We start from the raw sequence: 144,179 nt of genomic DNA, 5'->3' as shown, positions 1-144,179 counted from the left end.
CAGCTCATTTTTAGGTTATGAGTTGTTCTGCTTAGAGAATGGCATCCTGTACTGTTCATTGAACCAAGGTTGATCTCTGAGCTTAATTGTAACAGCAAAAGAGCTATATATCAGACCATGTGATAAAGGCAAGACTTCACCTCCGTAAGGACTGAGAATCAATGGTGTGACTAATTCTCTATCCCATCAAGACAGTTGGTAAGCTTATGGCTCCTGAACAATTCCAATTTTATGGCGATGATGTTGTGGTATTGTCACAGGCAAATTATCCAGAGCTTTGGGCCAATGCCCTGGCATTTGTGTTTGAATTCCAGCACAGAGGGTAGTAATATTTGAGTTCAATTAATATGAAAGTTTGGAACTAAAAGATTATCTAATGGTAACCAATGAAAACACAATTGGTTGTTTTCAAAGAAATCGTGCATTTCACTTATGTAATTTAAAGATGGAAATCTAGTTTCTTACCTGGTTTGGTTGACACGTACATACTTTGGTCGACATGCGATGTGTATTATCTCCAAGATGCACTGCAGCTTTTCATAAAAGCTCCTTAGATGCCACCACCTTCCATACCCATGGCCACTATCATCCAGAAGGACAAGGGAATTTCATACATCGGAACAGCACTACCTGCACGTTTCCCACTGCGCCACTCACTATCCAACTTGGAAATAAATTGCTGTTCCTTCACTGTTGTTGGGTCTGATATGATGGGATGTCAGGTGTGTTGGCTTTGTGTATCTTGGAAGGCAGCAGAGGTCCCCTGCATGGTAAGTACGTGGGATGAGAGTGCGTAAGGTACTCTGAAGGACTGGATCAAAAGTCTAGACCAGTCTGTTCAGTTGACTAATCTGAGACATTTGTGTCACATATTAACAGGATGGTTATAGAGATGTTTGGGACACTTGGCTTCCTCGCTCAGTCCTTTGAGTGTAGGAGTTGGGGAGACATGTTGAGGTTATACAGCATATTGGTGAGGCCCCTTCTAGAATACTGTGCACAATTCTGGTCACCCAGTTACCGGAAGGAAATTTTTAAGCTGGAGAGGGTCCCGAAGAAATTTACCAGTATGTTGCTAGGTATGGAAGGCTTGAGTTGCAAAGAAAAGCTGGATAGGCTGGGAATCTTTAGACTGGAGCATGGAAGTTTGAGAGGTGACCAAATAGAATTATAGAAAATAATGAGAGGTATAGAAAGAGTGACTGATAGTCGTCCTTTGCCTAGGATAGGGGATTTCAAAATAAAGGGACATTTTTAAGGTGAGAAGAGAGAAATTTAAAAAAGACGTGCAGGGTAATTCTTTTTACACAGAGGGTGGCTCACGTGTGCAATGAACGTCCCAAGGAAGTGGTGGATGTGGGTACAATTACAACGTTTAAAAGGCATTTGAATAGGTACATGAACAGGAAAGGTTTGGAGGGACATGGGCCAAGAGCAAGCAGGTGGTATTAGATTAGTTTGGGTTTATGTTGAGACTGGTTGGAAGGGCCTGTTTACATGCGGTAAGACTCTATGACGGGATGAGTGGGAGAAGTTATTGTGGGGTGGAACTATATCTCATCAGTGCCAATGTGAAAATTAATGGGTGATGCCGATGAGAGCAGCGTGTAGTTGAATAATGACAGTTGACCAAAGGTTGATCCTAGAGGAACACCAAAGGTAATGGAGTGATGACAAGGAGAGAAACAATTGCAAGTGATTCACTAACTCCGATTAGAAAGCTGAATAGGACCGAGTATGGGCATTTCCATTCAGTTGCATGACTTTGCAGTGGCATTGAATGAGAATAAAGGAGTCAATTATGTCAGAGGCATGCAGAAAGATTAATAATTACGAGATGAAAAGTTACCTTCGTCACAGTTATGTAGGATGCAGGAAAATTAAGTTATGTAGTTTCAGCAAATTCTGCATTAATGGTCTTCATTACATTTTAACTATTTTTATGAAAAATGTTGAGTAATCACGGATATATTATTTATAGCACTTCAGCAGTAAAGCAGGCCAGCACCAGCAGTCAACCAGTAAGAGTAATTATTCAGTAGCCTTTATATTTATTGATAGGCATTACAGCTTGTGAGAACTGCATTCTTTTAATGTAAGATGATGCAATTCTGAGAATGGAAAGTGCCACAGCTCATCAAGTCTATGTTTAATGCTCATGCATCCACTCAGATCATCACAGGTATGAACTTCACATAATTTCATTGCAAGCTTGGAAATTTACACTACGTTCCTTATTGGTCTGCATGGACAACTTTTAGAAACTATGCTATTCTGATTAAAAATACATAGGAAAGCTTGGTTAATTTAGATGACATTGATGATTGATTAGTGTAACCTGTTCTGTACAAACCTATTATCTTTTTCACTGCAGTTATACTTAACTGAAGAAAATCAGAATTAAATGCTCCACTTTCTTTCCTAATCTTACAATCTTTTCACCAGGGAAAACTTATCCATATTAATGTCAAATTGACATATGACAAGGAATTGTCGCACGTACACATCTTATTCTACAAACTGATTTCACTCTTGACACCCTTAAAATGTCTGACAACTGACACCTTCAGATACTGTTTAATATTGTACATCTAAGTTAAACAAAAGACAAGGCACTCTTCATAGCAGGGCTGCAATATTCAGTGACTTCTTTGTCAACAACACAATTATCACAACACAAATCAACTTGAAAAGAAATTGGATTTGAATAATTAGATAAATGCAAACTGTATGTTTGATCATCACAGAGGTGTAATAAGTATTCAAGAAGTTCAATAATGTAATTTTAAATGTAGGTTTCCAGAAATTTCAAATTATAATGAGCTTGCACCAGCTAGCTGCACCAAAATCGATGAGATATTGGTCATTGTGAATCCTGAAGTGTGGCTAAACAAGATAAATGAGTACAGAGTCCAGTTTCTGCTACAGCAAAACAACAAGAGTGTACAAAGCTGACTGCCACATAGCCTACACAGGAGTTTTCTCTAAGGCATTTCCAATGACTAAACCACTTCAGTGATGGAAGTTTTGACTTATAGTGTTAAGCTTTAGAAGAATGCTGTTTCAGATGTTATCCCTTTTATGATGCACAATTATTCTGTGTTTGATTGTGTGAATCTGCTTGGCACTGATGCTCATAGTGTTTGATTGGTTAAATCTGGGTGCAGGCTCAGAAAAATAAACTAGTTGTGTGAAGAGCTGGAAGCAAAAAACGTGCAATGGACAATCTAAGTTCTGTTACACATGTAGAAATTAGTGTTATTTCTGCGTATCTCCCATGTACAACATATATATTCCCCCAACATAGGAAAAACACATCGTCTGGTAGATCAGCTTGCTATCAGCAGCAAGCTGGGTGTCCAGAAATGTGGAGTGTCACGAAATAGGTTAATTTGCCATTATTTCCACTTGACTGATTTAGAATGGAGTGAGTATGTATCTAGAGTATCTGGTTACCTATCAGCAGATTCACCTACATGAGTTGCTTTAGCCATCAAAATGTTGAGGGTTTCCCAGGCTTATTGGAAGTTGCCACGGTAAGCATAGAAACATAGAAAATAGGTGCAGGAATAGGCCATCTGGCCCTTTGAGCCTGCACTGTCATTCAATATGATCATGGCTGATCACGCAATCTCAGTATCCCACTCTCGCTTTCGCTCCATACTCCTTGATCACTTTGCAAGGGCCACATCCATCTCCCTCTTGAATATATCTAACGAATTGAATCCAACAGCTTCCTGTGGCAAAGAATTCCACAGGTTCACAACTTTCTGAATGAAGAAATTTCTCCTCGTCTCAGTCCTGAATGATTTACCCCTTATTCTTAAACTGTGATCCCCAGTTATGGACTTTTCCAACACTGGAAACATGTTTTCCCACATCTAGCGTGTCCAGTCCCATCGGGAATTTCAATGTTTCTATGAGATGCTCCTTCATTGTTCTAAATTCCAGTGAGTACAAGCCCAGTCATTCCAATCTTTCCTCATTTGTCACTCCTACCATCCCAGGAAACAGTCTGGTGGAACTTTGCTGGACTCCCTCAATCACAAGAAGGACATTCCTCAGCCTAGGAGACCAAAACTGCACACAATACACAAAGCGTGTCCTCACCAAGGTCCTGTATAATTGCAGCAAGGTAATCTCTACTCCTACATTAAACAAGGCGATAGAACAGCAGCAGAGATAATGGGAACTGCAGATGCTGGAGAATCCAAGATAATAAAGTGTGAAGCTGGATGAACACAGCAGGCCAAGCAGCATCTCAGTCCTGAGTTGCTGCTTGGCCTGCTGTGTTCATCCAGATAGAACAGCAGCATTTGGTGACATAAAGCAATTGACAGTAAGTTTTCAAACAGTGAGATTTGACAACCAGTTCTTTGCCTTTGTGAAATGTTTTTGACCACAGCACTTCTTCTAAAAAAGACACTTACAAAACTTTGTTGATCATTTCTGCTACCTTGGAGTTTTCTATCTTTGATCTGCAAGTGCCAGATATCAGCCCTTCACTGCAGCATGCCAGCAGCTTTAACAGCTCAGCTGGACCTGGCATAAGGGCAAGGTGTGCATCAGCATGACTCTCACCAGCTGTAGCAACAGTAAGGGCAGTAGCACCAGCAGGAACAGCAGCTCGGGCAGGAATAGCAGCACCAGCAGGGGCACCAGCACCAGCAGGAATAGAGGCACGAGCAAGAACAGCAGCTCCAGCAAGGGCAGTGGCACCAGCAGGAACAGCAGCTCGGGCAGGAGCAGCAGCACCAACAGGAACAGCAGCTCGGGCAGGAACAGCAGCACCAGCAGGGGCACCAGCACCAGCAGGAATAGCGGCACGAGCAAGAACAGCAGCTCCAGCAAGGGCAGTGGCACCAGCAGGAACAGCAGCTCGGGCAGGAACAGCAGCACCAACAGGAACAACCGAACCAGCAGGAACAGCAGCACCAGCAGGAACAGCAGAACCAGCAGGAACAGCAGCACCAGCAGTGGCACCAGCGCCAGCAGGAATAGCGGCACGAGCAAGAACAGCAGCTCCAGCATGGACACCAGTAGTAGCTGGAAAAACAGCACCAGCAGGAACAGCAGCACCAGCAGGGGTATCAGCACCAGCAGAAGCAGTAGCACCAGCAGGGGCAATACTAGCTCCCTCCATGTTTGTTACTCACCATACACATCCTAGGCCTAGTTCAGTTTGGGTTGGTCCCAGTACAGCCAATCCATTTGTAACTATTCACACTTCTCTTTAAGACCTATTCAGCATTTACTACTGTCAGCAATCCCTTTGTGTGTTTCTCTTTTTTTCTCTCTTTCACTCCGGGCACTGTCTCAATCTGTTCATTTCACTACTTCATCAAACCTCCCAAATCCCTCTCCCATCCCACACCACCCCATCATCAGCATAATTGTCACCATTTCCCGGTTGCTTTTGGTTAAGATGAAGGGTAAATAGATTCAAAGCTCTGTTTTTCTCTCTACAAATGTTGCCAGACTTGCTGAGTCTCTCCAGCACTTTCTGTATGTGTTCCTTGGGTATTGGTGCCCTCCACCAAGAGCTGCTCTGCCTGCCAGGGGAGTGGAGACATCACGTTGGGACTCTGACTGGGGAGTGGAAAGGAGTCAGCAGTGGAAGTGCATCCAACAGAACCCCATTTCCTTCCTCCCTTCCTCTATCTACTCTCGTTGCCCAGCCATACTTTTCTGCTGGCCAAGTGCTGTCAAGTATGTTGCTGCTTTTCAGTGCAGTTTTACACAATTAAGGTGAATCGTTACTTCTGACAGGGTGAGAGTGTTCTAAATAGCTGCTCTGCAAAGCTTTGCTGCCGCCATCAGGACAATGTGAGTGAATCCTGTATCCCATCCTCAGTGGGAGGGGGAGCAAGGTGTGTCCTGACCTGGTTAACATTGATGGCACTGGGAATGCGATCCTGAAGCTGTTACACCCATTGGCATCAGTCATTCTGAACACACTCTCACCTCTGCTCCTGACTTTTGAGGGGTGAGGAAGGGCCTGAAGGTTTCAACCTATTGTTGCCTGATCAAATTAATCGAGCCTTTCAGTTAAACCATGTTTGTTTCTCATCTTGCTCTTTGATATTTATCTAGCTTAAACAAAAATGTTTAAAGTAAGTGAAAACATTATCAAATATAGACCATGATACAATCAAATCATACAAAATTTGTTTAGTTTTATTACTGCGTGGTGTAGATTATAAAGATTGACAGTTAGAAATCTGAATAACTGAAACCTTGAATGGCATGAATCGCTTTGGTAGGAGAATGAAAATTGTTGAGCTCCTTGAAAATGACCCCAGAGCAGCGGGCAAACATTTTTCACAATCCGCCCTGTGTATCCTGAGTCTTGTGCAAACTGCCTCTGCATTTCCAGGGAATTGACCCCTGTAGTAAATTTACTGCTTGGGGCAGTAGCTGCTTTTAATTGTTTGACTATTATGTCCTCTGCATGCCCAAGCACAGGGACAGCACAATGGCTCAGTGGTTAGCATTGTAACCTCACAGCACCAGGGGAGTGGGTTTGATCCCAGCCTTGGACGACTGCCTGTGTGAAGTTTGCACATTCTCCCTGTGTTGTATTGGTTGCCTCTGGTTGCTGCGGTTTCCTCCCACAGTCCAAAGATGTGCAGGTTAGGTGCATTGGCCATGGTAAATTGCCCGTAGTGTTCAGGGATGTACAGACTAGGCAACTGAGCCAGGGGAAATGCAGGGCCACAGGGATGACTCTGGGTGGGATGTTCTTCGGAGGGTTGATGTGGACTCAATGGGCCGAATGGACTGCTTCCAAGCTTTAGGGATTTTATGAGTGCCTTTCATTTTGTTTCACTGTGTTTTATCTGACAACAACCAGGGCATTCTTACCTTTGGACAGATTTCTCTGCAGTAATTTGCTTCTTTTGCAGTTCTGAGGATGCCTCACAATTGTCTGTTTGAGTCCAGAATGAATTCAAGTGCTTCTGTTTCAAGTTTTGGAACCGTAGCTGCATAACATACCATTAACGAGATCTTGAGTGAAATTATTATAAAAAACATTTTCTGCTCCTTTCTGGACCTCAAAGTCGCACTCTATGTGGACATATTATCCCTGTTGTTTTCTCCTGAAATTGCATCTCTTATTTTTCATGTCTAATTAAAGATTAAAGCACACAAGAACAAAAGATAAATAGGACGTGCTGGAAATCTGAAAAATATACTGCGCTGAATCTTGCAATTTTTTTGGCTTAATCAATTTTTTGGAGGGTGTTTTTGTAACAAGTTCTGGTGAGATCTCTGGTTATTTTTTACAAACTTCACCTCACTAACCACCTACGCTGCTCTGCAATCCCATAGTGTAGCACTCGCACAATTGTAGCCTCATTTAACCTCATGCCATTCCCAGAACAACTTACCACTTAGTGGATAGTAGGAACTGTCGATGCTGGAATCAGAGATAACACGGTGTGGAGCTAGAGGAACACAGCAAGGCAGACAGCATCAGAGGAGCAGGAAAACTGACGTTTCAGGTCGGGACCCTTCTTCAGAAACTTTTCCTCTGATGCTGCCTGGCCTGCCGTGTATGACCACTTCGTGGATATTTGGCAAAAGGCCAGTTTTCCTGGTATCCCTGCCATCTTTAAAAATCCACTGTATATTCAGACATACATTGGCAATCCAGTGTTGCCCCTTGCTGGTAATATACTAGTACAGTAGCCATGAAGGCACACTGCTCACAGAACATAGCTGGCACATAACTGCCAATCTTTGTACATACTCATTCTTTTTTCGTGGGACGTGGGCATAGCTGGCTGACCAGCATTTCTTGCCCATCCCTGGTTGCCCTTGAGAACTTGGTGGTGAGTTGCCTTCTTGAGCTGCTGCATTCCTCCTGTTGTGGGTTGACCCACAACGCTATTAGGGAGGGAATCCCATTCTCTCCCCCTAATCATTGTTTAACTACTGGGCCACAGTGGACCTGTCTTTATCTGCATCCCATCTAAATCCTTCTCCAAGTCACTGTACTCAGTCCCCAGTGCCACTGTAGACCTATATCTCATCACTGTAAGGTAACATTATATAAAAGCAAGCGTGTGCACAATTTCAAAGATGAGCTTTTAGTTACAGCCAGCAAAAGGAAACATTGACAAAACAAACAGAGACTGCAGTTCACCTCCACAATACAAACAAAATGCTGTCATGATGACCAAGGACTATTTTACAGTCCGTAATAGTCTGCTGCACCCAACATTCGTTGACTGGAACAAGGTAACAACGAAGCCCTAAACCATTACATGCTAGACATCTGAAATAAAAACAGAACAAAAACATATTCTGATAGAGAGTAATCAGACTTGAAATGTTAACTCTGCTACTTCCACACAGATGCTGCCAGACCTGCTGAGTTTCACCAGCTGTTTCAGTTTTTGTATTAATAAGGTCTTGTTTGGTTTGTAACAGCTATTACAGCTGAGCTCTGACATGCACAAGGAGAGCTTTCTCTTCCCCACTCTTCATCCTCAGAAATCTGCTCCTTTTCCATCAGTTCATCAGCATCTGTCACATTTCCTCGTTGTAAGCTCCAATTGTGCAGAGCACAGCACACCAAGGTTTGTACTATAGTGTACCCCCAGACTAGTCTGAACTGTGGACCCACATCAGCAGTAGCCCTATCATCTGTTCCATCATGGCCCTGGTTGTAGTGTCTGCACCAACTCAGTAAACGTGCTTCTTGGCCAGAATGACCATCACATCACATCAAAAAGGGAGGGTCTACTACACTTTGACCCTCTTCCATCCCAGGCACACATTGAACTTTCCCATTTTTCATTGTGTGCAGTAAAGTCAAAACTTACGTGACAAATGATGAATTGATGGTCTCTGCAAATAAACCCCAGTCCCATACTGCACCTAAGTCCCCTCATAGATTGAGATTTCCTCAATGGCTGTCCTTGTCTCCAGTGGAACGCATACTTCTCCTTCTCCTTCACCAGCCTTAATTACCCTGTTCCCTTCTGGCATGAGCCCCTGTGTCCCTACAGCCACAGCCCACTCTTCCCATAGCACCTCCTCAACAATCCAGACATGGATTCCCAGACCTGTACTCAACCCAGACCTCTGTCTCACTTCAACGAACAGCCCCTCGACGTGACTGACCAGAACTTAAAACACTCTGTTTGCAGCTCCTGGCCTGATGGAACATGATTCCCCTCACAGCTTGTGATAGCCCTACAGAAAGGGCCACTACCATCTAACTGGACTATAGTTGAATATATCCCCTGAATGTGACAGGGACAAGCAGGTGACCGACTTTGGCCAAGCTCCTAGGCTGCTTGTGGCTTGAGCCCTGACCAAAAGCAGACCCCACTTGACTAGACTGAGGAATAGCCCAGATGTAATTTCCTTCATGGCCATTTAGTAGAATGAATGTGCAGTGTGTTTGCCATGCAGGCAGCTGGCACTTGCGATAGCTATTAGATTGACACCTCTGTCTGCTGTACAGCAGAAGTCCCTCTCTCCAATCTGGCAGCCCAGATTGAATTGATAAGCATGATAATCAAGCAGTCTGTGGGTCTGCACAAAAGTACATGTTAATTTAGAATCCCTATATTGTGAAAACAGGCCATTTGACCCAACAAGTTCATACGAATTCTCAAAAGAGCATCCCACCCAGAATCAACCCCTACTGTGTCCCCGTAACCCTTTATTTCCCATGGCTAATCCACTTAACCAATGCATGCTGGCACAGTATGGTCAGTGCACCTAACCTGCACAACTTTGGACCATAGGAGGAAAGTAGAGCTCCTGGAGCAAGCCCATGCAGACACAGGGAGAATGTGCAAACTCCACACACAGACAGTGGCCCGAGGCTGGGATTGAACCCCAGTCCCTGGCACTGTAAGGCAGCAGCACTGACCACTGAGTCACCATGCCACCTATTTGCTGGTCTTGATAGCCTTTAGAGCCCAACTAATGAACAAACAGGTATGGCATGGCATGCCAAGGAAAGGCAAGGCATAGATGCTGAAAGCTTTCAGGTGGTCACTAAATGAACAGATACTAAAAGGATTACTGAGGAGCCTGGTTCAATTCACAGCTGGGTGCCTGTCCCTGCGTGTGCTGCTGCAGTCTTTCAATTCTGGTTGCTGGTGCACTGTGCAATGCAAGACTGTGTTCCCCAAATATCCTGAAAGTGGATCAGAAAGGTACTCTGAGAATACTAGGCATTATTTTCATTCATTCATGGATGTAGCCATGGCTGGCTGAGCCAGCATTTCTTGCCCATCCTACTTGCCCTTGAAATGCTGGTAGTGTGCTGCCTTCTTGGACCACTGCAGGCCCCCTGCTGTGTGTTGACTCACAATACCATTGGGGAGGGAATTCTGGGATTTTGCCCCAGTACCAGTGAAGGAGCAGTGATGTAGTTCAAAATTACAACAGTGAGTGGCTTGGAGGGGAACTCGCAAGTGGTGCTGTTCCATGAATTCTATGCTCTTGTCCTAGATGGAAGTCATTGTGGGCTTTGAAGGTGTTGTGTAAGGATCTTTTGTGATTGTTTGCAGTGTATCTTGTAGATAGTACACACTGCTGCTACTGAACGTCAGTGGTGGAGGGAGTGGATGTTTGTAGATGTGATGCAAATGCTGGACTGCTTTGTCTTGGATGGTGTCAAGCTTCTTGCACATTGTGGAGCTGTATTCATCCAGGCAAATGGGGTCTATTTCATCTCACTTTAATTTGTGCCTTGTAGATGATGGGCAGGTTTTGGGGATTCAGGAAGTGAGCTATTCACTGCGGCTTCTGACCTGCTATTGACGTCACTGTTTTTACATGATAAGTTCAGTTGAGTTTTGGTCAATGGTAACCTTCAGGATGTTGCTCGTGAGGAGATTCAACTGTGGTAATGCCTTTGAATGCCAAGTATGGTGATTTGATTGTCTCTTACTGGAGGTGGTCATTGCCTGGCATTTGTGTGGCATAAATGTTACTTGCTACTTGTCATTTCAAGCATGGACATTGGCCAGGTCTTGTTGTACCCGAACATGGACTGATTCTGCTGAACATTGTGCAACGATTACTATCAGCTCTGATAAAGAGTTATCTAGACTCGAAACATTAGCTTTCTCTCTCTCTCTATGGATGCTGCCTGATTCGTTGTGATCTCCAGCATTTTTTGTTTTCTTCAGTCCTATTTCCAGAATATTGTCAGGGCTCATAGCTTTAAAGTGCCCGGTGTCGCGAACTGTTTCTTGCTATCACATGAAATGAATCAAATTGGCTGAAGACTGTGATTTACGAAACCAGGTTGGGAATTATCGGGTACTATTGTCCATGTATAAATGGTTACATATGGCAGATACCTGTGGATCATGTCCTGAGACGCTGGGTAGTCCCGAGTAACATGGAGGATCTTCAGAGCTAGTGGTGAGCTTGCAAAGTGCCACACTGACTTTGATGCCAAGAATTCTTGGCATCTAGTTTTCTCGGTGGGTTTGGTGAAATAGGAAACGTCATGTAAATAAATTGCAATGTGCAGTTAACAAGATTGTTCATAGTTTCCCAGTCAAGAAGGAGGATATAGACCGGACATGTGCACTGGCCCCTTAAAGTATCAGAACATGTGGATAAAATGGTTAAAAAGGCAAATGGGTTATTTGCCTTTATTTATTGTGGCATAGAGTTTAAGAACAGTGAGATTATGCTGGAACTATATAAAACTTTGGTTTGATCACAGCTAGAGCATTGGGCATGGTTCTAGAATCCATATTATGGAAGGAATGTGATAGCACTGAAGAGGGTGCAGATGAGATGTGCCAGACATTGTTTGATTTGGAGAATTTCAGTTATGAAGTGAGATGGGGTAGACTGGGGTTGTTTTCTTTTGAGTGGTGGAATTAGAGAAGGGACATGATTGAGGCATATAATATTATTTGGGATATGAAGAGGGTTTCCCACTTGATAGAGGGAGTAATGACTGGGGGGCAGAGTTTTAAGGTCGGGGGAAAAGGTTTGGAGGAAATGTGAGGGAATCTTTTTCACCCAGAAAGTGCTGGGAATCTGGAACTCACTGATTCTAAGAGTGGTAGAAGCAGAAGCCATCATAACATTTAAAAAGTATTCAGATAGATAATTATGATGCCAAAGCATAAAAGGATATGGGCCAAATACTGGAAAATAGGATTAGAATAGTAGGTGGCTATTTTTGTCATATCCAGATGCTATGGGCTGAAGGTATTCTTTTCAATGCTGCAGATCTCTAGCACTCTAAACTCACCTTGTTGTCTGGCAGTGAGAAGTAGCGCGGCCTTGCCAGATTTCTTGCACAATTCTGTCACAAATATCATCATAGGCAATATCTTTCCTGCTTCTTTCAGATTCTGCCCACTGAAAATATTCCATCTCTATGAAAAGAGAAACAGAGTTAATGGGTGGATTTTAAACTGCTCATCTCTGGTCAAATGACAAGAGCATTCTCAGGCTTGGCTTCTGGGGTCCACAAACAATCAGTGAGGGTGAGTGAGTCAAAGATAAATGTATTTCTAATTACAGCAACCACAGCGTGGGTTACAATGGCTCACTTGCACATGGCAATTGTCGGGGTCACTACAAACATGGAAATTGAAAGGATGCTTGGAAAGACTGCTTACCAGGGCTCTCATTTTTATCTGGACGCCTTGCTGCAGGATTGAAAATCCACAATGGATGGGAGGAGAAGGACAACCACTGCCAAATTTGGCTGAACAGAGGTGGCCAAGGAAGTCAGCAGAACTGAGGCTCCTCCAATTTGGAGACAGTGAACCAGGAGGATTCAGATCCTCAACAATACAGGAAAATGACTGATCTAACACTTTCCGCTACTAAGCTCCACACTTTGATATTCCCAACATTCTCATGCACAGTATTTCTCAGCATGTGTACGTAGCAAGCTCCTGGTCAGGAATGAACCTGTCGGCACAAGCTTACTAACAGCACGGTTTGGCAAATGGCATGTTGCTATTGCTGTTTAATATTGCAGCTGTTTGAGAAATGCATTGAAGTAACATGAATAAAAAGCACAAGTTAAAGTCAGGCAACATGCCTCACAGTTTGATTTGTTCCCCTTTCTCTCTCTATCTCACTTTTCTCCTCTCTCCCCCTCTCTTGGTCTCTTTCTGTCTCAGGATATCTCGCATCCTCATCTCAGCAGTAAAACTCACTCTCCCCCTCATCTTCATACACTCACACCCACGACTTTAAGTCATTCTCCAGAACTAATGGCCTTCCTTGCTCTCCACACAATCCGTTAGAAATGCTCGGATTTCTCCATCCTTTTCGCTTTACAGGGGTAAGAAAGAAACATACAACTTCTGAGAGATGGAAAGACAGGGGATGGTCCTCTGGGGAAAGATCTTCTTCTTCAACTGTTATTGGGATCAACGGCCATTCTCTTCCACTCAGATCGTGTGAGTTCTGAGGTGGCTAGTTTAAACGCAGTCTTGCCAAAATAAATAACATTCCGAAATTATATCATATTAGTGCAGTATATTCAATCATGTTCATTTTAAAGCAGTAGGACTGGGTCCCATGCATTTCATTATCACTTAAGTCACAATAGACTAACTGAACTGAATTTATCGCCATCATCCCCAGTATGTATACATACAAACTCTGGTCAGGAATGAACCTCTCGGCACAAGCTTACTACCAACAAAATTTGGCAAATGGCATGTAGCTACTGCTGTTAAATACTGCAGCTGTTTGAGAAATGCATTGCAGTAACATGAATAAAAAGCACAAGTTAAAGGCTTACTCATGGCTAAATAGCATGAATCATATTTATCCATCCTGCTTCCATGGGCCTTCAATCACTTTTCCTTCATCCATTGATCGAATCTCACCTTGGATGCTGATAGAAGGTAGATATGACCTACCAACATGTTTCAGGCAGGCAATGAGCTGGGGATTTCATTTCTCACTTGCCTAGCATTTTAACAGCTAAGACACATTTAACTCCTACAAACTGCTCTGGTGGGAGATCAGGGAAGTGAGAAAGCTGAATATGGAGATTGCTCACGGAGACAAATTTAGTGGCAAGATTAACTTCTTTTGCACTTGGGATCATCTGATTTACCTTTTGGTTCTGCATTCAGCATCTATCAGTAGCTGTCTTAAGGATGTCAGTAATTAGACTGGGTAACCTTTGTCCCCTTAGAGCTTTTCTTCAATTGCATTTTGTACTTCAAATTATTTAGGAGCAGAGTATCCCTTAAAATAAAATCCTTTATGCTTTGGTGATGTTTTGGTTACTGTTGACCTGGACTTTGATACAGCAGTGTATAGGCGGTTCATGACCAGAATGGCTTTGTGTCCAGAGGTCATTCAACTTAGGGTTCCATCAGTAACCCAATGGACCTCTGAGAATGAAGGCACGCAAAAAGAATTGCAAAGCTTCGAATTGTTCCACTGTTGTCCCAAAACAATTGCTCTCCGTGTGCTAGAGGTGTCAGCACATCAGACAAATGGTAAAATTGCTTTCCCATCTCAAACCTATGAAAGCATTTTTAATAGGAGTTTCTGCATCGGTAAATATGGCTGCATGGATAGCAATTAATACACATCAAATGGTGCTGCTTATTGTACATGAATTCAACAATTCAATTCCATCTGCCTAGAGTAGCCAACAAAAATAACTAATTGTAAAAAAAACTAGCTGGGCCACTAATATAATCAAATGTGAGGCTGGATGAACACAGCAGGCCAAGCAGCATCTCAGGAGCACAAAAGCTGACGTTTCGGGCCTAGACCCTTCATCAGAGAGGGGGATGGGGAGCTGGAGCTGGGAGCTGGGCCACTAATGTGCTTTAGAGAACTCTATTATGTTTTATCAATATCTTATGCTCTGTCAATGCCAAATTAGTATTGTGCTCAATACAAAGTTAGCTTGAATAGTAACTGTAATATATAGAGTAGATAGATCCAATTGTAATCTTCAATTTTTCTCCCTTTCTTCAAAGTATAATGAAGCAGATATTCAGCTAAATAATGAGGATCTAAAACAGGGGCTACAGAACTGATCAACACCAAATAAGGCTAAATCACATGAAGAGACACTCGAATACGAAAAGCTGTTTCTATTCCTTTTGCACTATCAATAATCCTAAAATTTATATCAGGATTTGAAACATTGAGAAATTGTTGACTATTTTAAATTGATCATTTGGTTTCTTGGGCAGTGAAGTGTTCAACCTGCATTAATATCTGCAGAATGAAATAACAAATAGTACACTATCATAAATGTTAGCAGTAAAGTAATTTATTAAAATTAACATAGATGCATTCGATAAGAAGAGGACCATAAAACTTCTTTGGCCTGTAATTACCATTGAATTTGCCATTCTACATGATTGCAGTTGACTGATGGTGCTAAATCCATTTTCCTGCTTCCCCGGACCACTCCAAAAAAGCAACATCCCTTCATCGCTTGAGAGACTAAACATCTGTCTATCTCAACATTAAATAAATTCATTCATGAAACATCACAACCCTCTGAGGCAGAGAATTCCAACAATTGCAATTATTTAAGGGAAGAGATTGAAGAGCATATTATAGATACAGTAGGCCAAATGGCCTCATGCTGTATCATAACAATTCAGTGATTCTGTGAAAATGAACTGTTTAAGCCACTTTTTCAGGGTTAACTCTGGTCTTGCATTGAAATTACAGTGGGATGCTGGGACAATCACTACAGAGATCCAGCTGCTAGGTTTGTCAAAATAATCTGCCTCTGATCTGATGTGCATAACGTGAATGTACAAGAAAAGCTCTGAACTGATCATCAGTAGAGATGTGTCACTGAGAACAGGATTGTTTGTAGTCAAAAGAGGAATGAAAGCTACATCCACAACTAATGCAGATGAATTAAATAAACAAATTAGTGCAATTGTTGGCAATCTGAAGTTAAATGTAAAATGGTGGAAATATTCAGCAGGTCAGGCAGCATCTGTGGAAGGATAAGTTTCATCAGAATTCTCTCTCTTTCTCTTTTAAGATGCTACCTGACCTACTCAATATCTCTATCACCTTTTTTCTTAAAGTAAGTTGCCAAGTGTTGTACATTGGCCAGGAAAGGTGCGAAAAGGTAATGTTAGAATTTCAGAAAAGGAAAGAAAAAGAGCATTTAAGAAGTTGGAACTAGAATTGACGAAAGAGAAAAAGAAGAAATAAAAGAAGAAAGCAAAGAAAAAGGGAATATTGAAAGGTATTCCACTAACAGAGGTTGTAGCTAATAAAGAAGAACAAGTGATCCCAAGGAAAACATTGATGAGGAGAGGCCTAACACTAGGCCAAGACCCATAAGGCCATGAGACATAGGAGCAGAATTATACCATTTGGCCCATTAAGTCTGCTCCACCACTCAAACATGGCTGATATGTCTCTTAACCCCAATCTCTTGCCTTCTCTCTGTAACCCTCGATCCCCTTACACCAATCAAAAGCCTATCTATCTCTGTCTTAAATATAATCAAAGATTTGGCCTCCTCAGCCTCCTGTGGCAATGAGTTCCACAAATTCACCACTCTTTGGCTGAGGAAATTCCTCTTAATCCTAGTTCTAAAGGGTATCCCTTCACCCTGAGGCTGTGTCCTTGGATTCAAGCCTCTCCTACTCGTGGAAACTCTTCTTCATGCCCAGTCCATTCTGGTCTCTCGGTATTCTGTAAGTTTTAATCATATCCCCCTCATCCTTCAAAACTCCATCAAGTATAGACCCAGAGTCATCAACAGCTCCTCATATGACAAGCCCTTCATCCCCAAGATCATTTTTATAAACCTCCATTAGACTCCTTCCAATGTCGACTCATCCTTCCTTAGAAATGGAGCCCATCTGCTCACAATATTCCAAATGCATCTGACCAGAGCAATACATCCCTGCTCTTGTACTTTAACCCTCTTGAAATGAATGCAAACATTGCATTTACCTTCCTAACTGCTAACTGAAACCGCATGTTAACCTTAAGAGAAACCTGAACTAGGGACCCCAGTCCCTTTGTGCTTCATATTTCTGAAGACTTTCCATATTTAGAAAATAATCTATGCCTCTGCACTTCCTACCAAAGTTCATGACCTCACACTTTCCCATATTATATTTCATCTGCCACTCCTTTGCCCACCCTTCTAGCGGTCCAGGTCCTTCTGCAGCCTCCCCACTTCTTCAACATGATCTGTCCCTCCATCTATCTTTGTGTCATTTATAAACTTAGCAAAAATACCATCAGTTCCTTCCTCCAGATTGTTAGCTTTCCAAATGGATACAAGATTAGCTTGATGGTTGGAGACCGAGGGTGGCAGTGGAATGTTAGTTTTTGGACTGGAGACCTGTGACCAGTGGTGTTCCACAGTGATTGGTGCTGGGTCCACTGTTGTTTGTTATTTATGTAAAATGATTTGGATGAGAATTTCGGAAGCACGGTTAGTAAGTTTGTTGATGACATCAAAATTGGTGATATAGTGGGCATGAAGAACGTTATCTAAGATTACAAAGCGATCTTGATCAATTGGGCAAATGGGCTGAGGAGTGGCAAATGGAGTTGAATTTGGATAAATGTGAGATGTTACATTTTGCTAAAACAAGCAAGGGCTGGACTTATACAATTAATGGCTAAGCCCTGAAGAGTGTTGTCAAACAGTGACTTGTGGGTTCAGATAGTTCTTTGAAAGTTGCATCACAGATAGTCAGGAAGGTAAAGAAGGCATTTGGCACATATACCTTCATCTGTCAAATTATTCAGTACAGGAGTTGGGACCTCATGTTGAGGTTGCCCATGATGTTAGTGAGACCACTTTTGGAATATTGCATAGGGTTCTGGTTGCCCTGCTATAGGAAGGGTATTATTAAACTGGAGAAGGTGCAGAAAAGATTTACAAGTTTATTATCAGGACTGGAGGATTTGAATTATAATGAGAGGCTGGATAGGGTGAGACTTCTTTAACTGGTGCATAGGAAGTTAAGAGATGGCCTTACAGAGGTTTATAAAATCAAGAGGGGCATCGATAATACAAATAGCAAGATTCTTTTCCCTTACGTAGGAGAACATCCCCGCGCCAGCATTACTGTCAAGTGAGGGATCAACCTTGGTTTCATGAAGAGTGCAGGAGGATATGACAGGAGCAGGAGCAGGAGCAGTACAAGCTTGAAGATCTCACACATTGGGGCCTGTCATGTTGTATGATCAATAAAACCACATCTATACTTACCATGTTGTATGGGCATGCTCTCTCACAGCACTGTATGGACCACTGTTCATGATGAACGTTGTGCTACCATTTTCTTTCAGAGTTCAAAACTACTGTTTGGTTTGGTATGGTAGTGAAAAGCTATGTCCTGGGCTATCTAGAATAGCCACTCGCAGTTGACAAGATGCAGTTTATTGCATGTCAGCAACTAGTAGCAGGCTATCTCGTTATGATTGATACTGTTATAGAAACTTTAAGGAGGACCACATGTTAGGTATCACTTTGAGATCCTAAGCTGTTCTGTTCACAATTTCGTATTATTATGACTAAAGTTGGAGAGTGTACTGTCACTTTCCAGTACCATGACTCTACTTGTCACAAATGTAAATACTTTATCTAGACATCCACATAGTAAATTATAGATATTTTGAATCAACTTGTTCAGATATGCTTTGATTTACTTCTGGAGTAGGTGGGATCTGAACCTAGACATCCTGGTGGAGAAGTATTTACACTACCTCAGCCCCCTATGGCCAATTATAATCATTAGGTTTAGAATAAAGTAGATGCATTCGCTAGATTTCTTTCATGAGTAACAACATTTCTGAATTGTTGTAAAACAAGAGTTATTCAACAAAGGTGTGAAGCTGACTAACACACAGTTGAAAGGAGAAAGTATAAATATTTGCCCTGCTAAAAGACCCCAGCACACCCACAAGCACCTTCACTCCTGTCACATGTACATGCACACAGCATTAAAAAAAACCCAACACTTCCTATGCAGGATTAATTAAACAAAACACTTTGCCCAAATAAAGGTTAATTCTTGAAGGAAAAGTGATGATACGGAAATTTGCAGACATTTCTAGTCTGATGGCTATACACATGTAGGTGGCTGTCACTAGACATGGGCAGTTGTTACTGGGAGCTTCAAATATAGTTTGTTCCAGAGATGGCAAAAGAAATTTATCTGGAAGTCGTTTCAGAGATAATAGGAGCTGCAGATGCTGGAGAATCTGAGATAACAAGGTGTAGAGCTGGATGAACGCAGCAGGCCAAGCAGCATCAGAGGAGCAGGAAGGCTGATGTTTCGGGCCTAGACCCTTTTTCAGAAAAAAAAAATGGAATCTCACCTGGAAGCCCTTTGGAATGAACAGTTATTTCATGTTTTGAACTCCTAAATGATCCTAAAGAATCCTAAAGAAGCATTTATCAAAAATATGGCAAAATTCTGAGTTACAACATCTATGGCTAAGGTAGTACATCCTGATTTGTTGCACCAGACTCCTTTGAATTCTAAGAGTTTGTTCAATCTCCTCACCTGCTTCTAAATATGAAAGCATGTTGTCTCATTTCCCTGACAGATCAGTGTTTACTGACTTGATAGTCGAAAGTTTAAGTTGAGAATTGTCCAGGCTTCCTTCTGATTTACCCCCATTATTCCTTGTGTCCTCTATTGTTCATCCTACCTGACAGTGTTATATTAGTTCACCATCCATTGGTGGCATTGCTTCAATGTATTGACATGACACAGTCAACTCTTTTCCAGTGATCTGGGGTATCAATCAACTAAATTACTGTCTTAATTCTTTGGACTACCTTATAAGGTAGTCTGAGCCCTGAGAAGACTGTACCATTAACTAATTATCCCCTTGGGAAATATATTTGTGTGTTGGAATATTTGTCAGTCTGTTTCTTCCGAGGTGTTTGTGAAAGTCTAAGGTGTTCATAAGTCATTTTGCATGAAGCATACATACATTAACATGGAAGAGCTGTTCAAAAATGTTGCTTTGATTAGTTTCAGAAGGTCCCTTATCCCATTTCCTCAAATTCTAAAGAACTGAAAAGAATAGATTCATGAGTTGAGTCTTGGGTTGAGAACATAAGAAATTACTGTCCCAATGATAACCGTGTGCTTTGACCATTGTTTTGAAACTTGCATGGTACTTTTCTAAGATAAGGCATAATGGGAACTGCAGATGCTGGAGAATCCAAGATAACAAAGTATGAAGCTGGATGAACACAGCAGGCCAAGCAGTATCTCTTTTCTAAAGCTACTTGTATCTGGGAGTTTGTTTATTTGACTCAATAGATAATCCATAATGCATCATCTTTACTGCTACTTTTGCAGAAATTCCCTTGTAAGGGAATGGCCTTTGGGAATCAAGTAGCCGTATCCATGGCAGTAAGGATATACTGGTATCTCGCACTTGGCAAAAGTCCCACACTATCTATCAACATCGTACAAAATGTTTTCAAACACTAATATGGGAATTGGAAGTGCTGGTTTGATTGCATGCTGTGGTTTTCACATAATCTGATGTATTGTACTGTTTGGCCTTTTCCTTCCATTTTACATTCTGCCCAAGATTCCTTTAAAAGTATGACGTCAACCTTAGAAGTCAGCCAGTCAGCCGTGTTTGCATGAGCGGTATCCAAATTTCTTTTGACCACCTCATCTATTTGATTATCTTTCAAAAGAAATTAAACAAAAAACCGTCTACGTCCCTTCCTTCAAACTCCTGGAAGAAAGACATTACACAAATTGAAGCTATTCCGCACTGGAGGTCATGCTGACAAACTTGTTGGAATTTCTTAATGAGCAAATTAGGCAAAGAAGAGTCAGTGGACATGATCTTTTTTTGGATTTCCAGAAGGCCTCTGACAGGGTACAACTGCAAAATAAAATAACAGCCCACAGTGTTAGGGGCGACATGGACGGAGGGTTGGCTGACCTGCAGAAGGCAGAGAATGGAGATAAACAGGTCTTTTTCAGGACAGCAGCCAGTGAGTATTAGAGTTGCCACTATGCAAGACAGAGGGAAAAACCACAAGAGGAGAGAGAAAAACGTAAGAGGGAGAAAAAGTAAAGGAACTGGTGAGGTGCTCCAATGGAGAGTCGTGCTCTGTATGTCCAGGCAGTTAATTCTCAATGACTGTGAAGCTTCTGAGGACAGCAGGCTTGTGACAAATGAAAAGCTGTTCAATCTAAAACTGGGTAGTAAATTATCAGTTAAAAGTAAAAGCAATCTGTACGTGTTAACAGCTGTGTACTTGCCCAGTATCTTTCATTATAAATGACACTGACAAAACATTTAAGGTAGGGGAGATTTCCAAAGAAATTTACAAGTCTTTCATCAAAAATTCAGTTCAAAATCAATAGAAATCCCATACAAACGTGGCAAATGACTGTATTTTTTACTGATTTTCAAAGACGTCAATAAAACTAAATCTGGATTCCCCCCCAAAAATTGTAGGTACTAATATTGTGAACCAAAGTGAAAACAGTACATAATTTTCAATCAATAAACACAATTTAAATACAAAGCCTCACATTCAGGAATGCATGAGATGAGTTCTGAAATGGAGCACCTAAAAAATTCTCTCCTTTAAACAACTGAAGAAAAAGTCATTGAAGAATTGGTGTCTAAATTCAGGTTTTGTGATCCTTTCAGGTGGGAACTTGTAGTGCGGTGTGATTTTGTAAAATTATCCTTGACATGTACAATTTTTTTTGTCAGTGGAACTTCCGTAATAAATCAAAAAAAACTGCAATATCACTGACTCCTATTGAATTGCTCAATGGATTGACTGAAAAATAATGCTTCTTTGAGTATCAACATTGATAAAAGCTGATGAGCATTGCTTGGAATTTTTTTCATCACTTGAGGAAAACAACAGCGATATAAACTGCTGTTGTATTTATTGCTGATGTTGAATTTGAGCATGTTTCTGAGACAGTCAAGGGATATAAAAAAGATGAGTCTGTTTATAGCCATAGACCAATAGAGGCATAACGTGGAAATCAAATCAGCCTCCACCACTTCCTCTGGCAGCTCATTCCATACATGCATCACCCTCTGCACGAAAAAGTTGTCCATTAGGGCCCTTTTAAATTGTTCCCCCCTCACCTTAAACCTATGCCCTCTAATTTTGGACTCCCCATCTCTGAGAACAGACTTTGTCTATTCACCCTATCCATGCCCCTTATGATTTTATAATCCTCTATAAGATCACCCCTCAGCCTCCAGTGCTCTAGGGAAAATAGCCCCAGCCAAGTCCGCCTCTCCCTATAGCTCAAACACTCCAACCCTGGCAACATCCTTGTAAATCTTTTCTGACCCTTTCAAGTTTCACAATGTTCTTTTTATAGTGGGGAGACCAGAATTGCAAACAGTGCTCCAAAAGTAGACTAACCAATGTCCTACACAGATGCAACATGATCTCCCAACTCCTATATTCAATACATTTACAATAAAGGAAAGCATACTAAATGCTATATTCACTATCCTGTCTACCTGTAATTCCACTTTCAAGGAACTATGAACCTGCACTTCAAGGTCTTTTTGTTCAGGAACATTCCCCAGGACCTTACCATTAAGTGTATAAGTCCTGCCCTAATTTGCCTTCCAAAATGCAGCACCTCACATTTATGTAAATTAATCTCCATCTGCCAGTCCTCGGCACAATGGCCCATCTAATCAAGATCACACTGTACTCTGATGAAGCCTTCTTTGCGGTCCACTATACCTCCAACTTTGGTGTCTTCTGCAAACTTACTAACCATACTTTCTCTGTTCACATCCAATTCACTTACTAAATGATGAAAAACTGTTGTCCCAGCACTAATCCTTGTGGCACACGACTGGTCATAGGCCTCCAGTGTGAAAAGTATCCTCCAACACTATCTTCTGTTTACCTTTAAATGAATTCCCACACCTACATAATCAATCAGCTAACAAATCTGGAACAGCAGCTAATGTTTAGGAATGATTTCATCCAGTATGAATAAATTAACAGAGTATATTAGTAATTCATGTTTTGAACTTCTCATTAAGTCTATGGTAAGGTGTCTAGAAATGTTTAATTAACAGAAAATATGAAATGGAATGATCGATAAATAATTGTCCTCATAAATGCTTGCATCAGACTCAATTAGATTTTCATTTATCACACAATATTGTGAGCATCAACCTGTGATTGAAGTGGATAGATTAAAAATGCTGAAATTAATTATTTGCTGGTGTGGGATTCAATTTAGGATGGATCAAGTAAGCCACATTTGGTTCCGAGTGCATTCTTCAAAAGTATTATAATTTAGAAACAATATTTTTGTGTAGATCATTGCTTTGTCATTTTCAGAAGCCAGGCTCTTGTTGAACCCCAAATCTGTATCAAGGGGCAAGTAAAGCCAGTAACATTGAAAGTTCTTAATTACTATTACATTTTAACATTTGTTCTTTCACATGAAGAAAATGCTAGCTTCCTCCCCACCATAGCGGTAAATTGTAGCTATTGTTTTATTTCTGAAGTAGTTAATTCCACATAAACCTGCAACAGCGATAGCAGTTTTATCAGATTGTGGACAATCTGTACTGTTTTCATGAATTACTAAGGGAAGACATCACTGGCTAGGTCAGAATTTATTGCCCCATCCCTAATTGCCCAAAGGGCTGTTAAAAGTCAACAACATTGCTGTGCATCTGGAGTTACATGTACACTAGACCAGGTAACGTTAGCAGATTTGGGGCATTTGGGAGGAAATGGCCTAATGGTATTATCACTGGACTATTAATCCAGAGACCCAGTAACATTCTGGGGATCTGGGTTCAAATCCTGCCATGGCAGATAGTGTAATTTGAATTCAATAAAATAGCTGGATTTAAGAATCTAATGAAGACCATGAATCCTTTGTTGATTTTCAGGGGAAAACCCCTCTGGTTCACCATTGTGCTTCAGGGAAGGAAGCTGCCGTCCTTACCTGGCCTGGCCTACAGGTAACTCCAGATCCATAGCAATGTAGTTGACTCTAAACTGCCCTCTGGGCAATTAGAGGTGGACAATAAACACTGCCTAGCTAGTGATATCCACATCTTGTTAATGAATAAAGGACAAAAAATGCTTATCTAAAGGGCATTAGTGAACCAAATAGAATTTACAACAAGCAAGAGTGGTTACATGGTCACCATTAGACTAATTTTTAATTTGAGATTTTTAAAATTGAATTCATGTTTCCCCATCTGCAATATTGGTATTTAAGACATTAATCTGGGTATTGAATTACTAGTCAAGTGGCAATATCCGCTACTCCACTGCTTCTCAAAAGGAATGGAACTATATTAAGACATGAGTGAGTCCCAGAGCAATTGGAGGTAATTGCAAAATACGAAAAACAAACAAAATAAAAACACAAGCCCAGAAATATTGTGAGTTTTCAAAAACCTGATAGCAGCAAACCTGAAGCAAACTCATTAACTCTTGTTTAAGTACAACACAGAAGAATGAATATCTATTTAACAATTTTTTTTTCATTTATGGTCAAGCCCAAAATAGGATTAGCAGTCTCAATTTTTCTGTAGGATGGATAATTGGCTGATCAGTTGTTAAGACCGTAAAATCATAAAACCAAGGCCAGGCAACCCATTGAATCTGCTCCACCTTTCAATGTGATCATGGGTGAACTAATAATTCTCAATTCCACTTCCCTAACTTTTCATTACAACCCTTGCCTCCCTTACTGATTAAAATTCTGTTCATTTCAGATAAAGCCATCAATATGAGTAGTTGTAGGCATTTTCTTCTCTTCGAAAAAATATTTTAAAGTTTTCTCAAGAAATTTGGTGAAATGTAATTTCTGCATCATAGTTTTGATGGAAGAAAGTTTTACACACAAAGAGCAGAAAGCAGATGGTTACCATTTTTTTTACAGGCTAGAGAGTTTTCCTTTAGTGCCTAGTGTTAAAGGTGCTGATATGGTCAATTGGTGTTGTATGAAGCAATATTAATCCCTAAACACTGTCGCTGATGATACAAACTAGGTAGGATTGTGAGAGCCGAGGAGGATATAAAGAGGCTTCAAGGAAATTCATGCACATTTTGTGTGGGAATAAATGTGTGTATGGCGAATGCAGTACAATTTAGATAAATATGCATTTGTCCATTTCAGTATGAAATGTGAAATGCCAAGATATTATTTAAATAACAACAGATTGAGAAAGATTGAGGCACAATGGGAACTGAATGTCCTTGTTGTCAAAAGTATGCATGTAGGTATAGCAAGCAGTTAGGAAGGCAAATGGTCTCTATTACAAGATGTTGTAAGTATGGGAGCAAGGTAACCTTCCCGTATCTGTATAGGATCTTGTGGAGTCGTGTGTGCGGTTTCAGTCTCCTTAATTAAGAGAAGGTGAATTTATCAAAGAGGATGGACAGAGAAGGTTCACTGGACTGATTTGTAGGATGACAAGTTTGTTAGGAGAAATGGGACAGCTGACAGAACCAATCATCATTTGAGCACAGAAAAATGAAAGGAGAATTCAGACAGATCTAGAAAACTGGAGCTAATTATATCTGTAGCAATTGATAACACAACATTTAGCATTTGAGAGCCATCAGTATTTGTATTGATTGTCTGGTTCATGTTGACTACTGAGAAGGTTCCAGAAGGTTATTGTTATGTACAATCACATGGTTGTTTCAGACATCTTTGTTGTTCTATTTAAGTGTTTTTAAAACGTTCACCAACTGTATACAGAAGTGAATTAAAAGTGTTTTTTAATTAATTCATAACTCTAACCAAATGGTGAATACATAGAATAACAGAACATAGAACATAGAAAAGTACAGCACAGTACAGGCCCTTCAGCCCACAAAGTTGTGCCAAACTTTTACCTTAAACCTAAGGTCTACCTAACGTCCACTGCCACCTTATACTATCAACCATATGACTATCTAATAGTCGCTTAAATGCCCTTAATGAGGTTGACTCCACTACCCACACTGGCAATGCATTCCACGCCCCAACCACTCTCTGAGTAAAGAATCTACCTCTGATGTCTCTCCGATATCTACCTCCACTCACTTTAAAACTATGTCCCCTCGTAATAGCTACCTCCACCCTAGGAAAAATCTCTGGCTGTCTACTCTATCTATACCTCTGATCATTTTGTACACCTTCAACAGAGCCCTTCAAGTGTTTGATATAATGGAGTGAATGATTCATCTCTTGTTATATTTCTGGATGACACCTATAAAATATGTGTATGCACCATACAGTTTAAAAAATTAAATCAAGCTCGGTGTAAATTACCTTTTGTAGTGACTGAAATTCTTCAATTTGAAATCTACCAGGAAATCAGGATATTAGTGAAGATGTCCATACTATATATCTCTATGAATCTATGACTCTATAAAGAAACTACTTTGCCTTTTTGGGATATTGCCAATCAACTAATCAGGCCAAGCTAAGGAGTGGCAATTCAAATTTGATATTGGTTTTATTTTAAATATTTGTTCTGATATTACAAATCGCAACTCGTACACCTTTCTATTATGTGCATGCTTTCAATGTAAATGCTTCACAGGAACATGACTAAACAATGTGTGACACCAACCCACATTAGGAAATATTAGATCAAATGATTGAAGATTTTGTCAAAGAGGCTGGCCTTTAAAAGTGTCTTAAAGCAGGAAGTAAAGTAGAAAGGCAGAACAGGGTGAGGGAGGAATTAAACAGTTTCAGGCCCAGACAATTGAAGATGTATCCGGTTTAAGTCAGCGAAGCAGAAGAGGCTAGAATTAGAGGAACCATTAAAATGTTTCAAATAACTAGTTGTTCAGTTAGTTGCCCAGGCACAATAAGACTGAACATTATCAGATGGTCCACATTTCCTATGCCCAAGGGCAACACCAGAGGATTTCTGCTTGCAGACTGGTTCAAAACTGCACAAAGCCTTATTCAGCTCACCAACAATACCATCAGATCTCCGACCCAACATTTTATGATTTATATAAAAAGAAAACAACTTTATTTGATCTAAGATGTCGGATACCCTGTTTACTTTGCAGCCACTATTTCACCTTGAAATGGTCTACGTGACCACAAATATTTTGAATAATATATTGTAGATGATAATGGCTGCTGGGAAATTTGTGCTTCTCTTGGGAGGTGGAACTGTGGTAGCATGTGGCTGCCTCTCCTGTGAGACCGCATTGCAAGCAAACTCTGTTTCTGCTGGATCATCAAGTAGTGTTGTCACTGTGGGTATGTGCTACATCTGCAGCTGCATGGGTTCAATGCTCCTTTTCGACAGCGCTAAGGGAGCCATCTCTGAATGTCAAATAGGTCATCACCTTGAGCATCAAATCCTCCTCTAAATGCTTCCTGTCAAACTTCGCCTGTGACTAACCAGTGATCTGTTTATGTACAAGAATAGTCATAGAGTATGAAGTCTGCTGCCAAAACCCTTTTTAAAAAAGTCCCTAAACTTTACTGTCGACTAAGTGAGAATCACATATAAATTGAATCCCTAAATCCCAATTACAACAGATCTAATGCTGGGCAGCATGACTCTAACAGCTCTTTATCTTTTGAAGGTCACATTGGACCCTGAAAATTGTCATTTATTGCATAGTTCTCCTTAGCTTGCTTATCTCCCCTTAAACAATTCCTATCAAAGATTTCATAGTTTATGTCAATTGCAAATAACTTTATTCCATATGAGTTGTGTGATTCACTATTCACTTAGCAGCTGCTATTTCACCCTTACAATGTTGTGTAGTCTGTGTACATCTATGGACTTCTGTTGATTGACTGGCCAACAATCCCAATGAAGTGCAAATTTACAAGTCTTGTGGTATGTTACGGCAACTAGTCAGTCTATAACAATGTATGGTAAAGAGGAAAGCTAGTGGTAGATAAGGTAATGGACAAATGATTGAATTTAAGGATTTGCGTGAAAATATGAACATTGTGGAAATGAATATAATAGTCAAGAATCCCTTTCGCAATGGAGTGTGTGAAAGAAATCATGAGATGAAATGCTTCATGAAATCTCAGTGGACCAACTGAGCCGTAATCTGCTCTGGCGTGCGAATACTCCATACAAAGGACTCACAGCAAGTGGTTGGGGGCTACTCAGTACATATTGATTGGGTTTTGGAAGAAATCCAAAAAAAAATTTGCTTAGTATTGAGAGAGCTTCACCCCTGGCTTGAGAAGGAATGAAAATTTGCCTCACTCTTTCTAAGCTCATGAATGGCCTATGTGCACTGAAAGGAGCATTTATTAAGTTTTGAGGGCCTTATAGTATTGTATCAGGCCATCAGCAACAAATTTTAGTCCATGGTGCATGGCATTTTATGAAAGAGAAGAGCAGAAAGAATAGAAATTTCGTAATAAGTGTATTGGTAGTGATGGAAAAGTTATTTTTATAGCACAGCAATCAAACAATTAGGGTGCAGATCTGCAGGTTAATTGGCAGTAGATGCACAGTTCCAAAATCCAAACAATTTATAGAAAGTGGTAAGACATTTCACATACACACAAGTGGTAAGACACTTCGCGTACACACAAGTGGGACATTTATGAGGACCAGGTTATGTTAGATGAGAAGCTGATTGAGTATGGGTAACTTGATAAATAGCTGAAGGACAATGTTATTAGCCAGCTGGACAACAACCTAATGTTGACGCCAAATAACCTATTTGCCAAAAGAGGTCAGTAAATGGAGAAATGCTCCCATTATAAGCAAAAAATAGAAAGCCTAGCAAATACAAGGGTTGGTTAAATTTACAAGATGGGGGACAGCAGGTAAGACACATGGATTGATAAAATGAGGGAAAGATGTGGAACACCAGAAGATGAAGTATAAGTTCTGAAAGTGAACCTGAAAATTTCTCCTACGGAAAACAAAAGTAAACTTACAAAGGAATTTTGATCATAGGAGCAGGTCTTCTTCTAATGGTCCAGAAAGAAATAAGACAATGGGCCGATGTCTCAGTTTGCCATGGAAAGTAAGATTTTTTTTACAATTGAGAGATTTTAATATCTGCAAACAAGTTAGAAGAGGAGTTGATAAAGAATGCCAAACAAAAGACATTAGAAAGCTAGAAAATACTGAAGTGCTAGGCAGGGAGCAGATAGCCAGATCACATAAATAGACATGCACAGAATGTGTTCGTCAATGGGATATATAAACTAAAGCCATACTAGTACCTCAAAGTTTTAAAGGAAACCTGACAATCAAAATGCTGATGTGAATTCACCATTTTATGAGAAAAATGAATTGAAAGGCCTTCTTAGTTATTTTAGCGAAATGCTTCTGGGAATGTAAATCAACTGAAATGCAGGCAATATTTTTACAGGGAGAAAATTTTAAAGGAAGGTGTTTCTGAACTACCCAAAGAAGTAAATGATATAGTATGGCAAGAGCGCAAGTTGAACAAGGATGTTTACAGGTTACTTGGCTGGACGGTGTGACAGAATGATGCCAATAACGTGGGTTTAATTCCTGTGCCAGCTGACATCACCATGAAAGGACTGCTTTCTCAACCTTGCTCCTCATCTGAGGCACAGTGACCTTCAGGTTCAACTCACCACCAGTCATCAGTTGCTCATGAGAGAGCAGTCTTATGGTCCTCTGGGACTAAATTTATCATACCTAAGGTTATAGGATTTCTTATTTAGGTCTGTCTTGCCAAAAGCAAGAAAGTACATTCATCTTGTCAAAGACCCAGCAATTTTATAAACAATAGGTGCAGGAATAGGCCACTTGGCCCTTCGAGCCAGCTCCACCATTCATTATGATCATGGCTGATCATCCACAATCAGTATCCTGTTCCTGCCTTATCCCCATAACCCTTGATTCCACTATCTTTAAGAGCTCCATCCATCTCTTTCTTGAAAGTATCCAGAGAGTTGGCCTCCACTGCCTTCTGGGGCAGAGCATCCCATATGTCCACCACTCTCTGGGTGAAGAAGTTTTTCCTCAACTCTGTTCTAAATGGCCTATCCCTTATTTTTAAACTGTGCCCTCTGGTTCTGGACTCGCCCATCAGCGAAACATGCTTTCTGCCTCCAGAGTGTCCAATCCCTTAATAATCTTATACGTCTCAATCAGATCCCCTCTCATCCTTCTAAACACAAGTGTATACAAGCCCAGTCGCTCCAATCTTTCAACATAAGGTAGTCCCGTCATTCCGGGAATTGACCTTGTGAACCTACGCTGCACTCCCTCAGTAGCCAGAATGTCCTTCCTCAAATTTGGAGACAAAACTGCACACAATACTCCAGGTGCGGTCTCACCAGGGCCCTGAACAGCTGCAGAAGGACCTCTTTGCTCCTATACTCAATTCCTCTTGTTATGAAGGCTAGCATGCCATTAGCTTTCTTCTACAAGTATCACAAAAATAAGCTGTCAGGCATCTTTAAGATTCACATTAATGATTTTCTCTGGGAAGGTTCTGCATAATTTGATCAATGTATGATAAACAAAATAAGGAGTTTAAGGTAGCTAGTCAAATTTCAAAAACCTCTAAATATATAGGATGAGCTATCAAGCAGAGTAAATTATCTTGGATCAAGATCAATCATCTCCCAATATACAGAGCCTGGTCCTTATAGAAAGGGGATTTTATTTTGTTTGCAGAATCTTGATATCACTAGCTAGGCCAGGATATATTGCCGATCCATACATGCCCTGGAGAAGTTGGCCTTCTTGAACCTCCTTGTCCTTGTAGTGTAAAGGAAACACACAGTGCAGTTAGGGCAGGAGTTCCAGGATTTTGACTAACTGACGGTGAAAGAATGGCAACATAATTCCTAGTTATGATGGTCTACAACATGGAGAGGAATTGCTGGTAGTGGTTTTCCCATCTACCTGCTATGCTTGTTTTTCTAGATTGTACCGGCTGTGAATTTCAAAGGTGCTGTGGAAGGAAATTTGGTGAGTTACTGCAATGCACCTTTGTAGATAGCCCTCCTGGCTGCCACTTTGCATCACTGATGGAGAGACTTCATGTTTAAGGTACAGTAATTGGATGCTTATCAAGTGGGCTGCTTTGTCCTGGATGGTGCAGAGCTTCTTAAGTGTTGCTAGAGATCTACTCAATGAGGCAAGTGGGAATTATTCCATTCTACTTCTGATTTCACCTCGTAGATTTTGGACAGGCTTTGGGGAGATTGGGGGTGAATTATATGTCCACAAAATTTTGAGACTCTGACCTGTTCTTGTAACCACAATATTTATATGATTGGTCCAGTTTAGTTTCTGATCAATCACCCCAGGATCTTGATCATGAGAAATGCTATAATGGTGTTCCATTGAATAATAGAGGGTGATGGCTAGATGCTTTCTTACTGGATATAATTATTGCCACACACTTGTGCAGTACAAATGTTACTTGTCTCCTGTCAGTCCCAGACTGGGTTTTGTCTAGGTTTCACTGTGTATGAACATGGGCTGGCTCAGTAAATGAGAAGTTGCGAATGATACTGAACATTGTGCACAATCATCAATGAACATCCCTCCTCCGTTCTTATGATTCACAGAAGATTATTGATGAAGCAGCTAAGGACAGTAGTCTAATGAATTCCTGTAGAAATGTTATGTCATTGAGCTCCTGATGACCTCCAACAAACCCATTTTTGTCTGCCCAGGTACATCTACAACAAGCAGGCAGATTTCCCCATACACCCATTACCTTCAGTGTTGTTTGGGATCCTTGATAGTACACTTAATCAAATGATACCTTGATGTCAATGGCAGCCATTCTCACTCACCTCTGGATTTCATCTTTTTGATCATGCTTTTGCCAAAGCAGTTATGAAGCCAGGAACTAGGCAGTCCGAACTTAACCCAAGCTTAATGTTAGTGAGCAGAATGTTTCTTTGCAAATGCCAGTTGATCGCTCCTTCGATAATACCTTCCATCACTTTACAGGTAGTTGAGAGTACACTGATGGGGTGGTAATTGGCCAGGTTAGATTTGTCGTGCATTTTTGTGTACAGGGCACATCTGGGCATTTTTCCACATTGCTGGTTAGATGCCAATTTTGTAACTGTACTGGAAGAGCTTGGCTAAGGATGTGACATGATCTGGAGCAAAATTCTTCGGTACTATTGCTGGAATGTTGTCATAGCCTTTGCAGTACGCAATGATATCACCCACTGTATCTTGGCAACAATGGATGTATCAAATTGGCTGAAGACCAGCATCTGAAGAAAAGTGATGGTGAGCTGCCTTTTTGAGCTGCTGCAAATCTTATGGTGTAAAGACATCCACAGTGCTATTAGGAAGGGACTTTCAAAGTTTTCACTCTGACAATGAAGGTATGGCAACATAGATCCAAGTCAGCATGATGTGGGGTTTATAGGTGAATGTGCAGGTGGTAGGGTTCCTATGCAAAGCGGTCTTTGTCCTGCTAGATAATAAATGTTATGTGTTTGGAATGTGATGTCGGTGGAGACTTGATGAATGTTGTGAATAGTGAGTATGGTATGCAAAATTGAAAGAATGAATTTCTCACCGATAAGAGAGATAACAAGGTGTCGAGCTGGATGCACACAGCAGGCCAAGCAGCATCAGAGGAGCAGGAAGGCTGACGTTTTGGTCCTAGACCCTGAAATGTCAGCATTCCTGCTCCTCTGATGCTGCTTGGCCTGCTGTGTTCATCCAGCTCTACACCTTGTTATTTCAGATTCTCCAGCACCTGCAGTTCCTACTATTTCCCTTCTCACATATAAGTTGTGTTTGTGGACTTGAGCAGGAGGAAGGAGGTCGTGAAAGTTTAGGCTCTCCATCATCAGCATTTGGTAACGTTCTTTGGAAGATCAAAACACTGTGAATCCTGGAACTTAGGAGTAGAAACTGTAATCGTGAGTGCAAATTCAACGTGGTGGATATGATATAGTAGCCATTAGAGGAACATGGCTGCAATACAATCAAGACTGGGATCTGAATAAACCAGTTTGCAAGCAATGTTTTCCAGTCTATTTTTAAATACAATGTAATTTTAATACTTGAACCTTATTATGATTCCAGATGGCAACAATACAAAATCACAACAATGTAGCACAGTAATATCCAGTATTTAGATTTTAAGATAAACATATTATAGAAAAAAATCATACAGAAATATGAAAATATAAGTTTTAACGTAATTTTGGAAAAAGTTGTCTCATAAATCTGATTGAAGTTTTGAAGAGTGTAACCAAGAAGAAAGATGAGGGTAAAGCTGGGGGCATTGTCCACATGGAGTTGATCAAAGCCTTCGACGAAGCCCTATATGGTAGATTGGTTTAGATCACGTGAGATCCAGGGAGACCTTGCCAATTTGATACAAAATTGGCTTGACAGTAGATGACAGAGTGTGACGGTAGAGGGTCATTGTTCAGATTGGAGGGCTATCGCCAACCATGTTTTGCAAGGATCGGTGCTGAGTCCACTGTTTTTGTCATTTATGTCAATGAATTGGGTGAGAATATTGGAGGCATGATTAATGCATTTGTGAATGACATCAAAATCGGTGGTATAGTGGACGGTGAAGAGTCTATCCAAGAATACAATGAGACCTTCATCAGCTCGACCCATGGGCTTTGGAATGGCAGATGGAATTTAATTGAGAAAAATGTTAGATGATGCATTTTGATAAAACAAACCAGGGCGAGGCTTATATATTTAGTGGTAGGGCCATGGAGATTGTCATTGAACAGAGTGACCAAGGGCTGTAGGTACAGAATTCCTTGAAAGCAGCGGCACAGGTAGACAGGGTGTTGATGAAGGTGCTCCTCCAGTTGGCAGGGCATTAGGCATAGAAGTTGGGACATCGTGTTGCAGCAGGACAAGACACTAGTGAGGCCACATTTGGAATACTGCATATAATTCTGCCCCCACTGCTATAAGAAGGAAATTATTAAACTGGAGAGAATTCGGAAAAGATTTACCACGAAGTTACCAGGACTGGAGGATTTGAGTGAGAAGGGTGGGCTAGGACCTTTTTCTCTGGAGTGACTAAGGCTGAGGGGTGATCTTAAAGAGGTGTATAAAATAATGAAATGCATTGATAAGGTGAATAGCCAAGGTATTTTTCCAAGCATAGGGGAGTCCAAAACTAGAGAGCATAGGTTTAAGGTGAAAGGGGTAAGGTTTAAAAGGGACCTGAGGGACAACATTTTCACACAGAGGGTAGTGGGTGTATGGAACAACCTGCCAGAGGAAGTGGTAGAGGTGAGTACAATTATAAATCTAAAATACACTTGGACAGGGACATGAGTAGGAAAGGTTTAGAGGGCTATAAGCCAAACGCAGGCATATGGGCCTAGTTTTGTTCAGGAAACATGGTCAGCATGGATGTGTTGGACCGAAGAGTCTGTTCCTATGCTGTACAATTCTATGAATTTTATGTGACCGTGGCTTCATTTGAGCTGCTCCAGCACATGAATCTTTGCCCAGAAGCTGCAAGTCACAGATTGAGGAACTTGAACGAGATCAGGTCATTCCACAAAGACACAGTTTTGCTGAGACAGGCCACAGCTCAGTAGCAGTGGTATCCTCACTGCAGTTATGGTTCAGTCCTTGTTTCAAAATTCAGTGTAGTGGTGGCAAGCATGAATCCATAGCCGACAGTGAGATACTGAGAGATGGATAGGTGAGGGCAAGGCCTGATGCCACCTTGACCTCACTGCCACTGGGAGCGGACAGCGTCAGAGAATGAGGAAAATGCAGCTCCATTCTCTGTATCTGTGACTCCAATTAGGAACAACTGGTCTTCAGGTTGGATAGCAGATCTGGTTGAGAAAGAGGTATTACATTAATGATCATGGATAAAATTGTTTCTCAGATAAAAAGAGAGATAATGACAGCCTTGTGGGTGATAGAGAATTTATGGAGGGAGTTATGAAATGGAAAATAATTTGGATCTATACTGGGAGTTGTGTATAGGTTACTATAATATGGTATATTTCATGGAGAAGATTAAATTGGCGTTTCAAAAAATGGACAAAGATACTTCAACTTTGACTCCCAGGAGCCATGTAGGCGTCTTTGATGATTAGCCAGACAAGCAAACAAGCTATTTGGTTATCATGACTTCAATCACAGAGGAAAATGCTTGAAATTCAATTAATCCTTGGATAACACAGCACGTAGTTGTGAGAATTCAAAACTTCTGAGAAAAGCAGCAGGTTGAATGGACTCCTCCTCCAGCCATTGGGATTTCGACATGATTGATTTTACCTTGTGGAACCCTAATTCATTAAAAGTTAAAAATAGTCACAATCTTAACTCTGTTCATCTTTACAAGTAATAACTTCTATCTGTACCTACTTCTAATTTTTAGGGTGTAATAACTATCTCATTATTTTACTGAACAACGTTCAGCATGATTGTACAATAAAATAACCTTCCATCTTTTTTAATACGAAAGCTTTGCTGATATTTTGCTTCTAAATTGGAGTGTTCAAACACTAAAAAAGGGCTAAATAAGCTATATAAATCCATTGTCCACGAACCATGCTACAACTATGTCTACTAAGTGGCAAAAATACTCATGCAGAGCTTAGAGGAAAGAAAGGCTTTTTACTGGAATATTTTAGCCTTCTTATAGATTGGGATTGAAGTTATGACAAAAATGCGTCAATGTTTTGAGAGTGGCCAGGGAGATTGCTTCAAAAATATGTCCAAGAACAAATAAGGGTAGAGGTCTTAGATTTACGAATGAACTAGCTTTACTTAAGAACCAAATAGAGCATGAGCCATAATATGTTATGTATCTGCAAGGGAGAAAATCAAAATAGTTGCTCTTCTAGAATTAGAAAAGGCTGAGATGAGAATAAATAAAGTGGGCAAACATTTAATGAGTAAAATTACAGCAGATCAGTGGGAGTTGGGGATATTCAGGAAGGAATTTAGTGTGATGCAGAACCAGTATATACCTCTGAGGTATAAATCCCTAAATATAGCCATGAGTGTCTAAAGACGTGAGGAAAAGATAAAATTAAAAGGGAAAGCAGATATCAATGTACAAAGATGACATTGATTTTAGCGAGATATAAAGCATGTCAAAAAGTAACAACAGATCATAAATGTTGCTAAAAAGGGAACATGAAAGTTACTTCGCAAGTAGTATCAAAATCAACATAAAAATGTTTACAGTTTTATAAGTAAAAGAAACATAGAAGCATGGAAAATGGGAGCAGGAGCCAGTTCTTTAATCCTGCTCCACCAATCATGATCGTGGCTGATCACCCAACTCAATCTCTTGTTCCCACTGTTTCCTAGTACCCTTTGTTCCTTTTGGCATGGTTGCTCAGTGATTAGCACTGCTGCTTCACAGCATCAGGGTCCTGGATTTGATTCCACCCTCCAGCAACTCTCTGTGTGAGTTTGTACATTCTCCCTGTGTCTGCATGGGTTTCCTCCCAGTGCTCCAGTTTCCTCCCACTGTCCAAAAATGTGCAGATTAAGTGGACTGGCCATGCTAAATTGGCCATAGTGTTTAGGGATGCGCAGGCTAGATGGATTAGCCATGTGAAATATAGGAATAGGTTAAGGAGGTTGGTCTAGATGGGACGCTATTCATAAGGTTGTTGTGGATCAAATGGGCCAAAAGGCCTGCTTCCACAGTGTCGGGATTGTATGATTTTATATCTGACACCTTCAAACCATTTAGTATTTTGACCTCAACTGCTTTCTGTGGCAGATGATTCCACAGGCTCACCATTCTCTGGGTGAAGGAATTTCTCCTCATTTCAGTCAAAAAAGTAGTTAAGAGAAGAGCAATTCTTTAAAACTAGTAATGGTGACATTATAAATAAGGGTATGGCACTTTAAATAGACAATCCAGTATTTAAAGTAGAGGACAAGGTCCGCGTGTTGGACATTCAAAAGAGAATAATATTAATTCAAGGGACAGTGACTCACCATAATTAAGGTAAGTCAATTTAAGGACCAATGATGGTAGTACTGGGATTGATTAGACAGGAGGCAGAGTTTCAGACAGGAATCCTAATAGGCTGTAGAATATCTGATACTATTGTGCTTGACAGCCATTGTCAGGCCTGTCTAGCAGTGACAGGCTTCTGGATCTCAGGGCTTCTGCAATTCTGGTGTCTTTATTCTTGGCCCTGTGGATCTTTGTATGGAGGATACGAGGGGCTGATTGATAGGGGAAATTTTAAGGCTTTGGAGGGAAACACGTCCGCTCCTTTGGCTCTAAAAGCAGGGAATTGAATACGTTCTTACCATAACTACCCTCGTTTCGTTTGAGCTACTGGGATACTGAGGCCTTAAAAACCTGGCTTAAACATCTAAAGCTCATTAAAGCTGAAACTAGAAATCTTGTTAACAAACTTAAATTATGAACACATCTCCTCCATTTAACATACCTCTAATAAATCCTAAATGCGGTCATTGAAGTGGTGCTTAAATATTTAATATTTCAGCATCCACACAGCTCTAATTAGCCCTTTTCTGTGATTATAATTGACGCATGTTTTAGACTGGGGTCCTTTTGGTCAAAGTATCGCAGTTGAAAACTTGAAATCATCGATAACAGCATTCTGCTGATAAAATGTAATGTCTTTGGTATTTTAACAAACAGAATTTTGACTTTTGTGTAATATCAATTCATTTTCCATCGTTGATTACATGTGGGAAATGCTTATCCTATCAGTTTGTGCGTCACTCTAAGCTTTGGAACTTCATTAGCACAGTAGCACTCAACCACGTGGGACCAAAATGTATTGTAAGAATGAAGTCAACTTACTTCAACAGCACAAAATGTGTTACAACTAATCAAGACGTTATACTCTTCTGATTTGTGGGATATATGGAGGGAAACTATGACAGGAAGTCCAGGATATCAAACGGTAATTTTAAAATTTGAGCTGAACTATGCATAGATAGTCAGAAAGCTCTACATTGCACAAGCCTAATAGAAATCTGGGACGCTGTTTAAATTGCAAACTGAAAAAGATAACTTTAACGCTTAGGTTGTGCAATCAAGTTAGGTGGAAAATACGAGTGTCCAGATCAGCCGATTGAATAATAGCACATACACAAGGCTCTGAATGGTATGCTCCTGACATGATGTTTATTTTTTGCTGGCCTTTATGTCCCTTTTATAGCTTACAAAAATACATGAAATCACAGTAGCTAACTACATCACAACTTCACAACTTTATACACTTAGCAAGTATATAACATACTCTGTATCCATTAAAGTGGACTTCATCTATTTGGCATTCCTACACACAGTCTTGTGCACCAGCAAGTAACTGTGGAACTTCAATATGGAAGCCAGTTGGCTCTGCAGGGGTTCCTGCCCATTTATTTGAATAAATGGAATCTAGGATTTCTGAACCTTACGATTCAAATTCCTGCAGTGTGTGAAGCTTCCTGTTTGCAGTTTAGCTTTGCAAAATCTCGCCTATAATTAGAACACATGTAAGTGGTAGATAAAGGTGAATTTTACAAATTTGTACCTGGGCACAGAGCTTTCTGCATCAGAACACTGAATAAGAAATGTGGAATAGATATCAGCAAACAAAGCAATAACAAATATTTATTGCTGCATTTTTCAGTTATACAGCTGGTGCATTCCAGGGTTATTTTCCCTTTAACACCAGCCCACAAAATCTATAGCTGCAGTTTTTCAGCTTTCTGAGTCAGATTCCAGCCAGTTAGCAAAGCTTTATATTTCAAAGCACAGATGCTTAGGAATTCAAAGGCAGATTGTTATGGCTGACAAAAAGTATTAAAATTTTACAGCAGATGGTGTGTCTGTTATTTTCATACATTTGTATGATGCAATGCGCAGTTATTGTATAAACAGTTAAATTGATCAAAATTCCACTGTTGGATGTAGGATTCATTCAGGATTGTTAGTTTGCTCATCAGTCACCCTATTCTCACTGATTGCTAGGGAATCGATAGTTGGTTTTCTTCCATTAAAGGCAAATCTGGCAATCAGGTTGAATGATAGTTGGACCTAAAAACTTGTGATTCATTTCATGCCACTACTACTGTGCTAAAGTCATCATGGAAACCTTTACAATCACATGATTTTTAACACATGCATGTGCTTGTACAAAGTAGTGCGTCAATTGGTGGCATTCACAGTTCAGAGCCAAAAGGTTCTGAGTTTAAGTCTCACTCCCGGAGTTGCACAAAATTCAATGTTAACATTCAGATGAGCACTGCTGTGATGAAAGTTTGGTCTTTTGATTGGGATGTTAAGCCAAGGCCAATCCAACCAGGCTTATCTCAGGCGGTGCAAGAAATCCCATGGCACTACACTGAAGCAGAATAAAGAAGCTATTGCTGGTGTCCTGGCCAACATCATCCATTACCCATCATCAGATGGTTATTGTCACATTGTTGTTTGTGGCGGTTTGCTGTGTCTAAATTGGCTGCTATATTTCCTAAATTATAAATAAGTCTGCGCTACAATAATGCCTCTTGACTGCAAAGTGGTTTGGGATGTCCTGTGAGCTTAAAATGTCTCATGCAAATGTAAGAGTATTCTCTTTTGTGGAAACATTGGTTTGAAAATGAGTATGTACGTGTTGTACATATTTGTTAGCTGCTGAGTATTTGTGTATGAGATTTTGAATGATTATATCTCTTAGCAGGAATTTCAGAATCATGGAATGGATTATGGTAAAGGAAGAGGCCATTCAGCTTACTGTGCCTGTGCTGCCTTTCCAAACGAGCAACTCACCTAGTACCATTTCTGTGCCTTCTCCACATTACCTTACACACTTTTCCTTTCTAAATTACTGTTTAATTTCCTTTTGAATACTTCAATTGAGCCTGCCTGCGCCATACTCTCAAGCAAAGCATTCTAGCTGGTAGCCAGCCACAGTGGCTCAATGGTTAGCACTGCTGTCTCACAGCATACAGAACTGGGTTTGATTCCTACCTTGAGTTACTGTCTGTGTGGACATTGCACATTCACCCTCTATCTGTGTCAGTTTCCTCCAGGTGCTCCAGTTTCTTCCCACAGCCCAAAGACATGCAGGTTATGTGGATTGGCCGTGTTGAATTGCCTGTAGTGGCCGGTGATATGCAGGGTGGCAGGCTATGGATAAGGGTAGAACTCTCTTCAAGGATTGGTGTGGATTTGAGAGGCCAAATGGCTTGCTTCCACACTGTAGGGATTCTTTGCTTCTACATGAAAAAAGGTTTCCCTCATAAGGGGCACCAGACCTGAGACATTATCAATGATTTTTCTTCATAGATGCTGCCACACCTGCTGAGCTTTTCCAGCAATATCTGTTCTTGTTTCTAATATGAGGGAAGGGGCATTGGACCTGAAACGGTAACTCTGATTTCTTTTCACTGATGCTGCCAGACCTGCTGAGCTTTTCCAGCAATTTCTGTTTTTGTTTCTGATATACAGCATCTGCAATTCTTTCGGTTTCCCCTCATATCACTTTGATTTCTTTTGCAAACTGTTTATATCTGTGCCATTTTACTTCAAGAGGGGGTATTTTCTCTCTCTTTAATTTATGGAGGCCTTTCATGACTGAATACTTCAATGTGATCTCTGCTTAGCCTTCTCTTCACCGAGGAAAACAGTCCCGGCTTTTTGAATTTGTCTTCATAACTGAAATCCGTCGTCTCTAAAACCATTCCTATGAACTTGTTCAGTATTCTCTTGAATGCTTTCATATCCTTCCTGAAGTGTGTTGCCTAGAACTGGACATAATAATCCAGCTGAAGGCAAACATGTATCTTATAAAAATTAATCTCCTTGAACTTGTACTCAATGCCATTATTAATAACACTCAGGATACTTTATGCTTTATTATCTGCTCTCTCAACCTGCCCTGCCACCATTCATGAACTGCGAACATTTATTTCCAGGTCACTCTATTCTTGCACCTTCAATTTAGGAAATAAAGCATTTCCACGTCAGGAACCATTTAAACTTTTGGAATATCACAAATGTCATCTCAGAGACCTTTACAGATACTGTATCTGTTCACAGTTGGGGAGGTCAGCAATACATTTATCACAACCACAAATGAGATAGATAGAGTGTAAATAGGGGGAAGGTTACATTACAGTTTTCAGATTTGTCCCTGAATATTATGCTGTGGACTGTTAGGGCCCACAGAAAGATCCTGCTCCTGGTAGCTTGAAAGTCTGTCTAGAATTTAAATCATTGTGACAAGAGAGGTCAGCGGCAGCCATGGAGACCTTTATTACCGGATACAGTGTCATAAAAAATAAGATTAAGTTTAGGAATATGAATGGACTATTTGGTCTCAATATCCTGTCCACCATCCAGCAGGACCATGACTGATCTGCCCGAGACCACAACTCTTCTTCCAAACTAGCTCAGCATAGACGCCAACTATGTGATACTTCAAAAGTCTATCTACCTTTAGAAATCATTTCAGTGATATAGCCTCAATAACTCTCTGTAGTAGAGAATTTCAGGCATTCATTTGGGAGAATAAATTCCTATACATCTCTTACTCTGCGTAACTATTCCTTATTCTGTAACTACACCCTCTAGTTAAAGCTTCCCCCCCTAGTGGAAACCACTTTTCAGCATCTACCCTGTCAAGCTCACTCAGAATCTGGTATGTTTCAATAAGACCACCTTTCATTCTTCTAAACTCTAAAGAGTAAAGTGCCTAACCTATTTAAGCTGTTCTTAAAAAGTCAACCCTTCATTCCAGGAATTAGGCAAGTGAATATCATTTGAACTCCAATGCCAATATATATTTTTTTTAAATACTGGGATCAAAACAGTACATGATACTCCGGGATAGAGATAGTAGGAACTGCAGATGCTGGAGAGTCTGAGATAAAACAGTGTGAAGCTGGATGAACACGGCAGGCCAGGTAGCATCAGAGGAGCAGGAAAACTGACGTTTTGGGTCGAAACCCTTCTTCAAAAAATCTTCTAAAGAAGGGCCTCAACCCGAAATGTCAGCTTTCCTGCTCCTCTGATGCTGCGTGCCCTGCTGTGTTCATCCAGCTTCACATGATAAGCCGGGCGCAGCTTCAACAAGTCACAGGGGATTCAGAGTGACCTTTGGGTACACAATTGGCTTATCGACAGGAGACAAAGAGTAATGGTGGAGATAACAAGATGTAGAGCTGGATGAACACACTTTGTTATCTCAGATTCTCCAACATTGGCAGTTCCTACTATCTCTGAGTAATGGTGGAGAGTTGCTTTTCGGACTGGAGACCAGTGACCAGCAGTGTTCTGTGTCCCCTTCTCTTTGTCAATGACATAAATGATTTAGATGACCATATAGAAGGCATTGTTAATAATTTTGTGGATGATGCCAACATTGACGGCATTGTAGACAGTGAAGAAGGTTTTCTAAGATTGCAAAGGAATCTTGATCAAATGGGTCAATGGGCTAAAAAATGGCAGATGGAGTTCAATCTGGATAAATGTGAGGTATTGCATTTTGGTGCAACAAAAAAGGGTAAGGTTTATACAATTAAAAGTAGGGCCTTGAGTAGTGTTGTAGAACAGAGCAACCTGGGGGTGCAGGCATATAATTTTTTATGGTTTGCATCACATGGAGACAGGATGGTTAAAAATGCATTTGGCATGCTTATGTTCATTGCTCAGTCCTTTGAATTTAGGAGTGTGGACATTGTATTGATGTTATACAGGACATTGATGAGGTCTTTTCTGGAATGCTGTGTCCAGTTCTGGTCACTCAGTGAGAGGAAGGATATCATCAAGCTGTAGAAGGTACTGAAGAAATTAACCATGATGTTGCCAAGTGTGGGAGGTTTAAGTTGTAAGGAAAGGCTGGAAAGGCTGGGACCTATTTCACTGGACCATAAGAGGTTGAGATGTGACCTGATAGAAGTTTTTAAAATAATGAGAGTTATGAATAGAGTTGATGGCAGGTGCCTTTTCCCTAAGATGGGCAATTTCAAGACTAGGAGATACATTTTTAAGGTGAGCAAGGGAGATATAAAAAAGACATGAGGCAATTTTTTTTTTACACAGAGAGTGGTTGACATGTGGAATGTATTTCCTGATGAAGTGGTGGATGCAGGTACAATTACAACGTTTAAAGGACATTTGGATGGATATATGAACAGGAAAGGTTTGGAGGGATATGGGCCAGGAGCAGGCAGGTAGGGCTAGTTTAGTTTGGGTTTATGTTCGTCCTGGACTTGCTATGCTGCAGGGTCTGTTTCCATGTTGTATGACTCTAAGACTCTCTATCACAGCACCCTGTACAATTACAAGAAGACTCCCCCACTTTCAAACTCCACACCCCCAGCAATCTACACCAATATTCCATTTTACTTGCTGCATCTTCATGCATAAGAATACTCAGATCCCTCTGCTCTATGCCTTTTGGAATCGCTCTCCAATTAAATAATAGTCTGCCTTCGGATTCTACTCAGCAAATTGCAATGTCTCACACTTTTCTACATTAAAGTACATCTGCCAAGACGTTCCCACTCACTCAACCTGTCTATATCCCCTCACAGATCCCATATTTTCTCATCAAAACATGTTTTCCCATCTATTTTATATATCATCATCAAATTTAGATCCATTACACTCTGCCCAACACCCCCCCCCAAAAATCGTTAACAGAGATAGTATATAATTGAGATTCTTGAGCTGACTCTCATGGCTCTCCATTAACTACATTGTTTCAATCTGAAACAGACTCATTAATGCCACCTTTCCATCTTCTGTGTGTTCACCAATCCTCAATCCCTGCTTTAACACCTGGTACTGTGAGTTATTTTATATGTGGCACCTTATCAAATGCCTTCTGGAAATCCAAATACATGACATCTATCAGTGCTCCTTTGTCCACTCTTATTATTATATCCTCAAAGAACTCATATCAAATTTGTCAAACATGATTTCCCTTTCATTAAATTACGTTGACTCTATTTGATAATGTTCAGATTTTCTAATGGTCTGTTGTATCTTTTTTCCTTGGAAATGATGTCTAGTGTTTTTCCAAAGATAAGTTTTAGGGTAATTGACCTGTAACTTCTTGCTTTTTGTCTCCCTCCCTTCTTGAATGGGGTATCAAAGCCGTGGTTTTCTGAAACAAAAACAGAACTTGTTGGAGCAACTCAGCATCTGTGGAGAGCATCTGAAGAAATGTCACTGGACTTGAAATGTTAATTCTGCTTTTTCTCCACAAGTAGTGCCAGATCTGTTGATTTTCTCCAGTAGCTTCTTGTTTTGTTTGAGCCCAATATGACTGTGCTTCAGACCTAGTTCAATTCTGAAAACGAATCATATCGAACTTGAAGTATTTATGTGTTTCTCTTTCCACAGATGTATCAGACCTGTTGTGTTTCTCCGGATTTTTGTGTGAATATTTCACATTCCCTGCAATGACTGTGTTTTGCTTTTATTTGAGCGGTTTTCCAGTATGTTGGAGCATTCCCAGGTCCAGTGAGTTCTGGACTATTTCACCAGGTTCTGGTTACTTGTCTGCCTTCATTCCCTTCAGTTTGTCAAATATTTTGCCTGTCATGAAGGAGACTGTGACAACATCTTTCTTCCGATGAGCTCATTGTTTATGCTTTTTCTTTGGAAGTTTATAGCATTCTCCACTGTGAAGGCTGGTTCAAAATATTTGTTTAAGAGATTTACCAGTTCCCTGTTTCCCATTATTATTTTAGAATATGAATCCCTATAACTGGACTGGAATTTATTAACATTAGCAGCAATAAACCTCCATGAGTATAATTCAGTTCTTGTTGTGACTATCAGAAAAATGTAATCTTAGTAGTTCTTTGTCAGCTCACTGTAAGTAAATGGCCTTTGTCTGTGGTCAATAAGTTGCCAGGACTCACTGTGAGAATACTTGAATAGTCTCTGGTCAGTGAATACATTGATGGTACAATACTACAAGAGGTTCAACAACCTCATCAGGAAAGGAAAGGTGAATTGCACATCACATTCAAGATCAAATGGCCTTACTTTGACTTGCCAATCACTTTATGCATGGCAATCCTCACAACAACACAACTTATTCATAGGTTGCTTCTTTCATGCCTTTCAATTCAATGGTCAAACAGGGAAAACAGAATTTGTAAGATCAATAGGAACATCAATGCACGATTTGGAGGTTTGCAAACTTGTTCAAAATATAGAGATCTAGGTGTACTGGTGCAAAAGTTTCTTGAAAGTGGCATCACTGAGGTAGATGGAGTGGCGAAAAATGTGTTTGGCACATTTGCCTTCATTTGACAGAGTATTGAATGTAGGATGTTATGGCTGGGCACAACATTGGTGAGAGGGCTTTTGGAATACTGCATTCAATTCTGATCTCCCTGCTACAAGATATATATTTTTAAATTTGAGAGGGTGCGGAAAAGATTTACAAAGATGTTGCTGGAACTGGAGGGTTTGAGTTGCAGCGAGAGACTGAACAGGATGGGACTATTTTCCCTGCAGCGTCAGCAGCTGAGTGTTGGGGTGACTTTATAGATGGGAGGCCTGGGCAGGGTGACTAGCCAAGGTCTTTTTCCAAGGAGTTCAAAACTAAAGGGCATAGGTTTAAGGTGAGAGGGGAGAGATGCAAAGGGTCCAGAGTGGAATTTTTTTCACAAGAGGGTGGTGAATGTCTGGAATAGGCTGCCAGAAATAGTGGTGGAAGCGAGCATTATTTTGTCATTTAAGAAACATTTATACAGGTACATGGATGGTATAGGTATGGAGGGATATGGACCAAACACAGGAAAATGGGACTAATTTAATTGCAAAAACTGGGTGGCATGGGCTAGCTGGGCCAAAGAGAATGTTTCCATGCTATAGAAAAAAAACTTGCATTTGGATTTGTATGATTTTTTTGTCTGGTGCACAGTTTTGATAGTTCTCTGCGTACTTATTGACTATGCCTCTTTCACTTTCTTCTGTGTTTGGAGAAGGGATCCCAGTGTCTCAGAATGTTTGGGCGACTGGTTGCAGAGCAAGTTCATTTGTGCTTCCCAGCCAAGTGCACGTTGTTCTGGAGATGATAATTCCTTCTTCATTTATGTTATTTAAAAATGCACTATATACTTCATATTTGTTGATTTTATAGTACATACCTTATATTGTTCTAGATAGTTTGAATGTGTGTTGGGGACATGAGAGATATGGGTCATTCCCCACTTAGCACAAAGCCATTTAATGGTGTGCTAAGTACTGCAGTCTGTTGTCATATCAATAACAATTGTGCTTGTTGTAATGTCAAGTCATGGAACAATGGGAAACTTAGAGAGGTAACCCATCCAAAGGATATTATCTTCCCTGTCTGCAGTGACCAGGTCTGTTGCTACTTTCATCCAAGATTTGGATGGAACATTATTGATACAGAATCGCAAAATTATTCTGACAAAGACGGAGACCATTTGGCCTATTATGACCGCAACAGGATATATGTGGCATGCCTCATGTATATATATGAGCCACGGAGTATCCTGGTTCATCGCTCGTCGGTACATATATCACCGTGTTGGCATCTTGTGGTGCAATATCAATGTGTCCCAGCTGTAACATGGATATGATATTTTGGCAATCTGTATTGCACTAGGACCTGTTTGGCTTTGAAAGTGACTTGTTGTGACATATCAAGCTCGTCTTGAACAATCTTCTCAGGTATTTCTTCGAAACTGTCAAGCCATCCCTGGTTAGTGATCATTTGTAACCTTCACAGATGCTTAGGTTGGCTCTGGTCAAAGCATAAGCGATCAACCTTGAGAACATATCTAACTTCACAGCCTGAAGCTGAATATGTAGATCAACAGGAATATCTTGGTTTTTGTGTGGTTTGGGTAATCTGGTCCACGTGCCAGGCACAATTATTATGGCTTATGTCTCAATTTAAAATCATATCCTTGGAGATTGTTGAATGATTTGACTGCATCACCAATGCTCTGTACCGCCACAGGGGGTATAGTTTGAGCTTCATGAATTGTGACAAAAGATCTGTGCTTGTTAGTAGTCCAGCCACTGCGAGGCCATTGTTACAGCCAATATGAGACTATTTTAGAGAGTACAATCGATCACAAATTCCATACCTTCTTTGAATTACACTGCAGACAGAAAATTTTGGGAAGTCAAAATGAACTTTCATATTGGCACTGAAGCATGATTCTATGAAGGTATGGAATTTGTGATTGATTGTACTCTCTAACATGGTTTCATATTGGCGCTGTAGCGAGATTCTGTGAAGATATGGACTTTGTGGTCGATTGTACTCTCAAAAATGGTTCCGTATTGGCACTGTAGTGAGATTCTCTGAAGATATGGAATTTATGATCGATTATACTCTCAAAAATGGTTTCATTTTGGCACTGTAGCATGATTCTATGAAGGTATGGAATTTGTGATCGATTGTATTCTTTAAAATGGTTCCATATTGGCACTGTAGTGAGATTCTATGAAGACATGGAATTTATGATCAATTATACTCTCAAAAATGGTTTCATATTGACACTGTAGCATGATTCTATGAAGGTATGGAATTTGTGATCGATTGTACTCTCGAACATGGTTTCGTATTGGCTGTAACGTCAAGTACCACTTGCTTAGTTACATGTCCTTCAGGATGTGCAATGGTCACATGTTGCCATTACCTCCTGTGTTGATTGTAGCTTTTATTAATTGCTGTTTTGCTTTTTAAGGACATAGTCATAGTTTCAAAAGCTTCTGATCACCTGATAATGCAACATGGTGTGAGAGGTTACCAAGATGGAACACATGGTCATCCTCTGAAATTTAGCCAACATTTAGTTGACTCTGAACATCATTGGCTAATTGTTGTGTTTATCTTTATGCATCTCCTGAAGATATCCATTGTTATGTGCTGTTATGATTCCAGTTGATGTTACTACAGGTCCAGTCAGTTCCCAAAATGAAATCTAACTTAGTAGGTCATATTTTCTTCTTTTTCTAATTTAAAATACATAATATGAACAGATAGGCTATAGATTTGATTTGAGTAATAAAGCAGACCTTTACTACACAAAAGAAATAAAAATAAATTAAACTAAGCTACTTAAATACAAGAAAGTTTAAAAGATTTCAAACAACTGGTCAAAACAAAATCTACTCCTTAACATCATCACATTAAAGGTCATGTAGTCCAGAAAAAAATTCCTTCCTGATCAAATCTGTAGCTTGAACTAATTACTTCTTTTCAATTCCTGTGAACTGTGAAAAATTTTCCTTGAAATGACACATTAGACTTTCTTGACTCTCAATCGCCAATGAAGATTTCTAACCAAATGTTTCTGGTCTGGAAGTTTGCGCAAACTGAAATCTTTATATTGAAATAACTTACTATTAACTGCTCTGAACAAACATCTTTTTCTAAGGGAACTTATTCTTGCAGACAACTTCAGTCAGGTTTCTCTCAAACTGAAATCAGAAGCTAGTAATCAAACTTTTAAAAGCTTTCTTGTATCTTCTGACAAGCCAAAGGCTTTTTTTGCCTGTCTTGTCCTAAATCCTACAGGTCAAACCAAGTTTCAGCAACACTCCAGAAGGCCTTCACTTATTTGTTCTCTGCACATACTAGTTTAAAATCATATCTCTGTAAAAGACTGACCAGTTAATTATTAACTCCTTTCACACAAATTGATGAAAGCCATATACCACTAGTTTAAAATATAAACACAGAAAAAAATGTCCATAAAATAAAAAAGTATATGTCACACACCATTCACCACACATTTTTGTGATTTTGTACCATCTTGTTACTAATCATGGTTTGTCCTGCAGGCTTGTTTTGTCCTTTGGAACCAGACTGGGCATGCATATGAAGGCAAAGTCCCTTTATGTTGCATGCTTCATCAATAATAAGAAAACCTGTATAGCTTTAGGGCCACTATGGCAAACCATAACTGTTACAAAGTGTATTTGCTTGATATGCTTTGCTGACCATAGCCATTGTGTTGGCTGTACCAAAAACATGTAATTTCTGTTGGCCTGCCACTTTGTTTCATTCCTCTGTCCATCCTTAATCAAATGTGTCACTGATATAGTCCTTTTTTTCTGCCCAAAGATCCTTCCTCAAGGTTTATTTGGTGTGGGTTGTTAGCTAACTCAATGAAGTTATCTGGCTGTGTCTTCAGAAGATGTACACTCATGCCCTTGTTTGTGGCATCTTTCAATAAGCCGGTAAATGGACTCCTCCTCTGTATGACATGGACTGAATCTACTAATCTCAATACTTATCATAAGCTGGTTTTTGAATATTTTCTGATCTTTTTGGAGCTTTTCGATCCCCTATGTAAAGTTTGGATATGTTGATTCTCGAAAGTATTTTCTTCCTAGCACCTGTAGCCTTAATTTTTATCTCTTTTACCATCCATTTAATTCTTTGAAGAGGTGACCAAACACATGAATGAAGGTAAAGCAGTGGATGCGGTACACATGGAATTAGCTAAGGTGTTTGATAATGTTGCCCATGGTAGGCTCATGTAGAAGGTAAAGAGGCATGGAACAGGAGCAATGTGGCGATTGGTTTAAGAATTGGCTGACCCTTAGAAGACAAAGGGTGGTAGTGGGTGGAAAATATTCAACAAGGTGTACCACAAGGATCTGTCCTGGGTCCTCTTCTATTTGTGATTTTTGTAAATGATTTGGATGAAGGAGTGGAAGGGTGGATTAGCAAGTTCACAGATGATACGAAGGTGGATCACTTTGTGGACAGTGCAGAGGGTTCTTCTAGGTTATAAAGGGGCATTGATAGGATGCAGAGCTGGGCTGAGAAGTGGTAGATGGAGTTTAACCCTGAAAAGTATGAGGTGATTCATTTTGGAAGGACAAACTTAAAAGCAGAATACAGCATTAAAGGAAAGATTCTTGGCAATGTGGAGGAGCAGAGGGATCTTGGGGTTCATGTCCACAGTTCCCTGACAGCTGCCACCCAGGTGGATAGAGTTGTTAAGAAGGCGTATGGTGCGTTAGCTTTCATTAACAGAGGGATTGAGTTCAAGAGCCGTGAAGTAATGCTCCAGTTAAGCCTGCTTCAGCCACATCTGGAGTACTGTGCCCAGTTCTGGTTGCCTCATTACAGGAAAGGTGTGTAGGCATTGGAACAGGTGTAGAAGAGATTTACCAGGATGTTGCCTGGAGTGGAGGGAAGATCTTAAGAGGAAAGGTTGAGAGAGCTAGGGCTTTTCTATTTAGAACGATGAAGGATGAGAGGTGACTTAATAGAGGTATACAAAATGATCAGAAGTATAGATAGAGTGGGCAGCCAGAGGCTTTTTCCTAGGTAGCTATAATGAGAGGGCATAGTTTTAAAGTAAGGGGAGGTAGATACAGGGAGGAGATTAGAGGTAGGTTCTTTACTCAGAGAGTGGTCGGGGCGTGGAATGCATGGCCAGAGAGGGTGGTGAAGTCGGCCTCATTAGGGGCATTTAAGCGGCTATTAGATAGGCATATGGATGATAGTATAAGCTAGAGGTGGATGTTAGATAGACTTTAGGATTAGGGTTGAAGTTCGGCACAACATCGTGGGCCAAGGAGCCTGTACTGTGCTGTACCGTTCAATGTTCTATGTTCTACATCCAGGGAGACTCTAGATTTTTATGCTGTACCTTTCCCTTTTGAGTGAACATATCATCATAGTGTTTGGAAGATCTTTTCATTGAAGACAACCCATTGTTCAGCTACTATTTTCCCTTTGATTCCAGTCTATCGGGCCCAGCTGTGCTGTTTCACCATTGAACTCAGCTCACCTCGAATTGATGATCATTTTTATCCACTATCATTTGGGTATAAAACTTTATACCTTCAGGTCATATGCAATGATATAGTGATGACATCATCAGCATGGCTCTTAAAGGTGAGCTGACCTACTGATTGTGAGACATAGCAATGCACACCACACACAATCCTGACTTAAAACTATATCGTAGTTTTTTCACTATTGCTGGTAAAAAATACTGAAACTTCTTTCCTTAAAGCCCTGGGGATGTAGCTACAACACATGGCCTGCAGTGATTTAGGAAGGCAGCTCACCATTGCCTTCTTAGTGGGAACTAGGAATGAGTGATAAATGTTGATCCAGCCAGTGATTTCCACATTCCCAAGAGTAAACTGAAATAAAAATAAAGGTGACACTCAGTCATGCAGACTTAATGCCAGTAGCCACTAAACACTTATGATTTGGGTAACGGTGACATAGAAAGTGCTTTTCTTATAGGTTCTAATTCATATCTTTCATTTTGTGCAAATGACCCACAGGGTTTGTTGCTTGCAGAAATGGGGTTGGCCCTGCAAGGGATTGCTCAGACTGAGGGACCACCACCGCTCAACCTTCACACACTTCCCATTGGTTCAAATCGATGCAGTCAGATTGTTGCATGTTGAAACAGTCATCATCAATGAGCAGACGTCAGAGTCCCAGACAGCAGTGCAGTGCTGACATCTGAGGGGACGTGACCTCCAAAGCTCTGCTCAGCTGTATACTGATCTTGGGCCTGAGGGTTATTTAATGAAGAAGATTATTCTTGTGCAGCGGCAGGAAGGATGAGAGGAAATGTCATCCTATGCAAATGCCTGGCCTGCTAGATTATCAGTCCAGCGACAATACCACCACACCACCACCTCCCACATATCAGTGCTATTCATAAATGCAAAACATATACTGAGGTCCACTGCATGTAAAGTGTTGGCTGAACATAGAAATACTTGACAGTCTGGTCAAGATTCAATGTCAATAATTTGACAGCCAGGCAAACCATTTAACCTTAGATAATAAAATGTGAGGCTGGATGAACACAGCAGGCCCAGCAGCATCTCAGGAACACAAAAGCTGACATTTCAGGCCTGGACCCTTCATCAGAGAGGGGGATGGGGAGAGGGTTCTGGAATAAATAGGGAGAGAAGGGGGAGGCGGACTGAAGATGGAGAGAAAAGAAGATAGGTGGAGAGGAGAGTATAGGTGGGGAGGTAGGGAGGGGATAGGTCAGTCCAGGGAAGATGGACAGGTCAAGGAGGTGGGATGAGGTTAGTAGGTAGTAGATGGAGGTGCAGCTTGGGGTGGGAGGAAGGGATGGGTGAGAGGAAGAACAGGTTAGGGAGGCAGAGACAGGTTGGACTGGTTTTGGGATGCAGTGGGTGGAGGGGAAGAGCTGGGCTGGTTTTGGGATGCGGTGGGGGAAGGGGAGATTTTGAAGCTGGTGAAGTCCACATTGATACCATTGGGCTGCAGGGTTCCCAGGCGGAATATGAGTTGCTGTTCCTGCAACCTTCGGGTGGCATCATTGTGGCACTGCAGGAGGCCCATGATGGACATGTCATCTAAAGAATGGGAGGGGGAGTGGAAATGGTTTGCGACTGGGAGGTGCAATTGTTTATTGCGAACCGAGCGGAGGTGTTCTGCAAAGCGGTCCCCAAACCTCCGCTTGGTTTCCCCAATGTAGAGGAAGCCACACCGGGTACAGTGGATGCAGTATACCACATTGGCAGATATGCAGGTGAACCTTTGCTTAATATGGAAAGTCATCTTGGGGCCTGGGATAGGGGTGAGGGAGGAGGTGTGGGGGCAAGTGTAGCATTTCCTGTGGTTGCAGGAAAAGGTGTCGGCGGTGGTGGGGTTGGAGGGCAGTGTGGAGCGAACAAGGGAGTCATGGAGAGAGTGGTCTCTCCGGAAAGCAGACAAGGGTGGGGATGGAAAAATGTCTTGGGTGGTGGGGTCGGATTGTAGATGGCGGAAGTGTTGGAGGATGATGCGTTGTATCCGAAGGTTGGTGGGGTGTGTGTGAGAACGAGGGGGATCCTCTTTGGGCGGTTGTGGCGGGGGCGGGGTGTGAGGGATGTATTGCGGGAAATGCGGGAGACGCGGTCAAGGGCGTTCTCGACCACTGTGGGGGGAAAGTTGCGGTCTTTGAAGTACTTGGACATCTGGGATGTACGGGAGTGGAATGCCTCATCGTGGGAGCAGATGCGGCGGAGGCGGAGGAATTGGGAATAGGGGATGGAATTTTTGCAGGAGGGTGGGTGGGAGGAGGTGTATTCTAGGTAGCTGTGGGAGTTGGTGGGCTTGAAATGGACATCAGTTACAAGCTGGTTGCCTGAGATGGAAACTGAGAGGTGCAGGAAGGTGAGGGATGTGCTGGAGATGGCCCAGGTGAACTGAAGGCTGGGGTGGAAGGTGTTGGTGAAGTGGATGAACTGTTTGAGCTCCTCTGGAGAGCAAGAGGCGGCGCCGATACAGTCATCAATGTAACGGAGCTAGAGGTGGGGATTGGGGCCTGTGTAGGTGCAGAAGAGGGACTGTTCCACGTAACCTACAAAGAGACAGGCATAGCTGGGGCCTATGCGGGTGCCCATGGCCACCCCCTTTGTCTGTAGGAAGTGGGAGGAATCGAAAGAGAAGTTGTTGAGGGTGAGGACGAGTTCGGCTAGGCGGATGAGGGTGTCGGTGGAGGGGGACTGGTCGGGCCTGTCGGACAAGAAGAAGCGGAGGGCCTTGAGGCCATCTGCATGCAGAATACAGGTGTATAGGGACTGGACGTCCATGGTGAAAATGAGGTGTTGGGGGCCAGGGAATTGGAAGTCCTGGAGGAGGTGGAGGGCGTGGGTGGTGTCACGGACGTAGGTAGGGCTAGGAGACCGCTTTGCAGAACACCTCCGCTCGGTTCGCAATAAACAACTACACCTCCCAGTCGCAAACCATTTCCACTCCCCCTCCCATTCTTTAGATGACATGTCCATCATGGGCCTCCTGCAGTGTCACAATGATGCCACCCAAAGGATGCAGGAGCAGCAACTCATATTCCGCTTGGGAACCCTGCAGCCCAATGGTATCAATGTGGACTTCACAAGCTTCAAAATCTCCCCTCCACCCACTGCATCCCAAAACCAGTCCAACCTGTCTCTGCCTCCCTAACCTGTTCTTCCTCTCACCCATCCCTTCATCCCACCCCAAGCCGCATCTCCATCTCCTACCTACTAACCTCATCCCACCTCCTTGACCTGTCCGTCTTCCCTGGACTGACCTATCCCTTCCCTACCTCCCCACCTTACTCTCCTCTCCACCTATCTTCTTTTCTCTCCATCTTCGGTCCGCCTCCCCCTCTCTCCCTAGTTATTCCAGAATCCTCACCCTATCCCCCTCTCTGATGAAGGGTCTAGGCCCGAAACGTCAGCTTTTGTGCTCCTGAGATGCTGCTTGGCCTGCTGTGTTCATCCAGCCTCACATTTTATTATCTTGGATTCTCCAGCATCTGCAGTTCTGATTATCACTGAAACCATTTAACTTTGTTGAGTTTGCATGTCCTATCCTAATCTGCCTAGCCATGTAATAGGAACAAAATATTTCACAAGGATTATTTTACTTGATAAGGATTGCTGTCATTAACTGCTAGAGGAAGATACATATAGTATAGTCAATAAGTTCTTACAAATGTCTAATTTTGAACCTGTAAAAATATATTGATTTTTAATTTACTTTAAAATATCTAATGTCATAAAGGTTGAAAAGGTTAAAGATGTGTTAAAGTAATGTATTAGTTCAAATGATGATGAAGTAAAGTTCAACACTTAAGCACGTCAAAGCTTTATTAGATAATGTCCTTGAGTATTGAGGGCCATTATATTTGACTGTTGTAAATTAGATACAATTTAGAGATGTTAGCTGTCAGCTTCCAATAACTGTGACACCTCAAACAAATTAGCCTTGTTAGGAAGTAGGCTACAATAAACTAGAAATTAGAAGGAATTTTATTGTCCAGAGTGAGAACCTTAATGCCTATAAATCATTCTATTTTGCTGAAGAAGGTGTATTTGAAAAGACTAGTGCATTCATTTATGAAGACATGATTTGCTAACTTTGGTTATAACTCCTAATTTCCTCAGTATTGAAGTCACTCCAATATTGTCACCTCAATGGGACTGCTATGGAAAGCTCATTCCCACAAAATTATAGGAGTTGGGTGGCAGAAAAATCCAGGAGAGTAGGATTGATTTGGGGAGGGGTGATCAGAAAAGGGAAGCAGAGGTGAACGTGGAGTTAAATATTGGAAGAGGAATGAAAGGGTGGCTTGGACATTACAGGATTCTTTCCTGTCATTGATGGTTTTGTCGGGCATTAAGTAAGAAATAATACTCATACCCTTCTCATCTGGTTTGCACGGTCCCACCATGCTGAAAAGGACACTTGCATGGGACTGGTAATGTCAGGAATGGTCTTTGAAAACAGGACTATTCATGCTCAGTCTATGCATATTCTAATTACATTCAGCTACACATGTGTCCTTGCATTGGTAGCCCTTACTAATACAATTGAAAGGGCATGCAATTTGCAGCAAAGGTTCTTTCAATTACTTCTGCTGTGGTGATATTTATGGTAAGGTTATGGTTTGTTTTCTTCTTCAAAGTCTTTTTATGAGTTAGTGAATCTCCTGACAGAGTGCAAATGATTTGGTCAACTGTTCCCAACAAAAGTCTACAAGAAGACTAAAGGTTTCAGTTTCACTGTTTTAGGGTAAGCAAGCTGAGTGAGAAATGGAGCAGAGGATGCAGAGAGGGGGAGCTCTGAACAGAGGGAGGGAGACTCTCTACTGAAGACCCTGCCCATTACAGGATTTTCAGAGGCGTTCTTATACCTCCAACACCTCCCAGGAACAAATGCCAGAGGTCACTCACATGGTCAAAAAATTGCAACATTTCTTTCAAGAGGTTCTGGAGCCTCACACCAAGGAAAGGAATGGTGTTGCCAATGTTAACAGAGGTTAGAGTCACATAAAGATTTTATAAAAAAAGAATTATGCAAGCTGTGAATGGTCAACTCAATGATATCTAGTGCATGGTCACTGAATATATGTGTGACGTGACAGAGACCTGAAATGTAAGGAGAAGTAATTCATCATGTTTACGTGCACAGAGAAGAAGGACTAACAGACACATGGATTTGTGAACACAGCAGAATTCCCAACATATGAGGGTGAGCAACTATAAACATGTAGTTCTGCAGACACCATGTGTTAATGGGAGTAGTATGTTTACTGTAAGCACTATTACTCCACCAAGTAGGTGTGTGTCTGTAAACAAGCTGTCATAGCAGTGAAATAGGTGTCATTGTGTCGACAGTTACAATGCCTCCAGCCTGAGGCAGTCTGTCACTCTCTCCGTCTTTAGGTCTCCAAGAAGAACGAGATGGCGATTGCTAAAACCCAAATTGACTCTTTTACATTTGGCTGGGAACCCCCTCCAGCATGTGAACAGGGTGACAATAATAGGAATATAATGAGAAACATGCAGCCACCATGGAGTAGACCTTCAAATTCTCAAGCAATAACTCTGTAACTTCAGGGGAGTGTAACACTAAGTTCACAAGTTTGATCTGCTCATTCCTCCACGAACTCTCCATTGCAAAGGTGTAGCCATCAGGCTTGGGAAGAGGAGGAGACGTAGAAGGATAAATGAAGAGGAGGAGAAGGATCAAAAGGCAGGGAGGATAAAGTCAGATTCTCTCCTTTATTCTTTTTCTTCCTCCTGAGGTCACTGTAATACGCCAGGCAGATGTTCTTGGGTACCAAAAAGAAATAAATCAAAACAAGAAGGTTGGAGTGAAGGGTTGGAATGGAAAGCAATATATCTGTACTTGCCCCAGTAGTAATTGTTCATCATTCTGGAGAGCAGAATGAGGCTGTACTAGGTGATGAGGAGTGGCATAAGGCAGTCATTTACCTATAGTGCTGGAGGTAATGAATATTGTTGCAACTGGTGAATGCTGTGTAGCATCTTCTGCTTTTTCCATACTAGGGATGCTGGTATATTCAACCTCCAGTACCTTTCCTCTGTTCCCTATCACTGTGAGCCAACTTGCCTTGCAAAAAAGAAACAATAATTATGTGAGTGTTGTATGATGTTCAGGAAATGTGTCTACCATATCTGAGTGGGCAGTGAAAGATGGGAGTGAGACTGGGATTGTTGAGTAAATATATGAAGATGACATGCAGTTTCTGGATGGTAAAGCTGCACACTGATCACTGTGATATGATAGGTGAGTGTTGGGCATGTGGTGGCTGTGAGATGTCATGTGAAGATCCATTCGCTGACTCTGACAACTAAGGTGATGTAATCGAACACTTACTAGGACAGCTACCAGGTAACTAACATCTGCCACCTTATATTGATTTTCTTCTGAATCCCTTGTGGACTATCTCTCTGTTAATCCTCTCGACTAGTTATGTCACTGTGGAAGCTATGAACAGGGGGATCTCTATAAAAACTGAAAGAACTGTGAATGGTGTAAATCAGGATCAAAAACAGAAGTTGCTAGAACAGCTCAGCAGGTCTGGCAGCATCTGTGAAGAAAAAGTCAGATTTTATGTTTCGGGTCCAGTGATCGCAGAGTCACCGGCCCTGAAATGTTAACTCTGATTTTCCTTCACTGATGCTGCCAGACCTGCTGAGTTTTTCATACAACTTCTGTTTTTATGGGAGCCTCCATGCCTGGGCACTCCATTTGCTTGATTTCCAATGGCCATCAGCTGCAATTTCCTTTCAATCAGGGTATCTCTCCTCGAAAATGGACAGATTGCCTTTAAGAGCTGCTGGCTAACTGAATTATGTGCTATTCTTACATTTTGCTGGTGTGGATTCCCCCCAGCTGAATGTTATAATCAGAGACTAGGACATGGCAGATTATGATATGTGATCTCATATGCCCACCTGCACCATTGCAAAAAAACACAAAATTAATAAGAATGTTTGGAAATGACATTTTGCTGCTTTTATTTTCTATTAAATCTATACACTATTTTAAAATAACAATCATAAGCAAATTATTAATGGATTTCAGAAACAGAAGTATTGACATTTTGATATGATAAACATTGAACCTACAAAGAAAATACTTTATTTAAACATTTGTAATATATGTTATAAAATCATATCACAGCTATCTTTATCTGACAAATAGATAATTATTTTACATTTAACATTAATCAACTGCACTGAGAATGCTAAAGTATTGCAAATTTCGGTAGAGCACTTGTAGATTGAGATGCAATTTGGTATTTGTAAAATGTTACGGCGAAAAACAATATCTGGTTCCTTTTAAAGAAGATGTGCTTTTTTCTATGCTTAGAGATTCAAAAAGGATGCCTGTGAGCAGTAGTTTGTGCGTTTGCATGTGCACAGAGAACAATTTGAGTCAGGCACTCCAAGGCCAAAAGCCAATTGAATTTAAAACTGATTGTCTTGACAACTTAGGGTCAAGCCTAGTGTAAAAAATTGATATGTCATCAAGGGTATAAAGGAAGAAGGCAGTTGCACAAAGACAGGAGATTTAACTGCCGTTAACATCTCTCAGCTTTCAAGAGAAAATTGCTGGCTCTCACAGTTTTGCTTAAGTATTAGGGACAGCACCATACAGATCAAAGGTATTTATAGCACAACTAGTTAATATTCCTGACAGAAGAATTGACAAAAAAGGCATTCCTGACAGAACATTTGATGCAGAAAGCATAAAACATTATGTAAGACATGAGATCTAGGTGTAATTTTGAGAGACTGAATTTTTAAAAATTATTTTATTTTATTTAAGTGGGAATCAAGTGTATTTATTGGAACAGCATATTATTTGAATCTTGTTTTATTCAGGAATAGTTAGTAGCTGGAAGGGGTTTATTCAGTTTCTTAATCGTTCAGTTAATTTGCTCACTGTTAAGAGTTAGAGAAATAACTTGTTACTTGTTGATTATAAGACAAATTAGAGGGTGAGTTGCTCCTCTTTGGGTGTTTCGGTTTTAGTTTCAGATAGAGGTTGACTTTCACTTTAGAACGGATTGGGGGGTCATCCAGGATTATACAGAATTCGATGGATCTGAATGGATTTAGACAGCTTTGAACAGATTTGGGGTGGGAAAGGTCTCAGAGATTTAAACAGAGTTGAGGATTAGTGTCCTAGATCTTCTTTAAAAAAAAGTGAGATGTGGAAAAACTGTATAATTTCTGTTAGTTCTTGTTGGTTAAGTCAAAAGTGGGGAAATGGCTCTTAACATTGCTAAAGAAGTTCTGGGGGTTGAGGGTGCTTACCAAGTTTACCAAGAAATTTTAGAAAGACAGAAAAGGCGACACTTTTAGAACTAGGAGACAGGATAGAATTGGATTATAACAAAGGATAGTATGAAAGCTGAGACTGTAATGATCATGCATTCAGGTGTACCAGGGAAAGCGTCAAGTACAGTGGAGTTAGAAAAAATTAAATTGGAAATGAGGCAACTGGAGTTGGAAGAGGAAGAAAGGGAAAGAAGATTCCTGGCTGAAGAAAAAGGAAAAGGAAATACGAGCCAGGGAAGTAGAAAAAGAAAAGGAGACAGAGTTTGAACCTTACAAGTTGACAATTGGACATGAAAGTTAATTTAAAAGGATGGAGATGACGGTAGAAGGTAGGCTGAGTGCAGAGGAGAGACGATGAGCAAGCCCATCATAGCCAAATGTCTGGCAGAGATTAATATAAATATGTCAATGCATTAATTTCAGTGAAAAAAGATGTAGAAGCCTTTTTCATTTCCTTTGAGAAATTGGCTGAACAGATGAATTGGCCAGAGACAGTGTGGGTAATGTTAATTCAGGCCAAGCTAGTAGGCAGGACTAGTGATAATGGGAACTGCAGATGCTGGAGAATCCAAGATAACAAAGTGTGAAGCTAGATGAACACAGCAGGCCAAGCAGCATCTCAGGAGCACAAAAGCTGACGTTTCGGGCCTAGGCCCTTCATCAGAGAGGGGAATGGGGAGAGGGAACTGGAATAAATAGGGAGAGAGGGGGAGGCAGACCGAAGATAGAGAGAAAAGAAGATAGGTGGAGAGGAGAGTATAGGTGGGGAGGTAGGGAGGGGATAGGTCAGTCCAGGGAGGATGGACAGGTCAAGGAGGTGGGATGAGGTGGTAGGTAGAAAATGGAGGTGCGGCTTGAGGTGGGAGGAAGGGATGGGTGAGAGGAAGAACAGGTTAGGGAAACGGAGACAGGCTGGGCTGGTTTTGGGATGCCGTGGGGGGAGGGGATGAGTTTGAAGCTTGTGAAGTCCACATTGATACCATTGGGCTGCAGGGTTCCCAAGCAGAATATGAGTTGCTGTTCCTGCAACCTTCAGGTGGCATCATTGTGGCACTGTAGGAGGCCCATGATGGACAGGTCATCTGAGGAATGGGAGGGGGAGTTAAAATGGCTAGTGAGGTGTTTGCAGTGCTGTCAGAAGTAGTGTCAGGACAGAATGAAAATGTAAAACAGGATGTTTTGAGTTCCTGCAAATTGGTACCAGAAGCATATAGACAATGGTTCAGAAATGTAAGAAAAATCCAGGTCGCACTTGTACTGAGTTGGAAAGAATTAAACAGAGCAACTTTGATAGATGGCTGAAAGTATTAAAGATGGAAAAGACATATGCGCATCTTAGAGATATTATTATTCTTGTGGAGCTTAAAATTCAATTCCAAAAGTGATAAAAGCTCATCTTGATGAATAGAAAGTTAAATCAGTGAGAAGAGATGAATATGCATTAGTGCATAAATCGAAATTTAGCTACTGACAGCAATTTCATTCCATGATGGGTAGAAATTGGGAAAAAGGGTGATCCTTCGTGAAAAAAAAGCAGATCGCATTGGAACGGTTTACCACTTGTGAAAAAAGAGGCTTCCACACCAAAACAGGCCCCAAACCCCACCTCTTCCTCCGTTACACTGATGACTGTATCGGCGCTGCCTCTTGCTCCCCAGAGGAGCTCGAACAATTCATCCACTTCACCAACACCTTCCACCCCAACCTCAAGTTCACGTGGGCCATCTCCAACACATCTCTCACTTTCTTGGACGTCTCAGTCTCCATCTCAGGTAACCAGCTAGAAACTGATGTGAATTTCAAGCCCACTAATTCCCACAGCTACCTAGAATACACCTCCTCCCACCCACCCTCCTGCAAAAATTCCATCCCCTATTCCCAATTCCTCCGCCTCCGCTGCATCTGTTCCCAGGATGAAGCATTCCACTCCCGCACATCCCAGATGTCCACGTTCTTCAAGGACCGCAACTTTCCCCCCGCAGTGGTCGAGAACGTCCTTGACCACGTCTCCCGCATTTCCCGCAACACATCCCTCACACCCCGCCCCCGCCACAACCGCCCCCAGAATATCCCCCTTGTTCTCACATACCACCCCACTAACCTCTGGATACAACGTATCATCCTCCGACACTTCTGCCATCTACAATCCGACTCCACCACCCAAGCTATTTTTCCATCCCCACCCTTGTCTGCGTTCCGGAGAGACCACTCTCTCCGCGACTCCCTTGTCCACTCCACACTGCCCTCCAACCCCACCACACCCGGCACCTTCCCCTGCAACCGCAGGAAGTGCTACACTTGCCCCCACACCTCCTCCCTCACCCCCATCCCAGGCCCCAAGATAAACTTCCATGTCAAGCAGATGTTCACCTGCACATCTGCCAATGTGGTATATTGTATCCACTGTCCCTGGTGTGGCTTCCTCTACATTGGGGAAACCAAGCAGAGGCTTGGGTACAGCTTTGCAGAACACCTCCGCTCGGTTTGCAACAAACAATTGCACCTCCCAGTGCTAACCATTTTAACTCCCCCTCCCATTCCTCAGACAACATGTCCATCATGGGCCTCCTGCAGTGCCACAATGATGCCACCCGAAGGTTGCAGGAACAGCAACTTATATTCCGCTTGGGAACCCTGCAGCCCAATGGTATCAATGTGGACTTCACAAGCTTCAAAATCTCCCCTTCACCTACCGCATCCCAAAACCAGCCCAGTTCGTCCCCTCCCCCCACTGCATCCCAAAACCAGCCCAGCCTGTCTCCGCTTCCCTGTTCTTCCTCTCACCCATCCCTTGCTCCCACCTCAAGCCGCACCTCCATTTCCTACCTACCACCTCATCCACCTCCTTGACCTGTCCATCTTCCCTGGACTGACCTATCCCCTCCCTACCTCCCCACCTATGCTCTCCTCTCTACCTATCTTCTTTTCTCTCCATCTTCGGTCCGCCTCCCCCTCTCTCCCTATTTATTCCAGTTCCCTCTCCCCATTCCCCTCTCTGATGAAGGGTCTAGGCCCAAAATGTCAGCTTTTGTGCTCCTAAGATGCTGCTTGGCCTGCTGTGTTCATCCAGCTCCACACTTTGTTGTCTTGGATTCTCCAGCATCTGCAGTTCCCATTATCACTGAAAGACCTCAGGTGTTTTTATTGCAATAAGGTGGGATACACAGTCACAGTGCTGGTGGATTAAGAGAGGCACTGGGAAAAAGGATGTGGTAGAAGAGGCTAAACCAGTGGGAATAGTTGAGGTAGTGAAGGAAATTCTAAAGACGTTGTGGCGCTGCAGGAGAGTGCACAGCCTAGTCACTGGGTGCGAAGTAAGATGGTGCCCGATCTCTTCAAAGACTTCACCTCTGTGGGTAAGGCTTACTCAGGTGGGATGAGGGAGTAGATAAAGAAGGCAAAATACTGAGATATATGGGAACTGGTCAGTCTCTAATTGTAAGGGATGAATTCTGAAATGTTGCCTGAGGGAGTAATAACCTGTGGAATAAAAGTGTTCTCCTGTATAAGATAAAGCTTGAAAGTCCAGTTAAGACTGGGTAAGTAATGTGGGAGTAGAATAGAAATTTGGCTATTCCGGGAATACAGTTTGTTCCTGGAAATGATATAGCTGGATCACAAGTGGGATTGACACCCAATGTAATGGAAAAGCCAAAAGAAAACCAAGGAACTGAGGAGTTAAAAAGAAAATACCCTGCAATTTTTCTAGACATTTTGACGACAAGATCCCACAGCCATAAATTAAAACAAGGAAGGAAAACAAAAGGGGAAGATGAAGGAGTTGAGGTCCAATTAGCTGACACACTGTTTGTGAAATGATGAAGAAAAAATATAAACAGGTAGAGGATAGATAGGGCTGTTTACTTTTGAAAAATTAATGGAATTACAATAAAAAGATGAGCCAATAGAAGATTTATAAGTTTAGTCTGAAAAGGATTGAAAATGTATTCCTGAATGCTATTACTTTAAGGATAAAACCTTCAGGCAGAAATGGAGACCGTAGTAGGTTAGAGCAGATGACAAATGGTCAGAAGTTCACCAGATTGTGCTGCTGGTAGCATACAGACAGGAAGCACTGTAGGTAGCACACAAAGCACCCATAGAAGGTCATCTAGGGGTGAGGAAGACTCAGGCTAAGAAACAGAAGTATCTCTATTGGCCTGGATTACATAGGGATGTGGTTATATTTTGCCTTGCCTGTCATACGCGTCAGATGGTAGGAAAGCCACAGCCAGTACTAAAACCAGCGCCTTTGATGCCAATTCCCATATTTGAAGAAACCTTCACGCGGGATATGATTGATTTTGTAGGTCCCCTCCCTAAAATCAAAAGTGAGAACGAGTATTTGCTAACCATAATGGTATGTCTACCAGGTATCCAGAGGCAATTCCAGCATGGAATGTCAAGATGTTGTGGAGGAATTGCTTGCTTTCTTTACCTGTTATAGACTAAGTGAGATTTAGTCAGACCAAGAGTTCAATTTTACTGCTAAATTATTTAAGGAGGTCATGGATAGTTTAAGCATCCAAGACTTTAAATCAAGTGTTTACCATCCCGAATCCAAGGGACCATTGGAAAGGAGGCATCAGATTCTAAAGGCACTGTTGCCAGAATTATCCAAGTGATTGGGAAAGAGATATCCCATTTATATTATTTGCTGTTGGGAAGAAATAGCAAGACATCTGGATATAAAGTTTCCCATTGGGAACACCCAGCATGGGTTCATGAAGGGTAGGTATGCTTAACTAATTTGGTGGAATTCTTTGAGGACATTACTTGCATGGTGGACAATGGGGAACCTATGGATGTGGTGTATCTGGATTTCCAGAAAGCATCTGACAAGGTGCCACACCAAAGGCTGCTACATAAGATAAAGTTGCACGGTGTTACAGGTAATGTATTGCTATGGATAGAGGATTGGTTGATCAGTAGAAAGCAAAGAATAAATGGGTGTTTTCCTGGTTGGCGGTCAGTGGCTAGTGTTGTGCCTCAGGGATCAGTGTTGAGACCGCAATTGTTTACCATTTACATAGATGATTTGGAGTTGAGGGGTAAGTGCGGTATGTCAAAATTTGCAGATGATACTAAGGTGAGTTGTAGAGCAAAGTGTGCAGAAGACACTGAAAGCCTGCAGAGGGATATAGATAGTCTAAGTGAGTGGGCAAAGGTCTTGCAGATGGAGTACAATGTTGATAAGTGTGAGGTCATCCATTTTGGTAGGAATAATAGATGTTTTAAATGGTTAAAAATTGCAGCACGCTGCTGTGCAGAGGGACTTGGGTGTCCTTGTGCACGAATCGCTGAAGGTGGGATTGCAGGTGCAGCAGGTAATTAAAAAAGCAAATGGAATTTTGTCTGCCATTGCTCGAGAGATGGAGTTTAAAAACAGGGAGGCTATACTGCAGCTGTATAGGGTCCTGGTGAGGCTACACCTGGAGTACTGTGTGCAGTTTTGGTCTCCTTACTTGAGGAGAGATGTACTAGCACTGGAGGGGGTGCAGAGGAGATTCACTCAGTTGTTGCAGAGTTGAAAGGGTTGGATTATGAGGACAGACTGGGTAGACTGGGATTATACTCATTGGAGTTCAGAAGAATGAGGGGAGATCTTATAGAGACATACAAGATTATCAAGGGAATAGATAAGGTGGAGGCAGGGAGTTTGTTTCCGCTAGCAGGCGAAACTAGGACTAGGGGGCACAGCCTCAAAATAAAGGGAAGCAGATGTAGGGCTGAGGTCAGGAGGAACTTCTTCACCCAAAGGGTTGTGAATCTGTGGAATTCCCTGCCCAGTGAAGCGGTTGAAGCTACCTCGCTGAATGTGTTTAAGGCAAGGCTAGATAAATGTTTGAACAGTAAAGGAATTAAGGGTTATGGTGAGTGGAGCTGTGTCTCATCTTCTTAAAGATGATCGTATTAAATGGCGGGGCAGGGTCGAGGGACTGGATGGCCTACTCCTGCTCCTTGTTCTTTTGTTCTTCTGTAAATGAATCGACTCAGTTTCCTCCATTTGATTTGATATTTGGACTCGAAGTAAAAGGTTCTTTGAAATTAATTAAGGAAAATTGATAGGTCCAAAGTCAGAGATCTCACGGTTGGATTATATATCTGTGGTGAGAGAAAGATTAAACAGAGTGGGTGAATTAGGTGGACAACTTTTGAAGGTGGTACAGCTCATAATGAAGCAAGAAGTGAATAAGAAATCTGTAATTCATACATTTGCCCAGAGGAATAAAGTATTGGTGCTCTTACCAGTGGTAGCAGATCCCTTCAGGGCAAGTTTAAGTTGCTCCTATAAGATTGAGTAGAAATTAAGTCTGGTGAATTATCTGATAAAGATGCCAGATCATTAAATAAAAAAGCAGGTATGTCATGCGAACATGCTGAAACCTTATGGCAATAGGGAAAGGGAACTGGAGGAACAGGTATTCATTACTGCCAGTTAGAGTGAGGAATCAAATCCAGATGATTTGGATTTTGATGTGCATCAGGATAATGACGAAGTCCTTAAGGAATGCGATAGGGTTGAGAGCTACCTGTCCCAGGAACAGAGATCAGAATTGTAAGGCCTTTTACAGTGCTACTCCGGCAAATGTAGAAATAGAATGGGGAGGATTAATACCCGAGTACTTGAGGTTGACATAGGGAATGCTGTTCTGGTAAAATATCAGCCCTATAGGCTTAAATCTCTGTCCCAGGAGCAGAGATCAGAATTGAAAGGCCTTTTACAGTGCTACTAGGACATATGTAGAAATAGAATCGGGAGGATTAATACCTGAATACACGAGGTTGACATAGGGAAAGCTGTTCTGTTAAAATATCAGCCCTATAGGCTTAAATATCTTAAAGCAGCATATGTTCAAAAGGAGGTTGAAGCGAAGCTCCAAGTAGACATCATAGAGCTGAGTCAAAGTGAGCGGAGTTTGCTGATTGTGTAGGTTCCCAAACCCAATGGCACTCAATGATTCTGTGTAGATTATTGGAAGGACCAAATCTGATTCATACCCAGTTCCAAGGCTGGAGGACTATGTGGAAAAAGTAGGATAAGCCACTTACATCACAAAGTTGGACTTACTTCAGGGTTACTGGCAAGTGCCTTTACCAGAGATACCAAAAGACATTTCTGCTTTTGTAGCCGGAAATGGACTACATCAATTTCAAGTAATGCCCTTTGGAATGAAAAGCACACCAGCCACTTTTCAAAGGCTTATGAACAGAGTTGTTGGTGGATTGATTAATTGTACTGTCTACCTCAATGACTTAGTATTCTTTAGCCATTCGTGGGAAGATCACATACAGCATTTGACAGAGCGCTTTGAGAGACTACAGAAGGCAAAGTTGGTCGTAAACTTGAGAAAAACAAAATTCACGAAGGCAGAAGAGACATTCTTAAGACATGGAAGGATGACGCCAAAGAATGTGAAGACGAAGGCCATTGGGGAATCTCCAAGACCATCCTCGAAGAAGGAAATGCTGCAATTTCCAGGATTGAGCGGATCCTGCAGGAAATTTGTATCAAACTTTAGTAGCGTAGTGGCTGATGGATTTATTAAAAAAGAACACAAAATTTTGGTGGACAAAACAATGCCAGGAGGCATTTGAGAATTTAAGAGCAGTGTTAACCACCACACCAGTTTGAGCCACACCAAATTTTTTGAACCCCTTCAAAGTTGCTATCCATGCCAGTGATATAGGGGTTGCAGCTATATTGACACAAGAGGATGATGGCAGAACTGAAACACCAATTGGCTATTTTTCAAAAGAACTCAATAACCATCAGAAAAAATATTCAACACTGAAAAAGAATTATTGAGTTTGGTAACATCCTTCCAACATTTTAATGTTTGCATTGCAAACAATGCATCAGGGATGATTGTGTGTACCAATCACTATCCTCTGACACTTCTGGAAAGATTTAAGGACAAGAACATCAGATTATTTTATTGGAGTCTCATATTACAAGCACTTAATTTACAGATTGTACATGTTCCGGGTCATGGAAGTGTTATCGCCAATGTTTTAACTTGGATTTAAAAGAAAAATGTTTATATAAGAAAGAAATGGTAGTATTCAATGTTGTGTATTTGTAGAATTAGTATGAAATATGTAACTCTAGATTAATGAGCCATGGATCTAGTAATATAAGCGTTTTTTTTTTCTGTGCTTAGAGATTCAAAAGAATATCTGTGGGCAGTAGCTTGTGGGTTTGCAAGTACACAGAAGGCACTTGATCTGAAACTTTTGTATCAAAAAGCTGTACAGTTAGCAGGCCAAGCTGCAGTTCAGTTTTGTGATCAAGACAACATATTTTGAATTCAGCCAAATCAATTTGAATCAGGCAATTAGAGGCCAAAAATCAATTGAATTTAAATCTGATGCCATTGACAGCATAGGACCAATCCAAGTGCAAGAAATTGATATGTCATCAAAGGTATAAAAGAAGAAGGTAGTTGCACAAAGACAGGGGAATTAACTGCCATCTGCTAGAGTTAACAGCTCCCAGCTCTCAAGAGAGGATTGATGGTTCTCACAGTCTTCTCTAAGTGTTAGAGAAAGCACCATTTAAATCAAAGGTACCAACAGCACAACTAGTTAATGTTTCTGAAAGAAGAATCAAAAGAGAAGGCATTCCTGACAGAACATTTGACAGAGGAGGTCCAGAGCATTCTGGAGGACATGTAATCTGGAGACTAAATTCTATCATTTTTATTATTTTATTTTATATAAGTGGGACCTGTATTTATTGGAACAGCATACTATTAGGACCTTGTTTATTTTTGGGAATAGTTAGTAGTTAGAAAGCATTTATTTGGTTTGGTAATAATTTAGTTAATTTGTTCACTGTTAGAATTAGTCAAATAAATTGTTACCTGTTGGTTGTAAAGTGAATATCAGGTATTTGTTTTATTTACCCACGAGAAGTTGCTGAAAGGCAGGTTATACCACTTTTCACATAATGTTCACAGAGTATAAAGTGGGGTGCTCCTCTTTGGGTCTTTTGGTTTTAGTTCTCAAGGAGGGGTGGGTGTCAACCTATGCCTTATAATACAAGAAACTCAGCAGGTTTGGCAATGGGTCTTGGATGGTAATAGATTGGAGCAATGAGGGACTGAACATACCAATGGCTAGTGAGCATATTTCCAAAAACAAATTCCAGATTGAAATACTGCAGTGGTTTCTGTTTCAGAAGTGCTGTTTAGCTTTGATGGCAGCATTCCTAATCTTGTCAGGTCATTGAATTTTGTATTGATTTGCTTTGTTTTACTGAGAGGAAGACAGGTGCTTTTTGCTGCCACTTCCACCTTTCTCTCTGCAAGTCTGGCATTTCCAGGAATATTTTCCTGCATGTTCTCATCTGTTGCATTAACACCTCCAGGTCAGTATCAGAGAAAGTATGAGCTCTTTGCTCTACACCAAGAATTTGGCTAGAGCTATTCACATTTTTGCTGAGAAAGCTGCCATGTAGTCACTCAGGAGTTGAAAAGTATGTTGTCTCTTTGAAACATTGTCTTGCAAGAGCACTGAACAAAGTTGAAGCAAACATTTCCTGGAGTCAAAATACTGGCACATACTAGAAAAGTCACTTTCCTACCACTTTTAAAAATATTTATTTTAGAAGATTGCATTTCAGTTTGAGAATTGTGACTTTTAATATTAACCATCAGAGCTACTACCACACTCCCCAGAAAGAGCAAGTTCCATCTCACTGGTTTTATGATTCTCCCATAGTCACTGGGGGAGTCTGGAGTCTATCAGCTTAAACGCGGATTGTACTGATCTGCCAGAGCAAAATGGGTGTTGGGAATGGTCCTTGTGACAATACAGTAAATCTCAAGGCACAGTGGTTATTGTGTACTTGGGTGACCATTTTACATGAGGAGACCCCCGAAGCCATCTTATTGCACAATGTAAAGTGTAGGTGTACCTGATCCTGGATGAGTGGATGAGCATAAAACAATCAGGTGAAACAACACCATGTTTATCTCTGGAGTGTTGGCTGACCTTGCTTTTTTTTGCTGAATAGTGCCCATGAATTACATTTTATTGTCCCATTGTATTATGAATTAATTTTGACAATATAGTTCATTTTACCAGGCCAACTACAATGTTCATATCCAATCATCCCATTTCTGATAGATAATGAGTATACAATTCTTCAAGTGGAGTCCTCTTGCCTTTCATCATGCCCATGCCCACTTCCTTTCAGTGTTGCTTTCTCTGCTTAAATAGAGTGCAATTGCAAACTACCTATCTTCCTCACGGTTAAGACTGTTTGTTTTTCTTTAGTGCATGGTTGGTAATGAATGCAGCCTTCTGCATTGCTGGACAAATTTTCTTGCGCTCAGTCTGGTATGCCTTCATGCTTGGTTGCATCTATGCATTCTGTATCTCACGTCAGATCGCCTGCTTTGCGCAGAGATATTTGTTGCTTTAATTTAGTTTGTTCATCAATCACATTGTCTTTGGCACTGAAATAGCTATGGAATTTTCCCATTACTCCCTAATGCTTTTTACGTCCATGGCCTGTCAGGATGAATGGCACAGGAATATCCTTTGCTTTTGCGCAGATTTGATAAATGATTGTATTAATTTAGCTTATTTTGCATTACATCTACATAACCTTTGCACAATATAAGAATATTTCCAAATGCTTTCCATTCCTCAGGCTTGGAAAAATTGCATGTTGCCACATTATTTGATCTGGCACATCCAGTTTAGCACCAAGTTTCACTTCCAGCTTGTGAGCAATTTGGTGCTCATACGGTTGTCTGCTTGTTTTCTTCTGTCTTGTCAACTGAGAATATTTTAACATCTTATTTTAACAGTTTCTGTTTGTATTCAGTCAGTAATATCTGACTGCTGACACTTTGTGATGTTAGTAGGTATCACTGACTCACACTCACACTGATTGACAACGTCAACATGACATGGCAGAAAATACCAAACCTTTTTGCAATTGATCAAGGTAAATGTACAGCTAATGGATCATGGAGAATCACATTCACATTGATGGCTCTTGTGATATTGCTAGCTGTCCATTTCAATCCATTACAGTAAGAAAAAGATTTTCAATTACTGGGTAATTGCCATCCTCTCTCTAGATTGTAACTTCTCGCTAACTTGATTGAAAGGTTCTTTTCCCTCTCTTACACTGTTGTCAGTGTTCCTCTGGGATTTCCTGTCAGTTATTTGCAAGCTTCAACAGTGCAGCATGGTGGCTCAGTGGTTAATGCTGCTGCCTCACAATGCTAGAGACCTGGGTTCAATTCCACTCTCAGGTGACTGTGTGAATTTTGTGCATTCTCCCTGTGTGTGTGGCTTTCTCTCAGTGTTCCAGTTTCCTCTCCCAGTTCAAAGAGGTGCATTAGCCATGTGAAATGCAGGGTTAGAGGGACAGGTCTTCAGCAGGTCAGTGTGGATTCAGTGGGATGAACAGTCTGCTTCCATATTGTAGGGTTTCTATGAGGCTTGTGTATGACAAGATCTGTTTCTTCATCATGATTAAATTAAGACTCATGGGCAGTCAAAGAAGGCAATTTTCAGCATATTCTTCAGGTACTAACAATTCTTCAAGGTCACCATGATAGGGTTAAAATGAAAATGCTATTTTAGTAAACAAATTGAACTTCATTGTCAGGAATAACAGTTCAGAGGTTCATTAACAGGCTGATACCATTTAAAATGTCTAAAAGAGCTCAATAAAAAGGCTGGGCAGCATTCTAGTGATCAGTGCTTGCCTTAACACTCTCTCCAAGCAGTGACCAACTATATGAGAGTAAGAATGGCAATGACGTTGGTTTTAAGTGTTGTTCACATGTACACTCACTATTTCATAGTCTATTGCTATGAACTTTGCAAAACTGTGAAGAAGACCTGAAATTACGAGGACACTTCGGGAGTCAGCAGGAGAAAGGGATAGCTGGCCATGGATATCTTTCTAATGATACCACATGGCCTGGATAAGGAATGAAAGAAGGAGGTGAGGCCAGAAAAAAGCAGCACTTGCTGCTGCAGGAGAGTGGGGCAAGAGGAACAAGGAAGAGCAGTGATGTTCCTTTTTGATCATCTCACCACCACTGGACTGCTCTACCAGGATGGTCATTGCTGCGCAAGAGAATAATGCACTCTTTCCCTTGTTCCCCATGTCTTCACACAAGAGCTACTACAAAGCAGCTACTGTGCCCTGAAAACTACCCTAGTCACGATTTGACTGATAAACTTAAAGATATTTCATTTATCAACTCCAGCAAAATTTGATTTATGGTAATCAGAGACTATTGAAATTAAGTGCTAAATCCAAATTTTATAAAATTTGGACTGTCTTATTAGTACAGTACCCATTTAAAACTGTTTATACCCTTTGGTTAAAACAACATCTACTTTAATTCATCATTTTCCGGGATTCATTCATACAAAGTTCTTTAGCAAATACAATTACAGCCTATGGAATTAAGGGAAAGTGCTGGCATGGATAGAGAACTAGTTAGTGAACAGAAGATGAATATTAGGAGTAATATGGTCATTTTTCAGGTTGGCAAGCTGTGACTAGTGGGGTATCACAAGGGTTAGTGTTTTGGGCCCAGTTATTTACAAACTAAAGCAGATTGAAGGGAATGGGCCTGATTTTCCAACAAGTGGCAATCACATTTAGATTGCTGATCATCTCATTTTTTACCTTAAGAAACAACCTTGCCATTCTGACAGAAGACTCCATTTGGGCCTTCTTCAGAAACTTAGAGCCATGCTTTAGACCCGACATATCCCTTGTTGTGTGGGATAGTTGGAACAAAGCAAAGTGCATCCTCGTTCCTCAGCAATCAGTGGCTGTATTCTGCATTTTCCACATCCAGAAACACAGCCAGCCATTTGGAGAGCTTCTGTGAAAGGACAAGTGCATAAGGTAGATGTGGCATTAGGGTGCTGGGAGGGCAGATGGGTACAGTGCTAAGTGGGTATAGGGGTATGTTGTGAGGTAAGTAGTGTACCAGATAATTAAGTTTCAAGGTAATTAGGAAGCCAGTTGAGTGGGGATAGGAGGTCAGGGTGCTTGTTAATAGGGTGCCAAGTGGATAGGAGGTGGGATGCCAGAGTGCCAACTAGGTAGAGAATCAGGGCACATGGTGGAAAAAGGAGCTGATGGAGTGTTTAGAGTGTGGCTGGGTGGTTGGCAAAATATGTGCAGTCGGGGCAGGTGACTGTTGGATCCTGAGGAGTGAGAATGGGATTGTCAGGTCCCTGGGGGAGAGGAGATCTGTTGGGACCTGGCAGTGACTTGGGTCCTGCACGTGTGGCGGTGGGGAGGGGGTACTAGGTCAAGTAGAGGAGTGAAAGGGTTAGGTCTGGCACTGGGGAAGGAGTTGCTGGGGTTAATCCAGTGGCAGAAGAAGTTTGTCCTGCAAGAGATCAGGTATCAGGTAAGCATCTGATGTGAAGGATCTGGATGAAGTGTAGTTGTGGGTGTGTATGGTAATTTGGAGGAGTTCTGTTCAGTGTTTACACAGGAACTGAAGTACATCTTTAATCATCAAACAATTGCTCAGTGTTTACTTAATTAACAGCAGTCAAAGGCTCCAAATTCTCCAACTTAAATGGATACTTTTCAATGGTTCCAGGTGTAAGCGAATTGCTGAGTGGAATTTTCAATTTCCTAGATAATGCTCTCAGGATTTGCTCTGTTGTGGATTCAGAAAGGCCCTGACCCACAATTCCAGCATTCCTGCAGAATTGACCATTTGGCAATTAGAAAATCTAGGTTAATACTTCTAGACGTACACAAGACCAGGTAGAAATGGGAGTCATGAGGAAATGCTCCAAGGGATTTGTGAGGGTAATTGAGTAGGCAAAACTTTTGCCAGGGGGAATATAATGTGGAAAAAAGAGAGATTATCCACTTTGGTAGGATAAACAAAAATACAGTATTTTTTCAAATGGCAGTAAGTTAGGAAATGTTGACCTCCAAAGCGACTTGTAAATTCTTAAATCTCTGAAAGTTAACATATGCGGCTACAGTAGCAACTAAAGTAAATGATACATTATACTTTAGCTCAAGTGACAGTAGAGTGGTTAAGATGTCATACCTTGAATATATCAGATCTTAGTGAGACCATACCTGGAGGTATATAGTGTATAGATTTGGGGTCCTTATCTACAGAATGATGGCAGAGCGGGAGTGCAACAAGGATTCACCAGTTCTGGAATAGACAGATTGTTCTGTGGGCGTACATTGTCAGGAATTTAGACAAATGAGTGGCATTCTTATTGAAGCATACAAAATTCCTGCAGGGTTTGAAAGGGTAGGTGCAAGAATGTGTATCTTCTGCTCGGGTAGTCCAGAGCCAGGAAACACAGTCTGAGAATAAGGGCGTACTATTTAGGTCTGAGATGAGGAGTAATTTCTTCGTTTAGAATGTGGTTTGGAATTCTCTGCTTCAGAGGGCTGTGGACACTCAGTCATTCAAAGTGCGACAGACTGACATTGATAAATCCAATTTATTAAAAGTATGAAGGGATATGGTGATTGTGCAGGAAAGTGTGTTGACATAAAAGGTTGATTATGATCACAGTAAGTGAAAGGGCAGTCTCAAGGGACTGAATGGTCTACTTTTGCCTTTTTTTTGTTTTTATACCTCTCCCTGTTTTTCTGTTCCCTAAATACCTTCAAATTTTTGTGACAACAGGAGAGCATTACTTAACAATGGTTTCCAAATTTGTCTTGTTTTTGTCTTTTAATTCTTTCATTCATGGTGTCTCCCTGCAGAGTGAACTTTAGTTCTTCGTCTTGGTTTCTAAATACAATAAGACAGCAATGTTCAAAGTTCTTACACTATGCCCGGAAACTGTTTGGCTATTTTTAATCCTGGGCATCCCATCATCAATATGTACTTGTGGGAAATGAGCATTATAGGCAGGATAACTAGCTTTCAGAGGATACAGTGGAGCTTCATGAAAATGAAAACAATGAAAGATTTATTTTTACACACATTCCTTTTGTTTCTGATACAATCAAAGTGCAGGAATCTCTCAGTCTACTTTTCTGCAATTACAATTGAGATGATTCGTTTATCATTAGCCAGGGTTTCGTGACTATTTGCATATTGCTGATAACTAACACATTTCAAAAAGATGGCATATTTCCAAGGATCTTGGGAAGCACAAACAGCGTTCTGAGGAAGGTTCACCAGACACGAAACATTAACTCTGTTTTCTCCTTCACAGATGCTGCCAGACCTGCTGAGCTTTTCCAGCAACTTTGTTGTTGATTCCTGATTTACAGCATTCACAGTTCTTTTCGTTTTCATCTTGAGAAGCAGTTGAGCAGCCAAATGCATCACATTGAGGCTGATTTTTTGACCCTCAGTCAACTTAATGATGTGTGATATAACTCCACCGAGTCTGGTATCCTGTCACCAAGTCACCCTTTATTTACTTGTGGAGGGTCCTTGGCACTGATTCAGCTCCTTCAGAGATAGCTCTCAGACTCAACAGCATGCCTGACACTCCTGCTTATATCCATCAACCAGGCCTCCCTGACTGGACCAGATTAACATTTCCAATCAGGGAACTCATATTCTATGAACCTTCGCTACTATGAGTATCAATTATAAGGGATTCAATTCCCACAGTCTGAAATATGAATGCAATAGAAAAATATTTTCCTGGTGAGCACAAGTTTCTTAAGGTTAACATAAGATTCTTTCATTGCATAGTGGAAAAGGATTCTGTGCTTTCAGAATTGGATGACTGAGTGCAAGTCTTACTTTTAGTAGAGTACATGCCCCCACTGATATTACAGCTAAAGATAGCTGCCTAGGCTTGCATCAATCTGAAATTAGACACAAGAATTGGTTCTTGGATTGAAATGTAGAGATACAAGGCACACCTGATATTCAACTTCAGATCCAAATTAATTCAAGGAGAATTTTTCAACCTGTGGTGTTTCTTCATCAGCTTCAGCATTCAGTTATACCCAGGAAGGGGATAAGGAGGTGAATATAATAGAGGAGAACCCTAGAAATAGACGTAAACAACTGGTAAGAGTTGAGTGAACAGAAACTGGCAATGACTTCCAATATTGCAGTTGATCTTTTGCTCCATCCACAAGTAAATATTTTGTTTAAAAACAAACTTTTTTTGGAACCATTAACAATCTTGCGCATTTCTCTGAATGTAGCCAGGCCTGCAAGTGGCCTAACAGCTACTGGTTGAAACAAAGAATGCAAAATATGTGAATAGAGGAGTTGATGGCCTAGTGGTATTATTGCTGAGCCTATCATGTCAGATAACAGAAATAGAGAATTACTCCAGAGAGCCAGGTAATGTTGTGGGAGCATGCATTTGAATCCCACCATGGTAGATGATGGAACTTGAATTCAATAAATATCTGGAGTTAGAAGTGTAAAAATGACCAAAAAACCATTGCTGATTGTTGGAAAAATGGTTTACAAATGTATTTTAGAGAAGGAGACTGCCATCCTTAATTGGTCTGGCCTACATGTGACTCCAGACCCACTGCAATGTGGTTGACTCTTAACTGCCCTGTGGGCAATTAGGGCAGTACAATAAATGTTGTTCTAGCCAGTGATGCCCTTATCCTGTGAACAAAAGCAACTGGGAACAGAAAACAAAATTAGCCCAAATTATTACTGCATTTCACAATTGGAAGCAAATTAGTTTAAGAAGCAGTGTCTTTTCTAGTTTCCTTTAATTGTGCTCAATCCATCAGTTTGAATGTGCAGTAACTTTAAGCATACAGGTGACCAGTCGCACACAGCAACTTCAAGTGGAAAACTTGTGAATGCAACCTTCTATGTTGTTGCAAGGTTGCATACAGATGCGGTTTACAGAGATCATTGGTAAAAAGCTTAATATTAGATTGAGAATACTTGTTTGATGATGACATGATGCCTCCAAATCTCCTGTTACCTGTAGCTCCCACACATTTATTGATAAAAAGGTCAGGATGCATCCTCAGAATGAAAAACCCATCTCAATTTGTATTGATTTCTGAGGCAGGCGAGCAAATTGCTTATTGTTTAAAGTCTGTGGGAAAACAATACCAAAGCTTGACATGTTCAGATTTTAACTACCTTGTATCCCAGTGTCCTTTCTAATTATTGTGAATTCACTGCTATAATATGCAACATGTTTTTTCAAATCATTTTATTGGAAAAATAGTTAGAAATACTCAAACATGACATTGTTCATCCTTGAAGCAAATTAAACTGAAGACCAAATCTGTACCCAACAAAAGTTATTGCATTAGCTTAGATTGAGTTATGAATTCTATGAATGATCTGTTCTTTTCTTAATCTGTTTAGGTACAGTTACTGCATTAAAAAAGGCAATATTAAACAAAAACATAAATAGAATTTTTTGTCATATTTCTTTGCGGATGTATTGTACTAAGTGACAAATAAGATTCTTCATCCTTATCTATTGCCACAGGGCCTTCAATCAGTTGAAGATGTGTCTATTGGCACTATAAACCTTGGAATATTGGAGCAGAAACCTATAGAATAGTGACATAGCAACAGCCCAGCCAATTCGTCTGCCTATCATGTCAGATAACAGAAATAGAGAATTGTTACGGTGCAAACAGAGGCCACTCAGTCCATTTTGTCTATGCTAAGCAGTTAACTGTTGAGTTTACTGGCATTTAACAGTTTACTGGTCCTGCAGCATCTCTGTGCCAATCATGGCACAAACTAATTGGCATCCACGTACAAATGGAAACATTCTCCATATATAATGTGTCAAAACCCTCCATAATTTCATCAGTATAGAAATGAATGGCCATATGCCTCCAACTCTGTGAACAATATAATGAATTTGAAGAATACTCACAGATGTTTCATTGGCCACTTGACAGTTCTTGATTTCCTTTGCCAGTTATTGGTGGCTGCATCTTCATTTGCTAGGCCCTAAATTTGACAGTTATCTTCCTAAATCTCTTTTTTCCTTTTTCTACCTTTCCCTTTCACCCTTTGGAAACATTCCAGAACGTAGTTAGTGGCCAAGTTTTTAGTCATTTGTCTATTTTCTGAATGTCTCCACTATTTCTGCTTTGTCACAGCTCAGAGCTGATTAAACAAGTATCAGTGATAATTAAATATCAAGTAGGCGTGAGATCAGAAGCTCAGCTCAGAGCGAAGTACCCTGGCAAGGTGGTGAACTATTTGGTTTAGCCTCAGATACTGTCTCTGAGATGGATGGAGCCGATAACCAAGGGATAGAGTTTGTGCATCAAACCGTACCTTCAGTCTCCTTAACATTTATTTGGAGGAAATTTCTATTCATTCAGAAATGAATGTTCTGAGTGAGAATCTGTGTTAAGTTAGAGCATGATGTTGTCAGCATAAGTTGGAAACAAACCAATATGTTATCTGGTGATGTCACTGAGGGCCGCATGTTGTTGAGAGACCTGGGGGGTTGCAGTGTTAACAGATTAATAACATAAATAGAAATCAATATGGGAATTTTACGGCTAATGCTGAATGGATGAGCGTGGAACCCTGCTGAGTTTAGTTCCACACCGCTAGAAAATTGAGCAAAGGCAATGGAGGAGGATGGTGTTGTGAACTTTTTCAAAAGCAGCGGGTACATTGATGAGGATGAGCTCACAATGGTTACATTCATATGGCATACCACTTGTATGTTTGATGAGAGCTGTTTTAGAACAGTGACAGGAACAAACAATTAGGGCAAATCCAAACATAGCTTTGCGACAAAGGTGGAGGTGGACTTCCAAAATAGTAACATATTCAAGGACTTGAGAAGAAAGGCTTGCTTTCCTTGGGTCACCAAGGGAAGCAACTGTTCCAGTACACAGAAAAATTTATCAGCATCGTCAAAGAATTGATTGCCCCTTTCCAGTGCCACTGCAGAATCTGATGGAGTTGAATGTCAACCTGTTATGGAAACTGGTGAATATGGAAGATACCCCATTATTGCTAAATTCCTCTGAAGAGCTAATAGTGTTTGCAGAAAACAAGTATGAAAAAGTAACAAGTGATTGGAGGGACTGCAAAAGAGTAGTCCAGTTTCAGTGCAGATAATATGGGCTAAACTTTGTTTTCAGACCAATATCAAAAAGGTTGTGGACCAGAATATGTTAATTATTAGAAGTAATTCTGAATTGCCATGTGATAAACCAACCTATCAGTTGCAAATCAACCCCTCCAGAATAATATCTTCCTATTTCTCAACTTCTTCCACCATTCTGGGCCTCCTTGGCTTCCATCTGGTTAAGGATGACAATTTTAAATTTGTTTAGCTATCAGGTATAACTGCAGTTGTGCTTTGATAGTGGTTGAAACAAAGTGGACCTCATAGAATAGGAGTTCCCTGTTTGTTGCTGTTAACCTGATCCAACCAGGGAGTCCTGGCTGACAGAAATAAGCAAGAGTGTCAGGGATTCTGTTCACTCTAGGAGCTCTGTGCTATCTGGGTCCTTATGATGTATTATGCCCTTATCAATAAAGACTGACTTTGCAATAGAATACTGGCCTTTGTAAAGTTATCTCCACACTCAGTTCTGATATGTATGATTTTAGCATTCTTACTTTGTAATATCATAAATCTGCTATGCCTCCTACATTGATCTGTAAACCAAGAGTAGTTACTACAGAATCAATACAAAAACTGGCCGAAACTTTGACTGGAGAATTTTGTGCTGTCTCTCTGGCCTGAAGCTTTAATTTTAGTTTAATTATTTATCACAGTGAATCATTAATGAATTCATCGTAGAAGAGGTATGTGGTGTAATGACCGCTATATTACTTTTACTCTTGGATTAAACGTGAAGTAACAAATGCGGTAATGATTGATTGAATTGTCTAAGTCACTTACGATTGTGAGTATATTTTTGGTTTTAACTCATTTTTAAAAGCACTTATCATTCTTTTACATTTTCCCTGAGGTATTGAAATTGCAACTATTGGAGATATTCCTCACAGTGTATTTTCAAAGGATTTAGCCAAATGCTTGCCTGTTCTACCAATGTGGGCGGTAAGACTTGACAGATTGTATTAGCTTTCATTTTTTTCAAATTACCACTGTTGGCCAGCTCGACATCATAATGATCATCGGTGAAAGCGGTTGCTTTATGCGTTCTTATGGAATGCTAAAAAATGTAGAAGCCATAGCAAGATCCAACAAATGCTTTGGAATAATGATCAGATCATTATTGTTCTTTAGTTTAATTATGGAGCTGTACAGCACAGAAACAGACCCTTTGGTCCAACTTGTCCATGCCAACCAGATATCCGATTTAACTCTAGTCCCATTTGACAGCATTTGGCCCATGTTCCTCTAAACGTTTTTGATTCTTATACCTGTCCAAATGCCTTTTAAAGGTTGTAATTGTACCAGCCTCCACCACTTCCTCTGGCAGCTCATTTCATGTACGCCCCACCATGAAATAGTTAGCCCTTAGGTCCTTTTATATCGTTTCCCTCTCACCTTGAATTTGTGCCCTCTAGTTTTGAATCCCCCACCCGTGGAAAAAGACCTTGACTATTTACACTATCCATACTCTTCATGATTTTATAATCCTCTAGAAAGTTATCTCTCGGCCTCTGACACTCCAGGTTAAGTAGCCCCAGTTTGTTCTGCCTCTCCCTATAGCTCAAACGCTCCAACCCTGGCAACGTCCTTAGAAATGTTTTCTGAACCCTTTCAAGTTTCACAACATCTTTCCTATAGTAGGGAGATCAGAATTGTGCACAATATTCCAAAAATAACCTAACCAATGTCCTTTACAGCCGCTACATAACCTGCCAACTGCAATGCTCAATGCACTGACCAATAAAGGCAAGCATACTAAATGCTTTTTTCGCTATCCTGTCTACCTGTGACTCCACTTTCAAGGAACTATGAAACTGTATTCCAAGGTCACTTTGTTCAGCAACACTCCCAAGACCTTATCATTAAGTGTAAAAGTCCTGCTCTGATTTGCCTTTCCAAAATGCAGCACCTCATATTTATCAAAATTAAACCCCATCTTCCACTCCTCGGCCCATTGGCCCATCTAATCAAGATCACATTATACTCTGAGGTAACCTTCTTCGCTGTCCACTATGCCTCCAATGTTGGTGTCACCTGCAAGCTTATACCTCTTATGTTCACACCCAAATCATTTATACAAATGACAGAAAGCAGTGGACCTAACACCGATCCTTATGACACAGTGCAGGTCACTGGCTTCCGGTCTGAAAAACATCGCTCCGACAGCACCCTCTGTCTGTCTTCTAACTTACAGCCAGTTCTGTATCCAAATAGCTAGCTCTCCCTGTATTCTAGCCTTGTTAACCAGTCAGTTCTTTAGTAATGTTTGTTCAGAGATAAATAAAGACCAGGTCACTGAGGGAAGCCCTCTTCCACCTCGTTGAATTATTACTGTGGGACCTTTGATGCAGATACAGCTTACATTTAATGCATTTTGTGAATCATAATCCCCTTCAGTATTGCAATGAGAACTGCCAACATAGATTATGTGTTCATGTTTTAAGTGTGAGACTTGAAGCCACAGCTTCCTGACATTGAGATGAAATTGATCAGTTTGGAGCTATGAAGAAAGCTTCTGAGTGCCTCCATCTGACATCCATAAAATGAGTTAGTCTCTTCTGATCCTGGGTGAGGTTAGCTAACCCAGTGACAGGTGGAGATGGAATATAGAATCGTATGAGTCTTTATACATGTAGTATTGATTTCCAAGTTTTTTAAAGTTTATTTTCTGAATTTCTTCGCTACTTTAATTAATTCAAATTTAGTTCAATGTTTAACTTTTAATGGTTTAACTCTTTTAGTGAGCAAACTTCTTCAACCACTTTAGTCAATGTGATGCAAGTACATTCACAGTGTTGTTAGTAAGAAACTGTTCAGGGATCCAATGGCTGAACTGGCACATTGGAGGCAATGATGAAATCTGTCTTCTCTCCTTACCTTAGTCAACAGGCTTCCAAGATATGAAAAATAATCCACAATTTCCAGGCAGGATCTTGCCACTGATCCTAACTGACAGGGTGAGTTCATGAGTTGTGGATCTAGTTGGAAAGAGATCTTACTTTTCTGGGTGTTTGTGTAAAGCCTATTTTCTCATGTTTTGGAGAAGAAGTTGACAGCAACTTTGAGCTCAGTTTCTGAGTGAGTGCATACACACATGTCATCAACAAACTGAAGCACAATGACTGATGTTGAAGTGGTTTTGATTTTCGACTGAAGGTGATATCGGTTGATCAGTAGCCTATCCCCCAAATCTACCTTGTGCGTTCTGGTAAAAACCCAACTAAAGCTTTTCTCTTTGTTCTGGCCTGAATGTCCAAGATTTCAATGGACATCAAGACTATGTTTCAGGACATGCCAAACATCATACACATGTCAGACTCTGCTTCTGTCCTTAAGAATTATTATTTCTTTTGCATCTTCGACCACTCTGGAAAACATAGTTCAACACCAGTTTCAAGCTTGGTTTCAAATTCCTAGACTCCCGGACCTCATGTTACTGCTCCAGACTACACTGGTTATACTGTAAGACACAATTTCTCTCTCTGTCAAGTTCCTCGTTGGTGACATTTAAACTATCTTGGGTCAATTTACTACCCTTCCCACTAAGGGCTCAGGATTTAGACTCTGGTGGAGCCTAGGTTTTATGATGGGTTTGACTGGTTACTTAGCTTCTGTTGGATCCTATTCACAGAGTCACGCATGTATGTCACACACAGGCCATGCAAATGTCTGACAGCAGGATCTAGCCTTGGAAGAATTTTATATTGACGTTTAAAAAATCCCATTCTGAGTCTCAGAAGACAACAACTGATCCTTATCTGAAACTTCAACATCAAGTAAGCGAGAATGTGGATCGCTGAAGGGGCACATTCTCGCTGACGAGAAAGGAGGAGAAAAAGCAAACTTTAACAGTCTTTCTCCTATCACATGTCCACAATTTGACCAGGCCATAACCAACACCATGTTCTGGAGGAGAGACAGGTACAAGACCTTATGGCCACATCCATGCTTCAATCACTGGGACTTGCTCGATGACATTATCATTCCAGTGAGAGACTGCAGAGATGTTCACAACCCCCACACCATTGCAGGCTTTTACAATTACTGAATCTGCCACTGCCTAATTTGATCCATCATCTCCATCAATCTACTTCTCAAAAGGTAGACACAATCAAAGTAACATTGTGGAGAAATTAACTTTTAAAGCCTTAAAGATCTCATCAAGCAAGTCCTCTCTGGCCAGTAGCACACTGGTAACCGCTCAGCCTGCAGTGCACCTCTTGTGCATAGACTGCTTTAAAATCCATCAAAACCTGTGAAGTGGTCTTTTGCCTCGTTACCAGGAAACATCATGACTGGTTTGATGAAAATGACTAGGATATACAGGACCTAATTAAATTTTCGTTAACCAGAAACGGCAACCAGCAGCACTCTTAAAGGCACCTAAAAGGATTGATTGATTGATTTTATTGTCATGTGTACCAAAATACAGTGAAAAGCTTTGTTTACAAGCAGTACAGGCAGATCACAAGAAGCAAAGGATGTACAGGTCAAAAAGCCTTGGAGGCATACTGGTTACATTGCAGGTTACATTACTTCAACAGTCTGATAACGGCCAGAAAGAAGCTGTTCCTGAACCTGCTTGTGCGTGTGTGTTCAGGCTAACGGTTCTGTAAAGAACCTGCAGCATGAAGAACAAATAGTGGATGGGTGCAGGAAATCTAACAACTCACAAACAGTAATAACATGCACAGTTTCTGAAGCTCAGTCAAAACTAATTTTGGTTCAATCCCTTGAGAATCTACCAGCTGAGTGCCAAACTCCAGGGGAACTTATCAGAGACAGAGGCACTCAGTACCTGTTGAAAGCAACAGCGTGAAGAACTCCTCAACCAAGGCTCGATCCTCAACTTAAATGTCCTTAACTCGGTTCCTCAAAGTCTTGCCTGGCTTAATCCTGGTGCTACCCAGTTCTAGATTGAAGTTGATAAAATCATTCAACGACTGAAAAGTAACAAGAGGCAGGGTTTAATTCAGCCCATCAGGATAGCAACCGTGGTGCCAGATGTACCTAGTCCTGGGAGACGCCCCACTTCAGTCTCTCAAGCAGCAGCAGTGACAAAGAAGTCAATTGGATTAGATTGCCAATTGACAGCCAATAATCCTCAGCCCACCTGCAATTTAGTGGTGGCTTGGTGGTTAAATGCCACATTGGTTTACTATTGTCCTTGGAAGTCAATGGGGTCAAATGAAGGGCACAACATGGAGTAGTGTTTCTGCTGAAACCTCTTGCCTATACATCTGACCAGACGACACCACCCCCAACCCTGTGCTGATACTATGATACAGCCCCAACCTTCACTCCTCTTGGATGTGGAATCTGGCAATGATCTAATTCTCTGGTAGATACATTGTCTCCAGGACACCTCGCCACTTCTGGTTGACTGGCTGCTGTTGGTGGGCAGGATGTATGCTGCCAATTATGGGGAAGGCTTGGTGATGGCCACTTGAACAGTTGAAGAGCTTTCACCCTGAGATTGATGGGGGTTCATCATTAGAGCTCTGACTATTCGCTTGCAAAATTATGAAACAATCTACATTCTTGACACAGGGGCATAACTTCGTATCTCTCACCTGGGAAGAGGAATGCATGTTGAGATGCTCTGATCATAACTACATTCAAGAAGGCAAACAAATCTGGTTTCAGTATCTGGAGGAATCTCCCAATTGTATTACTTAAATTCATTGAGGGAATGAGGGTATGGCTGGCTGTGCCAGCATTTATAGCTCATCCCTAATTGCTCTGAGGGTGGTTCAGAATGAACCACATTGCCTTGGGTCTGGAATCACATGTAGGCCGGGCCAGGTAAGGACAACAGTTTCCCCCTCTAAAGTGAACCACCTGGGATTATCCCTGACAATGGATTCTTGGTCGTCATTTGATTCTTAATTTCAGATACTTTTATTGAATTCAAATTCCACCATCTGCCATAGTGAGATTCAAGCCCATGTCCCCAGAGTGTTATCTGGGTCTCTGGATTCACAGTCCAGCGAGAATACCACTGGCCATCACCTTCCCTTGTCACAGGAAAAGCCAATGCACTGATCCTCTTCAAGCATCTTCCTTCAATAGTTGAAGAAACCCATCCAGGGTTAAAGTGCACTTATTGAGAGACACCATATACGTGATTTTCACTGCAGGGAAAATTGAAGAACAACACAAGAATCACTATACACGGTCCTTCTTTGTCTCAATAGTTTTTAATTCTGTCTTCCAGAAATTTGTCACCAACTTTCACTTATTCCATGATGACATACAAGCTGTCAGTGTCATCAATGAAAGCATCAAAATACCTCTCCTGGTGGAGAAAATAAGATCGCATTGTACTGACAACCACTGTAGCAAATCTCTTCTCCATCTTCCTCACTGCAATATTGCAGCCTTTCCCCCACCACTCGACCACCTCAAAACCCAGCAAAATACCCACTGAGATAACCAACAGAATATACAGTCAGAGATAATGGGAACTGCAGATGCTGGAAAATCCAAGATAACAAAGTGTGAAGCTGGATGAACACAGCAGGCCAAGCAGCATCTCAGGAGCACAAAAGCTGATGTTTCGGGCCTAGATCCTTCATCAGAGAGAGGGAGGGTTCTGAAATAAATAGGGAGAGAGGGGGAGGCGGACCGAAGATGGAGAGAAAAGAAGATAGGTGGAGAGGAGCGTAAGGCGGGGAGGTAGGGAGGGGATAGGTCAGTCCAGGGAGGATGGACAGGTCAAGGAGGCGGGATGAGATTGGTAGGTGGGAAATGGAGGAGCAGCTTGAGGTGGGAGGAGGGGATAGGTGAGAGGAAGAAAAAGGTTAGGAAGGCGGGGATGAGCTGGGCTGGTTTTGTGATGCAGTGGGGGGAGGGGACGAGCTGGGCTGGTTTTGGGATGTGTCATTGTCTGGCATTTGTTTTCTGTAAAATTTACTTGTCACAGACCAGCCCAAGCCTGATTGCTATCTAATTCTTGTTGCATATGGTTACACACAGCTTCATTGCCTGAGGAGTTGCAAATCATACTGAGCACTACCCAATCAACAGCAATCATCTCCATTTGTGTCTTTCTGATGGAGCAAAGTTTGTTGATGATGCCATTGAAAGCCCAGGATAATATACTGATCAACTCCTGCATTGATGTCCTTCAAAGGAAATGATAGGGCTCTAACAAACATAAATATCTTGTGCTATACTAGATATGATTGTATCTATGGGGCGTTTTCAGCTTGGTTTTAAATGACTTCAGATCGGCTTGTGCTCTTTGATGGTTAATTACTGCCTCGATGATAAGTTTAGTCACTTAAACCTCATTTTTTGCATTCAATCATTTTATGCCTGTTTGGAGTAAGGCTACTATTTGGTTAGCTGCCAAGTGAAGCTGAAAAACAGATAACAGGTTATTGCAGAGTGGGTATTGCTTCCTCACTGTACCAAATTGAATATTGCATGCCTTTTATTGGCAAAGGATTCCTAGAAAACTTTCCATAATGTTGGGCAGATGCCAGCACTCTGGCTGGGCATGCATAGATTGGCAGGAAAAAACAGAATAAATTATAATGTGGGACAATTGATGGATACTTTTGGGCAGACCTTTGCCTTTGAGAAAGCAATAATTGCTTTCCTAACTTTTGAAAGTCAGCACACACATATGGAACATTCATCTCTGGAGTTGGGAATGAGCTAGAGTTAGGGTTAAATTCAGGTGTACTGCTTCATAAAGTTGGCCCAAGGTGGGAACAGAGGTAGGTGGTTGCTATTTATGGTATTTTAGGAGGTTCACTTCCATTCACTAGAAATTGGCCCAGGTTTTTAAATTGCTTTTAGAACCCAAGCTTTCAACTCATCCCTTGCCACTCCATTCACCCACAATTCCCACAATGTACCCTTCTTGCCCTCATGTCTCTTCTGTACTCCAAAGCTCTCCATCTATTATCCAGGCCGACTCATTTAGAATCCACTTTGGACAGTGCTCATGAGATTTTAATAATATTGGGTAGGAAAAAAAATCAAACATTCAAATTCTAGTTTTAAAAAAATGCTCATCAAACATGGAGCCATTAAAATTTCCCTTGAAAAAAATATTTTGAGTATTAATTAATAAGTCAAAATTAAAAATTGCCCTTCAAAGCATTTAATATGCTTTCATCTCATGAAACTATCAATAAAACAAAACACACTGTCCCTTCCACAAGATGAGTCAATAACCTCTGCCTAGCTAAGCCATTAGTGGGGGCTTGAACTTCAGCCATGCATTCATAATGGGATTACATAGCACAAGTAAGTAAATAAACCCTACAAAACCCAATGGAATGGAGGCTTTGAAATTTCCTGAACAGATATTCAGCTGCTCTTATTTCAAATGCCCAATGGAGTTTCAATAAAAAGAAGTCTAGCATCTGTTCTTCTTTTTCATGTATCAACAGATCTCTGGATTTTACTTCAATATAAAATTCAAAGCATGGGTATCCAATAGCAAATTTAAATCAAACAAAAGAAAACTTTTACAGGATGTCGGAAAACTGAAATCACCCACACCATTTGTTTGACTTCCTCTATGAAGAGTGTGAAAAACATAATTTTCCAGCCTGTTTCATTTCTAAAAAAAAGTCATGTCAGACTCAACATATTTATCTGCACCTGTTTCCAAAGATGTTACCACACCTGTTGTTTTCTCTAGCATTTCCTTTTTTGTCGTTTTTATTCCCATTTAAGTCAAATTCCTGCAAATCTTAAATGTCACTTGCTCGGGATAAAGTGCTCCAATGCACTTGAACACTTGAACAGTCCTAGTTCATTTGGTGATTACTTGCTTCATAAAGACAGAATCCTACGATTAATCACTGCATTGAAGACACATTTAAACCGTGACATTGTGACAGCTGAAGTTTGCAAGACCTTTAAAACTTACTGACTTGGCATTTTTCATAGACTTTAGGAACCCGTGTTTCAACATCAGTACCTATGGCAGGGAAAACTGTTTTTGAAGAAGGCATTTAAATGATATCATTTTGCATGAATGTTGGTTTACAACCCATCAAGTTTTCAACCCTCAGAACAATTTTTTTTATTGGGGGTGGGTGGCTTGGTAACTCAAAGCCTTTTACATGCGTTTTGTAGCCTAAGAATATGTTTCGTGATGGTAATGTGTCCAATTTTCTTTCTACTAAATGGATAACCAGAAGTCACACCCACTCTTATCATTTGCAATTGCCATAAGTTAGAAATATTTACAAATTGAAACTTTGTTTGCCCATGTTATGAATACAACTTCTTTGGTTATTGAGTCCTGGAGTAGGAGTTGAACCTGGAGCTTCTGGTTCAGAGGTATGTTGGGCACCCACTGCACCATAACATCTAACAGAAATCTAACAAACACTATTCAAAAATTGAGGGAGAGTGGAAACCTGAAACAATAGACCTGTTATCTTGTCATTAGTAGTTGGAAAAATGTCAGACTATATTGGAAGAGATATGGTAACAGAATACTTAGTTCTTTGCAATTAACATCAATAATTCTGATAAGGGAATTGTAATTCTCCAAGTATGCTAATGATGCAAAGATTCTTAGCTGTTAGGAAGATGCAATAAAGCTGCAAAGGAATATAGACAGTTGTGTAAGTGAGTAAGAATATTACACTAGGAATACGATGTGAAGAAACAAGAAATTACCAACTTTGTATGAAAAATAGTTAGCAGTTTTTTAAAAAATGAATAGTGAAATACTGGGCATTATTGGTACTTGGCCTGTTGTGCTCATCCAGCTCTACACCTTGTTATCTTAGATTCTCCAGCATCTGCAGTTCCTACAATCTCCAAAGGTTAAGCTTATTTTGACAACAATAGTTCTCTGGATTAATTCTGGGGTGAGCGGACTATTCTGGTGGTGGGAGATTGAAGGTAGACTTCCTGGAATTTAGAAGAATGAATGATCATCTCATTGGAATTTGCAGCAATGCCTTCATTCAGTGTGTTGTGATTCTTTGCAATCTCCAATCACAGAATGCTGTGAATCTTTAGGTGACGCAACATGATATTGTGTAGTGTCTTGCATGTGTTTAATGATAAACATATGGAAGACAAATATTTATAGACATTTGCACACTGAGTAAATTAGTTGCTAAAGGGATAGTTTTGGATGTGTAATTGAGGTGGAATACCAACAATTATTGCATTAAATGGGAGACAAGACTTGAAGAAGACTTGCTTGGAATACTCATGATCCTATGTTTTTGAACTGCTGCAGTACTGTCTGTAATTCTACACAGTGGAGTCTGATACAACTCAATGCTTGCTGTGTTATTTAGAAGGCGATTAGACAATTGTGATGTGGGACTAGAGTCACATGACGGCCAGAGTAAGCAAGGATTGTAGCTTTCTTCTGCAATGACATTAGTGAACTAATTAATTTTACAACATTCCAATAGCTTTATTGTCACATCTACTGACATCAGGGTTTCAACTGAATTCAAATATTGAAAAGCCATCGTAGCATTTAAACTGATAGCACAACAACAGTAGTTCAGAACTTTGAATTACTGATCAGTAACAACAATTCCCGACTCTACATCTCAACTATCATGACTGTGAAACAGTAAAAGGATGTTCATTGGAATTTTAACATTTACTGGAAACATACAATTTGAAATAGTTATGAGTATCACAAAATCCAATGCATACAATTACTGTGTGTGCAAATTTGATATTAAAACAATGGGCTAAAATGGGCTCAGTGTTTGATTATTTGAGACTGTTTACTATTGATGTTCACTGTGTTTGCTTGGTTAAGCCCTAGGTCGAGTCTGAGAAAAGTAAGCAAACTGTAGCGAGAGCAGGAAACCATAGATGAAGTATGAAGCAGACATTTGAAAGAATTATAAATAAATGTGTTATACGTACAGGAATGAGTATCCCTTCTGCATAGATTCAAGAAATAAAACATACATCACTACTTAATATCACACCACATGATTTCATCCCTTTCCACGATAAATTTAAGTTTGTTCAATACCTTTCTTTGAGGGTATGTTTGACATTTTGACCTGTAGTGCTGTTTGACACATGGGTGTGTTACCATGTGTAAATTATAGTAAGAATACTGGGATTTACACAGCTCTGTTACAAGAGCCTTCAAAGTATTTAAGACTACAGAAAAAGCTGTTAGATTTTGAACCGCTTAGTAGTCAAGAAAGGGTTATTCTAAGACAGTTCATGCACTGCATTGTCTAAAGGCATTGACAAATCAGGTTAAGTGACCAATGATTAATAACAAAAATAAATAATGAGGGTTTTCATATTTACAATCAAAAACTGACATCCACCTCTTCAGTGTTCAGTCTGTCATTTTGTTTCGCATCTATCTTATCAGATACTAACAGGAGCTCCTTGTAACTCATTTCCAACTAGTGACTGAAAAGCTACTGAAAAGAGCTAAAAGAAATTTGAATAAGTTTCAAACATTGAAACTGTTTTTGTACATGTGTTAGGCAACTGTTGTATTATTGGCTTCCTTGTTTGATTTTCTACTTCTGTGTACTGTGTTATTTCAAAATAAATCTATCAGTTTTAGTTTGAAGGTAATGGTTTAACTATGTGGTATCTCTCACCTCTCAGAGGAGGTCCGAACAGACATTAAATATAGTCGTTGATATAATATTTTATAATATTATACTTTTTAAAGCTTTTTACACTCTAATGAATTGTGTGCGCACATAGCATCAAAGAAATGTAATGAGTGAGGGCAGCATATTGGAAGGGAGGCTGCCTAATTTTATGGCCTTTAAAATAAATCAGGCAAGTGATAATTGGTGTGCAACCCTTACTTGCTCAAGTTTAGGGTCAGGTGAATATATCCCTCAGTATAATTTTATTTGGAGTGCAAAACTGAAGTTGGGAGAAAGCTCAAACCATTAGAATGATATCCTTAACCAAAGCATATCCAGTGAAAGTGTCAGGAATTGATTTGCTACTTAACTACTCATAATTTGTCGAGTATGTAGTTAATAGGGCTAAAGAGATAAAGGGTATGGGAAGAAAACTGGAATAGGGTACTGAGGTGAATGATCAGTCTTAATCATATTGAATGACAAAGCAGGCTTGAAGGGCTGAATGGCCTACTCTTGCTCTTATTTTCTATGTTTCTGCGCAACAAATAAAAATCCTTTCTCTATTGCTGATGAACGCTCGTGCTTCTTAGTTAATGGTTTTTTAATAGCTTTCAGTGACATTAAGCTGCTGTTTTGGACTCATTGTAGACGTAGTTTAGGACAATACTGCTGAGAGCATGGTTTTTATCGTAAGATAAATGCTAAATGACAATCCAATCATCCTCATGGCAACCTCGCTGGAGGCTTATTTTACAGCTGTGAATCAAGCATTACTCTAACAATATAAGCTTTGTGAACAAATTGATCCTAGCTCTGACCACAATCTTTAAGACTCCAGGGTGTTATTGTACTCTACACCTCACCAAAACTTTAAAAATACTTCGACAATAAAAAAAAAGGAGCTTTGTACATACAAAATACCCTTTCATTTTTCCATCATCTTCTGTTTTCTTTCTGTTACAACTTGAATATTAGCAAAGGAATATGTAAAATATGCTTCAACTAATTGTAATGTTTAAGCTCATGTTCTGTTGGTGCAAGGGTACATAGATTCTTGATAAATTCAAGAATAAATGTTATCATGGGTAGGTAGGAATGTAGCACAATCGGGTCAATCATGAGCTCATTGAATAGCACAGCATGCTCAGGGGGATGAGTGGCCTTGTGTTACTCCTGATTCATATATCAGGAAATCAAGTTCTTATTAGTCTGACCACATTTAGGAAATAAAAGCAGGAGACCCCATCAACAAGATTTTGATGCAGTCCTTTTAAAATTTTGACTTTGTCGTTTTTAGTTATAACAAATGACTAAAAATGCACACAGATAATTCGCCGTATTTTTAATGATACGACAGGAGGAGGAATGATGGGACTCTGAGTGTGTTTTAACCAGGTTTGAAGTAAGGAATAAATATCACATATATTTCCAAAGGATTTGAATTTGGCCGAAAGCACCTTACAGGATCTTTTAACGTCTGATCAAAACAATTACAAGAGGGCACATGCAATTTGATTTAAAGCAAATTTATTAATTTAATCTTATTTAGACAAATGCAAACTGAAGAGTGAATCTATTGACATCAAATATTTTAGACAGTTTCAATACATGAGTCTCACTGCCTTCTGCTTGTCAGGGGCTCCTGCGTGGCAGCAGGCACTTGGAGATCTATTTCAAATTCCACGGTCCCAGTCCTCGAACCCCAGTCAAATGGTGAAGATCCAGGACCCCAGTCTCACAAATCCCAATCTGATGGGGAAAATCCCGATCTCACAAACCTGGTCCAACAGGGAAATTTCCGGTCCAACAAACTTCAGATGTAGAATCATAGAATCCCTACAGTATAGAAACAGGCCATTCAGTCCATCCAGTCCATAATGACCCTCTGAAGAACATCCCACCCAGACCGCATCCCATGGCTAATTCATCTAGCCTGCACATTCGTGGGTTCAATGGGCAAATTAAAATGGCCAAACCATGTAACCTGCACATCTCTGGACTGTGGGAGAAAACCAGAGCACCTGGAGGAAACCTGCACAGACTCAGGGAGAATGGGCAAACTTCACACAGACAGTCATCTGAGGGTAGAATGGAACCCTGGCGCTGTGATGTAGCAGTGCTAACCACTGAACCACCAAGCCTTCTTTCCAATGGGAAAAGACCCCGTCTCACTAACGCCATTCTGATGGGGAAAGTATCAGTTTCACAAACTATAATTCGATGGGATAGGTCTCATGAGTGGGACACAGTCCCTGATATTAATACTAATCAAGTAGCGTGATTTATCACCGCTTTGTAGTACTTTCAACACTTTTCCATATATTCCATTCTGCAGAAAACCTGTTGAAAATGTCTCCAGATGGCTCTGAGTTAACTCCATAAGAAAATGGTTCCCAGACAGTCAAGGTTATGCAGTTACCTCACAGTCAAATCAGGCCTTTTTTTGACATCAGGCCTGTTTTTCATGTACTTGTCCACTTTATTTCAATTGCTCATTGTCAAACCCAACCAACCTTTAATGGCTTGGTTTGGAGATATTTTTAAATATAACCGTACACTATTATTCCATGAAATACTTTTTAATGTTTCACACAATCTCTCTTCATAATCTTAAACTCATCAAACCTCTGCTAGTCCAGCCTAACTCACAACAAAAGCAAGTCATCTGCAATCATTTCGCTAGCTGATCTATAAATTCAAGCCTTCCGATTTAAAATATCTTATGTTCAAATCTCTTCCTTACTTCACTGCACACTTTCTATTAAACACTCCTGTGAACTCTACACTCCATTGCCATGATATTTTATACACTTCTATATATTTACTTCCAATCTAATTTTGATAAATGCAGAATATTATTTTACTCAGTGTAAATCCTTAGATGTGTAATGGAAATGTTCATTCTCAAGTTCAATTCAAAAACAGTTTGGTTACTAGAACAAGTCAAAAGACTGTATATGGTGGCAAATATCTTACTTCTTGACTCTCCAAAACCTTTCCACAACATGTAAGGTATAAGTCAGAAATGTGATGAATTGTTTTCCATTTGTACAGTTGAGTGTAGCTGGAGCAACAGTTTAGAAGTTTCAGATTATCCAGGGTAGAATTCATTTGGTTTGCATTCATTTGCCCAGTTGAAAGTCCGACCATCTTCGCCATTGACATCCTGCACTTGCTGTATGTACTTTCTACAGAATCAACACTGGGCAAGACTTCTTCAACAGCAGCTGCCAAACTCGCTACTTTCCCACCCTAGATTGACAAAGGAATAACATCACCTCCAAGTCACATTCCTTCCTGAGTAGATCGTTTTGCCATTTTTTTTCATTATCAGTATCCTGTAATATCTTACCTTATGGTACTATGGGGCTTCCTGCAAGACTGATTGAAGAAGACTTAGAATTAAAATTAGGTTCATTGTGACATGTGCTCAATGAGTACAGTAATAATTTTATAAGTGGCCTCTTATTTATAAAGGTACCTAGGTACAGCTTCATCAGTTACAAGATCTTAGAAAATACAGAAATAAAAAAGTTCAACATTGCCAACTACTAACTTTTTGAGGATTATAAGGTGACAAGGCAAAACTAAAACCAAAGAGAAAAGCATACTCTAAGTACATAGAGAGCAGACCATTAGTTGACAAAAGGGAAAATAAAGTGGCCAGTAAAGCCATTAGGAAAAAAAGACAAAGGCAGCAATCAGAAATTAAAAATGTTCTAAAGCTATCTTACTGACAGTTTGTAGCTTGACAGTATCACTTAGAGAGAGAGGGTAGGTTTGGGCTGTACGCCCAGAAAATCATACTTTTCACCCATCCTTATCCAGCCTACCTTACATGTGATTCTTCACGCACAGAAATGTGGTTGACTCAACTCTCTTCTGAAATGGCCGAGGAAGCCACTGAGACTAACATGTGTTAACCACTTAGGAGTGGTTAACACATGTTAGTCTTGCCAATGACATCATTGTCTCATGCAAGAATCTTAAAAAAATCATCAGATTGGCAAAAGAATGGTAGACAGAGGCCTTAAACACTCCAGTAGAGACTGTATTTTGTAACCTGCAGTGAATTAATGTCAAAAAAGGTGTTTTAATACATCAGGCATGAAGGAGCCTGACTTAAGGACACAAAGCCAACAACCTCAGACAGTGAATACATGTTGACACCCGTAGGCCAGAGAATTTGTCTTTTGCAAAATACATATTTTATTCATATATAATATATAACTGAATAGTAAGTTCCATGCAGACTTTGCAGAAAATACAGTAGTATTTTGACAATCCTGTTGGACCTTCAATCCAGTTACAACAAAAAGGCATTTTATGATCATGGAAAGAAATTATTTACTTCCCCATTAAGGCAATAAGGGGATCTCAAATCTTAATAACCCTTGATATATTTTGGTAGAAAGACCTTAGGTGGTGGTCTTTCCCCACTTCGCTTTGGCAGCAACTGCCCCAGTCATTTGCATGTTCCTCAGCACATTGCCCTGGACCTTGGAATGTGCCAGTCTGCAACACTTGTTGAGGTCAACTCTTTGCACTGAAAGACTTACAAAGCGCTGACAGTTAAAACCTCCAGGCTGGTGAGGATTTGACCCATATCTCAGCAATCAAGTCAGTGTCAGCATAAGCTGTCACTTTTGAGTTATTCTTTCAAAGTAACCAGTATGGTGCTTCATTTCTAGCCCAAGCAGACCGAAAATATTGCCTTGACAATGCAATAAAAGAAATATAATTCAAAATATGTGTGAAGACTATGAAGCGACTAAAAGACAGTTCACAATGTGATGTGTCTGGAAAGAATTCTCAATGCATCCTGAGTTCCGACTAATTGAGTTGCTCCATTACTTGATTATCAAATTCCCCTAATTCTCTTGAGCCCATCAACCAGGTTATTCTATTAGTTTGTAAGGACAGATCATATTACATTTTAAGGATTTAAAAAGAAAGACACTGAGAAAATTTAAGCAAGAATATGCTAACTGCATTACAACGAACTTCAGTAATCTTGCACAAGACATTTTACATCAAGTCCAACATAAACAGTATGAATACTGTTTACTATTGACCATTATTGATCAATCTAACACTGGAAGCCTGAGAGTACTTTACATTCTACAGATCACTCGTACAAAACACTACCTTTTAGGTTAGTCTAGAAATTTGGTTCAGAATATTAACTCAAAACAAAAAGAAAACAATCATTCATTGAAGTCACAAATCTTCCTCCTTGAAGTTTAAATGTATAACTTTATAATTGGAGAAAATACTTCACTTTGGGTCGGATGCTAGAATGAGCCTCACAAGAATTAGTTCCAGAACTGACCAAGCAAAGAGAAACAAAGCACAAGTTGCAAAATCTTCTTGCAGAGGGATGGAAAATTAAAGTGAGTGTTAGGAATGCTCTCAGGTGTATTCTGAAGGCCGTATTCATTGAGCTCCCTAAAAGAAAGTAAAAATGCCAACCTGTTAACAAAAGAGGGAAATACTTTTGCTCAAGATCATAGGCTGAATTTTACATTTATTATGCTGATGCTGTCAAGTTGTAAACACAATGACATTTCACCAGCCCTGTATTAAATGGTAGAAGCTGGACCGTGAGTTCAGTGACCAGCTGGGCTATTTTTAAAACCTTATTACAATTGGCTGTAATAAAATACTGACCATGCCAGAATATGTATATTTCTCATGTACTGTTGGAAAGACAGATATGACGGTTATGAATGGGGCTATGGATAACTTTAGCAGACGGCTGTGCTGCTGAAACTGAGATTTAGGTAGTGTTAGAAATTTCAGTTTTCATAACATTTACATCTCTATTGGGGTAATTCCCCAGTAAGAGCAGCAAAAGTGAAAAAAAGGACTTAAAGGTAAAAAACCCAGGATGACATGGATTTTCCCAGGGGTCACAGGTATGTTTGCAGGTGACTCAAAGATGGGTGGAGGGATAGGCCATGTTGAGGAGTTGGGGAGGCTGCAAAAGCACTTGGATAGGATAGGAGAATAAGAAAAGAAATGGCATATAGAATATAGAAAGTGGGAAATTATGAGGTTATGCCCTTTGATAGGAAGACTAGAGGTTCAGACAATTTTCAGAATGGGGAATAGCTTCAGAAATCTGAAGCGCAGAGACTAGGAGTCCCACGTCAAGATTCTCTTAAGGTTAACATGCAGGTTCAGTTGGCAGGTAGGGTGATCCTCAACCCTGGTATCCTGCAAGTCTGGGTACTCTCCCCTACTATAGTCCTTATACACTTATGACTGTGTGACCAAATTCTGTCCCAGCTCCATTTACAGGTTTGTTGATGACCCCACTTTTGTAGATCAGATCTCAAAAAATGATGAGACATAGTACAGGAAAGTGGCCTGGTGTAATGTCAACAATCTCTCCATCAACATCAGCAAAAGGGAAGGAACTGATCATTGACTTCAGGAAGAGGAGTGGAGGGCACGCCCCTGTCTGCATCAATGGTGCTAAGATAGAGGTGGTTCAGAGTATTAAGTTCCAGGAAGTGATGATCACCAGCAATCTGTCCTGGTTCACATCAGTCAACATGACAGTCAAGAGATGACAACAAAATCCTCAGGAGGCTAGGGAAATTCAGCATGTCCACAAGGACTCTCACCAATTACTATAGATCCCCCATAGAAAGCTTCCGATCTGGACACATCACGGCATGTTATAGCAACTGCTCTTCACAAGGGCACAAGAAACTGCAAAATGCTGTAAATGTAGCCCAGTCCATCACACAAACCAGCTTTCCAGCCATTGTCTCCATCTTTACTTCCTGGTGATTAAGGAAAGCAACCAACATAATCAAAGACCTCTCCCATCCCGGTTATACTGTCTTCCAGCCTCTTCCATTGGGCAATAGATATAAAAGTTTGAATACACATATGAACAGATTCAAGAACAGCTTCTTCCCTGCTGTAATCAGACTTTTGAATGGACCTCTCAAATGTTAATCTTGATCTTTCTCTCTGCACCTTCTCTGCAGCTGTGACACCATACTCTACACTCTGTTCTGCTACCTTGGTACAATCTGCCTGGATAGCACACAAAACAACACTTTTCACTGTATCTCAGTACATGTCACAATAATAAATCAAACTCAAACTCAATATCAATTTTAGCATTTATTGGGAGAGGGCTAAAATACAAGAGCAGGGATATACTATAATGTATATTATATATTATAAGGCTCTAGTTAGACTGTATTTGGAATATTGTGAGCAGTTTTTGGTTCTGTATCTCAGGATCTCTGTATCTCTGGCATTGGAGGGTGTCCAGAGAGGTTTACAGGAATGATGGGAGATGAAGGGCTTGTCATATGAGGAGCGGTTGAGGACACTGGATCTGTCCTGGTGACATTTAGAAGAATGAGCAGTCATCTGATTGAAAGTTACAGAATATAGGGATGCCTGAATAGAGTGGGCGTGGAGAAGAGTTTCCACTAGAAGGAGACACTAGGACCTGAGTGTAATCTTTTGTAATGCAATCTTTCATTTCCCCCCATTTCCGATGTCAAGCTAACTGGTCAATGATTCCCTTTTCTCTCTTCCTCCTTTTTGAGTAGTGAGGCTTACGTTAACTACCCTCCAACTCGTTGGAATTGTTCCAGAATTTATAATATCTTCAAAGTTGACCACCAATGGATCCGTTGCTTCTAGGGCCACTTCCTTACATACGCTGGGAACTAGACCTTCGGACCCTGAGGATGTATCGACGTTTAATCCCGCCAATTCCCCCAACATTGTTTCCCTACTAATAGACATTTCCTCAAGTTTCTGCCTTTCGCTAAGCCTAGTGTTGCCTGACATTTTTGGGCTGATATTTGTATCCTTCTCTGCGAAGACATAACCAAAATATGTTTTTTTTCACTTATGGGGCTAATTAATTTGTCTGCTATCTCTTTATAATTTGCCCTGTTTCTAATTGTAAGGGACCTACATTTGTCTGCACTCATCCTTTTCTCTTCACCTATTTATAGCAGCTTTTCCATACAGTTTATGTATTGTCCACAAGCTTACTCTTGTATTCTAATTATTCCCCTCTTAGTCAATCCTTTTGTCCTTTTTTACTGAACGTAAATTTCGGTCTGCTGCTTTTTTTAGGCAATTTATATGTCCCTTGCTTGGATCTAATACTACCCCTAATTTCCCTTGATGCTCATTGCCATTAGCTTTTTTTTAAGTTTTGTTCCAGACAGGAAGAAACAATCAGTGAACATTTTGTGTCTGGTGACCCTTCCACAGAATGTCAGACCTAAAATGTTAACTCTGATTTTTTCTCCACAAATGCTGCCAGACCTGCTGAGCTTTTGCAGCAACTTTGCTTCTGTTCCTGATTTACAGCATCCGCAGTTCTTTCGGTTTTTATTTAGGAAGAAGCAATCATTGCGTTTCATCCATGCACTTTTGAAATGTTAGATATGGCCTGTCCATTATCATCCCTTTGAGTAGATCTCTCTAATTTATCATAGTTGACCCATGTCTCATATCATTGTAATTTCCATTATTTAGTTTCTAGTTGAAAGTCTACAGTCTGTCTAAACATGAGTGGTTGTTGATTGGCCAGTTATGGGTCTAAATAGAAGAAGTGCCTTTCTACATAACAATGTAGTTCGTTGCATGACAGCAATAAGTATGGTTTACATTCACTTGCTTAGTATATTTACTGAGGAATCACAGGATCTGTACAGAATACATCTATTTTCTTCTGGTAGACATGCAGATCCCAGTAGCCTCTTCCCTTTGGTGGAGGTTAATACAGATCAGCACTAACTCCTTCAGGACACAGCAGCTTCTTTAATTGTCATGCTGTTAAACATTCAGTCCGTCCATGACTGGTACAGAATGGCAGCATTCTAGATCTACCTGACGTTGTATGGGCTACAGTGGTTAAATAAGTGCAATCACCACCATCTTGTCCAGGGATGAGCAATAAATTTTGCTCTCGTCATCAGCTTCCATGAACATGTATACAATATTTACATAGGCAGAGATAAAATTCCATAGAAGGCCATTTGATTTCAAATGATCACTATACCCATTTCTGTTTCCAACAGGAAATCTAGTGAACTAAATCAAACATCAAACTCAAAACCAAAGTGAGTTGCCAATCACAAAATAGTTGATGTTCCATTCTTCACATGATTTTTCATCTTCCATGATTTTGGGCTCTGTGCTTTGTTTTCTGTCATTGTCTCACTGCTCATTCTAGTTAATATTTTGGTCATTATACAAGTACTGTTTTTTGTTTCAGTTTATTCTTATCTTTCATCATTGTTTCACGCCAGAAAAAAAAATTTCTCATTGATCTCAAGTTATGCTTAATATTTGATCCACAAACAAAATTACATCCTCATCATTGCTTACTTCAACCACTCATAGACAAATTCCTTTATCTATGCCTTTACGTATCCATACCTCCATTATTTCCAACTCCAACATCTATCCACTGCCCATTATCCAATAATTCTATTGCTAATTTTAAGTTCCTCACCAAAGTCTATTCTTCACTCACTCACCCTCATTAACTTCCAATTGTTTCATCAAAACCCAAGTTGAATTTAAAACCTGAAACATTGTCTGCAACAAGTTTCCATGGCTTCAGTCAGACCTCTGCAACCTAAGCCTGTTTCTAGGTCAACTTGTCCATCTCCTTAAGCCTCCTTAGTATATTTCTGTCCTATAACTCTACCCTTGAGCAATCTTCAATTGTTTTAGACTCTAATTCATGGAGTCTTCCTTGACAAATCTCTCTTTTTCTTTACATTTCTCACCATCTTTAAAGATATTCTCAGAATTAGATCACTCTTTCGGCCATCTCTTCACTTTTCTCTAAAGGCTCAGCACATTTTTTTTCTTCTTTTGTGAAGTGCCTTTGTGGATTTTCTTTCTATTGTATGTGCTAATTAAATGTAAATCATTAGTGTTTTGTCATATTTATCAGTAGTTACCTCTTATCAAGTACAATATCAAAGTGGTTTCCATTTCATTCTAAAATGATGCTGTGTAATAATTGAATTCCTTTCCTGTCTAAAGACAGTCGATTCTCAACTAAATTCATTATAGTATTTTATTATGGCACTCGTAGTCTGGTAAAAGAATAGCACTTGAGGGAACACATTCATTGTTATAAGAAAATATCAATAGTTTGTAAACAAAGAACATTTCAGTTGTAGCAACCAGATCCTGAAGCAACTTGATCTATATTTACTTGTCAGACTGGGAGCTTCACATAAAGGTGTTGAAAGGTGCATTAAGAGGGCAAAGATGAAGAAACTATAGTATAATGTGGTAAAATGTGAAAAAAATGTCCATTTTGCCAGAAGAATTTCGAAGAAGGATATAATCTAAATAGCCAATGATTGCAGAGCTCTGAGATGCAGAAGGATCTGTGTGTCCTCGTGTATGGATTGCAAAATGTTAACATAGAGGTACAATGAGTAATTAGGAGACCTAATAGAATGTTAACATTTATTGCAAGGGGAATTGAACATAAAAGTAGGGAGGTTATGCTGTTCTGAGGAAGGGTCACTGAACCCGAAACATTAATGCTGTTTTCCCCGTCACAGATGCTGCCGGACCTGCTGAGCTTTTCCAGCAACTTTGTTTTTGTTCCAGGGACAGATAAGTTATTTAATGGGGAAAGAATACACAAGCTGGGTGTGTATCCATTGGAGTTTAAACGAGCAAAACAAAACTTATTGAAACATATGAAATCACGAAGAGTCTTGACAGGGTAGATATGGACAGGATGTTTCAACTTGAAGAGAGATTCAGTACTACGGGGCCACTGTTTAAAAATAAATGTTTGCTCATTTAAGACAGAGATCAGGAGAACTTTTTCCTCAGAGGGTTATGAGTATTTGAACTCATTTCATCATAAGGGTTCGAAACAGGGTTCTTCAATTTTTTGTTAGGGCAGTTGTGGATGTATTCTTGGAAGGTTACTGAATTTAGGTGGGAATGTATAGTTACCAAGTTGGCTTGAGGGGCTGAGCAATGTATGTTTTTTGCTAATTTGTATGTTCAAATGATCATAACACAGATCTTCCCTACTGTCCTTTTTCCAACATTTCCTTGTTCACCTCTTTAAAACTTACTATATTTCGAACTTTTCCCAGATCTGATAAAAGGTCTCCAACTTGAAATATTATTCCTGTTTCTCCTTTCACAGGTGCTCTGGTCTGTTTAGCATTAAATTCTTGTTTAGCCAAGAAGGTTAAAGTTGTCAGGGTATACAGGAATTCCCATCTGAGGTTAAAATCAAATCAGTCGTAATGGTATTGAATGGTCAAGCATACTCAAGGAGCCTAATACTGCTCCTAATTCGTATGCTTCTATGCATTTCAAAATTTTTTTTGAAATTTGTGATGGATAAAGAAATGGACTTGAATATTATTTAGATGGGTGTTCAAAATGCACTTAGTAAATTTTCACACAGACTGTTAGGAACAAAAATGAGAGGTCATGGATTTGGATGTGAAGCATCAGCTTGGATAGAGGATTAGTTAGAAGATAGGAGACTGGGAGGATTTGAAAGTGTACATAACCCAAATTGTCTGGATATAATGAGTGATGCCCCCAGGGATCAATATTGTGGTCTCAGATTTTCACTATATCCTATTTCTAAATGAGAATGACAACAGCGAGGCATATATCTAAGTTGCTGGTGACATCAGATAGATGGAACAGTAAGACTGTAGGTGAGAAGAGAAAGTAGCTAAAGGTCTTTGACAGATTATTTAAATAGGTAAAACTGGCAGACTGTGTTCAGTATCGGACCCTTTTAGGACAGCCACTTCAGACTTACAAAAGAGAGATCAGAAGTCATCTAAATGCAGAAAACTAGGACTGTGCAGAGATTTCAGAATCAAAGCTCAGAAATCACTAAAAGCTTGTGAATGTGTAAAGATCACTTAAAAAGGCTAAATGTGTACTAGTTCTTATCTCAAGAGGGTTTAATACCTCGGATGAAAGTTCAGATACAGCCATATAGTGCTCTGTTTAGACACCATCAGGAATGCTGCATTCAGGAGTACTGTATTCAGTTGTGAACAATGTACTTTCGTTATATATTTGTGGAAGAGAATGCAAGCAAATTCACTGAAAGGATATTGGGAGAGAAAGAATTAATTTTTGAGTTGTATAAACTATCCATGTATTTCCTTGAATATCATAGATTATTGGGGTGATCTAGTTGAGATATTTACATGATTAATCAAATTGGTAGGGTGAATGAACAGAAACTGCTTTTGTCTAAAAGAAAGAACAGATCAAAGGAGTATCAGTAATAATGGGAACTGCAGATGCTGGAGAATCCAAGATAACAAAGTGTGAAGCTGGATGAACACAGCAGACCCAGCAGCATCTCAGGGGCACAAAAGCTGACGTTTCGGGCCTAGACCCTTCATTAGAGAGGGTCTGATGAAGGGTCTAGGCCTGAAACGTCAGCTTTTGTGCTCCTGAGATGCTGCTTGGCCTGCTGTGTTCATCCAGCTTCACACTTTATTATCTTAGATCAAAGGAGTATGTTGTCTGGTGAGCACAAGACATGTGTCAGAAATGAAGCTGAGATTGTGTATTGAAGAGCTGTAAAAAAAAGCACAGCTACTAACAGAGGGCCATAACAATGTTCAGAGCTATGCAACATGCCACAGCCACCTGAAAGAAATGAAAAAAAAAGCAAAGAAATTTGCCACCATTAAAACACTGTGTAATAGTCAATGGCTGTGACATTTGCTCTCCCAGCGCAACATGCAAGGCTACATGAAGCAAAGCTGACAGTTTTTCCACACTCAATGCCAAAACTGTGAAATAGTGACAGATCTGAAACAAGGCTCAGCAGCTTAGACTATCTGAGCTCTACTCACTATTGGGAAGAAACTGTTTCAAAGAGTCCACTATCCTGAATCTCCATGAAGAAAGAAAAAGACTGTGGACATTTTGAAAGACTTGAAAGCATTCTTTGAACCCAAGTAAATATAATTTATGATGGTACATGTTCAACATTAAGGCTCAGGTTGAAAGAGTGTCTTCTGGTCAATGTGTGACTTTATTAACTCAGCTCACAGGACCTTGTGAACTTGCACAACTGAAAGTCAATTTAATTAAAGAAAAAAATGTTTTTTTGTATAAGAGATCCCACAGTGAGAGTATATCTACTGAGAGAGGGAAACTTACTCTCAGTAAAGCAATTAGTATGCACAGAAGGGCCAAGTTTATTAATCAACAGCTGGAGAATATTCATGGCAGAATGGGCCAGACATTGCAACATGCCAGAAGGTGTTCCATGCCCAAAGGGAGGCACAATTACAAACAAAGGACATGACATAAGGACAAGAATATTTTGTAAAGGAGAAGAAGGCAAATCCAACATGGGGTAAGCTGTATTCTCACTGCAAGAAGCCTGAATCATTTTGCGCACGAGAGTATGGCTAGAAGGAAGAACAACAAGCACATCTGAGTGACCACTGGAAAGTATCGGCTGAATAATCGAATGATCGCTCTGCCCTTTACAATAGGTTGGTACAGTCAGGCCAGTGATATATATGGTATTTATTTTATTTCTGAAGAAGGGTCTAGGCCCGAAACGTCAGCTTTCCCGTTCCTCTGATGCTGCTTGGCGTGTTGTGTTCACCCAGCTCCACACCTTGATATTCCAGTGAAATATGGTTTGTGACTGGATTGGGAGAACTACAAAATGAGGACACCAGGTCAACGTAAGGTGCCAGATAGACACCAGTGCCTCAATCAATAGCACAATCTTCACAGACCTGTGCAACATTGCTCAAAATGGCAATCTAAAAGTGTATCCTTAAAAGTAAGTCTGAGGCTAAATGATGGAACTATAATGCTGAGAGGGCTGATTACTTTGTGCATTACTACCTCAACTTGAATGAAGATCTGGAGTTCCAGAACAGCGACAACAAGTGAAGCCACTCATTGGTGGCTCAGTGGGTAGCACTGCTGCCTCCCAGCACCAGGGAACTGGTTTCAATTCTAACCATGGGCAATTGTCAGTGTGGAGTTTGCACAATCTCCCCATGTCTGCGCGGGATTCTTCTGGGTGCTCTGGTTTCTTTCCCACAACCAAGGCATGTGCAGGTTATGTGGATTGGCCATGCTAGGTTGCCCATGATCAGTAGGTTAGCTGGATTAGCCATGGAAAATGCAAGGTTAGGTGGGTAGATCTGGGTAAGATGGTCATTGCAGGCTTGGTGCAGACTTGATGGGCTGAATAGCCTGTTTCTGCACTGTCGGGATTCTATGATCATTGTCTTCACCAGACACATGAACCTTTAAATGATATGGCTGGTTTTAAAATTACACCAAAGTAGTCATAAGGTTTTATACCAAAACTCCTCCAAAGTCTAATCAAAGGATATGGTTCAGTGTTGCCTGTGATGCGGATTTCAAGCAGATGCAGAGGCAACAGATGAGTCAATGTCTCTTTCTCCAAAATTGAATATTTCTGTTGATATGTGTTCGGTTTGTTTGAAAAACAAGTGACAGGCTGTTTGACCCCTACTGTATCTTTTTGCAGTAAAGCGGCACTCATGCTGCTGTTGCTGGCGTCAACCACCAAGTGAATGGTTTCTTATGATTTGATGCTGTTAAAACCAGTGTGGTTTTCAGCACAGCTTTCAAGTTGTCAAAGGCACTCTGGCATTTTGTGTTCATTCAAACTTTCTGCTTTTCTTTACCAAATTTGCCAAATAAACTACCACATTCCTTTATTTTGGTATAACTTTCCAGTGAAATCCACTCTGCAATGTATTGCAAAATTTTGTACCTTGTGCTAATTATGGGAAGATCTAACATGTCCTCACTTTCACCTCTTGAGATGCTGTGTGGCCTTGTTCCATAGCATGCAGCATGCCCCCAACCCCTGCCCCAACCAAAACAAATTGTTTTTGCCTTTGATAATGCACTTCTAACCAGGTTTAAAATGAAAATGGTTCTTTGTAAACAAACAAGCTGTTCAGTCAAATAACGTAAAAAAGTTTTCCCAAAGTTTGGTTGAGTACAACCAAGTTTCCAATGCAAACAACACAATTATGTCCTCCTTCAATGGCTTTATTAGATAAACACTGAAATGTTGCTGGTGCAAGTTTCATTCCAAATGGCATACCTTTGCATTTAGAATCCATTGTTACAAAAGTTGATATTTCTCTGTCTCTATCAGTCAATATCATTTTAGCATGTTAATTTGGGTGACAAAATGTGCATGTTCAATTCTTTTAAAGTAAACCTTGAAATTTGGAGCAGTTTCTGAGTTAATTTTTGTTACTCTGTTGATATAGGATAATCAGTATAGAACCATTCTGGCCCTCCTTTCTGGATGTGGGAGAAATGAGTTCTGAAATTCTCTGAATAGTGGAACATTGGCACCAGTATTGCAGAAAGAGAGAGCAGTTTCACTGAATCAGCCTTTGTCTGAACCTTATTGGGATCAGTGCACCAGTGAATTATAAAACGAGGGCTTTAGATTGGGCATAAACTAATTAGCAGGTGTGGGGGTTATTCAATTGAAAAGAAGTTTCAAAACTCAAAAAGAAATGAGAGAGGTGTTGTATTGAAGAGGTTAATAATAACTAAAAAGTGTGATGGGAAGGGCAGAAGAGCGTAGCAGAAATGAGAACCAGAAAGAATATTAATGGGAAAAGGTTCAAGCTTAAGGTTGCCTATCTGCATGCGCACAGTATTTGTGATAAGATAGAAAAGGTGATTGCACAAATAGAAGTAAGGGAATATGGCTTGATTGCTATTATAGAAATGTTGCTGCAGGGTGAGTCAGTCAGGAACTCAATATTAAAGGATATACAATAGTGTGAAAAAATAGGTTGGAAGGAAAATGAGGTGGGATAGCTTTGATAATAAAAGCAGTATCAAATTGATGGTAAGTCATAAATCACCACAGTGTGGAAGCAGACCATTTGGTCTACACCAACCCTCTGAAGAGCATCTGACCAGAGCGCACAAACCTGCATTTCCCACAACCAATCCACCTAACCCACACATCTTTGCCCTGTGGGAGGAAACCTGAGTACCCAGAGGAAACCCACACAGACATTTGCCTGAGGATGGAATTGAACCCAGGTCCCTAGAGCTGTGCCATAGCTGAGGTAGCCACTGAGCTACCATGCTGCTCTCCTGGAACTTGGAAATAAGTATCAGGAGATCCCAGCGGAACACTGGCAACAGTGTAAGAGATGGAAAATACCCATCCATTCAAGTTAGCAAGAAGTCAAAAACTAGAGTGAAGATGGCAATTACCCAGTAATTGGAAATTCTTTTCTTATTGTAATGGATTAAATAGATAGTTATCAATATCACAACAATCATCAATGTGAATGTGATTCTCTATACCTGGAAGATAGGTGACTGAAATATTTTAAAAGAGGAGATAGATTTTTGAAATATCAAGGTATTGATGGCTATGAGGAGCCCGCATGCAAGAGGACTTGAGACCTGGGACGGATAAGGTATGACCTTATAGAATAGAAGACTTAAGGGACTGAATGGCCTCCTTCTGCTATAATTTTTATGTTCTTACATTGTTTGGCATTGGCACGATTACAGTTGGTGAACTCCAGCTACAATGACTTGCTTTAATATCATTGTCCGCCAGGAATTTAGTCTCTTCCCTCACTTGAGCTAATTTCACTGGATTGAGTTTGAAGGATGCATCCCCTATATTAATTTCATAAATAGTCAAAGATGCTTTTCCTGACCTATTCAAACCAATAAATTTATGAGTCTGTAATAACCTTTGTAAATCAATTTGATCATTTCTAGAAGATAAAATATCATGCTATCTAACTTTTCAAGCCGCTCCATATTATCCAATTTGCTTTCTGTAAGATTGACTTTTGAATTTTCAATCTCAGATTAATTCTCTAACTGTACCGATATTTTCATTTTACTTCTTATTTCTGTCATTATTATTTTTGCAGCAATTTTTCCTAAAGGCACTGCTCCAGAAAATCTTGCTGAAACATCCCTTGGCTTTAAAAGAAATAAAAAACAGATATAGCTGGAAAAATCTCAGCAGGTCTGGCAGAATTTGTGGAGAAAAAGTCGAGTTAACGCTACAGGTCTAGTGATCCTTCTTCAGAACATGGTTCGACATTAAATTTGCTTTGTTTCCACAAATGCTGCCAGACCTGTTGAGTTTTTTCAGCAAGTTCTGTTTCGTTTCTGATTTCCAGCATCACAGTTCCATAGGCTTTTCTTTGTTTGATTGTTAAAGTATACTGATTTCTACTCCGAATTTTTATATAAGAATCCTACACATTCCCTGATAAACGGTTCTTCAATATCAGGTATCAGAACTAAATGTGCAAGTTTAATTAAAGGCGAGGATTTTCCCATGGCCTGAACGCCAAATCTGGAAAAACTTGACACATCTTTATGTAATCTGGGACAAATAAAAATGGTGCAATATTTTAACCTGTGTTTCCCTAATACTTGAGTGACCTGCCATTGGAATTCCATGAACCTTTGATGAAATTTAATTATGATACTCAAATGTGATTACCACGTGACGGACCACTGGTCAATCCTCATTGGCTGGCACTTATAGAACATAGAATGTAGAACAGTACAGCACAGTACAGGCCCTTCTGCCCACAGTGTTGTGCCCACCTATTATCCCACTAAGATCAAACTACTCTGCATTCCCTACATTTCACTATCCTCCATTTGCCTATCCAAGGTTTGTTTTCAAGTTTTTATGTTGATCTTCATTCATACTTAATCTTTCAAATAATAACATTTCAGGCATTGACTCTGTTCAATTTCTGAATAGACTGTTGGGTAAAACTCTTTCAATTCAGGACTATTTGTTGTATTTCTATTAAAGAAGATGGACTAAAGACATCAGCCTTATTCTCTTTACCTTCACCCTTTCCTTTTACATTTTCAAAACTTGAAAACAGAGTTATTGGATACAGTTTATCTTTTTTCAAAGGCTCCCCTTCATCCTGTCTAATTCTATGACCTTGAAATTTAGTCACAACACAGTCAGGAAACAATCCAAGATGTTCCTTCTGAAGCATTTCAGTCTCTTTGACTAGCACTGGTTGTTATTTCTCAAGACAAAATCAATTCCTTCTATAAAGGCCTTTTATGGTAGGGGTCCACCTGCTCCAACTTCAATCCATCCATTTAATAATTCAATCTTTAACCCAACTCTTTACAATGAGATTAGCTTTGTAACCTCCTTGTTTTCCCCAGGTTAGTATTTTCTCCTTTATTGACCCCTGTGGAAGATAAATGATATCATCAACTAGCATCAAAGGCTGACTTGCTCCAATGTCTCTCATTAACTTTATTGGTTTACCTCCCTGCATAGCAGCGTAAGGAAACAGCTTTCCCTTTGAAATTAAATAGTTAGCCACCATAGTTAGCAGAAAGCTAGCCACCAGGATACATGAACATCAACTAGCCACAAAACGACACGACCCACTATCACTAGTATCCTTACATACAGATGAGGAAGGACACCACTTTGATTGGGACAACACATCCATCCTAGGACAAACCAAACAGAGACATGCATGAGAATTCCTAGAAGCATGGCATTCCAACCGGAACTCCATCAACAAACACATTGATTTGGAGCCAATCTACCATCCCCTGAGAAAAAGAACAGAAAATGACATCACCAACCCAAGGAAACCTAACCAGATAAATAGAAAGCGGGACATAACACTAGCGCTTCGTCAGAGGCTCACTGATGATGTTACCTAGAATGGTGATGAAACATCTGGGAACAAACCTTCCAGCTCAGTGAACCAGCTTACATCTGGAACAAAATAAAGACCCACTCTCTTGTGGACCGAGAGGAGGAGAGTGCTGTCTTGGAGGTGAAAGGAGGACGTCAGGTTGGCTTTGCACCCTTGCGACCAGTGGATCTTAATGCTGGCTTCGGCCTAACGCTGGTTCAGGGGAGCAGCCAACCTGCAACGATGGCTGCGGCAAGTGCTCGTGCCCCAGGACAGGGGGATCGGAACACCATCCGTGTTTCTGTAAAGAAGGTGGATGAATGTGCACCTGTGGACCGCACCTTCTTCGTGAAGAGGGTCCTGTTGGACTGTTGTGGGTTCGCTGCTGCAGACATTTACTGCCTGCAGGATTTCCCCAGAGGAGGTTTTTACGATGTAACCTTCAGGAGTGCCAAGCTTTGCGAGCGCTTCCTGGAGGTTTTCAAGGAGAAAGGAGGTGAGGGCCCCCTCTCTGTATTGACCGCTGTCCCACTGTTCGTGATGCCGATGCAGAGGAGCCGTATGGTGACTGTACACATGTACAACCCGCATGTGCCAGCAGTTGATGTCCTGACCTTCCTCGGAAGGTACGTGAAGGTGGCAGGGGACCTAACTGACATCATGGACCCCTTTGGCATCTGGACGAGTAAGAGGCAGGTCAAGGTGATGCTGAGGATGGGCGCGGACGGGAATGTCGTACACCCACCGTCCAGCTTCGCGATCGGTGGGAGCAGTGGCTACCTGACCTATGCAGGGCAACCTAAAGTCTGCCATGCCTGTGGTAGGTCAGGTCACGTGGCAGCCGACTGCAAAGCCACCATCTGCAGGAACTGCAGGGAGGAGGGACACCTTGCAAAGGATTGCCCACGAGAGAGAAGCTGCAACCTTTGCGGGGAAGCGGGCCACCTCCATAGGGCATGCCCGCGGCGGGGGACCACCTACGCCCAGGTCGCCGGCAGGGGCAATGCGGGGCCAGCCCCCCCGGAGGAGAGGAAGGCACCAGGGCCCAGCAAGGACCCCACTAATGTGCAGGAGGGCCAGGCCGTGCAGGAGGGCCCAGCCCCGCAGGATGGGCCCGAGGCCAGCAAAGCGCCCCTGCAGGCTCCGATCCCCCCCGACAACCCGGAGTCGATGGAGGCGGCGACAGGCGATCCAGGGAAGTGGACAACAGTCCGGAAAGCAAGGAGGAAGGTGCGTCGACGGGCCCAGGAACTGCAACCATCAGGCGGGAAGAGGCAGCTACAGGGGGGCTATAAGAGCTCCTCTGACGAGGGGGATTTGGAGAGGGCCCACCCGAAGCAGAATTTAAAGATCTCGAGGGGGAAGGAAAGCAGCACCCCGCTTCCAGGTGATGGGAGGCGTCCTGAGGCTCCCTCTGACACCCAGTTAAGTGCCGCTGGAGCACTGGAGGGCCCCCTGGGACTTCCAGGCGGGAAGGGGGAAACAGCGCGTCCCCAGCCTGACCCGGAGCCGGACCCTCCTGCCTCCGCACCCCTGACGGGGGAATGCCACCCGGAAGGCAGCACCGTCGGTTTCCTGAGCCCGGAGAGCGTCCAGCAGTTAGCCCGGGCAATGGGCATGCAGGGACAGATGGAGGGGCTGGACCTTGGACTTGGGGAGGGTACTGCGGTCACTGCCCACAATGGGGGTACAAGTTGCGAGCATTAATGTGCGCAGCGTCAAGTCAACCGCAAGATGTGTGTCCACTTTGGCCTACCTGACCACCATCAAGGCGGACCTCCTGTTTCTGCAGGAGTGCGGGATACCGCACCTCAGCAGGTACGGGAAATGGTCTGGCGCCTGGACCTGTGGGCCTTCGATCTGGTCGGGGGGTAACAACTGTCGCTCCTCGGGCCTGGCTATTCTGCTGCGGGGGTGCAACTTCACCATCTCTCAAGTTCAGGAAGTGGTGGGGGGGCGCCTCCTAGTGGCTGACATCACCTATGGGAGCGCTCCCCTGAGGCTGATCAACGTGTACGCCCCAGCGGTACGGAGTGAGCGGTTGGCCGTCCTGCAGCGGCTTCCACCCCTGCTGGCTACATCCAGGCCGGTCATCCTAGGCGGAGACTTCAACTGCATCATTGATGCAGATGGAAGATCTGGCGTGGGGACAGTGGGTGGGGGGAGTCAACTGGACGTCACGTCCAGATTCCTGATGGGCACGGTGAAGGACGCCAAGCTGCTCGACGTCTTCAGCACCCCTGCAGACGGAGCGCAGCAGAGGTACACCTGGTCGCGGCCAGACGGGTCTATCCGCTCAAGGATAGACTTCCTGTTTGTGTCACGGACGTTCTCGGTCAGGTCCACCGGCGTCGAGCCGGTGTTCTTCTCTGACCACTGCCTCCTGCTGGCCGACTGTCACTTACAGGACGACCAGCCGGCTGGCAAGGGGACGTGGAAGCTCAACACGACTCTGTTGACCCCAGAGAACGTCAAGGAGCTTAAGAGGGAGTACGCTGGTTGGAGAACCGTGAAACCCCTCTTTGAGTCTCCAGGCGACTGGTGGGAGACAGTGAAGGAGAACATCAAGAGGTTCTTTGTCCTCAAGGGTATTCAGAAGGCAAGAGAGAGGCGGGGAAAGCTGTCGAGACTCCAGAAAAGGGTGCAGAACCTGCTCCTTCTGCAGTTGATGGGGGTCGACGTCACGGAGGACCTCCGCGAGGTGAGGGGCCAGCAAGCCTCGCTCTTCACCGCGGAGGCCTCCCGGATAATCTTCCGGTCCAGGGTCCGCTCCGTGGAGCAGGACGAGACGTGCTCGCGTTTCTTCTTTCAGAAGGTGCACAAAGAGAGCTCTGTGCTTAGCCGGCTGAAGGAGGACGACAGCTCGGTGACGTCGTCTCGGCCCGACATTTTAAGGATCAGCAGATCCTTCTATGCCGGACTGTACGACACGAAGCCCACAGACAGCACGGCCTCCGAGTCGTTCCTGTCGTCTATCACAGAGGTCTTAGACGACAGCACGAGGGAGTGGCTGGACCGGCCGATATCCCTGGACGAGCTGACCAGAGCCCTCAAGTCCTTGGAGAGGAATAGGACTCCCGGAAGCGACGGCTTACCGGTCGAGCTGTATTCCGCTCTGTGGGGCCTGGTCGGCCAGGATCTGCTGGAGGTGTACGATAGTGCGCTTCGGGCAGGGGAAATGTGCAAGTCCATGAGGAAGAGCATCATCACCCTCATTTAGAAGAGGAAGGGGAAGAGGGAAGAAATTAAGAATTGGCATCCCATTTCACTTTTGAACGTGGACTACAAAATCCTGGCCAAGCTCATAGCCAACCGGGTCAGGTCTGTCCTGGAGTCAGTGATTCACCCTGACCAAACCTGTGCTGTGCCGGGCAGGAAGATCGCTGAGAGCCTCGCGCTCATCAGGGATACGATTGCCTACGTACAGGACAGGCGGGTGGACACCTGCCTCGTCAGCCTGGACCAGGAGAAGGCCTTCGACAGGGTCTCTCATGCTTACATGAGGGACGTCCTCTCCAAATTGGGGTCGGGGAGGGCATCCGCAATTGGATCCGGCTGCTCTACGCCAACATCGTTAGCGCAGTCTCGATCAATGGGTGGGAATCAGACAGTTTTCCTCTTAGATCTGGAGTCAGGCAGTGCTGCCCGCTCTCTCCTGCCTTTTTCGTGTGCTGTGTGGAGCCCTTCGCCGCCTCCATCAGGAAGGACGTGAGCCTGAAGGGCGTGACTATCCCAGGCAGCGGAGGCCTTCAGGTCAAGACCTCCCTGCACATGGACGATGTCGCCGTCTTCTGCACCGATCGTCGGTCGGTGAGTAGACTATTGGACATCTGCGGCCAGTTTGAGCTGGCCTCGGGTGCCAAAGTCAATAGGGGTAAGAGCGAGGTCATGTTCTTTGGGAACTGGGATGACCGCTCCTGCATCCCCTTCACCGTCAGGATAGACTACCTGAAGGTGCTGGGTGTTTGGTTTGGTGGAGCTGGGGCGTGCACTAAGACTTGGGAGGAGCGTATCACCAAATTGAAGCAGAAGCTGGGCAGGTGGACGCTCCGGTCCCTCTCCATCGCGGGTAAGAACCTGGTTGTCAGGTGCGAGGGGCTTTCAGTACTGTTGTATGTGGCGCAGGCCTGGCCTATTCCCTGGACCTGCGCCGCTGCGGTCACCCGGGCCATCTTCCACTTCATTTGGGGATCAAGGATGGACCGGGTCCGCAGGGACACCATGTACAAAGACCTGGGGAATGGGAGAAAGGGCGTACCGAACGCCACCCTCGCCCTGACGGCTACCTTTGTGTGCGGCTGCATCAAGCTGTGCGTAGATCCTCAGTACGCAAACACCATGTGTCACTACTTACTGAGGTTCTACCTGTCCCCGGTGTTGCGAAGGATGGGCCTGGCCTCGTTGCCGCGGAACGCTCTGAGTAGTTGGACCGTTCCGTACCACCTGTCCTTCGTGGAGAAATTTTTGAAAGGAAACACCTTTGACCACAAGGCTGTCAGGCAGTGGTCAGCACGTAGTATCCTCGAGACCCTTCGGGAAAAGGAGAGGGTGGATCCCGTCGTGTGGTTCCCCACGCAGACCGCCAAAGTCATTTGGCAGAATGCCTCATCGCCAGAACTTTCAAACAAGCACAAGGACATTGCTTGGCTGGCGGTGAGAGGGGCTCTGCCAGTGAGATCCTTCATGCATGCCCGGAATCTCTGCGCCACCGCACGCTGCCCTCGAGGTGGCTGCGGGGGGGACGAGACTGTCAATCACCTCCTTCTGGAGTGTGCCTATGCGCAGGAGGTCTGGAGGGGGATGCAGTGGTATTTGTCGAGGTTCGTCCCGAGCAGCTCCGTGACGCGGGACTCGGTGCTCTAGGGCTGTTTCCGGGGACGCACACCGAGACCAACATCAACTGCGCCTGGAGGACCATCAATGCGGTGAAAGACGCTCTTTGGTCTGCCCGCAATTTGTTGGTCTGCCAGCTGAAAGAACTAACCCCAACCGAATGTTGCAGGCTGGCGCACTCCAAGGTCCAGGACTACGTGCTGAGGGACGCGCTAAAGCTTGGGGCAGCCGCCGCCAAGGCGCGGTGGGGAAAGACCACCGTATGAAACCCCTCGTCCAGAATAGGAAAAAGAACCCTATCTGGTCACTGGGCCCAGCTGGCGCCTTCCCCAACTGGTCAGGGGGCCAACTGGGACTGCGCGGGGTGACGACTGCCGGGGTGGTTTCTTTGCTTTGTTATTTTTTCTCTCTGTTTTGTTTTTTCCTTTAGTTGGTGTACGTACCCCCTGGGTAGCCCGGAGTGGCTTGCATGACTGGGTAGGTGTATAAATGTTTTATTTTTTGTACATTCTATGAATAAAGTATATTTTTTCAAATAAAAAAAAGGTGACAAAACGTCTGAAAACGAACCTTCCTGCTTAGCGAGCAAACTCACATCCAGAACCTCAACCTGAGCTACAAATCTTCTCAAAACTTGCTGAAATAAAATATTCAAAATCTCCTATGATCTGGTTTTCTTTATCATTAATCATGGAAGAATTTTCTCGAATGTCTGGAGTCAGCTCTACCTACTTACTACATTGTAAGGAAGCACATTCTCTTTTTATTACTGCCACAGTTTCAGAAACCTATTTTCTCTCCTGATGTCTCCTTTTCTGAGGATTCCTATCGATTTTTACCATGACAGTATCTGATTCATCCTATTGTCCTTGAAAGGCATTTCATCTCTTACAAGTAGAGATTGTGAGCTCAGACAGAAAAGACAACACTCACTCTATCCCTTGCCACTTGTGCACACAGCCATTTTAACAACCAGTGGTGGGAAAAGAAACTGAAATGCTTCAGAAGGAATATCATGGATTGTTTCCTGACTGTGTTATGACTAGACCTCAAGCTCACAGAATTAGGCAGGATGAAGAGGAATCGTTGAAAAAAGATAACTTGAAAATAGAGTTATTTCCAGTGCTCACACAATAAGGGAAGCAGTTGGGACTGGCATTGTGAATTGCAGGTTAGTCCTGGTAATTAAAGCTCTGCCCCCACCCCCTCCCCCCCACACTGCCATCCTTCCTGTCCCTTTCTTCCTTGCACTTCCTATCAAACCCATCAGTGCTAAGTTTCCAAATGTGCCAATACACATCTTTGAATTATGACTTCATCTCCCAACATTGCCCCCTGAACCTTGGTCCTTTAATTTTGATATGCCAACTGATATGTTGCATTGTGCTCGCGTGGAAACCAGGGTGGATGCGACCACTGATGACCTGCTCCCATCGTAACTCATGTCCCCCATGCACTACCATTTCCCCCACCAATATGTTGAATTTCCCGACTTTGCAATTATTGTCTCCTCTGCATGCCGGAATGCTGCTTCTAATCCTCAGAAATGATGAACCCAACTTCTTCATGATAGCAATGGCCCAAATTACTCACCCTTGACTCCCAGAGAGCTGATCCCTCAGAAATGACTATGGATTATGCCCCTGACTAATTTTGATGGGAAATCCTGACTGATGACTGACAAGGTCCCTGATTGTTAACTGTGCAGCTCTCTGATTGATCTACAGTGGCTCCTTAGACCATTTCCCCTGAATGAGTAACATCGACTCCAAACTACTTTATGAACTGAAATGATATGGACCAACGCAAGCGGCCAACTGACCATGTCTAAGCCCATCCTAACATCAGATACCACCATTGACTGAAAGCTATATCTTTTAAACTGACTGAGGAGCGTCTCCTTTGACTTGGATCCATTACCATTAGGTTGAAGCAGCTGCACTGTGTTTGCTGCATATGCTGGTGTCTCATGGTACCAGTGTGTGAGACTGATGTAGCATGGTGCTGTACAGCCTCACCTCCACTATCTTGACTGATGGCTGTGAGCAAACGTGACAAGCTGCTGGATGCTGTGTCTGTGTTAAAATGTAAGGCAAGACAAAAGGTAAGACGTGAGCCTTTAAGCTGTGGCTGAGGGAAAAAGCACGTCAAGGCAAGACAAGGCAGAAAGGTTGTGAGCATCCAAGGAGATGCAAAGTAAGTGAATGCCAAGAGAATAAGTGAGGAGACCTGTGAGCTATTATATTCCAAATTATGAGATAAGTGTTTGTCCTGTGCACAAAGTGTTCTGGCAGCAGCATTATAATAAAAGGCGCCTGCTTTGAAGTGCAAAACAACAGTGTTGTAAGTGGGTCAGAGACATACCATGAGGGTGTGAAGTATGCTTTCCATATGTGTGGATGGTTACTGCCTGTGGTGAGAATGGCTGCAGCCCCAGGCCCAGGGGAGCAAGTGGCAAATTGGACCCGCTCTGTCTTTTATGTCAGGTATTATATCTGTCTGCTGGGTGGAAGAATAGGAAACATTGAGGTGAGAATAGGTAAAGCAGCATGCTAATGAGTGTAAATGGATGCAAATAAGCCTCTCATTGGTCACTAGTGAGATTCTCGTCTTTCTACTTAAAACTTGCTTGGAGGTTTGGACATTTTTTTCTCAATGGTGAGAACTTCATTTCTCTGATCTCACCCTGAAACTCAACTTCTTCCAAAGCCTAGGTCATTCTGGGAGCTGACAAGATTTTGCCCTATTTGTGCAATGTCTATGCAGAGGTTGATGAGAAAAACAAATTGTTTATGCATGAGAAGAACTCTGCTCATATCTGATAACTTGGGAAACTCAGTTACAAGGAGAGCCTGCAAATTTGACTATTTTGTTTGTGGAAAAGGGGATGTTAGGATTAAGCTGCAATCATGTACAAATATTGTTTTGTATCCTCTGTACTTACAAGATCTCTACCATGCAGTACACACACTATACACAACCCTCTTGTCGAAATTTCAATAAAGATACTACAAAAAATTTGCAGTCTGTTGAGTATAGAATGTATTATAATCTTAATTTTGGAGTCAAACTGTTCAAGGATGATACCAGAAACCAATATTTTATATTTAAAGGCTTGGAATATGGCAGTCTTTTCACTAAACTGTGGCAGAGGCTGTGTCAATGGACAAATATAAATTTGAGGTTAATAGATATTTGAAAGCCAATTCTAGGATGATTTAGGGAACTGAAGTGAGTAGATAGATTTAATGTATAGGCCAGGTAGTAACCTGTCCTTCCCTTCAAAATGTTGATCAATCTTCATTTTTAACGTGAACCCAGTCATACATAATTTAAGTTGAGATAAATTTTGATACTTTATAAAGGAATCAATATAAAATAATTATCATAAATTAAACTGGGAATTCTGAAGACATTTTTCTCTCAAGAATGTGGATCCACTACCACAACGAGTGACTGAAGGGAATAGTATACAATTTCAGGGAAGCAAGACAAGCGTCGGTGGCTCAATGGAATCAAGGGTTAAGCAGATAGAATTGGATGCGAAATAAAAACAGAAAGTGCCGAAGGAACTCAGCTGGTTCTGCAGCATTCGTGGAGAGATAAAGGGAGTCATGTTTTAAGTTCAACATGAATTCTTCAGAACTGAAGCAAAATGGAAGTGTGATGCGTTTTATTTTGTTGAATAATGAAGATGGGCAAGTGGAACAGGTAAGAATGTCAGGAAAATATTAATGGTCAAGACAGAATAGAGATCGTAGGTGACATAGAACACAAAACAAAGGGAGTGGTAATAGATATTGAGAAGCAACTAAACATAGATCCAAAATAAATGTTAAAAGTCCAAAAAAATGTCAATTCTGACTAAAAGTGGAAACATGAAAATTGTTTCTATAGACGCTGAGGGAAAAGAATAGTATCGACATGAAAGACAGAATTCATAACATCAGACGTAAGACATGGGCCTGTGTGGAGTTTGTACATTCTCCCTGTGTTTGTGTGAGTATCATCCATGTGCCTCAATTTCCTTCACAGTCCAAGATATGCAAGTTAGTTGGGTGGGCCATGCTAAATTGCCCTGTAGTGTCCAGGCATGTGCAGGATAGACGGATTAGCCATGGGAGATGTAGGGTTATGGGAATAGGACCTGGGTGGTCTGCTTTTTGGAGGGTCAGTGTGAGTCAATGAGCTGGGAGGCCTCTTTCTGCGCTGGAGAAATTCTATGCTTCTAGAAGAAATAGGAGCAGCAATAGGCTGTTTGGTCCTCTGAGCCCACGCTAATACCTCAACGATCATGGCTGACCTCGTACAATATAATTTATTTTTGAAAAGAAGGTGTTTAAGATACTCAGTGTCTGAGCCTCCACAGACCTCTCAGGCAGAGAATTCCAAAGGTGGAGCACTCTCTGACTGAAGAAATTCTTCCTCACCCCAGACTTAAATGACTAACTCTTATTCTGAGTCTGAAGGCCAACTTTTAAAGGAAGACTGTGGTATAATACCAGTACCAGTAATCTCAATGCATGGGTTAACGTTGTGATACATGGTTCAAATCCCACCATGGGAGCTGGTGGAATTTAATTCAGTGAATATTTCTAGAATGGAAAACCAGTCTCAGTACCTATTGCTATGAAATTTCATTAATTATTATTAAAAGAAAAACTTTCTGGTTCATTAGTGTCCTTCAAGGAAAAAAAATGCCTTACCCGTTCTGCTGCAAATGTGATGGAACAACACTTGCATTCCGTGAAAGAATAAAGACAATCAAATATACTATTTCCCTTCATTAATTGCTTGCTGTACCTGACTTCCAGTGGCTTGCGAACAAGGGCAGTCAAAACCCTCTGAAGGTCAGCACTTCCTAGAGACACACTCTGTGGACTGACGTTTCCCATTTACAGACAGGATGCTTTATAAATGGGATTTATGCATCCAGACAGTCATAGCGCACAGTGACATTGCTCATGTAATCATCTCCTTTTCACCTCATTAATTATGTATATGGGCTCTATGGTGTTTTTAAGACCATAAGATCATAAGACATAGGAGTGAAAGTATGGCTATTTGGCCCATCGAGTCCACTCCACCATTTAATCATGGCTGATGGGCATTTCAACACCACTTACCCACACTCTCCCCGTAGCCCTTAATTCCTTGTGAGATCAAGAAATTATCAAATCTCTGCCTTGAAGACATTTACCGTCACGACCTCCATTGTGGTCCATGGCAATGAATTCCACAGGCCCACCACTCTCTGGCTGAAGAAATGTCTCCTCATTTCTGTTTTAAATTTACCCCCTCTAATTCTAAGGCTGTGCCCACGGGTCCTAATCTCCCCCCACCCCAATGGAAGCAATCTCCCAGTGTTCACCCTTTCTAAGCCATGTATTATCTTGTAAGTTTCTGTTAGACCTCCCCTCAACCTTCTGAACTCTAATGAATACAATCTCAGTATCCTTAGTCGTACATCGTATGTTAGGCCTACCATTCCATGGAGCTTTGTGTGAATCTCCGCTAGACATGCTCCAGCACCAGTATGTCCTTCCCGAGGTGTGAGGCCCAAAATTGGACACAGTATTCTAATTCAATTTCTCATTCAATTGCTTGGCAAAAGAGATGGAAATATTTGTTACTTTCAGAACCTAGTGCTGTGATAACACTGGCTCCATATTTAAACCCCAAGTGAACATTACTTCAATTGCTATAAGCCAGGAACTGCTCTCCACAGTGAGGTGCTCAAGCTTCTCCATTTCAAAGTCCATGCCACCACATTATTACCAAACACATATGCTGTGATTTGCAAAACTGAAGTCTTGTGCAGGGATTTAGCAAAAACTTTCTGAAAATCCAAATACAATACATCAACTGATACTCCTTTGTCTTTTCTATGGTTTACATCCTCAAAAGATCTCTAGTAGGTTTGTAAAACTCAATTTCTCTTTCAGAAATTTATGTTGACTCTGTGTAATGCCATTGGTATCTTATAAGAACCCTATTATTCTATCCTTGATAAGAAACACCAATATTTTCTCTAAGGCCAATCTTAGGCTAACCAGTTTGTAATTTCTGATTTTCTCCCTCCCTTCATTTTAAAAAAATGAGGTTACAATTGGCATCCTCCAATCTGCAAGGAATGTTCCCAAGCTACAGAATTTTGAAAGATGATACACAGTGTATCCACTATTATCACCCCCTTTAGGAACCTGGCATTTAGATCGTCAGGCCTTGGGGGTTTATTGGCTTTAAATCCAATTAACTTCTCTAGCACTATTTTATTATTCATACTGAATTTTTATTATTCATACTGATTTCCTTCAATTATTCTTTCCAATAGAGCCTTATTTTCCTAGCACTTCTCGGAAATTATTTGTATCTTCCATGAAAGTTGAAGTTAATAGTTGTTTAACTGTTCTGCCATTTCCCTGTTCTCTATTATGAAGTATCCCAATTCAGTACCTACATTTTCCCTTTTTAAAGGTTTTTTTTCTTTTCACGTAATTATAGAACTCCTACACTCTGCTTTAATAGTACTTACAAGTTTGTTCTCATACTTCACTTATCATTTCTTAATCAACCTCTTTGTCCTCTTTTTTAGCTGAATCCTAAACTGTTCCTTGGGCTAGCTACTTTTCTGGCAAGTTCTTATGATGCTTATTGAACATTACCCTACTTTATTTTGTTTGCCATGGTTGGGGCAATTTTCTAGTTGGGTTCTTTCACCTGAAAAGAATGTGTAACTATTGCAGTACATGCATTTGTTTGTTAACCATAATCATTTCCTATTCACTGTTCAATGAAGGAAGGGTCAAAATGAGGTTCCTAACAATTCTTCCCAATCAGCTGGCTATCACAAGAGACTTCATTGCATTATACTTAGATATGATACATTGAACTGGGACCTTAAAAGCAACTTAACCTTGGTGTTATCTGAAGCTGATACCCTGTTTCACTGTCTGCTGCTTTTCTGCAAACAGTTGGTAGTCCAGAGAGTGGTGGGCTTGTGGAATTCATTGCCACAGAGTGCAGTGGAGGCCGGGACGTTGGATGCCTTCAAGGCAGAGATCGACAAATTCTTGATCTCAAAAGGCATCAAGGACTACGGGGAGAGTGCAGGGAAGTGGTGTTGAAATGCCAATCAGCCATGATTTAAATGGTGGAGTGGACTTGATGGGCTGAATGGCCTTACTTCCACTCCTATGTCTTATGGTCTTATGGTCTTATGGACATGAAATCTGTACATTTTTGAAATTGGGATCAACTCAAATGTAACTGAACATTCAGATGGGCAATAAAAAGCTTAGCATTTGAAAAGGCCAGGACTGCAAGAATAATCAGGCCCACACGTCCAACTGCATGAAGAAGAGGCTGTTTCTGACTTAACCACCAGGAAGTTACACAATTAAAGAAATTCCAAGCTCAAATTGATTCATACTGGAAGTGATCTTAAATTTGTTTCTCATGGTTTTGCAACCTCCTGAACCTCATCCCCAGAAGATTGCTGTCAATCCCCCATTTCATTTGCATCCAGGACATCCCCACTTGCTGGGTGCATTTGTAAAGGGCCATTACTTCTCCAGTGCCACTTGTTCACTAAGGTTAGGGTTGCATTTCCTCATTTGCATGAGCCCCGATATTCTCCATTATTTTTATGGTCTGAAGTTTTCGAACTGAATGCAAAGTACAGAAGGCTATAATATACCTAATCCGCAATGGAGGTGCTACTCCTTCAGCTTGTATTGGGCTTCACAGGAACACTGCCGCAGGCTTTAAACATAAATATGAGCACAAGAGCAAGATGGTGCATTGCAATGTCAAGTAACGGAAGGTTGGGGGCATACTTGAGCATGTTCTGAGTTTCATAAATCATTCTTCTCAATCTGAAGTCCTTCATTGATTACAAGACAACTTCTCAACTAATACAACATAAAAAGATACAAATTATTAAAATGACATGCAATTTATATCAACAACATTAATAATAGTGATGAAGGAAGTGCTGAAACAGACAATATAAACCAGCCTTCTGTAGGGTTAGATTGTTTATACCAATGTTTTCTAGTTTACGCGAAAGTAATTTTATATGGGGATAGCTATACAAATCAAACTGCTTATTACTTTCTCAAATTGAATGAACAGTTGACACTAAAGCCTGGATTTTAGTGAAAATGAATCAGCAGATTAATTCTAGAATTAAAAATGGTACGAAAACACAGTGTTCATCTATTACATGCATTCTTTTCAATAAATCCTAACACAATTTGCATAGCTTCCTCCCAGTTTGTATTTATCATCTTCAAAGGCAGATGGTGATAACTAAAACTGCAAAAAATTAGTGCACCATAAAATCTGTGCTTTGTTTTGGAAAGCATCAAGTAGAACTTCTGAGGCTTCAGTAAAGATGACAATGTTCATTATTGAACAATGGTTATTTCATCCCACTAATCAGATACACTGGAAACTCCCATGATATTTTTATAGTGCTGCATTTCATGACATTCATGTTACTTAATCCTAAGAGAATGAACAGATGGCAGTTGGGAAATGTGGGCTGCATCTGCAGCCACAGTTGATAATCCCATTTGGCAGCTCCTGATGAACAGTAAAATGATGAGATTGATCCCATTACATGAATTACTATTGAACAGCCTAGTAGGAAATTAAAGCAATAATTCCATTGTTTGGATTGCTCAGGTGGGACATTGCTGTATATCTTACCTATGCTCTACAAAATAATTGCCAGCACCTGAATGCATAATAAAGTAGCATTAAAAGAAGACGAAACCAGCACCAGGATAAAGAGGCTTCTAAGAAGAAGAGGAGGATCGATGTCCAGTTTGGGAGATTGACACTGTAGTCTATAATCCATTAAATCATCCATCAAGCCCCTCACCAACATTGTTATTGCAACAAAGCTACACAATAAACTATTGTTCCCCAAAGAACATGCATCACATTACTTTGTGTTAAACCTGAGTAGCCACCTTTCTTATCACTTGTTACCTTTCTTTTATCCTTTCCAACAAACTTCAATCAAACATAACTCAGTATAATGAAGTAATCATCATTATTTTGCATCACTTATAGTATTACATTAGAACCACTGTTGCCCCTTTTGTCCGTAATATTTGCTTCATTCTGCTGCGTGATTACTTCTACATGCAGCACTCTTTCAATGGGCACAGGGGATGATAGGATGGTGGTGCTATTAAATCTGTTCATGCAACATCATGATGTTCCATTCAGAGCAAGAGGAATGTAAAGTGGCTGTCAGTGTCTTTCATTTCTCTGGCATTTGATCAATGATTTACAGCTAGGAGTTGGGGCATTTGCTAGTACCAGGGGAGCAAGCGACCTTATCTGGTTCTTCTGCTATATCATAGGCGTTAGTCTGCCCAGCAGATCAGACAGCAATTTAGTAGAGAGCAATTCTAATTCTCTCACCAACGTACATGAAGTGTATCACAGTGGTGATCTCACAAGTACACTCCCGGTACATGGTTTACTGGGTATCAGCTGTGGCAATTAAGGGAACTATTCACTATCTCCTTGCTGGTTCCGACAAATAGTTGTAAACTTATTACACTACCAATGTCACTCTGCGTTCAAGCAAGCCTTTTTATGTATGTAGTGATGTTGGTTGTACACAACAGTCATTGCAAACTACTCACAGACAGTTCAGAGGATTTTATGCAACAATTTTGCTTTTCCATTAAGTCCTACTAAAACAGCAACCAGCTGGAATCAAGCTCTTAATATGCAACCGAAATATTTTGGATCATCCACCTGATTTGCTCATTTCTGTTTCTCATATTGTGGGATTGTGTTCAATCTTGTATGTAAAAGAAAGAAAAATGACTTCCCAATTATATTTCAATTTCAGCTACAGCCCCTTGAAAGACTAGAAATATGTTGGCTTTCAGTCTTCATTTCAGCAGATAACGTAAGGCCATTCTGACACCCTTAACTCACACTTCTGATCTGGAACTCCATGTGTTTGGAATCAATAAGGAATTTTGGCACCATCTGCTCCCATGATTTTCCATCCATTAACATTAACAGATGGAAGGTCAGAGGAAGCATATTACTGAACTCCTAATATGTACTTCTGAAATGCAAATCACCATGCCAGGAAAGCAAATATATAAAATACATGTTTTCATTTTTGTGGCTTTTAGCTTCATAGGAAAAGTCAAGAACAAAGGATTCAATAAAGTTCACCCTTTTCCTGCTTCTCAGTTGGGGGGCCATTTAGACCCCTTTGAAGATTGAATGATTGATTGATTAGATTTATTATCAAATGTTCCAAAATATAATGAAAAGCTTTGATTACGAGTGGCACGGACAGATCACAGCAAGCAAAGGATGTACAGATCAAAAAGACTTAGAGGCATACAGGTTACATTGCAGGTTACATTAGTTGATGTTAGAATCCATTCAACAGTCTGATAATGCCTGGGAAGAAGCTGTGCTTGAACCTGCTCCTGCATGGGTTCAAGCTTCTGTATCTTCTGCCCGATGGAAGAGGTGTTCGGAGGTCATTACCATGGGGTGGTGTGTCTTTGTTGGTGTTCGCCACCTTTCTGTTGCAGTGAGCCGAGTAAATAGAGTTCATGGATGGAAGGTTGGCTTCTGTGATGGTCTGGGCTGTGCACACCACCTTCTGTAGTTTCTTCGAGCCCTGGGCAGAGCAGTTGCTGTACCAGGTCATGATGTACCCGGATAGCACACTTTTAATGGTGCATTTGTAGAAGTTGGTGAGGGAGCTGATGGACATGCCAAATTGCCTGAGGAAGCGGAGGAGTGTTGTGTCTTCATGACTGCCACATCTATGTGGGAAGCCCAGGACACGTTGTCGGTTATCATCACTCCGAGGAACTTGATGCTCTTCACTCTCTCAACCTGAATTCCATTGTGTAGATGGGGACGTGTTCTCTTCCTTTCTTTCTGAAGTCGATGATCAGTTCTTTAGTTTTGCCAACATTGATAGATGGATTGTTTGCATTGCACCACATCATCAAGCTCTCTATCTCCCTTCTGCATTTTGACTCGCCATTGTTAGATTTCCATCCCACTCCAGTAGTGTCATCAGTGAACTTGTAGATGGTGTTCATTCAGAATTTGGCAACACGGTCATAGGTGTGTAGGGACTAAAGTGGGGGGCTGAGGACATATTTTGGGGGGGGGGGGTGGTTCCAGTGTTGAGTGTTATTGTGGAGGAGGTGCAGTTACCTATCCTCACTGATTGCAGCCTGTGGGTCAGAAAGCTGAGGATCCAGTTGCAGAGAGTGGAGTGCTTCTTTGAGATGAGTTTGGAGGGGATAATGGTGTTGCAGGTGGAGTGTAGTCAATGAGCAGTAATCTGATGGAGGTGCCTTTGTTGTCCAGATATTCCAGGGATGAGTGCAGGGCTAGGTATATGGCATCATCTGTGGGCCCATTATGTCAGTATGCAAACTGTAAGAGTTCAAGACAGGTTGGGAGAGTGGAGTTGATGTGGGCTATGACCAGCATCTCAAGGCACTTCATGATTATTGAAGGCAGGGCTGTTGAGCACTAGCCATTAAGGCACACTGCATGTGTTTTATAAGGTGCGGGGGATTATGGTGGTCTTCTTAAAGCAGATGGGGACTTTAGCTTGTAGGGGGGAGAGATTGAAGATGTTGATGAATACATCCGCCAGTTGTTCTGCACATCCTCTGCATGCTCGGCCAGGTGTATCGTCTGGGCCCATATTTCTCTCTGAATCTTCAACCAATTGATGACCACAGTTTGCAGCTCACACTTTTTTAGTTGTACATGGATATGAGTCTCACTAATTGTGTTTGGATTTATTTTATTCTCTAATCCCTCATGGGAAAGTGTTGGTAAACTTTCTTCTTGCATTTCTGCAGTTGTCAGAGTGTGATAGTGGAGGAATGACAATATGGATATAAATCAGGATTGTGTGTGACTTCAAGGGGAGTTTGTGGGTGGAACAGATATTGATTGGGTCCCTGAGTGGAGCAGAGTGAGGTAATCCATGCGATTCTTTTCAGTAAATCAGTGACTAACTGGGATATCTGTGTCTGCTCTGAAGGTGCAGTGCAGTTCCTCATGTCATCAGCAAGAAGTAAACAAAACATTGCCTGGTACAACTGGTCAGAATGTATTGGAGGAAATCCTCATAACAGGGAGTCATGTGGCCATGAATGGATACAAATACTTGCGTGAGAATTTTAAAAATGGAGATATTGGGGCATGGAATCTGCATAGGTCAACAAGGTCAGGGTTGATTGGTGGGTGAGGCTCAGTGAGATATAGAATAAGGTAGAAGTAGTTTTATTAAAGCTAATGGAGATTGAAGGATATGATCTAGGCCTGCAATAGTTAAGCTTCAAGTTAACAGAAGTGCGAGTGAGGTCTTCAGCTGCAGATGGTTTGGAGAATTCAGAGAGGTGTAAGTGGCTGGTTCTTGTGATTAAGTGGGGTAGCATTTCAGCATTGGATCAAAAAGAATGTTGATGAGTTTTGTGATTGTATTATGGCTTTAAGAGGTGTATTTTGTCCTTGTTTCTTTTATGAAGAAACGTTGAGACAGAGTTGATGAGCAGTCAGCTCAAAGCCAATAAAGTAAACAGCTTGTGTGGCCTTGGGGATTGTTTTAAAAGTTGGAACAATAAAAGCAGCCTGGATGGGTAAAGTCAAGCTCCCACAAAAATAGGATTTAGTTTTTAATCCTTCTGCTGTTACTAAAATCAACTCCCTCTGGGGGCTACATTCTGGTTAAGACCATAAAAGGGAGAAGGATTTGCAGGAACTAAAGGAATTCAACCATTGCTAGCTATGGTAAAACTATTTGGAATTGGACAAGTTTCACAAGCAATTCCAAACAAGGAAATCTGAATGCCAACTTGGCAGGTCTGAACCATATATAAAGCAACCATGGAAACCGTGACTTCAGCAGGATTCGAGAATAACACTACAAGAGGTACCCAATGTCAAGAGCTGTAGTAAAGTCATTGAGAAGAGTTCCAACCTGGTCAACTAGCAACTCTCACAGGTTATAACGTTTGGGGTTAGTTACAGAACCTGGGTTAGGAATGGACAGTGGTGGAGATATCGCTTGTAAAGGAATGTATCATTACTTATCTACTTAAAAAAATTAATTGAGTCTTATAGGGGTCTAAGTAGCTCTGATGTATCTTCAGCCATGTAAGTACAGTTGTCTCACAGAGACAGGCAACAACTCTATGGTGCTTTGAAAGGTCAAAAAGTATACTTGCTAATGGCACTTATTTAGGAATGAAATTAAGTTGTGAAGAGGATATATGGAGGTCACAAAAACATTAGATCTTGTAAACCTACATTGTACTCCCTTGATGGCCAGTATATCCTTCCCAAGGTGTGGTGCCCATATCTGCACATAGTAATCCCATAAAGAATAGGGACAGGATTAAGTCACCTAGCCGCTGCTCCACCATTCAATAGGACATACTTGATTTGACCTCTTTTCTACATCTTCACCCCAACTGACAGAAATTTAATATAAAGGTAGGGAGGCTACGCTTTATTGTAGGAACGTAAGAACAGGAGTAGGCATTCAGCTTCTCAAACCTGTTCCATCATTCAATGAGATCATGTCTGATCACTGGGCTAGATCACTGCCTTTGGCCCATATCCCTTAATACCTTACTTAACCACAAAGTATCCATCTCACATTTAAAATTAACAACTGATCTAACATCAACTGCTATTTGTGGAAGAGAGTTACAAACATCGACCAATCTTTGTGCGTCAAAGTGCTTCCAAACATTTGTCCTGAACAGTCTGGCCCTAAATGCCAGACTATGCCCCTTAATTTTACAATCCCCAACCAGCAGAATAGTTTACCTTTATCTATCTTGCGTTTTCCTGTTAAAATCTTGAAAACTTTGATCAGGTCACTCCTTAACCTTCTAAATTCTAAAGAAACCAAGCCAAATTGGTATAATCTCTCATCACAACTTAATGCCTGATGTCCAGGTATCAATCTTGTAAACCTACATTGTACTCCCTCGATGGCCAGTATATCCTTCCCAAGGTGTGGTGCCCATATCTGCACATAGTAATCCCATAAGGAACAGGGACAGGATTAAGCCATCTAGCCCCTCAAGCCTGCTCCACCATTCAATAGGACATACTTGATTTGACATTCCTCATGTCCTCTTTTCTACACCTTCACTGTAACTCTTCAAAACATATTACATTAGCCTTCCTGATTACTGACTATACCTGTGTGTTAGCTTTCTGCGCTTGATACATGAGTGTACCCACAGCCCTTTATGTAATACGTTCTGCAGTATTTTCTGCACTTAAATCACACCTTGCTCTTTTGTGCTATCTTCCAAATGTTCAATTTCACATTTACCTCCGTTTGCCAACTTTTTGCTCGTGTAACATGTCAATATCTCTCTGTAAACTGTTTGTAGCCCTGTCACAACTCATCTTTCCACCCGTTTTGATGTCGTTTGCAAACTTGGCTCCAGAACATTTGCTTCCTTTCTCCAAGTCTTTACGTATGTCATGTAAAGTTGCAGTCCCAGTCACAGGTTGCCAATTGGAAAAAGATCCCCTTATTACCCACTCACTGTTTCCTACCCATTAGCCATCCTTTGCTGGAATCATAGAATCCCTATGTGCAAATGGAGACCATTCAGTCCATCGACTGTGCACTGATCCTCTGTAGAGCATCCTATCCTCTCCCTGTAACCCTGCATTTACCATAGTTACCCATCTAGCCTGCATATTCCTGAACATGTCACTGCAATTTAGCATGGCGAATCCACCTAACCCGCACATCTTTGGACTATTAGCCAATACTCTACCAACACCAATATACCACACCCAGCACCATGGGCTCTTATCCACAGTATTTATGTGGCTGGTCCAGTTTAGGTTATGGTCAATAGTAACTTCTAAGATGTTGGAATTGGGAAATTCAGAGAGAATACTGTCATTAAATGTCAAAGATGGATGGTTTGATTCTGTCTTGTGGGAGATGCCTACAGTCTGGCACTTATATGGCATAAATGTTATTTGTTACATATCAGACCAAGCCTGTATTTTGCCAAGGCCTTACTATATAAGGGCATGGACTGCTTCAATTCTGAAGATTCATAAATAATTATGCAAACATAGTGAACAATTCCTATTACAGAAGGAAGCATGCATCATTGAACATGTTTGGGACTAGAACACTAACCTGAGGAATTCCTTGTTAAGATATCCTTGTGCTGAGATGATTGACCTCCAACAACCACAACCATCTTCCTTTATGCTAGGTATGAATTCAACCCATAGAGAGAACCCCCTAGATTCTGGAGAAATTCAACAAGTCTGGCAGAAATTATGAAGAGACAAAGACAGTTAACGTTTCGAGGGTGCTGTGACTTCTTCAGAATATTTTCATATCTCAAAATATTAACTCTGTTTCTCCCTCCACAGATGTCACCAGACCTGCTGTGATTCTCCAGCATTCTCTGTTTTTGTTTTAGAATTCCAGCATTCCTAACATTTTGCCTTTATTCCTCTGTATCCTATTGCTTCAGTTTCTCTAGAGTTCCTTGACGTTGCACGCAGTCATTTGCTACTGTCATGCCAAGGCTAGTCACTTGCACTTCACTCTTGAGGTCAGCTGTTTTGCCAATGTTTGGATCAAGATTTTAATGAGGCCGGGAGCTGAGTAGCCCTGGCGGAATCCAAACTGAGCATCTCTGAGCAGGTTGTTGCTGACTAGTGCCGCGTGATACAACTATTGATGACACCTCCCATCATTCTACCGATGGTTGAGATTAAATTGATGGGGTAGTAATTGACCAACTTGGATTTCCATGCTTTTACTGTGTGGGCCCTTTTCTATGTTGTTGGGAATGAGAAAGTGCAGCGCAGTAACATCGATGGCAGTGATAGTCTCCGATGTTGCTGTGCCCAGTGTGGGTGGTGGCAAAGGTAAATTGGCTCAGCAGCAGAAAGATGGCACCTGAGGATCAGTGGCTTTGACTTTATTTGGGTCCAGAAGCTGGCTCAGAACTTGTACGTAGATGGGCTTCTCTTTGAGCTATTAACTTTTCATTTTATCTCATTATTAAACTATCGAAATGATGCCGGATTATGGCGACAAGTGAAAGCTTTTCATTTCATTTTATTGCATTTTCCTGTGAAATATACATAACAATAAATCACCATTTATTCATTTTTTTATTAAAAATCTTCAGCACTATTTCTGGAATTTTGTTGGGGTCAATAACCTTTGCAATGTCCAGTGTTACCAAATATTTATTGATATGATGTGGAGTGAATCAAACCAGTTGAAGACCGGCTGATGATGGGGGCCTCAGGAGGAAGGTGAGATGGATCATTTACTCAACACTTCTAGCTGAAGGTCATTACAAGGCCTGCAGTTTTGCCACCTGTACTGACATGTTGGACTACCTCATCATTGAGAACAGGAATATTTGTGGAGCCTCATCCTCCAGCAAACCATGCATGAGCCACCATTCACAATTTGATGTGGTAGGACTGCAGAGCTTTGATCTGATCTATTGGTTGTGAGACCATTTAGCCTTGTCTACTGCCTTGTCTGCTCCCACTGTTTAACATTCAAGTAGTTCTGTGTACAGTTTCACAAGGTTGATGCCTCATGTTTATGTACATCTGCTCTTGACATATCACCCCCTGCATGATGACAATGGTAGCGTTGCGAATATGTTGGTCCATGTAGTTACGGACTGTGATCTACTGCTACAGATGATCCACAGCGCCTTATTGATGCCCAGTCTTTAGTTATTAGATCAAGCTGAAATCCATGTTGTTCAGGGCATTGTTAGTGCTCCACAGAATGGAGACTCTCATCAATGTGAAAGTAGGATTTTGCATCCATGAAGACTGAACCCCTGGTCACTTCTGCCAGATGCATCTGTGACAAGTAGACTGGTGAGAACATGACTCATTTTCCCTGTTATTGGTTCCATCAATACATCCCACAGATCCAGACTAGCAGCTTTGTCCTTTAGAATTCAGCCATTATGGACCATACCACTAAGCCACTCTCAATATTGAATATCAAAGTCCCTCATCGAGAACCTATTGCAGGCCCTTGTTACCAATTTCCAGTTGATGCTTTCTCCAATTTTTATTTTGTCAGTTGAGGTATGGGGTTACATTATTAATGGGAGGTTTTCTTGCCCATATGTATTGTGTGAGAATTCAGAGAGTCTATAGTTGAAGCTGAGCAACCCCCCTCCCCCTCCAAAAGCTCCTCTCATTGGTTAACATTGTGCAGCCAGGTCTAGTGGTTCTATCACGCTGGTGGGAAAAGACCTTTCCAGATATATGATGATAATGATGATTTTCTGTAAAGTACGATTCTGTTAAGTCAACTGTAGAAACTAATGTTAACGCGCAAAAACAGAGTTTCTAATGAAGTTGCAGTATCAGAAGAAAAGCTCTGAGGAAATTCAAGGATAGTTTTTATTCCCAAAATTGTATTTTAAAATGTACAAGGCACACAACTTTGATGTACCTCTTGGTACTGTCTGCTTTGCTTGTTGTGAGTTTCTGTGCTATTATTAAATATCCTTTAGCTGAGAGTCAGCCAACCCAATTAAAGAGCTGTGAGTAATAGACATGCTTGCCACCTCTAATGACTACAATTGAAGGACCTGCTGAAGTCAGTAGGGATTTACTGGCTTCAGAAGCAGCAGTTCTAGGAGTTCCACCAATTATAATTAAAGGACGGACCATCCAGCCTTGCCGCCCAAACAGCATCACACGATCGCATAGAATCAGTGGTGACATGAATGCCAACATTGAGCATAAAAGCACAGAAATAAATCATTTGGTTCACTGGGGATGGTTTTCACTGTCCACTGTGATGGTAAACACCTTTGAAGGTTGGCTGCCAAATATATATTGCACCTGAATTTTTATTTTCCAATGTCCTAAGGAATGTCAGAAATACAGGTCAATACTAAATAAATTAGTATACAGGTTCAGGAGGCAGGGTCATTGAAAGTTTTTAAGGCAGAAGTAATAAGATTCTTGTTATGGAAAAGAATAAAAGGTTATTGGGGATAGATGGGAATGTGGAATTCGGAACACAAGCAGATCAGCTATGATTTACTGAATGGAATAGCAGGCTAGAAGGGCTGAATGACCAACTTCTGCTCATAATTTGTATGTTTCTAGGTCCTTAATTGACAAAGATGTCATCACCTAAATGTTAAACATTGGCCTTGTTTGCCTGATAAAATGGATATAATTGATCCCTGGGGCACTCTTAAATGGAAAGAGATAGTCTTTCTTCAGTGAACGCAATCATAATCAGACTAGCTTATTAATTATAATGGGCTGAAACTTATGTTTTATCTGGCTGAGTCCAACTTATGTTGAGGCTTTTCACAGGGATTCCATCCTGAGAGTTAACGTATCAATATTTTATCAAATGACCTCATTAACTCCCTACACTGCCCTATGGTATCTCTCACATCTGAGTCCAGCTCCATCTTACTAAATACCATTCCCAGAACAATTCACCACAGAGCAGATATCCCAGAATTCACCAGCATCCCTCGAGTCCATGCTACCTTTGAAAGCCTGTTGTCACACCCAGATAAGCACTATCAGCCAAGAGCTAGCCTGCACGGTTCCTGACATTTTCCTCTACTTGCCATGTCACACCTTGCTGTGCAGGCAGTGACATCAAGGTCCTGCCATCCACAGCCGTGCAGAGTTGGGACTTTCTCTTGCCCCATCACAGGCTGAATAGGCCATGACACCAGAGCAGGTCAGCCTGGTCTGAGGTTCCTGCCTTAGTCAGTGCAGTCTCAGCCAGCTGCAAGAATGTACAACCACGTAGGAAGAAGATCAATAGCCCTATCCATTCTGCCAACATGAAGTGTCATCATTGTCTCTCGCTCACCCTCGCCCATCGCAACCCTGACTCACTCAGGACACCTCCGAGTCTCTGCCATCCACTTTCATTGCCCTTAGTACTTGCCTGTCTCTCATTCTAGGAGGAAAACCACCCAGAAAAAGTCAGAGGCTGTGCAATATTTGGTTCCTCAGCATCCTTACTCTGACTGGCCACTGTGCCAGAATCCCTGAGTGAAGGATATTCCCCATTGACTGACTGAGGCTCACTGACAACCATGACTGGCTTCTTGCCTTTGTGTCTGTGCTAAATGATAAGGCGAGACAAAAATAACACGAGCCTGATAGGTTTGGCTGAAAGAGCAATACCCAAAAAGACAAGAGCAGACATTGCATTCAGATTGTATCAAGTTCATGGGAGAGAAGAGAAGTGAAGCATGTGGATAAAAACTATGGGAACAGCACCCAGATCAAGCGTAGTCAGAAGGGGAGAGGGGCAGGAGTGGATCGAGCTCAGGCATGGGCAAGATAAGGCACATGGGATGTCCAGAAAGCTAAATTGTATCTGATTTCATGAAAGGTGGATGAACTTAGGGCATTGATCAGCACACGAGAATATGATGTTGTTGCAGTCACTGAGACATGGTTAAAGGAAGGACAAGACTGGCATTTCAACATTCCAGGACATACAAGTGTCACACGCGATGGAGGGGGGTGCGTGGGTGGTGTTGATGTAAGAGAGCTGGGGCTTTGCATTATTGACGAAGGAATCCACCACTGCCGTAATGATGGAGGATGCCTTAGAAGGAAGGCCTACTTGTGTAAAGCTTAGAAATAAAAAATGGGTGATTACATTTGTGGGATTACACTACAGGCCTCCCAACAGTCAGCAGAAGATAGAGGAGCAGATTTGTAAACAAAGCACAGAAAGGTATAAGAGAAATAGGGTTATGTTGTAGGGCATATCAACTTTGCTAACATGAGCTGGGATCACCTCAGTGTGAAAAAATTAGACAGGGTAGTCTTTTTAAAGTGCATCCAGGAGAGCTGTTTGTACCAGTTTGTAGTAGTCCCACTGGAGATGGGGCTGTGCTTGACTTAATCATAGGGAATGAAGCTGGTCAAGTGGTTGAAGTTTCAGTAGGCAAGCATTTTGGGGACAGTGACCATAATTCTCTAAGTTTCCCAAGTCTTTGCGGAAAGGGATAAGTACAGTGCTAAAATTAAATACCTAAATTGAGGGAAGGCCAATTTCAATATCACTAGTCAAGATCTGGCAAACATAGACTGAGAGCAGAGATAGTAGGAACTGCAGATGCTGGAGAATCCGAGATAACAAGGTATGGAGCTGGGTGAACACAGCAGGCCAAGCAGCATCAGAGGAGCAGGAAAGCTGACGTTTTGGGCCTGGACCCTTCATCAGGAAAAAAAAGGAATGAAGGGTCTAGGCCTGAAACATCAGCTTTCTTGCTCCTACGATGCTGCTTGGCCTGCTGTGTTCATCCAGCTCTACATCTTATAGACTGAGGGCAGCTACTTGCAGTTATGTATAAATTTAGAAAGTGGGATGCAAATGTAGAAGGTATGTTAGTAAGTTTGCAGATGTGATGAAAATTGATCAGATTGATAGCAAGGAGGATGGTCTCAAGCTATGGTCTGATACTGATCAGCTGATAAATTGGACAGAGTGATGGGAGATGGAAATTAATCTTGATACTTGCGATGTGATGTATTTTGGGAGGCCTAATGACGGGAAGACATATACAGTGAGTGGTAGGTCTCTTGGGAGCACTGAAAAACAAAGGACTTTGGTGTAGAAGTCCATTGTTTACTGAAGGTGTTAGCACAGGTAGACAGGGTGGTGAAGAAGGTAAACAAGACATTTGAGATAACAAGTGTGGAGCTGGAAGAACACAACAGGTTGGGCAGCATCAGAGGAACAAGAAAGCTGATGTTCGGGTCGGGGAAGGGAGCTCAGAAATAAATATTGAGAGGAAGGATGGGGCTGTGGAAGGTAGGTGGGATGGTGATAGGTGAGTGCAGGTAGGAAGTGATGGGGATTGGTCAGTGAGGTGGGAGTGCCAGATAGGTGGGAGAGAGGACAGACAGCTTGTGTCAGGTCAAGGAGGCAGGGATGAGAGGGAGGGTTGGTCATGGAATGAGGCCAGGAGTGGGGAGGTTCTGAAACTGGTAAAATCCACACTGATTCTATTGGACTGTAGGCCGCTGAGGCAGAATACGAGGTGCTACTCCTCCAATTTCCAGGTGGCACCATTGTGACGCTGGAGGAGTCCCGGGATGGGCATGTCTCCCAGGGAGTGGGAGGGGCAGTTGAAATGGTTAGCGACCAGAGGGTGTTGTTGTTTGTCACGAGCAAGCGCAGGTGCTCTACAAAGTGGTCTCCGAGCCTACGCTTGGTCTCATCGATGTAGAGGAGGCCACATCGGGAGGAGCAGATGCAATAGGCCGCATTGATGGATATCTATCTAACGTGGAAGGTTTGATCTGTCTTGTGCCTTGAATGGTATGGGCCGGTGGTGGTTGGCAGGGGGAGGTGGTTGGTGGGTTGTGGGCGGTGTAGGGGCAGATGCAGCACTTCCTGCAGTCACAGGGATAGGTGCCATTGGTGTTGGTGGAGTTAATAAAGAGTGTGGATCACAGGAGAGCATTCCCTACCGAAAGCAGGGACGGGTGGAGAAGGAAATATATCTTTGGCTGTGGCAAATCCAGTTAAGTTTCAGGTTAATGGTAACCCCCCGGATGTTGACAGAAGGGGGATTCAGTGATTGTATTTAGAGGCATAATTAGATCATTTCCTATCAGAGGTGATCATTGTTTGGCATTTGTGTGGTGTGAATGTTACTTGCCACTTGTCAACTGAAGCCTGAAAATTGACCAGCCCTTGTTGCATTTGGGCATGGACCGCTTCAATATCTGAGGAGCCATGAACGGTGCTGAACATTGTGCAATCATCAGCAAAAATCCCCACTTCTGACCTTATGATTGAGGGAAGGTCATTGATGAGGCAGCTGAAAATGGTTAGCCTAGGACATCACCCTGACGAACTCCTGCAGAGAAATCCTGGAGCTAAGATGCCTGCACCAAGGTTGTAATGGAGCTAGGTGCTCAGTGGCCATGGCTGAACCCAAACTGGGTGTCACTGAGCAGGTTATTGCTGAGCAGGTGCTGCTTGATAGCACTGACAATGACACCTTCCATCACTTTACTGATGATTGACAATAGTCTGATGGATGGTAATTGGCCGGGTTGGATTTGTTCTGCTTTATATACACAGGACATACCTGTGAAATTTTCCATATTATTGGATGAATGCCAGTGTTGTAACAGAGGAGCTTGTCTTGGACCTTGGCAAGTTCTGGAGCACAAGTCTTCAGTACTATTGCCAGAATATTGTCAGGGCCTGTAGCCTTTGCAGCATTGAATGTCTCCAACCGTTTCTTGATATCACATAGAGTGAATTGAATTTGCTGAAGACCAGTGTCAATGATAATGGGGACCACTGGAGAAGGTTGAGATAAAACATCCACTTAGCACTTCTGGCTGAAGATTGCTGTGAAACCTTCAGGCTTATCTTTTGCACTAATGTGCTAGCTTCTTACATAATTGAGGATGAGAATGTTTGTGGAAACTCCTCGTTCAGTGAGTTGTTTAATTGTCTCCCACCATTCATGCCTGGATGTGGCAGGACTGCAGAGCTTAGATCTGATCTGTTGGTTGTATGATCGCCTAGTTTTGTCTATCATTAGCTTCACCAGGTTGACACCTTATTTTTCAGCTATGCCTGGTGCTGGTATGGCATGCCCTCCTGCACCATCCATGGAAGTAGGGTTGATCCCCTGGCTTGATAGTAATGGTTGAGTGGTGGATATGCCTGGCTATAACGGTACAGATTATGCTGGAGTACACTTCTGCTGCTGTTGATGGCCCGCAGTGGATTGGAACTGTTCCATGTGTGCTTGTAGAATGCAGCATTTTTATGATGCCAACGTCCATGGATATGGCATGTAGATGGGCAGTGCTGACAAAGTGTGCCCTGAAATGTTGGTGCCCAGTATCCAACATAGTGGTCCTTTAGAGTAAGCGGTGAACTAAATTAACCAGGTACATGGTCTGATTTCTCTGTTGAGTTTTCTCAACATCTAACGTGTTTGGTGAGTTTAGAAAGATAGAAAGCTCTTTATTTATGCGAAATGTGTCATTGACAAAGTAGCTAGCAAGTATTTATCTCCCTTAACTGATTGTGAAAAGCATAAAATATGGTAGTCACCCAATGTCTGATTTTAAGATAAAATTCTAAGGGGAACTTCATTATTGGGATGTGGGAATCACTGTCTGATAATGGATAACTTCAAACTGTGTTCCTTGTTGTAGATTTTCCTACAAGGGGAAACGTCTTCTTAGCATCTATCGTGTCAAGTTCCCTTAGAATCTTAAATTGCTCAACAAAATCACCTCACCTTTTTCTAAATTCCAATGGGTAAACCCCAACCTCCTCTACCCTTCTTCATTAGCTAACCCATTCATCCCAAGAACCATTTGAGTGAACTTTCTCTGAACTCGTTCTAATGTAAATAGATACTTTCTTGTTTAGGAGACAAAAGCTGTACACAACATCCTTGGTTCAGTCTCTGTCAGGCCCAGCGCAGTTTAGTTACACTTTCTATTTATGTATATTTCTAATAACCCTATTCAGAGTTGTTATTACACAACTCTGGAGCAGGTAGGACTTAACCTGGGTCTATTTATAAATTTGATTCCTCTAGCAAAGATTAGATTCCCTACAGTGTGGTAAAAGGCCCTTCATCCCAAAAAGTCCACACCGCCCCTTGAAGCAACCCACCCAGACCCATCCCCCTATAACCCACACACCCCTGAACACTACAGGCAATTTAGCATGGCCGATCCACCTAGCCTGCACATCTTTGGACTGTGGGAGGAAACCGGAGCACCCAGCGGAAACCCATGCAGACACAGGCAGAACATGCAAACTCCACACAGACAGTCACCTGAGGCTGAAATCGAACTCGGGTCCTTGGTGCTGTGAGGCTGCAGCGCTAACCACAGAGTCACCGTGCCGCAAAGTACAGCAATATTCCTTCTGCCTGGCTACTCATTTCTGTACCTGCATGCTAACTTTCCATGTTCTTGTAAACCCTTTATACCTTACAGTTCCATAGTCTCTCTCTATTCAAATAATACACTGTTTTTGCATTCTTCCTGACAAAGTGGACAAGCTCGTACTTTTCCACATTATGTTCCTCTGCCAAATTTTTGCCTGGCCATTCTGTATCTTTGTGTGTGTTATCTCTTTTTAATCCTTATGATTCTTGAGTGCTCTTGACAGCTTACCTCCTGATCTGATTTTGTGTCACCAGTAGAATTAGCAATACTCATTTGGCACCTTCTTCCAAGTCATTTATATAAATTGCAAATCGTTGAGGGTCCAGCATTGATTGGTGTAGCACTTCACTTGTTACAGGTTTACAATCTATAATTGACCCAATTATCCCTACTCTCTGCTTCCTGAGAATAAAACAAACTTCTGGCCATGCTGATATGTTACTCCCAACCTCAAGGGCTCTTTTTCACAGTAATTTTTGAGATGCTATCTTATCAAAAACCTTCCAGAAATCTGAGTCAACCATCCCTCTTAAACTCTCTTGCCTGTTACTTGCTGAAATAACTTCAATAAGTGTGTTTTCTTTTTCACAAAACCATGTTGACTTTGTCTGATTTTATTATGATTTCCTAAATGGCCTGCTTTCAATTACTTAATAAGGCATTCTAGCATTTTTCCAATGACACATGTTAGGCTAACTGGACTAAAGTTCCTGTATTTCTATCTCACTCCTTTCTTGAATAAAGGTGACACATTTTCAATTCTTCAGTCTACAGTGATGTTTTCAAAATCTAGGGAATGTTGTGAGATTATAACTTGTACACCTACCAGTGCTGCAGTTTGTGAAACGTATGGGAAACTCTCGGATATGGCAAACAATTGCAATCACTTTAGTGCTTCATCTATTAGACCCAAGAGGGATTTACATCATGTATTTATGAACACATCCTCACTCAAAACTTACATCTGACATTCTCATACTCCACCTTTCTTGCAAAGATTTACTGATGTTGCCAGCATCAGTTACAACTAACCCAATCTTTACAAAGGGAGGGAGGTTATGATGAAGCCATATAAGATGTTAATTAGGATACTGTGTACAGGTCTGGTCAGTACGCCATAGGAAGGATGTGATTGCTCTAGAGAGGGGGCAGAAGAGATTCAAGAGGCTGATTCTTGAGCTGAAGCATTTCAGCTGTGAACGGAGACCAGATAGGCTGGGAGTGATTTCCTTCGGTCAGAGAAGGCTCAGCAAATACGCCTCGTTGAGGTGTACCAAAGCATGAGGAGCATAGATAGGACAGATAGAAAGAAACCTTCCCCTTTAGTGAGTGATCAATAACCAAGGGACATAGGTTTCAAGTCGAGAGCAGATGGTTTAGAAGGGAATTAAAGAGGAATTTTTTCACCAAAGAGTAGTGGGTATTGGAAAATCACCATCTGAACGGATGGTAAAGGCAGGAGCTATTGCAAAATTTGGGTATTTAGATGATTGCTTGAAGTGTCACTCGATACAACACTATATGCTACATTTTGGAAAACAGGACTGTGATGGATAGGTGCCTGGTTACCAACATAGATATGGTGGGTCAAAGAGCCTTTTAGCGTGCTGTAAAAGTTGATGTTTCTATATCTCCAGCTAATCAGCCCCAACATGTGCATCATTCAAGCTGAAAAGCCTGGGCTGGGTGTGGGTGAAGGTGCAGGCTGCACAATACAATGCCATTAGCCCGCTGGAGGAGATGGTGCATTTCATCGTGGGTCAAAGGTAATGTAACCCACAGTCGCAGGTGTAACAAAGACTTTCCCATCTGTCTTCCTGCACTACAATAATACTCTGCTTTTAGATGCTCAGAACTGCCACCTGCTCAGTCCCAGGAGCCCCAGGTTGATGAACAAACAGAGCAATAGCTCAACACTGATGGAGAAAGCTCATCACTTGAGGTGATACTCGCAGCCACCAATTCAGAAACTGACACTGGATTTGCCTCAGAGGCTGATCTATAGTTCAGATCATTAATTGTGAGGTATTTAGACATGATTGATTTTTGTACTGGCCAGAGATAAAATAGCGTTTGTTTGTCAACCCACAGAGGGTGAGATGGCAGACAGGTTCTGCTGCAGAAGGCTCACAGGAGGGCATTGATCAGCTGGCATACAGGAGACTGCTGAATGAACATGCACACAGAAATTCTGGGCGATTGCATGGAGTTCCTACCATAGTGAAGGATGTGGATGAATCTGGCCCCATTTGTCAGAAAGCACTATGAGTGGCTTCCTCTCACCACAGTCTCTGGTGGCTCAGTGGTAGGAACTGCTGCCTCACAGATCAGGGACCCAGGTTCGATCCCACCTTCAGGCAACAGTCTGTGTCGAGTTTGCACATTCTCCCCGTGCCTTTGTGGGTTTCCTCCAGTGCTATGGTTTCTTCACATAGTCCAGATATGTGCAGGTTAGGTGGATTGCCTACGCTAAATTACCTATAGTGTCCAGGGATGTGCTCACTAGGTGGATTAGCCATGGGAAATACAGTGTGGTATTGTAGGGGGGTTGTGTCTGGGTGGAATGCTCTTCAGAGGGTTAGTGTGATCCAATGGGCTGAATGGCCTGCTTTCACACTGCAGCGATTCTACAACTACTTGCTGTGTTATAGAGCCAGAGGCAACGCCTCTGCTGTCTCCATACCTGTTGCAGCCTTTGTATGCTCAGGTCACTTATTCTGAATTTACTCCAGGACCCTAGTCCCTCTGCAATAGAAAATAGTTCCAACGATTTATTTCAATCTGCTGTCTGGGGTCCCTTTAAAAAAAGTTACTGCTGTCCCTATCTTGCAGATTCCTGAGTGGTTCTTTTGTGAGTGAACAATGAATTCATTGCCTTGCAAATTCATTGTCCAAATTTGGGCTTCTGTTTTAACATCTGCCATTTGAACCGTGTGGCATCAAAATAGGGTTAAATCAGAGCCTCCTGCTCCACAAAAGTGACAGCCTGTGCTTTTTTAACATTGCTCCATGGACTGTGAAGAAAGGAACCAGCTGTGCCACATACACAGAGGGATGCAAGATTTCATACAGCGAGCTAGCCACTTTTTTTCTTCGGTCAGGTAAATGAAACAGGTTCAAGAGACAAGACAGGCTAAGGCTGAGAGCTGTACTTAATGCAATAGCTATCAGTAACAGAGACAGTGGTAATAGGGCAAATCACACTTTAGATGGCCTTACTCCAACGTAGTCATGCAGGGATTTTTCTCAGCTTTATGTACAGTCTACATAGTTCAATAAGCAGTTCTGGTTATTGACCCAAGCTCCACTTTCATCACTGAGCAAACAACATGAAGGGACTGAACCACCAGGGGAAACATTTTAAATTTAATGCATTTGGCAATTGAATGTCATAGTTATTGACTGATATATGGGTATTGGGTGAACAAGACTTGATGCAGGTTGAGGGTATTGGAGGGTCAGTGCAGATTACATCTGGTGCACATGATCTGCCTGACATGTTTCTGCTGGATTTTTTCCTCCAAGTTGCAAGCATGGGCACTCTTGCAGGAAAATCCATCAACAGTAGAGGGGCTCTAGGGAAAGGAAAGGAACAGCACTACTATTACTAAAAAAAACTTCATAAAATTCTAAATTGAAGGAACTAAATAACAAAGTGATAATGATCTACAGCTTTATTAATTGCTATGCTCAGAGCTAATACTATACAATAATATTATTGCCTTTCCTTTTTTTATTGAGTGTAGTCTTTTCTGAACCTCTCATCAACTACTTGGAGTTGTTGGCATACACTTTGTAATGCCTGGGACATATTACTGGACTTATTGCCCCAGTGTTATGTTTTAGGTAGTTTTCCAGGTACTAAAATGCAGCAGTATTTCTTTCTTTCATGCTCACAAATACACCAAGAACCAAGTTGCTAATTCTGACCTCTTTCAAAAACTCATTTGTAGTCTACGATATGGCCCTGTAGTTTTATTGTATATTCTCGGTTAAACTCTTGTATCATTTGAAGGTGATAGACAGAAATAATTTCTAAGTAAGTATAGCGTGTTCAGTCATTTAGTTCTAAGTAGCCAACAGTTAAAAGTCATACTGCAAATTTAAAAGCACATTTCCTAACACGGTCTGAGGTTATGTTTGAAGATGTATAGTACCTATAATTTCAACTGTGAAAATCAAGTCCCCGCAAGAAGTTACTATATTGCCGTTATATCCTTCAGTACTGTAAAGTGTATCTGTGACACGTGCTCCAGGAAGGAAAATGTTTGACCTGCTCCCAGATCCCTGGCAATACTCTATAACTCTCATCTGCTGAGATATGTGAGAGCAGCCTGGTGAACCCTCTGATCATCCATACTTCTGTGTGAATGTCCCTATTCATCACTTCCCTCACTGCCTGACCATGATGTAAGAATTCTAAGTAGGGCAGTATGAGGCTCTGGGTGACTCCAGAGAGCTGCTTATGATTTGTTATGGAGTTGTACAATAACCAAATTCATGGAGGTGTTATAACTAGAATGAGAGTGTGACTTCGAAGGCAGCTGTGTGGAGGAGTTCTGATAAAACAGGTAAAAATGCAAGTGTGTTGTGAAGTTGGCTTTCATTCACTTGCTTAAAGTGAGCACATTTGACTACTCCAGCTCAGGGGCACCCACAGGTTTGTCAGCCTTTCTGAAATTCATCAGTGAAAACAAGATGAGAAAGCAATGACAGTTGTAGAGGCTGAATCAAATTATTAGAAATGCTGTAATCCTTACACATTCCTCACCGCTGCTTTCCTCAATTATTTCAACAGCATGATTTATCATTCCACTTGATGATGGTTACAATTGTAGTATACCTGAAGTTGGGGTGAAGGGAGGTAACTTTTCTTTCATCTGCAGGATAAGTAACTATAGAAATCTGTAGAATATGTTTACAGGGTCTTATTGTGTGTAAAAGTTTACTAGTTTTGAAAACTTCAGCTGGAATACAATCAGAGACACAGATCTCACTCTTTACCTTCTGATTGATTGCTTGGTGCAGTTCCCCCACTGGTAATGGCCCATCCAGAGTATTGTAAAAAAGCCTGAAGGGTGTCAATTACAGTGTGGATTTACAACTGAGGAATGTTGAATATGTTGTTTCCAGCATTGGATGGATGACATTTTCATTGTTAAGGGAGACACCATCCTGCGAGTGAAAGGGATTTTGTCCATGTAATCTTAGCCAATAAATGGCCTGGTGACTTCAAAAGGGTTCTGCTTATCAAGATGATCAGTATACTGTTGGATTTCGCAGGCTTTCTCTTCCCTCCACCTGCATTTTATATTCTAGATATGTCGTTGAGCATCAGACTCGAGCTTTGGAATGATTGATTTACAACCTTGGGTTATCCTGCTGGGCACAGAAGACTGCTCGTTTTTTTTCTGCATTATCAAGTGAACCAATCCTATTAACAGTCATGCCCAAACCCAATGATCCAGACTGTTCTGAGGAAAGGGTCACTTGACCTGAAACGTTAAATCTGATTTCTCTCCACAAATGCCTCAGACCTGCTGACCTTTTCCAGCAGTTGCTATTTTTGGGTCTGGATATAATTGTCTAGAAGAGCTGACTCTATTTGATGCCAGCACTCTGAAACTGAGTTGAGTGTATGAACCAATTTCAAATTGCTTGTAAGCCACTTCTGGAATTCACCTCATTGATCAGGTTACTTTACTGCTGAGGCATTGAATTTCTTCCTTTTGGATATTCTTGCGATGCTTTTGCATGAGGTGGAGGTTTAAACAAATAAGTTGATGGTCTTTGCAGTGGGCATGAGACCCCAAATCACTTGAATCTTTGACTCTAGACGTATTGTCATTGACAATGAATCAGTTGGATGACTGACACTTGACTCAAGCTAGTGCTGATGTGATGGTGGTTATGTAGGCTGTACATCTGAATGACAGACCGATCATGGTAAACAGTATATCCCTTTAGCTTTTTACAGTAACAAGGTATCAACCACACACAACTAGCCCACACTTACGAACCTCAAAACAGTGTCAAACATTAAATATGGCTCAACGACTGGACAACATTTTGTAAATAATCCTGACTTGTGAAGGATTACACTGACAACCAATTCAGATTGTCAGCTAGGCTCACAGGGTGGCAGTGACTTCATCAATCAGAGTCTCACAGCCAGCTCACACAGTATAAATGTTGTTTTTCCTTTCCATTGATATTATTTTGAACTCTCCTGATGTGGAGAAAATAATAAACATCAACAAAGTACGTCTTTTATCAATAGCCATCAAGTTCCATACTACCAAATGAGTATTCATTTTTGTGAATATCCTTTCTTGTTATCTTAGTAGTTGTGTAACATTAGAAAAACAAATTCAGCTGCAGGTGTTCAGCTTTTGTAACCCAGCTTTTTACAGTGTAACTCCAGCTCCAGTATTATTTCTCCACCTCAACATTTACATTTTGTCCTCTTTCAGCCCCAACATTCATCCTATAAAATGATACTAGTATTCAGCTAGTATACTGGTACTAGTGTTAAAGGAGCTATAGCAAATCAACAACATGTTTCAGTCGCCACTCGATTTGCCATGAAAAGGCTGGTGGAATAGAAGGTCAGACAGGGTATAAATGAGTTGATGACTCACTAAAGTGTATTTCAAGTTAATGTTAGAAACAAATTTCAACTCATGTTCTAGTTTAGTTTTTCACCATAATGTATGGTGTTCAATTTTCTGAAATAGCGGGTTATTAGATGATCTTTAATTTGCATTGGCATTGTTATCTCTCAGCTAATTGTGTCATGATGCTGAAATCCAATCTGTCACTGCCCTTTCCTCCATCCATGCTCATGGCTCTTCAAATTAATAATAGCTTTCTATTTTCAGTTGGCTGATCCTCTCATTCAGT

The sequence above is a fragment of the Stegostoma tigrinum genome, chromosome 6 (assembly GCF_030684315.1).
Source record: "Stegostoma tigrinum isolate sSteTig4 chromosome 6, sSteTig4.hap1, whole genome shotgun sequence".
In the NCBI taxonomy this organism is placed as follows: Eukaryota; Metazoa; Chordata; class Chondrichthyes; order Orectolobiformes; family Stegostomatidae; genus Stegostoma; species Stegostoma tigrinum.
The sequence above is the reverse complement of the archived record's forward strand: the minus strand, read 5'-3'. Positions refer to the sequence as shown.